Source organism: Ambystoma mexicanum, chromosome 6p (genome assembly GCF_040938575.1).
Source record: "Ambystoma mexicanum isolate Mex_15411 chromosome 6p, UKY_AmexF1_1, whole genome shotgun sequence".
Taxonomy (NCBI): domain Eukaryota; kingdom Metazoa; phylum Chordata; class Amphibia; order Caudata; family Ambystomatidae; genus Ambystoma; species Ambystoma mexicanum.
The window spans coordinates 831,422,589-831,566,767 of record NC_090935.1 but is presented as its reverse complement, the minus strand read 5'-3'; positions in this window follow the sequence as shown (position 1 = coordinate 831,566,767).

The following is a 144,179-nucleotide window of genomic DNA, read 5'->3' as shown; positions in this document are numbered from 1 at the left end:
GTAAATTGGGTACCTCTGTCTGAAACTATGGTACGAGGTAGGCCATGCAAACGTACAATATCCCGGAGGAAGACTGAAGCAGTCTTTGGAGCTGACGGAAGACCTTCCAATGCTGAGAAGTGGGCCAGTTTACTGTATGAGTCAATAGTTACCATGATTGCGGTCATTCCTTCTGATTTTGGGAGATCGACAATAAAATCCGTAGACACATGTTCCCAAGGTTGGGTGGGTAAGGTAGGTTGTTGCAGTTCGCCCAAAGGTTTGCCTGTTTGGTATTTATTGGTAGCACAAATCGGGCAGGACGAGACATATCTCTCTACATCCTTGTGGAGTTCTGGCCACCAAAACCTTCGACTTATGAGATCTTGAGTCTTCTTGATACCGGGGTGTCCAGCCAGGGGGGTATCATGACACCAGGAGAGGATCTGCTCCTGAAGTCCTTTAGATGGGAGAAACAACCCAGTACCATGGTAGTACAAACCGTCATCAGCCAGATTGACAGTGGTTGGTATGGTTGATAGCGCACCGTATTGGGAGGTAAGTTCTTGCAAAAAGAGAGAGACACCTGCCGTGATCTTAAGGTTGGGAAATAAGAGATCATGCTCTTGATTGTGGTCAGTTTCTTCTCCTGGACATCTGGAGAGGGCATCTGCCATCTTATTCTCTGATCCTGGTAAATAGGTGATGTTGAAGTCATATTGGGAGAAGAAATATGCCCACCGAGCATGTCGGGCATTGGTACACTCCATCTGCTGTAAAACTCTAAGGTTACGATGATCAGTTCGTACCTGAAATGGGTGTGCTGCTCCTTGTAATAAGTGTCTCCACTCTTGGCATGCCAGTTTGATGGCCAGTAATTCTCTTTCTAAGACCGAGTAATTTTGTTCGCTCTTTGTCAGGGTCTTAGAATAATACGCTACTGGATGCGTGAGACCGTCTTCTGCCTCTTGCAACAGAATGGCTCCCACTGCTCCCCCCGAGGCATCAGTTTCCATTATAAATGGTCTTGTTTGATCTGGTTGTACCAGTATGGGAGCGGAGGTAAACAGTTCCTTGAGCTGTAAGAAGGCTCTTTTCTGTTCTGCTCCAAAGGCGTACTGGACCCCTTTTTTAAGGAGACTTGTAATGGGTAGCATCAAGTTAGAAAAGTTGGGGATAAATTGGCGATAGAAATTTGCCAAACCTAAGAAAGATTGGATCTCTTTGACACTTCTTGGCTCCTTCCAGTCTAGGATCGCCTTTATCTTTCCGGGTTCCATCCTGATCCCTTCCTTCGAGAGGACATAACCTAGATAAGAGACAGAGGTCACTTCAAACTGGCACTTTTCTGGTTTTACCAGGAGGTGATTTGCTCGGAGTCGATGTAACACCTTTTTGACTTGTTCACGATGTTCCAGTAGTTCTTGAGAATAGATCAATATGTCGTCTAAATAAACGACCACCGAGACAAACAACATGTCGGAGAAAATCTTGTCGATAAACCTCTGAAAGACTGCAGGGGCATTTACCAGACCGAAGGGCATAACTCTGTATTCATATAATCCGAATGGGGTCCGAAATGCGGTCTTCCACTCGTCACCTCTCCTTACTCTGAGGAGATGGTAGGCTCCCCTGAGGTCCAATTTGGTGAAGTAAGAGGATCCTCTCACCGCTTCCAGAATGTCCCTTATGAGTGGCATAGGGTAGCGATCACGGATTGTGATCCGATTCAACCCTCTATAGTCTATGCAGGGACGTAGTTCGGTGGTGTCCTTTTTTGGAATGAAAAACAGTGAAGCACTCCCTGAAGACCTTGATTCCTGTACTAGACCATTCTGCAGGTTGTCATCCAGATATTTTCTTAAGGCCTGTCTTTCGGAAAGAGATAGGGGAAACATCCTGCCAAATGGGACAGCCGACTCCGGGGTGAGTTCTATGGCACAATCCTCTGGCCGATGAGGTGGTAGGAGTTTGGGTGTAGTGTCTTCAAAGACCTCAGCATATTCTTGGTACTGACGGGGAACAGATGAGACCACCCTAAGTAGAGGGGATCCGTTGTCCCTGTCCTTTCCTTTGACCCGAATGGCAGATTGACAGTGCTGTTCACAGTAGGAAGAATCAAAACGCACACAGTTGGTAGTCCAGTTTATTTGGGGATTATGTCTTCTTAGCCAGGGTATTCCTATCACTAAGGGAAAGTGGGCTGCTCTAATGAGATCGAATACTAGCAGTTCCTGATGCTCACCCAAATCCAAACGTAAAGGTATCGACTCGGATTGGATTGGGCCTGAGGACAGGGGGGTCCCATCCACTCCTTCTACTGGAATGGGCTTATCCTTCTGCTTAAAGGGGATCTGTTGTTCTCGGGCCCATCCTTCGTCCATAAAGTTCCCTGCGGCACCGCAGTCCAGCATGGCTAAGACTTCCACACATGAAGTCTTGGATGTCCAAAGTTTGACTCGAAATACCATCAGGCTATTATCCTCACTTAATTCTGTTGGTCTGGTAAGGTTGCAAGGACTGTATCTTGTCCCCCCGAGACCTCCCTTGCAAAGGACCGAGGGTGGAAGTTTTCCTTCCTTCTTGGAGGTACTTCTGGACAATCTCTGAGCAGGTGCCTTGAAGAGCCGCAATACATACAGAGACCTGAATCCCTGCGTCTCTTGCGTTCTGCAGGTGTGAGAGGGCCTCGGGTTGCTCCTATCTGCATAGGTTCCTCTCGGGTGGACGGTTCCCTCGAAGGGTGAGGAGCTGGGCTGGATGAAGGCTGACTAAGACGAGGTCTTCTCCTTTCCAGGCGGCGTTCGTTGAGACGATACTCTAATTGGAGAGTGAGTGACATGAGATCTTGAAAGGACGGAGGTCGAGCTACTCGGGCTAACTCATCCTTCAACTCATCCTTAAGTCCCCTCCGAAAGATCGTCTGTTTGGCGGATTCTGGCCAATCTGTTTTCGCCACCAGTCTCAGGAAACGAGAAATGTAGGTCTGTACATCGGTGTTTCCTTGTTCTACATCTAGTATTGCTTCGAAATAGGTGTACAAAACCTCTGGACGATCAAATCTGGCCTTGAAAAGGTCCACAAAAGAGTCATAATTAGCCAGTGCAGGATCATTTATTGTTACCAACGGGGTGGCCCAGGCCAAGGCATTTCCGGTGAGATTAGCTATGAGAAACCCCACTTTCGCTCTGGCTGTTTCAAAGGCGTGGGGACGAAAGGCAAAATATACGTGGCAGGCGTCTAGGTACTCCTTTAGACCGCCTGGATAGCCATCATACTTTCCGAAGGATAAAGGCATGGGTGGTAGGTCTCCTTGGTCTTCCCTATGTAGGACCACTTGTTGGCGTAGGGCGGCATTTTCGGTTTTCAAGGATTGGACTTCTAGAGTTAGTCCCTGCAATGCTGCCACCAGTTCCTGATATTGTTCAAGGGAAGCCATGATTCTGTCTGGGCGTTGTATTCTGTCAGAATGTTCACCGTCACCACCCTTCTCCTCATCTGAGGCTTCCTCTTGCTTGTCCTTGGAGTGTTTGGAGGATCTTCGAAGGGTTCTGGTATCTTCCTTTGTAGACTTGTCTCTGGACCTCCTGTCATGCAAGTAGGGTCTGGCTCCCTCGGAGGCCACCTCGACAGGAGGTGGAACCTGTCTTGGGGGGCCCCGAGGAGCCAAAGCCCCGCGACAGGGAAAAAACCGATGGACGGTGAAAAAACCCTGTGTAGCCTTTCCGAGATGGTATTAATGGGAGACTCCAATGATTTATGTGGTATCGAGAGATCCGTAACGAAGCCAAGATATGAGTGGATCGAGCAAGTTGGTTCAATCCTCCGAAGTGAAGGTGTCTCGAGGAAAAGGAGGCCGGCACCAATCCGAAGAGGCGAGGTAGCAGCAACGAGCAGCAATGGAGGAAGAGAGAAAGGAGGAAGAGTCCGGAATGGGGAAATCGGACCGAGCCGAGAGGGAAAGGTAGGAAAAGAGGGAGAAGTAAAGAAGTCCCTACTTACCAGAAACGGTTGGATCTACGAAGGCACAGAGAGGAACACGAAGATACGCGAGGTAGGCGGCGAACCGCTAGTACGAAAGGCAAGATGCCTAAGCAAAAGGGAAAGTCTGAAAAGGAGTGGCGGAGAAGTGCCGAGAACGGAACAAGGGAGTAGTGAAAGGCAGAAAAAAACAGAGGTAAGACGAGCGGGTATGAGTAGCACAACAGGAGGGACTCAGAGAGAGCGAAACAGAGTAATTTAGCTGAGCGCTGGTATCAACTAGGAGTAGCAATACAGATACAACGCGCCGGGAGGTGGGCGGAGCTTGCTTAAATAATAAAGGCAGCCATGTTGGATGAGGACTGGACTGCTAAGTGCAGGTTCTCCGTGGCGAAAACTTCCACTTCTGCCATAGCTTCCAGGGATGGATCCTGACAGTAATGCGCCGTAAGCCAGCAGGCATCACGGCACAACAGAAAGACACGGAAAAGTGCTGGGACTAAACCAGCTACGTATATAATGGGACACTTGGGATGCCAATACAGAGAAAAACATTTACTACATTAGCGTTCTGTTTTCATTAAGCAGGAAGGTTTTCAATTTTTTCTGAAAATTAGATGATTGGGTTCAAGTCTCAGACTCAGCAAAAGTTTGTTCCAACTGATGGCAGAGCGGTTGAGGAAGGCTTTACCTAAGCCGGGGATTCATTACAATGAGTTCTTGAGCCTCGGACCTTAATGATCGGGTTGGTGTATAGCCAACAATTCTGGACTTCCGGTAAACTGGAGCCTTTCCATATTTGCACTAATTATGGGTGAGTGTCAATTATTTAAACAAGACACAGTCTTCAACCCTGAGCCAGTGTAGCTCTCTTCTTGCTTCACTAATGTGGTTGGTCCTTTTTTTTACCGCATGGTTTTGGATACATTGATATTTTGTCAAGCATTATTTGCTTGCACTCAATAGTAGTGCATTACCATAATCCAGGCGGGAGAGTATGGTGGCTCTAGCTATAGTGGCACAATTGGTTTAGTTGAGTAGGGGTCTAATCGCTTCTAGCAGCCTTGAATATTATGAGCAGTTTTTACTGACACATGAGGCTTGGGTGTCTAAGCACATGGAGGCTTCTAATGTCATGCCCAAGGTGTTGACCCTGCTCACTACCTTGATGGAGGAGTCTTTTTTATCAGGAATGAGTAATAGTCAGAAGATAATTTTGCACTAGTTTGATTGGAGCCGAAGACCATCAACTCGGTCTTTGATCCGTTCAGGCACATCCAGTTTTCATTCATCCACAGTTGGATGATATTATGAAGGTTGTTTAGGGTTTCATTGGGCCTCATTACTCATAATGAAGGGTGTTGGTACGGGACCGGTACCGTTCATTACGGGATGCCTGATTATGAGGTCCCCTAGCGGGACCCGGAACAGACATCTGGTAAAACCAGATGTCCTTTCCGGGTCCCGCGAGGGGACCAAGAGGTAATAATGGGCCCATTATTAACGGGCCTGTTATTAGCTCCATCCCCATTCCGATTGAGCCCTATGGGGGCTCAAATGGGAATGGGGATTGGTTTTGTGCATGAGGAATTACCGGGTTTTCCAAGGTCGGAATGACCCGGTAATTCCTCATTCACAGAACCCGATACTGGAACCCGGTATGGAGGCAGCCATGCTCTTATTAAGGGCATGAGGGCATGGCTACCTCCATACTCATAATGAGGCCCATTGTCTTTTTCATAATCCCTGCTTAATTCCACCACCAGCTGAGTATCGTCAGCATAGTTGGTGAAGAAAGCATTTATATTATTCAGGGCTTCACAGAGGAGGCGTAGGTATAGATTAAAGAGAAGTGGTGAGAGGCTAGCTCCCTGGGGGACACCACAGAAGATATTAGACTCATGTGAAAATGTGTCACCCTGAAAGGGGCCCCTAGGGGACCCTGACGTCTATGGAACCAAGGCGAGTCACCACACACGATAGATACGCCAGACACGAGGTTGTATTCCCAAAGCTAGGGTTTATTGCAAAGCAAAAGTCTCAGTTGGACAACTCAGTCTCACGCCCCGTGACGTGTATCTCTAGACCTCGAGGGACGCAAGAGAGTGAATTACATACATCAGTTACATATATACAAAATGCATATCAAACAATCAGCTATGACATGTTTAACACCCCCCCTTTATTGGGTTTCTTTGAACTTGGTGTGATGATGGACATCTCCGACCACTATGACACCTTCAAACATCTATTCTAGTAACAATTTGCAATTTGTGAGTGTGAAGGCATCTTGCAGTTGTTGAATAGAACACAGCGCTTCTGTTCTTGGAAGCGAGCTACATACGGGAGGGAGAGTTGCATTCCGGACCTTGCTATCTATCAGATGCTATTCGCGTCCTGGGAGCCGACACGCTCTAGCGGGTTCAGCAAAGGGGGGCAGTAAGAAAAGCATAATTCAAGCCTTTAGCAGTATTATTCTAACATATTCTACCATATAACAAGGCTGGCTGGCAGCTGTGAAATGATTAAATGCCCTGCAGCTCTGCTTCAAGGCCACATTCGGGAGGGAGCCAGGCATTCTTCCTGGCGCTGCCTACGTTTGTGTTTCAGCAAACTCTTGTTATCCTCACGGCCCTGCGGCCTTGTCCTTTTCACATACAGACAACAATGATTCACAGTCGAGCAGTGTAAGTGGAAAATATACTGTGAAGCATTAGGAACAGAAAGCAATGAGCAATGGTTAGAAAACAAAATGGCGATTCTTGTTACATCAAAATGACCGTTCATTGGCAAACTCGAAAACCTATATTTTGTCACATCGTGCATGAGACGGTTGGCCCATGGCCACCAAAATGAGTTTGCGGTCTCAAAGTAGAGGTATCCGTATTTCTAGACTGACAACCCAAGTGTACTCTTGATATTCTATCAGCAAGAAAAGGCATTAACCAGCCAATGGCCTCATTGGAACAGTTGGTGATTTTCTCCAGACCCTGCTGCAATAACTGATGGTCAAGCAGGTCAAAGGCTCCAAGTAGGATAAGTATACCTGTCTTGCTTTTATCAATGATATGCCAAGCATTTTAGTTTGCAAATCCAACATAGCTGTTTCAGTACTGTGAGCAGTACGAAAGCCTGACTGTTGGTAATGTAGTATCTCATTGATGATATGGGGTTAAACTGAGTCAGAAGGCCATGCCCTAAGCCAAGTGGCCTCTCTCTGTGGATTCAGACCCCGGACAGAGGCCTATGGGCACACAATGGGGAGTAAAGAAGCCACTGGCCTGGCCTCGGATAGACATTATGAGCAGTGCATGGTGACAGCAGAGTTATGGTGGTGTTATGATAGCAGTAGTGCAGTTATGGTCGCTTTAGAAACATGAACTGGTGAATGAATTAGGTTTTGTTCCATACCATACCATCCATGTAAGAAAACATGTTTTGCTGAATTTCATAGGTTTTTAGTAGGCCAACTGAACAGTAACATCCCATTTAGAAAGTTGTATCACTAAATATATGTACAAAACAATACCTAATCCCCCACACTAGCGTGAGATGGGGGTTTAGATTCTATAAAAGACAAGGAGGCGAGTATTATGCATTACAATCTTTACTCTGAACCAAAGCAGCAAAGAATGAAAAACTTTGTAAAAACGAAATTTTTTCCAAATAAACACAATATTATGAACAATACAAAGGGAAACAACCCATTCCAACATGGCGGGCAGGTCATGCCCCGGAGGTAGCCAATGGGCTGTGAGCCAGTCCCATAAAGTTCCATTCCTCTATCAGCTCCTCCTCTTTCTGTCGCTGTTGTTTTTCCACACGACCATCAGACATTTTCTCCATGTAAGACGAAGAACAAACTCCCATGAGAACGTCAGAACGAAATCCTTCTGCCACTTGGAGCTGAACCTTGCGCCTCTACTTGAGCCGCAGCCATCAACCGAAAGCTGAAACAACAATCAAACACCAATAAGGGTGGACGGGTGGGATAATACTCGCCTCCTTCTCTTTTATAGAATCTAAACCCCCATCTCACGCTAGTGTGGGGGATTAGGTATTCTATGGCAAGACAGGAGGCTCATATTATGCAAGTTCAAAGCCCTTGCATTACATTCACAGCTACATGAGCAATACGTTTATGGTAAAACGTCTTAAAAGTTGATTCCCTTGACCAGTCAGCTGCTTTTAAAATCTGTTCCAAACTACCCCCTAGAAAGGCTGCTTTAGAGGCCATAGCGCCTCGGACTGAGTGGGGTCCAAAAGAGGCTGTGTCAACCCCCGCCTCCCGCATAATCCATTTGATCCATCTGGCTAAAGTAGAAGGGGACACTGGAAATCCTGTAGGAAATCAGCAGCTGATAAGTATTGGGAGGCCTAAAAGCTGCAGTTGTTATCTCAAAACACTTCAAACAGTTGACCACACATAATTTATCATCTTCAGGAAAAGCTGGATAGGATATAGAGCAAGTCATGCATTTAGTCCTTCGTGAGATAAAGAAAGTAACCCCTTGAGGGTTGAACATCTTATTATCCACATCCAGAGCTCTGATATCAGAGACCCTTTTAATACACACTAGACATAGTAACATAGCAAGCTTGGCAAATAACTGTTGCAGGGACAAACCGTCATTAGGAGGCCAGGACCTGAAGAGCTGCAGTGCCATATTAACATCCCAAAGAACCGAATACTTTGGTTTTGGTGGAACCTTAATCCGAATAGATTTTAGGGTCCTTCGCACCAAAAAGTGCCTTCCCACTGGCTCCCCTTTAACCAAAAGGTGACCAGCTGAAATAGCTGAACGAAACCCATTAAAAGTCCTGGAGGCTTTCCCCTCTTTAAACAACTCTATTAGAAAATGAACCACTTCTACAGGAGGGGCAGAAACGGGATTGAGGTGCCTAGCCACACACCAGCTAATCCAGCGGTTCCATGCTGAGGAATGCCCGGATTTAGTAGAGGGCACCCAGGAGTCTCTGATGACCGACATAGAGTTTTGCGAAAGTCCTCTGAAGCACCAGGAAGAACTGAAATCTTCCAAGCCATAAGGGCAAGGTGTCCCTGCAGGACTAACTCGTGAGGGAGACCTCCTGGATCCACCAGCAACTGGGGATCGAACGGGAGAAGACGGGGAAAATCTATTGCCAATTCCAGAAGGGCCGGGAACCAAACCTGAGAGGGCCAAAAGGGGGTAACCAGAACCAGAGACACCGCTTGTCTGCGAACTTGGACCAGAACCCGAGCTATCATGGCAAAGGGAGGAAAGGCATATCCCAACTGATCCGACCAGTTCTGTAGGAAAGCGTTGGTGGCTAGAGCTAACGGATCGGTCTCCAACTGTACAACTTGGGAACTTGACAATTTAGCCTCGAGGCAAACAAGTCTATCTTCAGGGGACTCCAGAGGGACGCTATGAGGGCAAAAAGATTTCCTGTCTTGCAGGTGCCTAGAGTTCCAATCTGCAATCTCGTTGCTGACGCTTGGGAGGTATTCTGCTTTCAATAGAATATCCCTGTCGAGGCAAAAATGCCACAACTCTCTTGCCAGATCCGCCAGGACCTTGGACCTGGTAACCCCCAGGTGATTGATGTATCTTACCGCAGAGATGGTGTCCTTGCGGAGGAGAACACAACAATTCCCTTGATCTTTGAGGAGACTCCGTACAGCAAAGGACCCCGCTAACAACTCTAGACAATTGATATGCAGTTGTTTCTCTGACTCCGACCATTTCCCCCCTGTGGACATTTGACCCAATCTGGCTCCCCAACCCGCTCTACTTGCATTTGACTCCAGAACGATGTCCGGAGATGGGCCAAAGATCGCCTTGCCATTCCAGGCCTCCATGTACCTGAGCCACCACAGGACCTCCAATCTAGCCTCTGGAGGCAAGTCCACCATCTGGGAATAAGAGAGACACTTGCGCAAATGTTTGGCTTTTAGGCGCTGAAGCACTCTGTAATGTAGGGGAGCAGGGAAAATAGCTTGAATGGATGCTGACAGCATCCCCACAACCCTGGCTAATTGCCTGAGGGAGATCCTCCCTCACCAGAGGAGAAGACGAATCTCCTTCTTTATTTTGGACAGTCTGCTGACTGGGAGAAGAAGGATGCAAAGCTTTGAATCTATATTGAAGCCCAGAAATTGGATACATTTCGTAGGCTTCAATATGGATTTTTTGACATTTATCACAAAACCTAGATCTTGTAAGAGGGTCAGAGAAAACTTCAGATGGGAACACAGAGTTTGATAATTCTGGGCCAGCAAAAGCATGTCGTCCAAATAAATTATGATCCGAATCCCCCTGGACCTGAGGAGAGCCATCACAGGCCGCATGAGCTTGGTGAAACACCATGGGTCTTAATGTCTTTTTAAACATTTCTTCAGGCTTTGCCTCTGACTGTCGGATTCCCTCTGCCAGGTTCACTCTCGCCAACTTTTACAGATAGTTCACCGTAGACACCTTTTGGTCGGGTTCACTTTGCTTAACGCGCTATTCTGGTTGTTAGCGTCCCTCTGCCGGGTCAATTCTCACCAACTTCTAAAAGACAGTTCACTATGGGAATTTAGACTTTGCCCCGTCACGTTAGCATCGCTCCACCAGGTTCACTCTTGCCAACCTTTAACAAAAAGTACACTATGGGACTTCAGATTTCCCCACTTCTCATTAGCATCCCTCTGCCAGGTTAACTCATGCTAACTTTTTAACAAACAGTTCATATACTAGTTTTCACCATGCAGGATTAATTTCCCTTTCTTTCATAATCATCAGTCGGTCAAAGCCTTTTGAAGGAACAGAGGATTTTACAAGACCCCTGAATGAGTACTTTTACCTCTCTTTGTCTCTTCCCAAGGTCTTCTGGTTATGGTAGTCTCTTATCATCAGGTAATCACCCAGAGGTTTCTGCGTGAGCACCCACGTGGTGCCGGTTGCCTCTGTTACGGGTTTCCCCCCTCTTTTCTCAATACTTCCTTTCAAAGTTCCAGTCAGCTCTCGCTACTTTTGATTCAACACAGTTCAGTTTCTTATCGACTCTCCCCTCGACTCACCGACTGTGATGAACCACTTGGCTTTCTTCTCTATCAGCAGAGGAGGGTCTTGTGCACTGTAAATATCTGCTGCAACACACGCTGGCCTTTGTTCGTGGTCGTATGTTTCCGATTGCAGAGGTTTCACGCGCCGGGCTTGGAAAGGGCAAGGTCACATCTCTCCTTGTCAAACATTTGGTATTCATCGTCTTTCACCTCCTATTGAACTGCTGTGCTGAGTTAGCCCTCAGGCGGTGCAGTCTGCCTTGCTCGTACTGTGCTCTCGTGCTCCACCTTTTATCTAAATGGGGAAGGAAAAAGGCCATCAGATGTGTGTAGTTCTGGTCAATTGCCTGACTTTGTCTGACCCTTGTATTGGGACGTGTCAGTTAAACAGCTCTGGTGTTAGTCCGTTGTCTTTCATGTTGTGCAAAGGTATTTGTATCAAAAAAGGGGGTGGGGGTATTTTGGAATATACTATGTGGTATAGAGATGAAGAGGTGTTTTATGGGATTATGGTTCTCATCGTAGAGGTTTGGGTAAATTCAGAATAATGAGATTGGTTGGGTTTGTGAAGAAAACGAGAGTGATCAGGATTATGATCATGAGATAAACAAGGGGGTTTGAGGGAACAGTAGTGTTTGGTTTGAGCAGATTGGGAATGCAGGAAATGATAATCAGAGGGGTAGGAAAGAGAATAACTGGGAGTATTCGGGTAAAATGGGGAAAAGCAGGGATTCTGAGAGAGGTGGTTTATGGATGTAACTGCAGTTAGGATTCTAGGGTATTTGTTATATTTGTATGGCAGGGGTTTGACGGTGGGAAGAGGGTAGAGGTATTACAGCCTATAAAGGACTCAGGTAACTTGTTGCCCTCTCCTCCTTTGGTACAATACTGTGTCTCACATAGGGCATTTCCCCAGACATACCCCCTGGTTCCCCTATCCAGGTGATCCTCCCTCGTTCGTCCACAGCTAGGGTTTGGGATTTGAGATTGCCAGCCCTTCCCTGGCAACCTGAATAAGGGACTCCTGAGGTCTACCTGGGAGAATACCCTCCTGTTTCTCACAGTACCCAGGATTTAACCCTCCTTTGTTGTATTCTACAGATCTCTTTATCTTTCATTAATTTCAACTGCAATACCTGATCCTCACGCTCCCTTGCTTCTGCTCACACGACGCCTGCTCCCAGACTGCTTACTCAGAAGGTAAGCCATCCTGGCTCCTGCAGCATTGCCCACAGGTCCCAACATCATGAATATGATGTTATTTGAATTTTGAGTGCATTTCCAGCAAATTCCGACACGTGTAGTTCAGCATCTAAAGTGAAGTGGATGCCTGAAAAAAGGGCTTTCTCCTTCCATTGCCCACTGACCCTGCTGGTCATGTCTACCTGCAAGATGGCTGCATCTTTTTCCTTGCTGTACTGGTAGCCTTTTGCCTGTGCCCCCTCCATTGGTTACTTGTTTCCTTATTAGCCAATAAGTGGTTCCGGGAGGCGGGAGCCGGCCCTTCCTCAAAGGCCTACAATGAAGGCCCCTGTCTGCTCCCTGTCCACGGCCTGGCCAGGTCTTGGGTCTGCCCCTACACCCACTTCAACACATGGTGGCTGTGATGACCCTGCACCCCTAACATTGCGAGCTGTGCCTAGTGGCTCCACTGTGTTTTACATCTGACTGCTAATTTCTGTTTGTGGCTGTGCCTAGTGGCCCCACTGTGTTTTACATCTGCCCGCTAATTTAGTTTTTGGCTGGCTTAATGGCCACACTGTGTTTTACATATGCCTGCTAATTTCTGTTTTTGGCTGGCCTAGTGGCCCCACTGTGTTTTACATTTGACTGGTAATTTCTGTTTTTGGATGTGCCTAGTGTCTCCAATGTGTTTTACATCTGCCTGCAAATTTCTGTTTGTGGCTTTGCCTAGTGGCCCCACTGTGTTTTACATCTGCCCGCTAATTCAGTTTTTGGCTAGCCTAGTGGCCCCACTTTGTTTTACATCTGCCTGCTAATTTCTCTTTTTGGCTGTGCCTTGTGGTTCCACTGTGTTTTACATCTGCCCATTAATCCTGTTTTTGGCTGTGCCCAGTGACTGCTTTGTGCTTTCATCCTTCTTGCTCCTATGTCCTATACTCTCGCTCCCTTGCTTGCACCCCTCCATCTGCTCCTCCCCTTCCTCTTCCATTTAATCTATGGTACTCTCTGTTTCTCTTATCTTCTCCATCTGTTTCACTATTGCCTATCCTACCCTCTTTACTAAGTCTGGTAGGAAGAAGTTCAAAAAGGATATCCTGGTCTCAAACCCAGGCCTCCCATCCTGGATACATACATCAGCTCTTCCTCCAGACAGACCCTCACCGACAACCTCTTTGTGGTTACTTTGCCTGACCTATGGACCCTTCATATGGTCTCTGTGCTCTCTCCTGTCTCTTCCTCTGCCATTAATAGTGTTACCCGGTGGGAGGTCCTCTTGGCCTACTTCCACTCCTCTAAGGTTATCATCAATGTGTACCTCAATGCTACCGTCTTGGTCCAAATCCCTCAGTCCAACCTCCTCCTCTTTAATAGATGCTTCCCATGCCTTATCAATTTCCTTTCCAATCCCGCTATCCCTTCTCTCTCTTTTTTCAGCTTCCTTGCCCCATCCTCTGCCTCTCTTCTGGCACCTGCTTTCTCACCCTTGGCTATCTTGCCCTCTCCTCCTACCTCCTCTGCCCTTTCTCAGGCTTCTCCATATTGCCACTCTCAACTCTCACTCGCCTGCCAAATACTCCTCTGACATATGCCAACCCCCGAAAGCACTCGACCTTGATGTCCTCGGTCTCACCGAAACATGGTTCACGGCCATCTCTGTCATGAGGGTTGACACTCTCCTCCCTGATGGTTACAAGATCCTCTCCACGCCCATATCCAACTGTTCCAGTGGGGGTGTAGCCTTGATCTTCTCGGAGTGGATTCCTACCTCTGTGATTCTTACACGGGCCTACTCCTCCTTCAAATGCCTTGTCTGTAGGCTCTCTCTCCCAGCCACTCTCTCACCATTGCTACTATCTATCGGCCACCTGGTCCGACTAACTCTTTCCTCTCCAAGTGTGCTGACCTCTACTCCTCCCTCCTGGCCACGACTACTCAACTCCTCCACCTTGGAGACCTCAATATCCACCTGGATGCTTCCTGTCCCTCGTCTTTACTCTTTCGCGACCTCTGCGACTCTCTCTCTCTTTCTATTCTTCCCTCTGGCCCAACTCCTTCTGGCAGGGCACACCCTGGATGTTCCAATCTCCTCTGACCTGCCCCTCTCTAACTATCTCACCACTCCTCTCTCTTGGAGCGATCGCGTTCTCCTTTCCTCCCATCTCTCCCTCTCTACCCCGCAGGTCAGGCCTACTCCAGCACTCCCACCCACATTCTCGCCCATCCGGCCCATAAAGCATGTGTCAGTTGAGGCTTTTGCTGCCACTTTCTCTCCCCCTCCTCCACCGCTGCCTAACTCTTATTCTGACACTGCCCTTTCCAAGCTCCACTCTGCTATCTCTGACACTCTCGATGTGCTTACCCCTGTCATGAGGATCCGCTTGAAGCCCGAAACCAAGTGCATCCTATGCATCCTCTGAAAAACTGGCCTGCTACAAAGGCAATACGGCTCTCTGTCTGCACTAAGAAAAGAGCTCACATCCCAGCCTGCATCCCTGCAGCATCTAACAATTCGGTCAAACTCTTTCAAATCTGCCAGGAGCTGGCCACTCCTGCCGTTTTCTCTACTTCTCCTGTCCCCTCCCAGGCCCTCTGCATGGCCCTGGCCTCTCATTTCATCTCTAAAACCAAGGACATCCTATTCACGCTCTCATCCTCTCCTCTCCTCCTCTTCCCTCTTTTCTCTCTGCTACCTCTGGCCCCACTGCAGCCACCTCTCCTCCCCCTTTCTCTTCCTTTTCACCCTTGACAACATTTCCAGACAAGTCTGATCTATGAAAGTCTCATCAAAACAGGTTCTTCCCTGTTCGTCCAAATCCATCAAGGACCATATTGACACCCTCGCTCCTGCCCTGGATGACTTCTGCAACCACTAATTTGCATGTGGATCCTGTCTGTACTCTCTGAAAGACTCTCTTGTGCACCCTTTTCTCAAGAAACCCACTGCTGACCCCTCCTGCAAGGCTAACTATCGCCCAATCTCTATCACTCCTTTCCCGGTCAAATTCCTGGAAAAGCTGGCCATCTCCCAGCTTAATCTTCACACTGATTCTGTTAGTTGTCTCCGTGACCATCAATCTGGCTTCAGAGCAGTCAGAAGCATGGAAACTGCTCTCCTGAACATCCGTGAAGACCTGCTCGCTAACCTTGATTCTAATCTCCCCTCTGTCCTCATCCTACTTGATCTCTCTTCTGCCTTTGACATGGTTACATCCTGCTCAACCGCCTCCGTAATAACCTGTGTATCACTGATTAAGCCCTGACCTGACTGACCTATTTCCTCTCAAATCGACCTTACAAGGTCCAACTTGGGTCATTCCTTTCCTCTATCGCACTCTCCACTTGCGATGTTCCCCAGGGGTCTAACCTCTCTCCCTGGCTTTTCACTGCATTGCTGCTCTCTGCTCCAATTTTCAGTGCTATGTGGATGACACTCCTCTTCTCCCTCCCTCATCTCTGACTATTTGTCTGCAATCCAGGAGTGGTGTGCCACCAACAACCTCTGCCTTAATGCCAGCACTCCTGCGCCTTCATTTCCTGTCACTCTCTGGCCGGCCTCCTTTGGCCCTCTCCCTGCTCTGACCTGTGGGGCTCAGAACCACAGGGTCACCTTCGACTCCAGTCTTTCCTTATCTCCACACATTTCTGACATCTCTAAGAAGTCAAACTACCAACTGCACCTCCTCAGAGGTATTCTTCCTTTCCTCTTCTTCCCCCAGAAGCTCACTGCCTCTAGCGCTGTGGTCCTCTCTAGGCTGGACTATTGCAACAGCCTCTTTCTAAATCTGCCTGCTACTACTTTCCGCCCTCTGCAACTTTTCCAGAACAGGACTGCAAGACTTGTCCTTGGCCTGCATCCCTCCAGCCCTGAAATCTCTGCATTGGCTCCCAGTGGCTGCAAGGATTACATTTAAGACCCTTTGCATTATCCACAAGGACATCTGGGGCTTGGGTCCACAATATCTTCAACTCTCCCTTAGGAAATACCTTCCTACTCAAGCTCTTTGCGGCACCTCCACCTCCAACTCCCTCGCGGTCAGTCGCTACTCCAGACAACAAGTTGGGGGTAGATCTCTTTCTTTGGCTGGGGCCTCGCTCTGGAACAGCCTCCCTGCCTCTCTGAAACTTGAGGAGAACCATGTTTGGTTCCAGAAGCACCTCAAGATCTTCCTCTTTGCTTCTGCCTTCGCTCTTCCTCTCCCCTGTTGATCGCTGACTGTTTCAGCACTGGGCACCTGGTGACCCTCCTTATTTCGGCCCAGATCCCTGCCCACCCAGCCACATAACCGCACTGCCTCCTGGCAACCCTTGCACTTGGGTCTGTATCTGCAACCCCACAGTCCCCTTCCTGCACTTATTAGACACCGGTTGTCTGTGCCTTATTCTTGCACTTGCCACCTCCTGGCCGCACTACCTGTTGTTGTTTTGATTACATGTTCAGCACTTTCCACTCCTCCCCTACCCCTTGCACTTCCCCCCTTCCCTCTCCTCTGTCACATGCGCATTCTCAATGTCACTGGGCCTAGTAAGATCAGTGTTTTTTCCTCCCTTGTACCCCTCTCTTGCCTCGTCGCACCCTGAAACACTTGTGTATCGGCGCAATATAAATAAAATATCAAATCAGATACCCCCGTGAATTGCTCCAGCAGAGACCTGTTGAGCAAACTGAATATGACAATCTCATTCATGGAACAAAGTATAGAATGCTTAACATGTAACTAACTCTAAGGGACACCAGAGAGAAAGAAGGGAGGTTGTAGGGCAAACTTGGTTTATATAAAACACACACACTATAAAGCTCACAACCTCTCAGTCTCTATGCCGGTCAAACTGTAGGGGTTCCTAATGTGTGCTATCTCCTACTAATGCTCCAACTCAACAGGAGTGCCTAATTATCAAGGAAAATTCAACCTTAATATCGGAGCACATACATTTTTAGTATTTTAGTAATTCAATATATCTTAAAAACTTCAATTTAAAAGCATCAGAAAGTGACCTGTGCTTTATAAAGTGACTAGTGCATCCCACCACAAAAGTGACTATTGTAAAGTACAATCAATGATACAAATTCACGTACACATCACAATAAATTCAAATTATACAAACAATGTCTTCTAGTAGTTTATTTCTAAAAGTCCATAATTATCAATTGCACTGATTGTATTCAAGGCTTAATCTTGAGTGCATGTTCTAGGGATGTGGGCCTTACTTATGTGTGTATGCAGTGCCTCAGACACATGTCTTCACTTTCATTCAGCTCCATGTATTTGGGGATGGGACTCACCTGCCGTTGGGTTGATGCCAGTCCCTGCCTCCACTCCACCAATGCCCTCGATGGTTCCGACGTCGATCAGGGCCATCAATTTCTCCTCCCATGGTGTGAGGTCCGATGGGGGTGGTGGTGGGCCTCCTCCATTTCTCCAGCTTGTACTCCTGTGCTGTGACAGGATGCCATATACTTGCACACGCAGGTCATTCAGCCGCTTGCGGCAGTCCTCACCATCCCGGGGCACGGGCCCCACAGCACTGACCCTTTGGGCGATGGATCGCCATATTTGGCCTCTGCGCTGGGCACTGGTTTTCCACTGCTGCAGCTCATCATGGTATATGAGTGCCTCCTCAACAAGTACCTCGAGCTCCTGATCACTGAACTTGGGTTTCCTGTCCAGTGCAGACTTTCCCCTAGTGCGCTCCTGAGACATTTTCCGGCCTTGGATCGCATGGATGGCTTCCAGTAGCTGTGATATCCGACGGATTGTGATTTCCAAGATGGCCGTCGCTTTATTTCCCGTTCTGGCGGTTACGTGTTTCCCGCATGCTAAAAGGGCGCGCCCTCATAGCGTGCGCTATGAGCGCGACATGGCGGTAGCGCACGGTGCGCCGGATTTAAGGGTTCGTGCTATTCGCCCTAATGCCATGGTCCGGGGCGCGTGCACGATGGCTCGTGATCTGGCGGATTATCCGCCGGGGGCCTTGGCGTTAGCGCTAATTAGGTCCGGCGGATAATCCGCCACATTTACCGCCCAAGTCGTGATGAGGCCCCATGGTCTGTTATTCTCATGCAAATACTGGCACTAGCAGCAGCAGTTGGCTGTTTTGAAGCTTGCTAGGGAGACCATCATAATCTCTCTTGAAACACTCTGAACAACATCTGCAATGTTGAAAGTCAATGTTGTGTAGCTGCAGTAAAAGGCTTTGCCTCTGACTGTCGGATTCCCTCTGCCAGGTTCACTCTCGCCAACTTTTACAGATAGTTCACCGTAGACACCTTTTGGTCGGGTTCACTTTGCTTAACGCGCTATTCTGGTTGTTAGCGTCCCTCTGCCGGGTCAATTCTCACCAACTTCTAAAAGACAGTTCACTATGGGAATTTAGACTTTGCCCCGTCACGTTAGCATCGCTCCACCAGGTTCACTCTTGCCAACCTTTAACAAAAAGTACACTATGGGACTTCAGATTTCCCCACTTCTCATTAGCATCCCTCTGCCAGGTTAACTCATGCTAACTTTTTAACAAACAGTTCATATACTAGTTTTCACCATGCAGGATTAATTTCCCTTTCTTTCATAATCATCAGTCGGTCAAAGCCTTTTGAAGGAACAGAGGATTTTACAAGACCCCTGAATGAGTACTTTTACCTCTCTTTGTCTCTTCCCAAGGTCTTCTGGTTATGGTAGTCTCTTATCATCAGGTAATCACCCAGAGGTTTCTGCGTGAGCACCCACGTGGTGCCGGTTGCCTCTGTTACGGGTTTCCCCCCTCTTTTCTCAATACTTCCTTTCAAAGTTCCAGTCAGCTCTCGCTACTTTTGATTCAACACAGTTCAGTTTCTTATCGACTCTCCCCTCGACTCACCGACTGTGATGAACCACTTGGCTTTCTTCTCTATCAGCAGAGGAGGGTCTTGTGCACTGTAAATATCTGCTGCAACACACGCTGGCCTTTGTTCGTGGTCGTATGTTTCCGATTGCAGAGGTTTCACGCGCCGGGCTTGGAAAGGGCAAGGTCACATCTCTCCTTGTCAAACATTTGGTATTCATCGTCTTTCACCTCCTATTGAACTGCTGTGCTGAGTTAGCCCTCAGGCGGTGCAGTCTGCCTTGCTCGTACTGTGCTCTCGTGCTCCACCTTTTATCTAAATGGGGAAGGAAAAAGGCCATCAGATGTGTGTAGTTCTGGTCAATTGCCTGACTTTGTCTGACCCTTGTATTGGGACGTGTCAGTTAAACAGCTCTGGTGTTAGTCCGTTGTCTTTCATGTTGTGCAAAGGTATTTGTATCAAAAAAGGGGGTGGGGGTATTTTGGAATATACTATGTGGTATAGAGATGAAGAGGTGTTTTATGGGATTATGGTTCTCATCGTAGAGGCTTGGGTAAATTCAGAATAATGAGATTGGTTGGGTTTGTGAAGAAAACGAGAGTGATCAGGATTATGATCATGAGATAAACAAGGGGGTTTGAGGGAACAGTAGTGTTTGGTTTGAGCAGATTGGGAATGCAGGAAATGATAATCAGAGGGATAGGAAAGAGAATAACTGGGAGTATTCGGGTAAAATGGGGAAAAGCAGGGATTCTGAGAGAGGTGGTTTATGGATGTAACTGCAGTTAGGATTCTAGGGTATTTGTTATATTTGTATGGCAGGGGTTTAACGGTGGGAAGAGGGTAGAGGTATTACAGCCTATAAAGGACTTAGGTATCTTGCTGCCCTCTCCTCCTTTGGTACAATACTGTGTCTCACATAGGGCATTTCCCCAAACATACCCCCTGGTTCCCCTATCCAGGCGATCCTCCCTCGTTCGTCCACAGCTAGGGTTTGGGATTTGAGATTGCCAGCCCTTCCCTGGCAACCTGAATAAGGGACTCCTGAGGTCTACCTGGGAGAATACCCTCATGTTTCTCACAGTACCCAGGATTGAACCCTCCTTTGTTGTATTCTACAGATCTCTTCATCTTTCATTCATTTCAACTGCAATACCTGATCCTCGCGCTCCCTTGCTTCTGCTCACACGACGCCTGCTCCCAGACTGCTTACTCAGAAGGTAAGCCATCCTGGCTCCTGCAGCATTGCCCACAGGTCCCAGCATCATGAATATGATGTTATTCGAATTTTGAGTGCATTTCCAGCAAATTCCGACACATGTGTAGTTCAGCATCTAAAGTGAAGTGGATGCCTGAAAAAAGGGCTTTCTCCTTCCATTGCCCACTGGCCCTGCTGGTCATGTCTACCTGCAAGATGGCTGCATCTTTTTCCTTGCTGTACTGGTAGCCTTTTGCCTGTGCCCCCTCTATTGGTTACTTGTTTCCTTATTAGCCAATAAGTGGTTCCGGGAGGCGGGAGCCGGCCCTTCCTCAAAGGCCTACAATGAAGGCCCCTGTCTGCTCCCTGTCCACGGCCTGGCCAGGTCTTGGGTCTGCCCCTACACCCCACTTCAACACATGGTGGCTGTGATGACCCTGCACGCCTTTGAGGCCACTGTGGACATCATCACTCCTGCCACACAGGTTAAACTGCTCTGCTAGGATTTACTTCTACACCTTTGACTTCCCCCCACATTTGCCTCCCTCGGACATCCACCCCTAACATTGCGAGCTGTGCCTAGTGGCTCCACTGTGTTTTACATCTGACTGCTAATTTCTGTTTTTGGCTGGCCTAGTGGCCCCACTGTGTTTTACATTTGACTGGTAATTTCTGTTTTTGGCTGTGCCTAGTGGCTCCAATATGTTTTACACCTGCCTGCTAATTTCTGTTTTTGGCTGGCCTAGTGGCCCCACTGTGTTTTACATTTGACTGGTAATTTCTGTTTTTGGCTGTGCCTAGTGGCTCCAATATGTTTTACACCTGCCTGCTAATTTCTGTTTGTGGCTTTGCCTAGTGGCCCCACTGTGTTTTACATCTGCCCGCTAATTCAGTTTTTGGCTAGCCTAGTGGCCCCACTGTGTTTTACATCTGCCTGCTAATTTCTCTTTTTGGCTGTGCCTTGTGGTTCCACTGTGTTTTACATCTGCCCATTAATCCTGTTTTTGGCTGTGCCCAGTGACTGCTTTGTGCTTTCATCCTTCTTGCTCCTATGTCCTATACTCTCGCTCCCTTGCTTGCACCCCTCCTTCTGCTCCTCCCCTTCCTCTTCCATTTAATCTATGGCACTCTCTGTTTCTCTTATCTTCTCCATCTGTTTCACTATTGACTATCCTACCCTCTTTACTAAGTCTGGTAGGAAGAAGTTCAAAAAGGATATCCTGGTCTCAAACCCAGGCCTCCCATCCTGGATACATACATCAGCTCTTCCTCCAGACAGACCCTCACCGACAACCTCTTTGTGGTTACTTTGCCTGACCTATGGACCCTTCATATGGTCTCTGTGCTCTCTCCTGTCTCTTCCTCTGCCATTAATAGTGTTACCCGGTGGGAGGTCCTCTTGGCCTACTTCCACTCCTCTAAGGTTATCATTAATGTGTACCTCAATGCTACCGTCTTGGTCCAAATCCCTCAGTCCAACCTCCTCCTCTTTAATAGATGCTTCCCATGCCTTATCAATTTCCTTTCCAATCCCGCTATCCCTTCTCTCTCTTTTTTCAGCTTCCTTGCCCCATCCTCTGCCTCTCTTCTGGCACCTGCTTTCTCACCCTCGGCTATCTTGCCTCTCCTCCTACCTCCTCTGCCCTTTCTCAGGCTTCTCCATATTGCCACTCTCAACCCTCACTCGCCTGCCAAATACTCCTCTGACATATGCCAACCCCCGAAAGCACTCAACCTTGATGTCCTCGGTTTCACCGAAACATGGTTCACGGCCATCTCTGTCATGAGGGTTGACACTCTCCTCCCTGATGGTTACAAGATCCTCTCCACGCCCATATCCAACTGTTCCAGTGGGGGTGTAGCCTTGATCTTGTCGGAGTGGATTCCTACCTCTGTGATTCTTACACGGGCCTACTCCTCCTTCAAATGCCTTGTCTGTAGGCTCTCTCTCCCAGCCACTCTCTCACCATTGCTACTATCTATCGGCCACCTGGTCCGACTAACTCTTTCCTCTCCAAGTGTGCTGACCTCTACTCCTCCCTCCTGGCCACGACTACTCAACTCCTCCAACTTGGAGACCTCAATATCCACCTGGATGCTTCCTGTCCCTCGTCTTTACTCTTTCGCGACCTCTGCGACTCTCTCTCTCTTTCTATTCTTCCCTCTGGCCCAACTCCTTCTGGCAGGGCACACCCTGGATGTTCTCATCTCCTCTGACCTGCCCCTCTCTAACTATGTCACCACTTCTCTCTCTTGGAGCGATCGCGTTCTCATTTCCTCCCATCTCTCCCTCTCTACCCCGCAGGTCAGGCCTACTCCAGCACTGCCACCCACCTTCTCGCCCATCCGGCCCATAAAGCATGTGTCAGTTGAGGCTTTTGCTGCCACTTTCTCCCCCCCCCCTCCACCGCTGCCTGACTCTTATTCTGACACTGCCCTTTCCAAGCTCCACTCTGCTATCTCTGACACTCTCGATGTGCTTACCCCTGTCATGAGGATCCGCTTGAAGCCCGAAACCAAGTGCATCCTATGCATCCTCTGACAAACTGGCCTGCCACCTGCTACAAAGGCAATACGGCTCTCTGTCTGCACTAAGAAAAGAGCTCACATCCCAGCCTGCATCCCTGCAGCAGCTAACAATTCGGTCAAACTCTTTCAAATCTGCCAGGAGCTGGCCATTCCTGCCGTTTTCTCTACTTCTCCTGTCCCCTCCCAGGCCCTCTGCATGGCCCTGGCCTCTCATTTCATCTCTAAAACCAAGGACATCCTATTCACGCTCTTGTCCTCTCCTCTCCTCCTCTTCCCTCTTTTCTCTCTGCTACCTCTGGCCCCACTGCAGCCACCTCTCCTCCCCCTTTCTCTTCCTTTTCACCCTTGACAACATTTCCAGACAAGTCTGATCTATGAAAGTCTCATCAAAACAGGTTCTTCCCTGTACGTCCAAATCCATCAAGGACCATATTGACACCCTCGCCCCTGCCCTGGATGACTTCTGCAACCACTAATTTGCATGTGGAGCCTGTCCGTACTCTCTGAAAGACTCTCTTGTGCACCCTTTTCTCAAGAAACCCACTGCTGACCCCTCCTGCAAGGCTAACTATCGCCCAATCTCTATCACTCCTTTCCCGGTCAAATTCCTGGAAAAGCTGGCCATCTCCCAGCTTAATCTTCACACTGATTCTGTTAGTTGTCTCCATGACCATCAATCTGGCTTCAGAGCAGTCAGAAGCATGGAAACTGCTCTCCTGAACATCCGTGAAGACCTGCTCGCTAACCTTGATTCTAATCTCCCCTCTGTCCTCATCCTACTTGATCTCTCTTCTGCCTTTGACATGGTCAACCATTACATCCTGCTCAACCGCCTCCGTAATAACCTGTGTATCACTGATTAAGCCCTGACCTGACTGACCTATTTCCTCTCCAATCGACCTTCCAAGGTCCAACTTGGGTCATTCCTTTCCTCTATCGCACTCTCCACTTGCGATGTTCCCCAGGGGTCTAACCTCTCTCCCTGGCTTTTCAACCAATACCTGGTACCCCTCGCCCACTGCATTGCTGCTCTCTGCTCCAATTTTCAGTGCTATGTGGATGACACTCCTCTTCTCCCTCCCTCATCTCTGACTATTTGTCTGCAATCCAGGAGTGGTGTGCCACCAACAACCTCTGCCTTAATGCCAGCACTCCTGCACCTTCATTTCCTGTCACTCTCTGGCCGGCCTCCTTTGGCCCTCTCCCTGCTCTGACCTGTGGGGCTCAGAACCACAGGGTCACCTTCGACTCCAGTCTTTCCTTATCTCCACACATTTCTGACATCTCTAAGAAGTCAAACTACCAACTGCACCTCCTCAGAGGTATTCTTCCTTTCCTCTCCTTCCCCCAGAAGCTCACTGCCTCTAGAGCTCTGGTTCTCTCTAGGCTGGACTATTGCAACAGCCTCTTTCTAAATCTGCCTTCTACTACTTTCCGCCCTCTGCAACTTTTCCAGAACAGGACTGCAAGACTTGTCCTTGGCCTGCATCCCTCCAGCCCTGAAATCTCTGCATTGGCTCCCAGTGGCTTCAAGGATTACATTTAAGACCCTTTGCATTATCCACAAGGACATCTGGGGCTTGGGTCCACAATATCTTCAACTCTCCCTTAGGAAATACCTTCCTACTCAAGCTCTTTGCTGCACCTCCACCTCCAACTCCCTCACGGTCAGTCGCTACTCCAGACAACAAGTTGGGGGTAGATCTCTTTCTTTGGCTGGGGCCTCGCTCTGGAACAGCCTCCCTGCCTCTCTGAAACTTGAGGAGAACCATGTTTGGTTCCAGAAGCACCTCAAGATCTTCCTCTTTGCTTCTGCCTTCGCTCTTCCTCTCCCCTGTTGATCGCTGACTGTTTCAGCACTGGGCACCTGGTGACCCTCCTTATTTCGGCCCAGATCCCTGCCCACCCAGCCACATAACCGCACTGCCTCCTGGCAACCCTTGCACTTGGGTCTGTATCTGCAACCCCACAGTCCCCTTCCTGCACTTATTAGACACCGGTTGTCTGTGCCTTATTCTTGCACTTGCCACCTCCTGGCCGCACTACCTGTTGTTGTTTTGATTACATGTTCAGCACTTTCCACTCCTCCCCTACCCCTTGCACTTCCCCCCTTCCCTCTCCTCTGTCACATGCGCATTCTCAATGTCATTGGGCCTAGTAAGATCAGTGTTTTTTCCTACCTTGTACCCCTCTCTTGCCTCGTCGCACCCTGAAACACTTGTGTATCGGCGCAATATAAATCAAATATCAAATCAGATACCCCCGTGAATTGCTCCAGCAGAGACCTGTTGAGCAAACTGAATATGACAATCTCATTCATGGAACAAAGTATAGAATGCTTAACATGTAACTAACTCTAAGGGACACCAGAGAGAAAGAAGGGAGGTTGTAGGGCAAACTTGGTTTATATAAAACAGACACAATATAAAGCTCACAACCTCTCAGTCTCTATGCCGGTCAAACTGTAGGGGTTCCTAATGTGTGCTATCTCCTACTAATGCTCCAACTCAACAGGAGTGCCTAATTATCAAGGAAAATTCAACCTTAATATCGGAGCACATACATTTTTAGTATTTTAGTAATTCAATATATCTTAAAAACTTCAATTTAAAAGCATCAGAAAGTGACCTGTGCTTTATAAAGTGACTAGTGCATCCCACCACAAAAGTGACTATTGTAAAGTACAATCAATGATACAAATTCACGTACACATCACAATATATTCAAATTATACAAACAATGTCTTCTAGTAGTTTAGTTCTAAAAGTCCACAATCATCAATTGCACTGATTGTATTCAAGGCTTAATCTTGAGTGCATGTTCTAGGGATGTGGGCCTCACTTATGGGTGTATGCAGTGCCTCAGACACATGTCTTCACTTTCATTCAGCTGCATGTATTGGGGGATGGGACTCACCTGCCGTTGGGTTGATGCCAGTCCCTGCCTCCACTCCACCAATGCCCTCGATGGTTCCGACGTCGATCAGGGCCGTCAATTTCTCCTCCCATGGTGTGAGGTCCGGTGGGGGTGGTGGTGGGCCTCCTCCATTTCTCCTGCTTGCACTCCTGTGCTGTGACAGGATGCCACATACTCGCACACGCAGGTCATTCAGCCGCTTGCGGCAGTCCTCACCATCCCGGGGCTCGCGCCCCACAGCATTGACCCTTTGGGCGATGGATCGCCATATTTGGCCTCTGCGCTGGGCACTGGTTTTCCACTGCTGCAGCTCATCATGGTATATGAGTGCCTCCTCAACAAGTACCTCGAGCTCCTGATCACTGAACTTGGGTTTCCTCACCCTGTCCAGTGCAGACTTGCCCCTAGTGCGCTCCTGAGACATTTTCCAGCCTTGGATCGCATGGATGGCTTCCAGTAGCTGTGATATCCGACGGATTGTGATTTCAAAGATGGCCGCCGCTTTATTTCCCGTTCTGGCGGTTACGTGTTTCCCGCTCGCTAAAAGGGCGCGCCCTCATAGCGTGCGCTATGAGCGCGACATGGCGGTAGCGCACGGTGCGCCGGATTTAAGGGTTCGTGCTATTCGCGCTAACGCCATGGACCGGGGCGTGTGCACGATGACTCGTGATCTGGCGGATTATCCGCCGGGGGCCTTGGCGTTAGCGCTAATTAGGTCCGGCGGATAATCCGCCACATTTACCGCCCAAGTCGTGATGAGGCCCATGGTCTGTTATTCTCATGCAAATCCTGGCACTAGCAGCAGCAGTTGGCTGTTTTGAAGCTTGCTAGGGAGACCATCGTAATCTCTCTTGAAACACTCTGAACAACATCTGCAATGTTGAAAGTCAATGTTGTGTAGCTGCAGTAAAAGAGGGATGTTAGGAAAGTATCTCTTTTAGGCACATTTTCCTCCATATTGTATGGACCCACACACTTTTTGCTTTTGTTTTACACCTTGTCCAGAACTTTTACAGATAAGTGAAGTCCTCAGATGTCAGTACTGGGAAACTGTTTTTCCCTTGTGTCTTTTGACATGTTTTGGTAATGTTTTCATTGCACACTGCATCTTTCAGTGAAGTGCACAGGGATACTTTTGTATCATCCTAGACTTACACTAATGGCGTATTTGGTTACTTTTGAATGTGCCTAAAGACAAGCTGGTGGAAGCAGTTACATTTTTATTATGTGTGCTATATTTTTAATTAGATCATTTGTGTGTGCCGCGTTTGGCTACTAACTGTGGCTAGTGTACAAAGAAAGACATGCTCCAAGGATTGTTCGCTTGTTCATTGGCCATTTTGCCCTTTGTCCTTCTTCCTTACTTCTCAGGTCAGGTTTTCCCTTTTATGGTCATGCATTTGCACGGAAAAGCAGTGGTTTTCGCGGCTAGTGCATGCCATGTGTGTATGTGCTCAGGAAGTGGGCTAGGACTGTCTGGTCCCAATCCACGTACTAGTGACAGTATGTTTAGTGTGCATGCATGAGTCAGCCTCACAGTGGTCTCAGACTGGCCCACTGCTGGTGCGCATGTGCAGTACAGATATTTCAATTAGAGGGCTGGTTTTGATCACTCACCTGAGTTTAGCATAAGAAGAGGAATCCTGCAGCCCTTCCAGTAGATCGTAAGAGGAACCAAATATTCTGTGTAGCTGTGCAGATGATGGAAGACTCGAGGACAAATACTGAAAAGGCATGGTGACCATTCTTGCTGCTGTCCCGGTGAACACCTGCTGAACTACCTGATCTCAGAAGATGCTTGCTGGTGCTTCGAGCCTTTGGACTGGTGGGACCAACCAGTCTCTATGTCTTCGCATAATCCTGCAGCCTGGTGCCTTCAGAAGTGTCCCTTGACCACCCGGTGGACTAACTAGCTCTGTTTTGAGCTACTGTGCTATAAGCATTGCATTCCGTGTTTTGGTTCAGACCTTCGGGGGTTTCCAGCCAGACCTACAAGTCACCTTTCTGCCCAGTTTCAGCATCCCATCATCAACGGGTCCTGATCTGGAAGGCTTCCTTTGTTTTTTGACTACTGAGATGTCTGCTTTTGCTCATATGGAGTGAGTGTTTCTGGAACTGGCCATCACCCATCTGGTAGAGCGTCCTGAAGAATCCTGCATTTGTGCCTGCTGTATTTCTCCACTGGAAAGGGTTACACTCAGCTCCTAGAACCAACCAGAACATTGCTTGCACCGGCAGCTCCTGGGCACCTTCTACTGGATCCAATGGCATGAAAACCTACCTCCAGCAACCACCATTCTACCTGTCAAGTCCTTTGGGTAAATCAGAGTAAGGGTAATGAGTAGTCGCAATACTTACTGGTGCCCCTCCTTCTTCCATTATAAAGTTTGTGAAGAACTTTGATTTATCCTAGAAGCCAGGAAAAGTAATTTTCTTACCTATACATCTCTTTGAAATACTTCTGGAGCAATCTTAACACCCACAGGAACATTTCCTAACATTATCCCAACTTTAGAGGAACTTTTTCGAACTTCTGGGCACAAGGCCCCATTCAGCTTAGGGGTGGACTTATAAAGTTAGGGCTCCCACTCCTGTGGACTGTTGACACTATTGCCAAATTACTTACCTTTCCCTTGCAGGTATTAGGGTAATGTATATGCATTGCATTAACTACCTGTGACTGTGTATATGTTTTATATTTAGAGTGCTGTATTATCTGCTTGATTCATTTTCCATAGCTTGTTTTTGAATCTATGATGAATATAGTATTTGTGTACTTACTTTCTAAGTGTAATCATTGTATATTTCACTGTGCTAACTCATTGTGGACCGCTGACCCCGCCCACCTTCCTGAGAAGGAGCCTTGACCATTTGCCACGGTTACCTTGACTGGGTTTGGCTAAACTCCCTGTGTACCCTCTTCACTATAACTAGGGTGGCCTCCTAAACTCTGTCCACCAGGGCCTAGTTTAGAAATCCATCCTAAAAAGGGAAGTAAATGTTCTTGCAGGCCCATTTAAAATGAAGATTGAATCAGATATCAGAATTAAAGATGACATCTAAATTGCATGCACATTTTGATGCAGTAGGTGGGATGCCAAAGAATGGGGACCAGTTATATGCAAGTTATAAATGGATATTGATTGTGGGTAACATGATCATGGTTTTGGAGTCCTTTATATGTGACCATTTAGCTGCAACCAATATTGAACCTGAATGAGGTAGTATACTAAAGGCTACTGACATTGTGAGGTTGTTTGATGTTGATCTGTGTGTCATTCGTATGTGTGTGCAGGAACATGTTGAAGCTGACATGGATGGACTTCATAAGTGCTTAATTTGACACACTGATTAACCTTGGAAAGGAAATACTTGGACCATTGCATGGAAGTGTCATGATCCCCATTTCAGAAGTTGCTTTTAACCTCTGAAGGAGAGTGGAACAGACCACTGTATCAAAATATGAGGGTAACATATGAAAGATACAGATAATTCTGGTCTCTGGTGACTGATCAGCTCTTCTTTGATATTCATGATTGTTTCTTCTGTTCTTCAATGTGTTTAGATCCATACTCGGAGCTATTCATTAATGTTCACGACATCATTAACTTAAAGCTCATCTTTTTGGCATTAATGATCAATGTAGTTTCTATAAATAGTGGTAGAGGCCTTTGGCTGTGTCCCAACCCAAAGCATATTGATGAAGTGAGCATGGTTTGCAATTAACCAGCCAGGTAGCATGCATCATCCATTCTGTGTGAGCTATACTTAATTGTTATCTGCTTTAACAATTTCAAAAGGGGAACTATATGCATATTTGTTTTAACAGATAACATCAGGCAATAGCATTAATGACATTTGATTAAGGATACAATACTGGAGACTATTTCATGTGACGAAAAATCCAGAAATAGTTATACAATACATTAATGTATTTATACAGGTACCTCTGAAGAGCAATGCTAAGCATTGGTGCCAGTCTGCAGCTACTTTTCTATGGAGTCACCAGTTTGTGGAATTTGGCTACCCTGACTGGATTTCTGGCTTCTCCACCCCTACACACTTGACTAAAGTAGTTAAACTAGCCCACCGTGCCATAGCTCAAGTATGGTGCTAGTTTTTGGAGCCTGTCTTGTACCATAGCCCTGCGGTTGGTGGATGGTGTTCCTTTTCAGTGGTGGATTTGTATCTGAACATTCTTCTGAAATCTCCTGATGGTAAAACCATGGAAAATTGAAGCATTACCTCATTTGAGGTGGGACTACAATATTGATTTTGGTAACACTGACTCTGTAACTATTTTAATCTTGGTTGGATTGATTTGTGAAGTTGGCCCTGGTACATCACTTACAATCTGTGCACTGCAAAAACAATGGGAATGCAATCCCAGCTGGTAACATCTATTAGATTTGACACAAATACAGCAGAGCAGCAGTCTTAAATGCAGAATTCACCTGGTAATACAAGTTGTTGTAAGATTACTGCTTACTTCCCACAAGTAACAAAATCAAACCACAGTGTTGGAAGTGTTAATGGGTGAAAGTTGGATAATGAAACCAGAGTGTCAACACCCATTGATAATAATTGCCTTCTAGTCATGTAATACAGTCTTCAGCATGAAAAACAGGGTTTGCGTGATACGTAAATGTGAGAGCTCTCTTAGTGGGCTGGAAGCTGGGTATGTCTGCATGGCTCATTGTTAAACAATAGTTTGAAGACCACACCTTCACTTGATGTGTAAGTAAACAGCAGCCGTAGGATTCAGGGTTCCAACCCTTCTGACACCTTGGTGGCATCACCATTCATGATGGATCTTACCTTGAATGCTCTCTTCAAATAAAGTAAAGATATTGTATCTGAACACATCTTTTTTTAAAACATACCATTTTGGATTGTATTGTTTCAAAAATTAATTATTGTAACCTGTAATTAACAAGAAAAACTGTAGTAATGCAGATAAGTCACATCTCTTCAGCCCATAAGGAGGGAACCGAGGTTATTGATAATCTACCCGAGGAGGCCCAGGAAGACATTGCCTGTGGTTGTCACCTCTGTATCATATAATTTTCCCCTCTGTAACATTAGTATTAAAAGCTGCCAGAAAAAAAGCAGTGTATCCTACGGGAACTAAAAGTGTCAAGGGGGATTAAAGGTCAGGAAAATGAGGAAGGGTAGACATATAATTGTGGAAGACTCCAAAAAATATACTCTGAAAGAATCTCCAGATGTGTCTGTATTAAGACTGATGAATCCAGAGAAGCTTAAGAAACAATGCACTAAATTGTTTAAAACTGCAAAGAGTTACAGGGTACATGTGGAAATATAGGACAATCAGATGTCAGAGCAATTGCTATTCTGGATGATGGTTTGCAGACGGCTAAAGAACTGTTGCAACTGTGGCTGACATGCCACCATCTGATATACCTCTATGCCTGTCCGAAAGTGTGATACATGGAAATGACATGGTTGAACCTGTTACAACATAGAGGATGATCAATAAGACTGTTTCCTTTATTGTCTATGAACTGTTTCCAACCAAAGATATTTTACCTCTGAATCACTCGATGGCCCTATTGTTGATGCATATTATCTCCTGTTTATGCATTATCACCACTCAAGATTTTGATTAGATTGAGATCCTTTAGCAGTTAGAGGGAAATACAACACGTGCTAATTGCAAAACATGTTATGTTGGAAACTTGATCATGGAACATGTGCAGTTATTGCTTAAGATGGGTTAAGATTTACATATGGAGCCATGCCACCACCATATGGAACATGGGAAAAATGATGCTGAATGTAATCATTTTAAGAGTGTTAGTAAAAAAGCATGGCAGGCAGTTTTATTCAGAAGTATTCAAGTCCTTTGGAGTGAATGGTGACATCAATGGGCTTGGTTCCATGGGGTGTTGCAACCATATACGCAGCAAAGTCCCTAGCATTGGGCCTAATTTATTGAGGATGATTTAATGGAATGCATAGGGCCATAAACATTTTATATGTAATAATAAGGGACTTGAAGTGCTCTGTTTTATGTTGCAGGACGCATGGCTTCTGAATTAAATTGTTATTGATGGATATACTGTGATCTGTAGACCAGCAATTAAAATTGGATGTAGCTATCCAATGGGACGACTTGTGATTGGAGCAAATAACAACTTCACTTTAGGTGAGTTGAAGGGTAAAACTGAATGCCCAAATAATTCGACAGCGGTAATTATGGGTAAGAACTGGAAGTGTTGGAGTGTGGACATGCAGTGTCAGTGGGGTGTGGATGGGTATCTCACCCTTCTTTCTAAAGAAGAAGTGGAGGAAAACATCAAAATAAAAATTATTAGAGCAACAAAAAAACAACCAATAGACATAGATTAAAAGAGATGTGTTTGGTGTTTTGTTATTTGATTGGCCTGACTTACTTAAATGTATTACTTGTAAATCTTATATGGGTGATATAAGGATGATGTTTTCAACATTATCCAAAAGGTAAAATCATCATGTGCCCCTGGCCTAGATGGATGGACTAATATGGTTATCATCCGGGACCCTGACCTCTTCTTCATTCTTTATTTTCTAAAAACACCCTATATAATAGTATCCTTATATCCCATAGAGGCAGTCGTTGTTAATTCCTGTATTTAAAAAGGGAGACAGAACTAATCCTGTAAACTATCACCAGCAATGTTGGATGTCTACAGTAAGATGTCTGCCAATAATAAATTAGCAGCTAAAAAGGAATTACTTTCACCTTTTCAGACAGGCTTTTGGTGTGTCTCCTCCACTGTTCACAATATTGGTTCTTTCCAGTTCTTCATTTAACAAGCAAATAATGAGGCAACAATAGCTCTATATGCTGCCTTTGTTGTTTTCTGTGTTGCCTTTGACAGTGTCGGTCAGAATCAGCTTTGGCTTAAGGTGTATATTTGGGATTTACCTAATGGTCTACTAAACCCAGAGAGGTTAACTCAAATTACGAAGATAGCCAGAGAAGGCCCAATCATTGTCATTACTATGATACACAAAAGTGTTGTGGAATCAAATCTGATTATAACACACACAAAGCCTCCAGCCGTCTTCATATGCCTAGAGATTGAAGATGTTCTAAACACAATTGGGAAAATAAAACCGCCAAGTTCCCCCAGGCCTGATGGTGTTGTCAATGTTATAATTTAAACAATCCAATATTTTGGACTCAGCTATTACATAGTCTATTTCTTATGATATTCAGAAAGGGCAACATCCCATAGTGCTTGTGAGAATATGTCTTAATACCAGTCTTCAAAAAGGGAAACATATTGGATCCCTGCAATTATTGAATACTCGCCAAGCTCGATTTGAGCAGTACACTTTTCTTCTCAATGCTCCTCAACCAGCAAAATAAGTGGGCAGAAGAAAATAAACTGCTAAAAAAAACATCAAACTGGTTTCAGGAAGGGACTTAGTACTTCGCATAATGTTTAGCACCCTGCAATATTTAATAGCTACATATGTTTACAGATCCATTGCAATCAATAGAGGTTTGAAACAGGTGTGCATTTGTTGCACCCCTCCTTTTCAATATCTATGTTGTGGATATGGATGAAGTATTGAAAACCTGCCATATCTTTCACTCAAAAACACCTTCTGAATTTGCCTATTGGATCTCTTATGCGGATGACACAGTCCTGATAAACCGTACTTCAACTGGATTGCAATGGTCAATGGACACTGTCTATGCATTTGCGGCAAATAATCATTTGAAAATGAACTTTAAAAAACGAAACTCATGATATTGGGCAAAAGAACAGGCAATAAAAAGTGCTATAATTGGAAAATGGGTGGAGAATCTTTAGAGACAGTCAAACTCATGTTTACCTAGGCATGCCCATTACGACTCACCCGACAACTCTGTTCTATATCAACACTCTTCCTCTGAAAACAATTAAGAAATGGCAGGTTTTTAAGAACTTTATTACCAAAAAAGGAGGTGAATCTGTTGAAGGTAATTTGGAAAAAATACAAATTATGTTTGATTCCTAGCATACTCTATGGCCTCAAAACATCCCCAGAGTGCTTTGTCCTTTGGCTTGACAGAGTGGGGGCAAGATTCTCTGCTCGTTACTGGGACTTCCAAGGGCAATTACCGTTAAAGCTTTGAGACATGAAGTGGGGCTCACCTCTCTGCTGTCACACTGGAGAATACGGCGGTGTAAGATTTATGCTAAAATGATTTGGGCCAAGGGCAATGTGGATTTGTTTTTATGCATTATTGCGGAAGATATCCACCACAATTGTCACAATAGGGCTTAATCTGAGCTTGTGAAAACCTCACAGAAGCACCTTGATGCTAGTTGTGTTGAACTTCCTTTAGAAGATCTTAGCCATGAATGAATTTCAAGCCAAGCTGAAAGTATGCACTACAGACTGGGACCGTTAACAAAATTTGATGATGCTCAAACACAAGAAGAGATATATATGGTATTCAAAACAGAGCGTTGTGCCGGGTGAACTATGTGGCTATTTGACAAAATATTGTGATAAAGATCTTAGGCGCTTCATTTTGTATCTTCGCCTAAATATAGGGGCGCTTTGAAGAACATTCCCATTGAAGCTAGAGTATGCCGCCTGTGTGAATGTAAAATAGAAACAGCTCATCCTGTTCTAACTGACTGTGCTAACCTCATAGCCCAATACAGTAAGGGACATGGAACCTTTGTAAGCTCTCGTTATTAATTTTGGTCTACAGCAGCCTTTAATATCTGGAACATTGCAATGGCTCTTTTTTCTCAGGCAGACTACACCTAAGGGCATCTTGAAAGTTTTATGAAACATGATATTCACCCTTAATATCATATGTGCACAATTACATTGCATAATTGTATAATTATGATTCCATTGTATGAAATGTGGTATTGATTTGCTGGATGGATATTGTACATGCTTGATAGGTATGGATCAATCTGATGTCATGATGAATCATGATTTTACATGCATTAGCATATGATTGAGAAGTACAGATGTACTTGATGCTATGATGAATTGTGATTTTATATGCCTTAATTTGTAATTTTATTATGGTATGCTTTTTTACTATCTTCCTTCAGTTGCTATTAATTATGTGAGTGTAAAAGGTTTAATGTTTAACCGTAAACATTCATACAACAATAAAAAAAATCCTATCCAGCTTCAAACTGACATGACAGTAAGCATAAGCCTTCAGGGGGCTTCTATATCCAAATTATTCAAATTCATATGTTGACTTGATGCAGGATATGTTGTGGCTCCTGCTTTGATTAATTTGCATCTTGCTGATCTTTCGGATACAGTTTCATCTGTTCATAACTACACCCTGAAGTTAGGCGGGATCCATATCAATTGGCTGGTGTATGCCAATGATGTAGCACTTTTAGATCAATCCCTGTGGGGCTAAAATGCTCTCTAAAAGCTCTGTGTGAATATACCTGTCTCGATTCAGGGGGAATTAATTTTGAAAAAAGAAGATAATGTGTTTCAGCTTCAAAATAATCTAAATGGATTAAGAACTGGAAGCTGAATGTAAATAGGACCATAGAGGTCAGGACATCTGTATATCTGGGTGTACAGGCTTGTAGCTCCAAGATGGAGGATGCTATAAGAGAAAGAATCAATACTAAAGCATTTGCTCAATTTCTGGGAATTAGACATTTTATAACATATGCTCGGGGAGAGCTTTGATCCTGAACGTTAGTGGATAGATAAATAGGAGGGGAAACATTGGAGATTGGGCCCAGGTTTACTTCAATGTACATCTATCCAGTGTATTAGACTTGAGATGGATATTACTTCTCTCAGCACAGCAACGAAGCTGTCTAGAGCTATTTTCTGTCTTCAAATGTATTTGACAAAAACATTTCTCTTTTTGGACTATTGGGGAAGGTGTAGTGAAATTAATGCTGCAAATCACTGTTAGGCATTGCCAATGAATCTAATAATGTCTATATCAAAATCAATGGGGCTCCTGATTGGAATATGAGTTTTGAAAAAGGTAAAGCAGTACTTACTGATAAAGTACAGAAATGGCATTGGAGTATGAATTTTACCTTGCGGAAAGAAAATGTTTGCTGAGAATACTTCACAGGCCTTCCCCTCTTTTACAATCATAATAGTAGATGATGGTGTCCCCTTCTCCTAAACGTCATAGCCTATTTATAATGGTGTGTATTAATTCATGCATTGGCTCTTGTGGAATATATCAGATCTGTTTTGGAAATACTGCACGCGAGGCATAGCAACAGCTTCGACAATTGCCCCGATAAGTCTATGGATTATTATTGATTCTGATATTAATAGATTCATTGTTTTACATCCGTTTTTGTATTTACATAGAAATTTAAATGTGAGCATATTTTGAATTGGTTTTTGATATGTATTTATAACATTCCTACTTTTTCATTGACAGTATGGATTATTGTGGATTTTTCTCTTAATGGATGATGTGTTATTATGCTATTCTACTGTTTAATGTATTTATATATATTATGTTGGCTCACTGTGTTCTTCCCCCTATGATTACAAGTGCTCTGTTGCTTCCTGAAGCCATGTATGTGCTAAAAAAATGCCCTAATAACAAGATTACAATTTCTTCTTTCTCTTCGATTCCATGTTTGACATTTGTCCCTATTGTAACTATATCATAAGTAAATAAAATAAATACATAATAAAAACAGAAGGAAGTTCTCCTTCTATGGATAGATGATTCAATGTATGTCTTAATAATTGGCAACAGTTGCTCATAAAGAAGATCGATGTAAGAGAGGCCCTGACGAAGCATGCCTATTAGGTGCATTTTAGGCTTAGGAGTGAGCAACAAGTATTGTCCGATTGAAAATTGATAACTTTGTGGGTATGGGACAATTGATACTATTGAAGTATTAGATGATCATTTTGTTTGTTTTCCAGAGATCAATTGATCACTAGGAAGGACGATCAAAGGAAGACACAATTCATGTACAGTTGGATTGTAAAAAAAATGTATACATTACAGGAAGCATCTTGAAAGTGAGCGTCCCCCAATAAGGCAGTTAACCTCCTTCAATGAGAGGCAATAATGGACACACCCCAGCAGGGAATGAGACCAAGACCAAGTGTGGGTGAGATACAAAAGGATTTATCTAAATCGATATAGGGCATGCAAAGGACTCTGCAAACTCTGAGAGCGCTCTGTCTGACAATAGCAAAGACAGTCATGTTTATTACAAAAACACGTCATACGCGAGACAAGCTATAGGGGGCACATAGTCGTGGGGATTGGATGGCGATGACTAGCTACTATGTATAATGTAGGTGCGGTGCTCCATGATTGGCAGAGATCCACGTGGTAGCATTAGCTGGGCTCATCGGGATGGAGAGTCAGGGTGCGAGCTGTCCATGTGGATACATTTCTACAATGCTAACAATTTGCCCTTGTGGCCATTCGTACACATTCATCACAAACTGCTATGTCAGGTTATCATATAAATTCTACAACAGGTCAATCTACTACCGGGAGGGAAACACAGAAAAACAGTATATAATACGAGGCTTCCTTAATACATCATCATAAAACGTGCTTTTATTTATTGTTTATGGTTTAAAAAACCTTTAATAAATTTGTAGGTTCATAAGAACATAATATAAAACTTATTATGCACAATTACAGTACAATACATCTTTCTGAGCGCACATAAAACAATTCAATATTAGCAAGACCAGGCCACCGAAGGCTACTTGTCATACACTAAAAGTATAACCTATAGCATCACATTTGTAAATCACCATCATCATTTAAATCAAATTAAATTAATCGTTCCATTTACAGATCCTATAAAACTTTAAAACATTTGACGGATAAGATATCGAGTCTTCTAATTACATAGTTCATTTAAGGAACGTAGTTTCTTAATTAATCAATTCCAGATAGGGAGACTCAACATTGAGAAAACTCCTCCCCAAGGTAAACAGGTTGAGACATATCCTTTTCTGCTTTAGTGACTAATGCTTCATCAATATTTATCACAAGTTCGGTTAACCTTATCAGAAGCCGTTGGCTGGTACCCCACATGCATCAATCCCACAGCGATTGTTTCCATGTACGAGAATCAGAATACCAAAATGAGCCAAAAATGGCCATCCGCTGAGAGGCAAAAAAAGGGCAGGTCATGGTCAGATGTTTAAGAGTTTCCAATTCGCTGCATTGGGTACAAAAGCGGCATCTCCCTGATATGGAATTAGCTTCTTTTTTGCTCCATTGTGAAAGTCTTTCATTCATTGGTCTTACTATATCGATAATAAATTATTTTCATTTGGGAGATCATTTGTTTCATTTTTATATCAATTACCTCTTTCCACATGGTTACAGAATAGTTGTCTGCTAGCTTATATCCCAGGTATCTTATAGATTGAACCTTGGGTATTACAACCTCATTGAGAGTCCATGTGAATTTAGCTGTTGCTCTCTTCCCATCTGCAAATATACAATAAAGGATTTCACTGAGTTTACCAGAAGATTGTTTTTATGGGCATAGTCCTGGAATGAAGATAATTTAATCTGTAAACCAAAGGGAGTGCGATCCAAAAATAATAGATCGTCTGCAAAGCCCAACCAGTTAATTGTTAACTTTCCCAACCTAGCTGGGAAGATGACTGCCACGTCCCAGGCTGATTCCAAATCTGCTAAGTATAGGTTGAAGAGAATTGCGGCCAGGTTACATCCCTGCTTGAGGCCTATGGCAGTTGGGATCAAATCCGTCATAGCCCCCTCTTTAGTCATACTGATCCTGTAGTTGGTATTTTGATGAATGAGAGCCATCATCTCCACTAAGCAACTAGGGATAACCATGGCAATCCTTTTCTCCCACAAGATCGAACGTATGACAGTATCAAAGGCAGAAGTCAGATCTAACGCTGCCATATAAGTTGGGCCAGTTCGTGAAATTTTGGTTTGGGCAAATACATGGGCCACAATGGTAGCATTAAGTGGACATCCCATGTATCTGCGAAAACCTATTTGCAATCCTGGGAGTAAATCCAGACGGACTATGTAGTGCTGAAGGGTCTCAAGTAACAGTAAAGTAAATATTTTAGCGGAGGCATCCATCAAGGCTATAGGCCTAAAATTGTCGCGGTCGTCCCAACTCCCTTTTTTATAAATATGGATGATGATGGGAACACACCAAGATGAAGGAATAAACCCACTTTTGTAAATGCTGTCAAATTTGATTTGTAGGATCTTACCCCACAAACGGCGGAATCCCATCCGGGCCAGGGGCCCGAGAACTCTTCATAGCACATATAGCCCTGCTAATGTCATCTGCCGACCAAGGGGAACGTCTCAGAATCAGGGATTGAAAATCACACACTGGGGCACTTACAAATCGCATGGGTAGTGTATATTTGTTTTGGATGAATTTAACCCAGGTGGCAGCAGCAAACACGGCTTCCTTTACCGGGTCCCCGGGGTCAGCCATAACTCTCAACATTGTTTTCTGTAACAGAGCCAACCACTGTATGTGATGCCGAATTCTCATATTGTTTTGTCTTTCAGCAGAAATACAGTCAGCACCTCCACTGTGAACTGGGAAAACAAGCAAGGGGTCCTCACTTAAGAATGCAGCGGGATTAGAGGGGAAACACCTTATGCATTCATTCAGGGTAAGCTTCAAAGCTAAGTGATCCCCTTTGGCAAGATCACATGTAAACATCCCATCTATGTTAGGCAAGAGGGTAGTGGAGACAAAGAAGTAATCTATCTGAGAGAGACAAAGCCCACGTGACCAGGTATGGGCAAACCTCCCTGAATTTGAGGGCACTATTTGAATGTCCCAATTAAGGAAGTAATCCACCCATCTTTGCCCATTAAGTCTAGAAGTAAGACTTACGTGGAAGTCAGGAAGATTGCAAGGGTCACCCATCTCCATACACATAGAATTAAAATCTCCCCCCCACAATAACCCTAATATTAGGGTTGTTAGAAAAGGCCTCCTCAAAGATGTTATCCAATTGATTCGATACTTCACCAAACGATGCCCCGGCTTTATTCCAATAAAGACAAATAACTAAAATCTCCTTCGTAGCATTGGCAGGAAAGCTGATAAGAACTGCTATAATAGAGTACTCTGCAAAAACTGCTACGGAGATTCTGCTATCCTTGTCTATCATAACAGCCAGCCCATCTGATGGCCGTCCCAATTTGCCCTTCACGGCAGGATGAGTGTGCGAGTAATAGCCATCCACCTCAATAGGGCCCAAATGCATGGTATCCTGTATTAAGACGATCTCGGGGCGGGACTCCTCGTCAAGGTGGGCAGCCCATGTTCTAAAATTATTTAGCCCACAGGCGTTCCATGACATAAGAGTCACACCCAATCGCTCATTCTAGAATTGATCGACTGGATGATGATCTGAGGTGTGGCTCCAGTTAGGGGCAGCAAACACTGCGGCAAAGCTCATAAATTGCCTGAATAGCTCCTCACTTAATGGTGTAGATTCATTACCCAACTCTCGCCCTGAGGGAATCGTTGTTCTCGGCGGCCGCTGCTCCACAAAAGTGTTAGCTTTAGCCTCAGTACAAAATAAGTGCAGGTTTAATCCAAGCAGTTAAAAATCCCATCTTTGGGACCAAATCAGTTTCATAACAATATGGGAATGATAACCACACATCATCCTGGTGTAGTTATTGGGTGAGAGGCGAACCCATTCAATGTCGTCTGATCGAATAGTTCTAAGAGATGGTATAGCCTGAAATGCCTTTAGTATCCCTGATCTATTTAGGCTAGTTTCCCATTAAAGAGGGTCTTACATTCCCAGCCCATAATCAATGGTGTGTCTAAAGTCAGCACAGAGCCTTCCTCCATAGGACCAGTACTACTGTGAGACACTTGGCCTTCCTTATGGTCCATATTTATCGGCATAGTCACCAGCACCTTGGGAAGGAGCAGGTGGGGGTGTGTTTCATTTTCACTCACCATGTTTCCAGCACATTCAGCACTGGCAGGTCTCAAGGTACCTTTTGGGATCTGTTCCAAACCCTTAGGGGGAAGCAAAGAAGGCGCGGCTACAAATGCCACACCAGGAATTCCCAGGGGAGTCGTTCTCGCTTCACCGTTAGCTGCACTATGAGTTGGAACCGGCTTCACTTTTCCCATTGTTGGCAGATACGCAGCATTAGCGCTCACGCTCCCTTTAATTATGTTGCAAGCTTTTTTTATATGCAGGGCTGGATAGAAGTTCAAAAGATTCAATTGTTTATGGGCTCCCAAGCCAGGGGATACATTCTTTTCCAGCCCCCCATCCACTGTTTCACCACTAGCAGGAGCTTGCAGACCATTCCTTTTGGATTTCTTTTTTGCTTTCCCTTTGGCAACGCCTATGCCTGCAGTAGACGGGCCCTCCAAGTTCAATAGTTCCTTGGATTCTACATCAAGTTGTTGGAGATCAATGACATCTTCAACGGTTTCCCCAACTACAGGGGTATGACCTGAGGGAGTCAGTTTATGATTTTGTTTTAGGAAATCATTAACACCCTTTTTCGTCAGTGCATTAAGATTCTTGGCCTGATGGTATTTTCTTTTTTGAGCCCTTGCAGCAAGTTTTCTTTGCTTTCTGCTAAGGACAATCCTAGGGCATGTGTCAACTGCAATGATAGGCATGGCCGCAACCGGGGGTCCCTTGGAGGCCAGACAGTCTTCGTCCAGATCAATTAAGTTAGTAAGATCAGATGGACTACCAATGTGCTCAAGATATGGAAGAGAGCCCTCCTGAAACACCCGACCCAAATGAGATCCCGACCCTGTGTCTTAGGTACTTCGTATCCCTCTGCTGGGCAAGGTCTAAATTCTTTTGTTAACTGCTGGATGGCCGCCGCATTGCCTTTCACCACCTCCAGTATTTCCATTGAGTCAGTTTCACACTTAGTTCCTCCTTTTGGATGGGTCCCTGCAACCAAATCAGCAAGGACCTAGTGGCCTCTCCCACCATTCTTGGGTCGGCTAATGTTTGTGTTCCCAAGTCAGCTGTATCTGGGGTTGGAGTCTTTGTGGGCATTGTTAGTGCAGCCACTGCATCACAAGCAAATAGAAATCCTTGAAGCTTACTTATTTTGGTTAGAACCTCAACAAGAGCACCCTTCAATACTGCAAGTTCACAATGGGTCTGCTCATGGCCTCTATCCAGCAGATTCAGAAGTCTTGTCATTACTGGGAACTCTTTATCCAGAGCTTCTATGTCTGAGATCTGGTGTTGAGTCGACTTACCCATTTCGAATGGCCGTACCTCAGGGTTTTGGGAGGATGCAAACATAGCTAATTCATGGTCAGTCAGGGAGAATGTTCCCATTTGGATGGGGTTAGATGTTACTTCAGTTGGTGAGCTGGGTTTTTATGTTACCAAAATCATTGATGGAGTAATCCCCCTTTAGATTTACTGTTGGGCACTTATTTTGCTGCTTTGACTTTTTCTCTTCCATTTTATTAAACAAATGTACATTCTCCATTCCAAATCTGCTTTGTGTCACCGGGGTAGAAGGACCCAAAGAAAACCTCAACCGTTTCCCCAGCTCTGCTTCTATCACTGGTGCAATCATAGATACATTATTAAGTTTTGTTTCCCTGGGTTGAATTCCCATATGACTTAATAGGTCCCCTACATCAGAAGATACTTCAATTGCTGACGGAAGACCTATACCTGTCATATTAGCACTTTTGTTCAATTCAGTAAGCTTATTTGTTTTGGTGGGTACAGGGGCTTCTATCAACTCCTCCAAACCTTTCAATTTCATCGAATTGGTCATGGAAACATTTTCTAAAGCTGCTATAGGACGGGGAACCTCAATACACATCAAATGGGGCCCATCTTCACACATAGGCGACCCCTTCTGATAGGTGCCATCTGCTCAAACGAGCCTGATGAAACACAATGAGAGGCATCAAAGTGAAATGATGCTAATTCTTCTTCACAGTCCTTAGGAGAGTCATGAATTTTCCGACCGCTACGCAAACCATTCACCATAGTGCCGCTGATCTCACGGTACCAGAACCTAAGCCTGGATTTACTAGCAAGAGTTACGGCAGTACTTCGGAAAACTCTTGTATGGTAGTTTATTAAGTAAAGTGATTTAGATTAAGTAGATATCATCACAAACCCATCAAACCATGCCGCTCAAAACCAAAGCTGAATCCAATGGGTATTCTGCCTCACTGGTATATGTGCACACTCAGCCCTGAATCGGAATCTGCATACATATAACTCAAATACCCAGATTATTTTATACTAGACCAAATCGAGATTTGATTTTTTTTTTCATACATTATTATTATATTAGGGAGTAAGATATGAGTATAAGCCAGCAATTACTCACCTATAACAAATGTTACTGCTTTAAACAATAATTACACCTAACAGCCTTCGTTCCTTCACCCACTGAAAAAACATCCGCCGCGCCACCACAAAGACCATTAGGAACCTCGTTGGTACTCAGCCCCCAGCCCACCCTCCCAGCCTATCAGCACAACAGTACTTCCGAGTACATCCGGGGTGCGCGCGTGGGTGCGCAAACAACAGGTGCTATGTAGGCTGAAGGGAAGGCGTGCAGAAATCAAGGGGTGGAGTCCTAGGTCAGCGCAGGGGAGAATCTAGAAAGTAGGTAACAGAAAGCAATACGTGAGTATCACGTTACGTAGATGTAACTCCTACCCCCCAAAGTCCAATCCGCAAGAAGCAGTTCTCAAGTCCACAAGAAGCACTTCACAAGAAGTGTGACATATATCAGCACCCAGACTTAGTTATTTTCTGGTTATTGCAGTCCGAGTTTCGCAGCTTCCAGCCTTCCACTTGCGCATGGGACACGGGCCCACTGGAAAGCAGCATGCAGTCACCGTACACAATGCAGCAGCCAGCAGCCAAAGACAACAGCCAGCCGGAGCCCACAGGACAACTGTACTTCCGAGTACTTCCGGGGTGCGCGCATGGGTGTACACGCACCAGGTGCTATGTAGGCTGGAGGGAGGGCGTGCAGAAATCAAGGGGTGGAGACCTAGGTCAGCGTAGGGGAGAATTCTGGTTATTGCAGTCCGAGTTTCGCAGCTTCCAGCCTTCCGCTTGCGCATGGGACACAGGCGCACTGGAAAGCAGCAGGCAGTCAACGTACACAATGCAGCAGCCAGCAGCCAAAGTCAACAGCCAGCCGGAGCCCACAGCACAACAGTACTTCTGAGTACTTCCGGGGTGCAAAGGGCCCAGTCTCATGGGTCCAGGTGTCTTATCAGGGGGCAAAGGTTAGGCTACCTTTATTATTCTATTCTGTTAGATGTAGTAAGTGATAGTTTTACGGTATGTTAGCACAGGGGTGAATAACTGTTTCCATGGCTCGTTTGGCTTAGGGTGAACTGAAATACTATTGGGTCAGTGGGGGCACGTAGCTGGCACCTTAAAGGTGGTGGGATTCGGGACCGGGTGGCACATAATTCGTCTTGGCCTGGTCATGGTGGTACAAAGTGATTTTATGATGGCATCTGGTGTCAGAGGCATGGGGAGAGGTAAAAACGTGGTGCGGGCCCAGCAGGAATGAGGGGAGGTGTAGCTGTAACGTTCCAGCAACAGAAAACTAGGGACCTTCAAGCCTTGGGGGGGAGGAGGGGAGTTGGATGTGCAGCTCTCCAGAAGGAGGGGGAGAAGGCCTTGTAACTTTTTGCGGGTCCCTGTTTACTGAATAGCATGAACATTATTGAGACAGGCTGTTTAGATTTGGGGCATTATGTAAATTGCATATCTCTTCAACTTGCGTGTGCTCATGTTTACGGGATCAATGGAGAGAAAGTTATCATTTACATCATACAACGTTTTTTTCATTCTGCTTGGAGCCCATGAGGAAAATGAGCATAAAACGTGAGGTAGAACTAGGTTGGTGGGTGCATCGATCTCATTGACAAATTACAACATTATGCTTCTGATCAGGTAACGAGTTCAACTAACATTCCAGACAACAGCATGTTTGGCTCAGTACTTTAAATGGTTCACATGTGTCACTTACAATCCTAACATACACAGGCATTTTATACATTGCTTTTTTAACCATTTTACGATAGAAGCAACCATGGGTCAGTAAATGTCATATTCGAATGTACATACGTTTGACACCTTTATACAGAGATATCTTGGGGTGGGCAAGAGTCGTACCATTTTAATATGGGCAATTGGCAGTATGGGTTTTAAACCTTTTCAGAAATTGTTTAGCAGCATAGATAAGACTGGGAGGCTCAGGGATTTAACATTCAGGTTTAACATTTCAACCGGGGGAACAGGGTTGGGGGGTCGTGAACACCATATATCGTGAACGTAGGGGTCTGTGGGGGGGTCAAAGTATCTTTCATAGGGACAACTTTGTTCTTTCCCAGACTCCAAATAAAAGTCACGTCACCGGCAGGGCAATGATATACTGCGGAAGGTAAATGATACAGTGTTTGTTCTGTTAATTGTTTGCATCTAGTTGCTCATGGGAACAGGCCTTCAGTGGAGCTGCCATGGGGAGGAGCTTGGGGGGAAGTGCATGCTCGCTGTGCACGATCAAGTGGGGGTGAGCTGCAGCTTCTGCAGGTGGCCTGTTCCACAGGGCCTGGGTTTAATATACTCAAAATGGCTACAAGGTGAGCTGTGCAGCCTCACGTGTCGATCCGCAGCCATCCTGCATCCTCGGCCCAGGCGCATAGGTGGCTGCCAACGAGTCATAAGCCTCACGTAAGGGAGGGATGTAGGGGATTGGGGTCCTAAAGACCTGTCCTCCCATACAATATTAAAGTACATTGTATGATTAAAACTCAATTGAGGTATAACTGCCTTATGTCTTCCATTATTTTGATGTAGTCCTACTGTGTAGAATGTTTTAGATGGAATACATTGTGAGGTGGACTAGAAGGAAAAATACAAATGTTTTAATACGTTAGTGGGACCTCATAGGTTAAGTGTTGTGCTCTATATAACACAACAGTGCATTGTGAGTGTAACATGTGATTTTTAACTGGTTTTACCAGGCGTTATGGATGGGATCCATTCATGGAATTCATAGCCAATAACAGTACCGCAATTTGAGATACCGTTATTAGTGCCTTCCCCCTTCCCATTGAGCCCTATGGGGGCTCAAATGGGAATGGGGAATGGCGATTTACCGGTCCCGCCAAGGTCGGTCTGGACCGGTAAATCCCCATCTCACCAAACCAGACACGGTACCGTTATTGGTGGTAGTCATGGCGCAAATAGCGTCATGACTACCACCAACCTCGTAATGAGGGCCATTGACTATGTGATTTCATCTGTTACAGGGAGTTGTACACATACCAGGGCTCAAGTTGAGGGTACACGCGGGTGGATGGCGTCCACCCAATATTTACAGAGGGTGGACGGTATTTTTGGCGCATAATAATATAACTTACATTTCATTTTTTAAATCTGCCATCCCTGGGACTCGAACCATGGTCGCAAGGTTAACAGGCTACAGTCTTCACCATTGCACCAGACATGCAATGCTCGAGAAAAGGCAGGCAAACACAGTGTTAAATGCAGACATTCCAGACCTGGATCTGTGTAATACAAATACTTTAATTTCATTGGCTGTTTACCAGATTTGTCAATCACTGAGTGTGGGTGGGTGCAGTGGCTCACGCGAGCCAGCAAGGAGAAACGTGGACCTGTGCGTACGTGTGGCCTTCTATGCCTGCTGACCGGTAAGCAAACACCCCTTTCCTTAGTTTATTTTATACTTCACGTTTTGTTTGTAAAACGTGTGTTTTTTTAACTGTTTTGTCCCCCCTGCATCGAGGGGACCGAGAGTCATGTGGGCTACTAGGCCCCGGTCTCCCAGGGAGACGCCAGGGCCTACGAGCTTCAAGTTCTGCGGGCTCAATTATTTATATTATTATAATAATATAATCGAGCCCGCACTGGCGACCGTAGCCTGAAGCTTTTAAGTTGAACTTGAAGCTCCAGGTAGAGGCCGGGGCCTAGGAGCTTCAAGTTCAACTTAAAAGCTTCAGGCTACGGTTGCCAGTGCGGGCTCAATTATATTATTATAATAATATAGTAGCCTGAAGCTTTTAAGTTAATATAATTGAGCCCGCACTAGGCCCCGGCCTCTCCCTGGATGCAAGACCCGAGCTGCACTGAACACGTGAGGAGACAGAGGTGGGTGAAACATGAGGAGGAGGTAGAGAAGGATGTGGATTGGCGGGGTCAGGAGAGGTGTGCAACGGGGGGGGGGGGTGGCAGGGAGTTTTCAGACCCTCTTTACACTGGCATAGCTAGTGCTCCTATACGTCATTCAATTACGTTTTATTTTAAAAAGAAACTGTTCCGGAATGGTTTAGTTTTAAAATAAAAGTGTAGGAAGAAATGAAACTTTCACTTTCAGTGCACTGCAATGAGCGTTCCCCTAAACAGCAGGAGCATGGGTTTTGGGGTTTGTATTCTGCGGGTGAGGGTGGTGGGGTGGCAATGGGGTTTGTGCGGAGCGGTGTAGGCCAGTAGGGAACACAGTTCCACTACTTATTTTCGTACACTTTGACCACTGACTGACTTCCTTTAATTAAAGGTGCTGCATGTCTGTGCAATCGGATTTTCTGGCCCTGGTAAGGACTTTTTCAGAAGATATTTATTACGCACAGTGGAAGAGCAGTGGCTTGATTCATGGGCGTCCAGTCCTTTTTTCTATGGAAAGTCTCTCCTGGGGTTACCTGGCCAACTGCATTTATCTCAGGAAAGAGAGCGCTGTGACATGATGAGAGCAGTGCAGGCCTGTACCCTTGCAGGGAAAGGGTTGCCTAAATAAACCACTGCACGTGAGAGGGTAGCACTGAGCATGCAACTGCAAAACAAAGGGGTGCATGGAGGATACCACCACAGGAAAGTAGCGAGAATGGGTTTTGCCACTGCAGGCGAGAGGCGTGCACAAACAATGACGGGGGGGCAGGGAGGGGGCCTTATGGAATGCTACACACGACACATGATGACATGTACTGCAAGAATGAGGTACAGCTCTCATCCTATCACGGATTTGTTGGGGGTTGCCTGATGTTGAAATGCCTGTTCAACTTCAACTTTGCATTAAATGCATTGCACAAGGAGAACTTTGTGCATGGTCTCATTGTGAATATGATGCTAACTGTACAAACCTGGTATTTTAAATAGCACTGTTTTCTTAAAAAAATACCACCGAATTGTGATTTTCAATTGCATGGGATATTTATGGCACATTGGTTGAAAAGTGCTGCATGGAGAAATATGGATTATGTACTTCATGCAGCACAATCTATGTACCACGTTTAGTAAATAGCCTGCGTTACCCGAATTCACTATAAGATGGCATATCCCAACTCATAATAAGGGGGCATTTTAAAAACAGGAGCTTTTCAAAATATATTTCTTATCAAACACCTCTGCTTGCCGGGTGTCATTTATTAGAGAACAGCAAAGCATCAGAGCAGCAGCACCAGCCTCTCCTAAACAACGCAAACCCCACGTGCCCAAAGCATCACCTCCGGTTTCACAACTTCATTCTCCCTCTTAACTCATCCCCACTGTTCCTTTCAGAACCAACCGCTAAAAGGTTGCCAAAATGGCAGCAGTCGCTCCATAAACTGCCCTGTTGAATACATCACCGCTATGTCCATAATGAGTCATTAGCTGGCAGAAAAAGAAGGTACATTGAGGGCCAGGGATTCCAATGGGGCTCTAGCTATGAGTGATGGCTAGAGGAGGATTTGAGACCTCACTGCCAGAGAGGGGAGATGATAGCATGGGACATGCCAGTTCAAGAGAGGGGTGATAGCATTGAAGGAGAGAGGGTGACGTGGGAAGGACCACTGCAGGGCAGTGAAGGAGAAGATATTTCATCAGGGGAGCCGGGTACAAAGCAGATAACCCTGTAGTAGTGATTTCAGTTTAACTGATTCATTAGTAAAGCGCCTTTACATAAGGAACCACCCTGGAGAACCTGCGTCTAGGCACAGATCTATTATAAGCATCAAACAGATAAGAAGATACAGCCTATCAAAAGACGACCACAAATTATAAGAGACAGGTTTGAATTTGTTCTGAAATACAAAGAACTCACTACACGAATTTCCATAGGCAGTTGATTCCACAGTTTGGAACTTGCCACAGAAAAACATCTGGATTGGACAAGCTACCTCTATTTTCTGATCTAAGGCTTGTAGTTGACTTGTCCCATGTTAAGAGGGAATACATGTAAGATGTAGCCAACGCAAGCTTGCATTTGAAAACAAAGCATAATATCTGAAAGATAATCTGTTGATACACAGGAAGTCAATGCAGTTCTTGACGATAGGGGGAGATGGAACAGAACTTGGGAAGGTGAAAAATAAGACAGACTGCTCAATTTTGCACCAGCTCATCAGTTAATCCTACATACAGCACGTTGTCATTTGTTTATTTATTGTATTTATTCAATTGTTTGTTTAAAACGCGCTTAAAATCTGAGTAAGCGCAGATCCGGGTTTCGAAAGTCTGCTGCTCTTTGCCCATTGCCCCTGTGCTATCCTCTGTTCACAATCCAGGTTGCAGTTTATAACCCAACCTCTGAGACGTACTGGGGGGTGACTGGCCCATTGGGAACTCGAGAGATTTCCCGGTAGGCCTCTGCACCCTGGGCCTCTTTTGTGTGGTATTTCTAAATTTTACCACAGGAAAAGGGTTCGGCATGCTGAAAATATGTAATATGGGGCACTTTAAAATTATTTCCAGGGCCTCTTTTGGTTCCCAGCCCAGTTCACCCCTGGCTATGGCCTGCCATCAATTGTCACACGCCCTTCCATGGACTCCATTTTGCGGAGGAAAGCAACGTCTCCAAGCACAGGCTATTGAGGCATGGGTCGGGGCTCGCAGAGCAAAGTGAATTGAAAACATTGAATTCAATTAACGCGCAAGTAAATGAAATGGGAGGATGATAATGAAATTACAGTGATGTTATATATTCAATGGTTCGCGCCAACGGTGACAGAATCATGTTCAACCTGGGGTTGCTGGTTTCTAGGTTCATCTCACAAAACTCATAGGGTTTATAAGCAACCGTTACTACTGAGCCCAGAGGTGTACAATAGCAAACCACTTCATGGATTTGCTGCAGGAAAAATGCATCTGTCATGCTTACCTTCCACAGATCCTGCAAGGACTGTGCTTCAGCTTCTACATTTCCCTAAGGTACTAAATGTGTGCAAAGGCCCCGCGACATTAGAACATTGGCCCCCCTTAACCTTTAAAATGACATTGACTTCTTTTTGGAGGGTGCAGCTAATGTTTCAGACTTGTAAATAGGGTGGGCATGGTACAGACAGCCGTGCAGCCAGAACAGGGGACCGGCAGTGTACAGAAGCCCACTCCCTAGATCGTGGCTACTTAATTGCAAGGCAAAATAGCTCAACTTGAGGCTCTGCCATATAATCCAAGGGTGTCCTAACCAAGAAAACTGTACAAAATTCACCCAAACTAGCCTCCTCTCCCCCTTAAACAATTCAACTTTTCCTCCATGACTTCTCACCCCCTACCGCCCTCCCCAAAGTCCCCTTTAACGTCTTGCTGACCAATAGGATCTCCGGTGGGGCAGAAAAGGTTCCTGTTCAGAAACCATGAAACTATGAGGCCAATTCACAAAATGGCCTCCTGGATATACCCTGCCTACTTGCAGTTTTTTTTAATGCAGCATGTGTAATGTGTGCTTTTGTTCCTCGAGATTCTGGCACGTACATTGCTGGGACTCGTGCTCCACGCCTGTGAATCAAGAAAGAGGTGAGCAGTGTGACCGAACTAGCCCGTAGGTAAGCAGAGTCTGGAGTGTGTAAGACAAGGCCACCGCTGTCTTGGGGTGAGGCTAAACATGTGGGCTGCGAAACCACGGAGTGAGCACAGTAAAGTTTGGGACTCACCGCCACTGTGAGGGGAGGGGTTGCAGCTTCCGCCCTACCTCTACTGCCCACCTATACCATTGGGATGCTTCCAATATGTGGCACCTCTCGCCCACTGAATTGCCGCTCTCTGCTCCAACTTTCAGTGTTATGCGGATGACACTCAGCTTGTTTTCAGGCTCCCCTCTGCCACCTCTTCCTCTTCTCGGACTGTCTGTCTGCTATCCAGGAGTGGTGTGCTGCCAACGATCTCTGCCCTAATGCCAGTAAGATGGAGATTCTCCTCATCGGCACACCTGCACCCTCCTTTCCTGTCACTCTGGCAGGCCTTCCTTGGCCCTCTTCCTGCTCCCACCTGTGAGGCTAAGAGCCTCTTCGACTCCACCTTCTCCTTTTCTCCTCACATCTCTGATGTCTCTAAGAAGTCAAACTACCACCTGCACCTCCTCAGAGGTATTATTCCTTTCCTTTCCTTCCCCCAGAAGCTCACTGTCTCTAGAGCTCTGGTTCTCTCTAGGCAGGACTACTGCAACATCCTCTTTCTAAATCTGCCTACTTCTACTCTCCGCCCCCTGCAACTCATCCAAAACAGGACTGTGAGACTTGTCCTTGGCCTCAAGCCCAGGGATCGTATCTCTCCAGCACTGAAATCTCTGCATTGGCTCCCAGTGGCTGCAAGGATTAGGTTCAAGACCCTCTGCATTGTCCACAAGGCCTTCTGGGGCCTGGGTCCTCAATACCTCCAACTGTCTCTTCGTAAATACCTTCCTACTCGAGCTCTTCACTCCTCCACCTCCAACATCCTCGGGGTGAGTCACTTCTCCAAGCAACGAGTTGGTGGTAGATCTTTCTTCGGCTGGGGCCTCCCTCTGGAACAGCCTCCCTGCCTCACTGAAACTTGAGGAGAACCATCTCTGGTCCCCAAAGCACCTCAAGACCTTCCTCTTTGCTTCTGCCATCTCTCTTCCTCTCCCCTGCTGATGTCCTGTCTGATACTGCACTTGTCATCTGGCTACCCTCTGATTTCGGGTCCAGGTCCCTGCCCTCCCATGCTCTAAAATTTGATTGTTTTTGTGATGCATCTTAACAGGGTATTTGGTCAGTAACTCAATCAAATGGAGGCCCACGCGCATATCCCGAAGACCTAGATGCCCCTGCCATGGACCATCTTCCTCCGCAGCATGAGAGGGCCTGGTGGCGAGCCCAGCCAGGAGATGACAAAGGTCAACAGAGAGTCCCATCAAACATTGGCCCCACCGACACTTTGCCTCCCTTCCCCAGCGTGGAGGCAGCATCAGCAGTAGTCAGTCGCAGAGGTAAAAACCATGGCACGCATTGGCCAATCACTATTAATAGAAGTAGCTACATACAGATAAATATTGCACTGACCTGTATAATTTTACAAAATCTTGGCCAGTCAAGCAATTCCTTTTTTTGCCTTTAACTTGCTACAGTACTATTGTCTGCAATTTGTTGATGGGCAAATCAATAAAGGCATTGTTTCATAACCACGCTACAAACTAAACGTCCTAGATATTTTCATAGAAATTATTTTTCTGTTAATTTTCTTTCTGTTCATGACTGAAACTCCATACTGGAGCACCAAATGCTAGTACATGGATCTAAAACCAAGCTTATTTGATGTCTTTTCAAATTTGTGTAGCACAGTGCAAACGCAAAACCAGTATTATGGATTTCTTTGCAAAAACATCCAAGACACCAAGCTCCAGCTCAGACAGTCTTCATGAGCCTAGTGCGTCCCATCAAGATGCTGCAGTGTCAAATTCAGGGAGGAGCATGTCCAGTGAAATCCATGTCCTAGCTTATCCACAAACAGAAGCTGTATTGGTCACACATGATGAGGTTGCTGTTCTGCAAAATGACACACTCTTTCCCGAGTGTGGGACCTGAATCAGTGGGCACAATTCAAGGAGAAGTATCCATGGCTAAGTGTAGAAAATGGTCTTCTTGGGTGCACAATATGCAGTGAAGTTAAACTACTTGGAGTGTTGGTGTCCCGAGGTGTTAGCATTTCCAAGGAATGGGTCTCTGGGAATATAGCTCCATGTGGCACAACAAAGGCTAGCAAGCTGACTTCGTTACGCAAGAAAATGCATAAGCACAGAGTATCTGAAGCGCACATGAAGGCATGTACAATCCAAGCTGAGTAGGAAAGAGGTGCTGAGGTCTGCCATTGTTGAGCAACAAAAAAATTGTTTTGCATCAACCCTGACGGTGTTTCGCACTTTTAATTTCTGCGCCAAAAATAATAGTCCCTTTTTAGACTTTCCAGATCTGATTGGGTTGCAGGTTGCTAATGAAGCCAACAAGGGGTCTATTCTACATAGCCAATACACTGCAGCACAAATAGCTGATTGCATTGCTTCTGAAATGCGCCGGAAGCTTTGTTCAATTATTCGGAATGGGCTCCAAAAATTTTAATTTTTATTATTGAATCCACAACTGTTTCATCTCATTCCGTTTTAATTGTTTGTATTTGTTCTTCGATTGGTGGTAAAGAGCCTATCACCTTTTTCCTTGATTTGCTAGAATTGGCTGGAGGAGATGCACAGTCTATTGAAGCCTCACTTTTAAATTGTTTGTCCAAACATGGGTTTTGCAATGAGTTCCTTGCAGAAAATTTGATAGGGGTATGCAGTAATGGGGCAAGTGTTATGCTAGGACAAAACTCTGGTGTGCTTGAGAGGTTAGCTGAAAAATATCCCTGCATTGTGAAATGGCACTGTTTGTGCCACCGCACTGAGTTGAGCGTGTCTGACACTGTTCATACTGTCCCTGGTCTGAAACATCTGACATCATTTTTTGAAAAACGGTATGCAGTCTACAACCAATCACCCAAAAGTCAACGTGAACTTTCAGAATGTGCAAAGAATTTGGAAGCTCAAATTCTTAGGATTGGCAAAATATTTTCTATTAGGTTGATTGCTTCGAGCCAGAGGGCTATTCGAGCAGCATGGGAGTCATACCTGGCACTTCATAATCATTTCTTGAGGGCAAGCGCATGTACTTCACGTGACAGCAAGCATCATGCTACATTATTTGGGCTCAATAAAATCATAACATCTGAGGATTTTCTTCTTAATTTAGCTGGTGTTGCAGATGAAGTAAGTGAAGTTGGGGTTCTTTCTGAAGCTTTGCAGAGGGATGATGTGACTCTTCAGAGAGCCTATCAGCTCATCAACCGAATTGTGCGGGCCACTGAAAGATACAAGAATGTGCCTGGCAAACATCTGAAAGAAGTAACTGATTCCATTGCAAAAGGGCCCTTTAAAGGGGTGACTATCAATCAGGAGGAGTCAAGAGGACTTACGTTCACGATTATATGCCATGACTGCAAGTAACAGGTCAACCAATAGTCCTTGGGCTGATGAATTTGAGGCACTTGTTGCCCAGATAGATGTTCTTAATTCTCAGAAGTGGCCAAGCAACATTGACAGTCCGTGGCTTGAGGGCGAACATAAGATGGAAATACTGTGCAGGAGATATTCGCTGAATTACAAATCTATTGGTGAAGGTTTCCGGGACTACATTGACAACGGTGGGGATGAAGTTCCCAAACAGCTGCAACCCATCATGAGGGCAGTAAACACCCTGCCAGTAACATCTAGTGACTGTGAAAGGGGTTTCAGTACAATGAACTTGATCCTGTCACCTGTAAGGAATACTCTTAGCATTAGCCGCCTCTCCTCCTTAATGTTTATAAACCTCATGGGCCCTCCTCTGCCACTTTGGAATCCTCTGCCACATGTGAACAAGTGGCTGTCTTTACATCGCAATGCAGATGATAACCAGTCACGCAAAGTAGATCCTGCAACCCACTATAACAAAAGGTATGTAGATGTGTGGGAGTTTCTTTGATGCCAGCATTTGTTAACATGCACAAATCCCTGATGAGGAGAAATTAGTGCATTTGAAGACTGTTAAACGTTAATTTTGTGTACATTCAATAAACAGGATGTTAATAATTAATAATTCAGCTCGTAATCTTGATGTTATTTTTGATTCTTCAGTCTTTCTCTACTCATATCCTCCATTTCTTGTTCCTGTCGCTACCAGTTCTTTATTATTATAAAAGCTCATTGCTTTCTTACCTTTCCTTGTGCTAAGCTTCTCATATCTTCTTCAGCATTTACTAGTCTGTTCTACTGTTCTTCTCTTCTTTTTGGTCTTCCTGCATCTCATCTTGCTCCTTTTCGCTTTATTTATCATTCTTCTAATCAAGTTCTTTGTACTCTTGCTCCTCGACACTCAGTCACTTCTGCTCTCCACTCCTTGCATTGGCTTTTCTTTGTATTGTTTTTAAGTGCCCCATATCTTCTGTAGTTTCTTGTTATTCTCCAGCTTGTTCACTTTGTTCTAAATCTTTATCCGTTGGCTGTTTTGTTCATTTGCTCTTCTTGCCCCACTTCTCTTGCTCTTCCATTTCTTCTTTTCAAATCCTGTTTAAAAACATATCTCCTTGTTGATCTTTGGTTTTCTGTTTATCTGTTCATGTAAATTGTACCATTGTTTACTCTGTACAGCGCTTGGGCGATGAAGCGCAATAGAAGTTCAATAAAAATACCAAAGAAAAAAATAATGAAATAGGTATTTTTTTCTCCTGGGTGAGTGTTTTTGTCTGCTGAACTATAATAAATACCACAGTCCCAATTCCTGCATAAAGCCTTTTTTTGGTTTGGATGAAACAAAACAGAGTCTGTATTGACTACGTTTTCTCTGGGTTCGATGCACCACAGGAAATGCAGTCTACTGGGCCAGATGTGTGTAGTAGCCTGTAACAAGGGCACATCGCAATGGATGTCACTTCTGGCGATGTCACTTCCGGTGATGTCACTTCCGGTGATGTCACTTCCCGTTGGCTATGCTAATGAGTCCCCCCACTTCTTTTTTTAGGACTTGACCCCTGACACACACCACTATACTGTGACCTGACCTCTGGGTTTTGCTCAATCAGATTGAATTCAGATTGATGTGGACGTACCATCTTGCACAGGAACTTATTCTTTGTTTTTCTTCGAATCACAGATTGATTTTACTACGAATAGGGATCATTGGTAAGCATTTCTGGAAGTCGGTGACGACTGTTACACATATAGATGGGATGTGCATGCATCAGTTGGTTTATGAACATGTCTGGGAATTTATTGGGTCATACATTTAAAATCACCTTTATTTACTGTAATGGGTCACATCCAGTTGGCTCCTATGGTGGATCAGCCTAACCACCATTGTTGAAATAAGTGAGCTTACGTGTAGAGTTAAACTTGTAAATGGAATAACGTATGTGGAAAATACAACAATTTGAACTGGTCCTTTTTGACATTTGTCTTTTGCAGTCCGCTCTGCTCAGGAAGAAGGGGTCATCACCTCGAAATACGTCAGCTAACAGCAGACTTTTGTTTTACTTTATGTTAACTTTGTATGTTTGGTACTGATTATAATTAGACTTTGCAAATCTTGTAGATACTAAAATTATCTTTGCTGAGTCATTCAGACATTAGAAATAGATGAGAATAAGAATTAGATTAGAATAAGAATTGACTGTTTTTTTCAGTTTATGAAGATGGAGGTAAGCCAGGCGCCCTACTGGCAAAAAAGCCCTCATTACCTGTAATGACAGCAAATCCCCTCATGAAGTCCTATGGGACTCCATGAATGGGGATTACTTCCATCCCCCTGGCACTCATAATCCAGTGGCAATGCCGTCAGACCCAGTGCCGAAAAGCTATCTCCATTTGCTGGCATCCTGGCAGCTCTACCACCAGGTCACCGGCAATCTAGGAATGAGGCCTCTCTGCCTCCTCCTGAGCCATCTGCTGGTGACGATTTCTCTGTGTTCCACCACTTGATCTTTGGTCTCCTGTATCAACATCACCAGCACCCAACCCCCACATCCTTCCTCGCAGTGCCCCACCACTTCCACACACTCTCATTGTTGAGGTTCCACTCCATCCAGTTTAACTCAAGGACAATCCATTCTGAGACATTCTCCAGCAAGTATTGTAGTGTATCTACATATACAATTACCTTCTCCTGCATTTCTGTGATGGCTACAGTCTTAGCAGGCTCTTAGCCAGTGTCATTGGCCACCTCTGGCACAAGATCTCCCTTAACCTACACTGCCCTCTGAAATTGCCCTAAAATCACCACTTCCTACTCTACCTTTTCCTAATCTGTCTGTTGCAAAGGCTATTTTTACTGCCATGCCTTCTCCTCGCTACATGAAATGGGCTCCAATTCCTCTCTGCCTTCAGACAACAAATACTGTCGATGTGGGTGACAGGTTTCACAACTGCAAAAGACTTGCTATCCTCCTCCAAGTTATGTCAAAAATACTTGTCCTGTGAGAAGTGAATCTCTTCTTCCTGCTCCACCTCTCCCTCCAAGTACAACACACACTGCCCATTCATGATTTCCATTGCTTTAGGATTTCTCAAGAAAAAAAGTACGGAATGTGACTGGATCAAATGAGACTAGCACAGGAAATTAGAAAGAGGTCTCAGAAAAACAAAGACAAAGGAATGTTATTAAAACACAGGAATGATAAAATTATCTAGTTCTCACAGCTGAGAATTTGGCAAACAAGAGGGATCTATACATGCTTTCGATAGAAGGGAAAAGGGTATGGGGTATTTTTTCGCTCTTTACTTTTCTTCGGAGTGACACAAATGGGTAACTTTGAAAAGGGAAAGTAAGGTAAACACATAGAAAAAGTCGCACAGAGCCTAGTCCAGCACACACAGAGCCAAGTGGGATTAAAAATAGAAGGAAAAGGGGCTTTTTAAAAAGATGTATGGGGGAAATTACACATATAGTGAAACATTTTATATTTTTATTGTTTTCAGGTGGTAGAAAGTAGAACAATAATGGAGGAAAGAACATCTGAAAACTTCATTTAATGTTCTTTAAACTTTATGAGGAAAAATAAGAATAGAACATAGGAAAGATGACAAAGTAGATTAAGAACAAAAAAAGAGAAGGAAAAGGAGTATATGTTGGGCCTCCCCCAGCCCACAGGAGCGGGCCACACGGATGTCGGGGTCACTCGACGGACATCTTCTGGGCTGTGATCACGCAGTGGCCTGATCCCCGGGAGCACTCTGGAAGCTCTGGATCACCGGATGTACTCACGTGGGCTGGGGGCACCCAGCTCAAAGCAGCCCCAGCTCTGGGGGCACCCAGGCCGGGGTTGCCCTGCCAACCATGCTCACATGGCCAGAACACAAAATGGGGGGTGGCGTTGCCCAGCAGGGGTGCCGTGCTCGTGCAGGGCCCCGTCCCTGGGCCTCCTGCACGCAGTGTAGCACCAGCATGGTACGGGAAGAATGACGACGGAGTCAGTATAGGATCGACTGACGAGCCGGAAGCGGCTTGTTCTTTTTATTAACTTTGTCACATGATTACCACCATGTGACCACACACAGACCCTTGGGAGGTACCATGTTCCTTAGGAGGGATGACATGCAACAGTATTTACGGGTTAACATGCACAAAAAGCACCTACATGCACACAGAAAGGCAACCTGACTCCACCAAAGCTCATTTAAATCATAAATTATGTAATTGACCTATACACTACTACCTCTACAACCAAACCCACAAAAGGAAAGTGAAAATGAGTTGTGCCTTTTATTAGGGCCACCAAAAGTCCCCATACATTTTCGCAGTCTGAATGCCCTTTTGAATCTCTGAAGTGATTTGACAGTTCAGATATTCCAGTTGAACCCGGCCCCCTGAGTTAGAGTGCTGTTTTGGGCTGTTGCCGCATCTGGAGAGCTCTTCTGAATCGACTGAATCAGTGTATTGGATTTGGTTTGCAAGATGTGCCAGGCAGAAATGAGACAGAGCACATGTATTGTCATTCCACTGCAAAGAGAAGGCGCATATCTTTGACAGGGCCACTTATTCAAAGCTGTTCCCGACCAAATGTATTCACTCAACAGGTTAATGTCTTCTATACGTAGAATCATGTTGCACCGCATGCAGATGTGCCATAAACACATTTTAATAAATGTGAGTACAGCCTGGGTGCCAAGAGCATGTTCTTTAAATTCATTTTTGGACCAGGGCACATTTACCATTAGTGCAAGGACTAGGGCAAACAATGATCTGGTACCAACATTCATTCAAACAGGAAGCTTTTTATTCTAGAGACCTACTTGCCCTACGGTTTACTGCACTTGCCCCAGTGCAAAGTGTGTCTAATATTGCCATTGTATGCCCTTCTCCTCCATAATTAAAACCAAACCTGTGTCTTTACATTAACTGGACGTTTTAGAGGTGACTGCCCAGTAAATTGACCCTTTTTTAAAACTGATTTAACATGCCATGAAGGGATATGTGGATTGCAGCCAAGCCGCTGTGATGTAGAAATTATTGATTGGTTATTGTCAGATGTTTTTGGATTGTAAAAGAACCCGGAAATACGAAAGATCATTTGTGGTAAAATGCTGCATCGGTACTGAATGTGCTTCTTATTAGGGATGTGTAGGCACGTTGACATTATGTCCTGACTTAATGTTAGTGATTTCAGGATTAACCTTGCATAAATGAAAGACAACCCCTGCCCCCAGCACTACCAGTCCTTCTCCCCAGGGGTGAATATTGATGTTGTTTTAAAACTGATATAAGGGGCTCAGAATTACCTCACTGGCCTTTTCTTTTTGTTCTGAAATCTACTCAGTAGTGCTGCAGAAGTACGTCATTCAAACGGAAATATATGATTATTTCAAGACAGGAAGAAAAACAGACTACTCTGTTCTTATCTTTGGCAAATGTTTCCTTGATTAGTTAAGTACTGCTGCAAGGCTTTTGTTTTTTTGTGGAGTTACGACCGAATCCTGAGCATATTACAGAGTCTTCTAGCCTTTCCCTTTCTTGTCTTTGTCTGGTATAGACGCACGTTTTCCTACTGTTTAGAAATCCCACGCCTCATATCTTCGCGCCCCAGCAAACGCTTCTTAAAAACGTGATCACTTCCCACAAATGATTTTGCCTGCATTGCCAGTGGTCTGTCAGTGTGAGGTCTGCCAAATGTCAACAAATTGCCTTACAGACTCTAAGATCATAGGACAGCAGGAGTATGCTGAAACTCATAAATAGTACTACTCCTGACACGGAACCCATTGCTTTTAGCACAGGAAAATACAAGGATAAAGGCTATGGTTTTGAATCACATTAACAGAGTGAATATTTTAACTCTGCGACTTACTACTGTGAGCTGACAGTTTCAACAAGGATTGAATGTGATAAAACATAGAACACAGTCAGTTCGCCCACACTAAATGAGGCCTATGCCTATTTTAAGTTCCACTGCAATGCAGCGTACGTGTATCATACATGTGTTGTGTAAGACATGACGTTTTCACTTTTGTGGTTTGCTAACTTGTGCTATGTCATTTTATGCTTCTGTCACTAGTTATGCAATGTTGATGTCTTTGGGTCTATTCTGTTCCAAAATGCATCTTCAGTGATTTTTTGCAAGGGATTGTCCTCTTTAAGGTATACGTTCCCTTTGCTTTTATGGAAGGGGCGTTCCCCCACACACCTCGGTTGGACTTTATCACACCTTCATCACATCTTTACCTAACCCTGTTCTACCCTTGTGTTTATAATATTTAATTTCTCCATTTCCAATGTCAATATTATAGCAAAATTGGATTGTTTGGTTTTAAGGGAGTTTTATTCTTTTTAATTATTTTTTGATTGATGTATCCCTCCCATTAGGTTGCTTTGTCTAAGTTCTCAGCATTTGTTTGCATGCAAGGGAGCTAAAAAATACCATTTGCCAAGTAACCAGTCATTTAGCATGCACTATAGAATGTACTATTTAAAGGCACAAAAAGGAAAATTGTGTGGCACACTATTGCAATTGTACTTCAGCATGTTTCAATTATTTGTATTTCATTTTTGATTTTTTAAATGTCCCAACTCATGTGTATGCCACTTAAAATTGCCTGGCAAAAGAAATAAATGGGACAATAGGTACAACACAATGGTGTGACATATAGACGAGGGATATGATGCTTAGGATAAGGTTGCACACCCACGTAGTCTGCTTAATTACAGTCGGTATCAGAAATCCGAGCTGGCACTTGATATTGAATGTAAATATGTTCTATGTAAAGTGCTTTGGGGAAATCGCTATATAAATAAGACATCTTTATGATGCTTTTGTTATTGGACCAATGATTACAAAAATGCTGGTACTTGCAAGTTGTTCATATTACCACCAACATAAAACAGGTGGATGGAGGAACAAGTCAGGTAAACTGTCGCAGTGCCAACAGGCACAAATATGAGGTTATTAGGTAATGGTTAAATGTTGCTATGGAGTATAAGTGCTTGTCATACTGAATAAATGCAGTCCAGTCAAGAATAGGAGTTATTGATGGGGGGAAGGCTATTCGGGTAATGTAGATGGGCATATCTGAGTTGGAAACATCTGTTGTTGGAACCGGATTCTCACATTGCTGTTAACCTATTGAAGGGATATTCAGTTTTCTGTTTCAAGTTTGTGGGCAGATTATTGCCAGAATTTCACACCTAATAGTGCGCAGCATCTTCATCTGTCTTTCCGTCTGTGAAGATCTTTGCAGTCTTGCGTGTACATACTTGTTTATGTAAGAGTTGAGGTATTTAAGAACAATGTTATGGAGGATTTGGAAATATTACAGTTGTTTTTTTGTGCTTTTCTGTTTGCAACTGGGAGCCAGTTGAAGTTGTTTAGGGCTGGTGAGATATGGTTCTAGGGCCTCAGTGCCAAAATTAGTCTTGCTGCTTTATTTTGGATAAGGTGAGAGAGGGCAAGGGCTCTAGTAAACTCAATGTGCTCAGCCATTCCCAAGTAGGAGAAGAGCTGAATGTGTGATTTGTGGGCTAATAAGTGTGTTTGTGGTTGAAAGTGATACATAGACTATTTACCTGGTCTGACAGGCTGGGTGCTCTATTAATGAGGCATGGCCATTTGAAAGACAGTGAAGATAATGCCTGTTTTACATGCATTAGGGCGGAGATTATCATCTATGGTCAAAATCTGGATTATTTTGAGTACATGTATATGATGATTGCTGTTATCAGGTACCAGATTCTGGAAAGATTTTGATAATGTTCGCAGTGAGTCTAATGTGAACAATAAATAGCCTTAGGGATACGATGGATCCCTGGGGCACCACATTTTAATGGGAACAGTTCTGGGTTGACGTTTCCTATTTTAAGTTGCAGGGTATGATTGGCAAGGTACTTGGTGATCCACCAAAAGGCAGTATCATATATTCCCATTCAAACTTTCAATCTTTGTTTTAGTGTCTGGTGATTGATTGTATCATAGGCAGACGATACATTCAGAAGTACTAGCACTGTTGGTGTATTGTTGTCAAGTGCTTTCAGAATTTCCTCTTTTTTGAAGAGGAGACTTTTTTCCTTACTCCTGTTTTAGGAAAAACCAGAATGGTTTTCATGAAGTAGGAGGTTCCATCATTGGGGCTATCATTGTTGGTGGATCTTTTTTTAATTGTTTTATTGAAGTGCATTATGCCTAGAGAAAATTAGTCTTTGCACTAACTCAAAATACATTACCCACAGCACAACACACATTATCTTAAATAAAGTAAACCAGCCATTATTAAAATATAATGATTCAAAATACAGTCTCTACATCAAAACCGTTAATCTTAAAACAATCCAAATATAATGAAAAACAGAGCAAATCATATAAATGCCCTTTTGCTATCCCAATACTAATAGCTGAAATGTATCACTTATCTAGCACATGTCTTCTCCTAGGAATTGATGTAATCCTTTTTTCCAAATATGATACTCGAGGACTGCTCAAAAGTGTTCAATACCCTTTGAAATATATTTCCAATAATTGTTGACAGCCAGTCAAAATGTGTCTCGGGGTCTCAACACATTTTCTACAAAGACGAAATATCTTTCAAATCTGGAGAACACCATTCCAGTCTTCAATATATTCCCGCAACAGCAGAATGTTAAAACAGAGACAATGTATAAATCAGCATGTATAAATCAGCATGTATCAGGATCGCATAATTTTGTGAGGTAACCACATTTAACTGCAAAACCTTGCATAATGTACTCACAGTACCACTTTCTTCCTGCTAGTCTGGATATATTACAGGAATGATCCCAGACAGAGGTCTTCTCCTTCAATTTACTGGAAAGTAGCTCTGCCTCATTATCACATGGAATAACCAAGCTTATATCATGTAGATGACCCCCTGCAGTGTGCATTAGTTCTTCATATGCATACTCATTGTAACACCGTCATGCTCCACTGCCAGGACCAGCAATGAATAAGTTTCTCCGCCTGCCCAAGTTATCTTTGCCATTACTTTGCATCTTGCAATTTTCCAGTATTTCCTGAGAGAGGCTAAGCCTAGCTCCAATTTCAATGCTTCAACTGGTACTGCAAAGGACAAACCCAGTATGCTCAGAGCACTTTTCCGTCCACTATATCCAGCTATCTTAGATAATGGTCAGGGAGCACCTCCAGTCCGTACATTGTTCCAGGAATAATCCTCTACTTATATATTTCCAACAATCCCTCAATGGAGTCACCTCCTCTTGAGTGGAGGAATCTCTTAACTACCTGCCACTTCCTCATTGTTTTCCATGGAAGTGTATCCGCATAAAATAAAATAGTTGGCCTATTTTATATTGGTACCACTAGGTATATTTACGTTTCAACAACTTCAAGTACCTGCTTTCCCATATGCCATGTAAAATTCCTCTTGAGACCTGACTTATTATCTATTGCCATCATTTTCTTTCATCCTGGTTTATCTTTAACTTGTTTCTATTTGCATAGGAATATAATGCATCAATAGATCGACCTAAGAGCACTGTATCATCGGCATATGAGAGCCATATAGCCATATAATGCTCTCACTGCCAAGTTTAAGTGGACACTTTTGACAGGTCTGCAGAGTCTCATCCATATCCATGACATGCAAGTTAAAAAGCAGGGCGGATGTTAGTAGAAAAGGGTGTGTATGTATGTCCTTCTTGGGATAAACATACTGTTACACAGGTATTGCTATAAAGTGACTTAATAAAAAACAAATGATAGGATCAATCCCCCATTGTTCTAATTTATGCTGTAAAGCAGAGATGATGGTAGCGGTCATGACATTTTCAGGATTCAGTCATAAGGAGTTGCCGGGTCCATATACTATGAATTGTGTTACATCCCCTTCTACAGCCGGTTTGTTGGCATTTGATCATATTTTCCGACTTTACCGAAATATTAAACTGTCTCAATAATATCATGGCAACATTCTTTGCAATGGAATGAAGCATAGCTACTTTTTGTGTACAAGAACCAATATAGATTCTTGCCAACTTATTAGGATTTTCCCTGTGCCTATTATATGTGTGAATAGCTCTTGCAACCAAGGAGCCCACAGATCTGGATTTCCTTTAATCATCGCAATAGAAATACCATCTGCCCCAGGTAATCTAGATGCTTTGATCTTGCTAATAATAAGACACATTTCTTCTAATTTGCTTATCCATGAAATTTGAGTCATCAACTTGTAAAAAGGGATTGAATCTTGGTCAACTAGTTCTTTATCTCCAAATGTGCTTTCTATATAAGTACTCCATCCATCCTCTGAGATGCCACACATCTTTTTAGGGGACTCATCAGCCATAACCCTATGGTATAGGTGTGAGAACATCTTGGCATCATGGGTCTTTAGTATCCCATAAACCATCTTCCAATTAACATTCTTCAGACTATTTTTATGTCTTTGTATCCAGTTTTTATACCTGGTGCAATACATCATGATAACTTTACTTCTTTCTTACTATTGCTCTCAACAACATTGTTTTTATATGTTTTTCAAAATGAAATAAAGAAGAATGTGTCTTTTTATCCAAACAGACCACCACATTTATGCTCTGAATGGGTCAGAAATTATTCAGTATGGTTTGAATGTCCCATTAAAAGCAATGTAGAAGAGCCTTCCATGAGTATCCGCTATTCGATAACAATCGATTTACATTGAGTATGTTAGCTTCATACCAGATGATGCAATTTCCCTGCACTTTTATAGATAGGGACAGGGAGTTTCTTTAACCCAAGGCTTTCTGGCTTGAATCACTACACATAGCATTGCATTGTCGCTCACTATAATAAAGTTTGAACAATACTCAAGAACGTGCCTGCGCATATTCCCTCTAGTGAATACATAATCTCCCAGTCGTCCATGTTACAGAGTAAAAAAAGGAATTACTATTTTTTTAACCTGATCGAACCGGTAGCACATCAAATTCAAATAGCATCTCCGCCCACGTTTGACCTTTCCTATTTAAATTGCCCTGACACCAACCCCTACTTGCATCCATTATAGTTGCCCTCTCACCATCTACGTCATACATACATCCCTTTTCTAAAAAATATTCACAATTGGCATTGAAATCTACCACTACTATAACACCCCCATGTGTGGCATATATCTTCCACACCAATAATCTAAATATATTAGTCACCTTTTGTTCTGTGGATGACCATCAGGGGGGATGTATAATGTAATTACAAGAACTTTAGTATTAATTTCCAGAAAATGTTCTACCTTTTCTACAGTAAATTCCTTAACATTTAAAAGTTCCCTTGCTCCCAAACACAGCCGTCACTTGGGGCGGCCCTGTCTAACAGCTTCTACCCAGCGCGATATTATTGTATATCCATCCAAATTACAATTATAATAATAAGAGCCATGTTTCTTGGAGACAAGAGAAATCCACTGATATTAAAGAATTTAATCCAACAGGATTGCTCAGAAAGGATCTGTGTCCATGTGTATTCCAAGATAGGAAACGGATCATGTCCACCTGTTTTTTGTCAATGATGTTGAATTGCCCTCTGGCCTTACAGTTTCCTTCCAGGGAACTGTGGAATTATCAGCTATCAGAAAACATTTTTCCCAATGTGTGTCCATATACTTGTATGCCTCCGAATTCTCCTTTTTATCATTGATGGGACACATTTGGAGCAGCCTTTTTTGTCCTGTAGAAAGCCATTGCTTCAAAGATTGTGCAATTGGATATCATATTGACACATTTGATTTTATTATTACTGCAGGCAGGAATTTAGCTATGGTCCAATCAGAGCTACTATTTTTTTTATTTTTTAATTATTTATAGTTGTTTTGGTCGCAAACAAAATTCGAGACCTTTCAACTTAAATACACATATCAGATTACAAACATTTACAAAAATAAAGATAAAATAATTCAATCTTTACAAATAAAATTAAAACATCACTCATTCAGATGATTCAGCAATAATTACAACACAGATTATAACACCTGTAATGGAATCAACATTTTGGCACTGCATACAATGGTATTTTCAACTGATGAAAGTTTTTGACAATTGCATATTTTACAGCCTTTCTATTAGTATGGAATAATAAGACCCATAAATCTTTTGGGGTCAAGACCTGTTGGTCCATAAATAAAGGCTTAAAGTGGACACAATGTATTAACGACAATTTATCGCATTCTGTACACAGGTGCTTAAGGGTTTTTGCTTGTTGTTTGCAAAACCGGCAAGGAAGAGGGATGTCAACATTACCCCGTCTGTTCAACACATCGTGAGTTAACCACAGATTTAGTCTAAATCTCATAAAGCCATTTCTATGGATAGAACTAGGGGACCTCACCATGTAGTCAGCCACTGTGTTGTAACGCTTCAGTTCAAATGGAAAAACCTCAAAGTTTTTATAGTTGGCACACGCAAGATGTGTATAGATCCAGTCAGCTTCCCAGATTTCTTATCTTGCTTTGTTTGGATTTTCCATTAGCAAAGTTGGATCTATCTGGGCTTTTTCTAGAATTGATTGGATTTTTTGACGCCAAGCTTTCGGAAAAATATCCATAGAACTCATTAGGTAAGTGGATATGATGTTAGGTATACCTGATGTAGTTTCATTCAGAAGGCATTTGCAATACAAGGCGCACAAGTGCCATTTGTAAACTGCGTAAAGAGAAATTAAGCCCTGCTCATATCTTAAGAGTGGTAAAGGTTGTGAAGTTGTTGAGTATGACATAATAAACCGGGTCTCTGCACCGTAATGAATAACAGGCACTACTTCTAATTTAAAATAAGTGAGAATCGGTAAAAGAGAGAATTTACAGTATCTCGCTTTAATGATCCGGGCTTGTGAAATGCACATTTGGAGTTTATGGAGCCCTTGTTTGTTATACAGGAGCACACAGGTTGGAAATGACCATACCCAGGTACACATAGGTATTGGTGGCAGTAATCTTACAATTTTGAAGAGGCCAATATAGCTGGGCAAGGATTTGTTTCCTGGTACCAAATTGAATGACTTTTGTTTTTGCAATGTTAATTGATATGCCATTTGCTTTGGTATATACGTCCAGGGCACCTAATAAATGTTGCAGACCTTTTGGGGTATGCGACATTAGTACCATGTCGTCGGCATATAATAACCATTGTATCTGAACTCCCATGATTTTCGGAGAGTCAGACATCAGTTTGGTAAAGCTTTTATGAATGTCGGAGACAAAGAAGTTGAATATGGATGAAGCTAATAAACAGCCTTGTTTTAGGCCTCTGGCAGTTGGAATTGGAGATGTTAGTAAACTGCCGTTAGTGAGTCTAACATGGATTGAGGTATTAGTATGTAATTAAATTATCCATTTCAAAATCTGCCATGGACAATTACCATCAGCCAATTTCTTGTATAAAAGCTCTCTTGGCACAGCATCAAATGCCATTTGAAAATCAATAAAAGCGGGATACAGGGGCTGTTTTCATTGATAGGCTTTCTGAATAAGGCTTGACAAAGTAATGATATTTACACCTGTGCCTATCCCTTGCAAAAAACCTGTTTGAAATGGATCTCGCAGGTTGCTATCCTGTAACCAAGTATTAAACTTTTGTAGGAGCAGCCTGGCGAATAATTTACCAGGGCAGTCCAAGAGCGCTATTGGCCTATAAGATCTGGGATTCTCTCGATTGCCTTTTTTAAAGATCGGGAGAATGATGGATTTTCTCCAGGTCTCGGGAATAACGCCAGACTTCAACACTTGACTAAAGATACGATGGAGAATACCTGCCCAGTCATCAACGTACATTTTTAACATAACATTATGCAGACCATCCAGACCTACTGCACGAGAGGAACTCAATTTCATAATGCAACGTTTAATGTCGTCAATGCCAAATGAAAATTCTCCTGATGCTGTGAACGAATGGAGACATAATCGCATGTCAGAAAAGGGAGAGAGATATAGTTTATGAAAATACAATTGCCATGTCTCTGCTGATATCGAGTTTATCTGGGCTACAATTTGGGTAGTCTCAAATGTATGATTAAGCAATGCCCATATACCAGCTGTAGATTTTGATATCAGTTGTTTAAGCAACAGTTGTCCCCTCCAGTTCATACAGCTTGGCTCTTCTTATTCTGAGCCATTGTTTGTAGCTTTGCATAGCCGATCTAATTTTTTCAGCCATGTCAATATTTTTTTACTTCCGCAATTGTCGAATTTCTTGGCTCAAATCAGATTTTCGATATTTTATTTCCGAATCATAGGCATGAGTATGCCGTTGTTTAATTAGCCCATTACCACTAACAACTCGAGAAAACATCTTTAAGGCAGTTGTATAATCTTTAATTTCTCTCTATCCCAAGACAATCTGTTTCTCCCTTTATTCACAACAGCATCATTTACATTTGTGTTCGACCATCGGATCATATTGGTGTGACCAATCTGTAATGACAATTTTAATTTATGATGATCGCTTAAATCTGTGTTAATGACCTCTAACATTTGGACAGAATTAAAAGCTTTAGCATTAATATAAATATAATCAATTATGGCATGTTGGGCAGCTCTTCGCCAGGTGGTCTGGGCGGGGCAATCGCCCCTCACATTTCCATTTAACATCAGGAAGTTGCGCTCAGCCATAATTGAAGACCATTTCATTTCATCTCCTGTTAGAGCAGAGTCCCCCTTTGAAATAAGATGCAAGTTAAGATCGCCCAGTATTAGAATATATGTTAAACCAAACTCGAGGGCCAATGCATCTAATATTTCTACAAATTGCTTAAAAAAATCTTTTGATTTCAATGTATTAATACACCAATAAACATTGACAATAGCTATTTTTTGATGAATGTTAAATAGTTTTACCACTTGGAACGATAAAGAGGGAGACTTACAAATGATCGATTCCAGGCCACAGTTCTTTTTTTCTGCTACCAAGAGCCCACCTTTGGGTCTACCAAGGACACCTTTTTCTGCTGGTGTAAATAGTATAGTGTGTGAAGCCCAAATCGGTGGCAGCACGAGCCAGGTTTCCTGGAGGGCAACAACATCAATATCAACCAAATCCCCAACTGTTATAGGATTGAGGTGGTTGTGCCCACGTATGTTCCAAGAAATCATGCTCAAGATTTTGGCATCAGGGCATAGTTGCAGACCTGGTCTGATCAGTTAGTTCTTGGTAGGAGGCAGTATTACAAGCTGATGTGAATATACGTGACATGTGGCCCTGTAGTGTGGTGGGACCGGGCAGAGATTCTTCTGTTAGACTAAACCCTAAGTCAAATAACCCCATTTGGGCCTGCCCCAGGGTCTCAGCTACCAATGATGATCGAATATACAAACGTGCTACTGATAGATCAGTATGATTTATGAACTCGATTTGCTCAATATCCAATGATGAAATGGCTGATAGAGCAGGAATTTCTGCACAGATGTTAAGAACACTAGACCGATTCAGATCATGGGACTTAAATGGTGTATCTCGACATTTGATTATGAAACGATGATGAGATGGCTCTTGTTTTGCCTTATTCTGAGCAAATCGATTTCTTGGCAGGATCGGGAACCTTGCTGGCGAACGAGCCCTCCTGTCTTGATAAGTGGCAACAATTGCTTGGGGCCCCTGCAAGAGTGGCTTAAGTGAGGGAAACTCTTTTTCTGTCATTTTCTGCATATTAGTCAGAGGCAGGAGCGGAAGCCTGAGGTGGATGGGCATGCTTTGTCTGTAAATTGGTACTGGAATTTCGTATTAGATAAACCTCAACTGAGGCTCGAATTGCGTCCTGCAAGTTACTTGTAAAACAATCATCTTTTGTGGGAGCATCAGTGGCCACTGAACTCTGGGCTGAGTGGCCATGTGATTGTGAGACTTGCAGATTGTCAGATTGTAGACCTTGAACCTTGGCCTGACCATCCAAGGTTATTGAATGCAGAATATCACACTGTTCCTGTCTTCCCATCTGTGAAGACTTGTTTGGTAAAAGCTTCATGTATGAGTCGATGGATTTCTGTAGCTGGGTCTGAATTGCCACCAAGATGGGGGCACTCTGAGCAATGGAAGTTTGGTCCAGGGACTCGGCCAGAGCTGCTGCAGCGACTACAGAAGACAGTGAGGATGATAATTCTGGGCTTTGTATCTGATGGACTCGCTGTTCGTTGCTGCATTCGACCATCTGCACTAGATCATCCAATGGTTTATGCGGCACTGCCGCCACAACTGTTGGAATTGCCTCTGGAATCTGTGAACCAGGATCAGATGTAGAAATATGCATCTGATCCATTGGCGAGTCCACAAGGTTTTTCTGTTTTTTCCCCACTGTTGGTTTCAGGGTAGGTAATTTGGATTTGACGGGTGCACTTTCCTCTTTTTGCTTGGCCGTGACGTGCTAGATGTAGCAGAGGTCATGCTAAAGACCGCAAACATATTTTTTGAGGCCGAAGTTTCAGAAACCTGGTTTTTATTAGAGTTAGTAACAGCCACGGGCACAGTTGCAGCTGCAGGACAAGCTGAATTTGTCACCGCAGCATTCACTGTGTCCTCAGAGATGTTAGAGGTAATGACAGTGAGATTAGAATCTTCTGTTATAATATGGAATTGAGCTGACACCGGCACATTAGACGTGTTAGATTGTGTAGGCAGCAGCCCGGCAAAAGTAGAAGCATTAATGTCACACGTTTGCGTGTAAACTGCTTGTGTAAGTTTGGGGCTCAGCGATTCATGAGTTTGAGGGGAGAGATTGGGTCGTGTTTTAAGTTTTGTATATAATGAAAGCAATTGTTCAAGACAAACGGTCTGTTAAGAGACCTTTAAATCCAGCCCCTCATATAATTTTGCCACAGCTAGCAAGGCTGTGTTCATAGCTGCTAACGTGTTGTTCAAAGCTGGGGCCTCTGGAAAGAAATATCTCTCCCTGTGAACAGGGTTCAAGAAAAAATCGGATATTCGAGCACCCTGATAAAAACATGGTGGCCTCGGGGTGGGCACTATGAATGAAGCTGCTTCCTCAATTGATGTGAGAGGAGGGTTCGAGCCTGTTACAGGGGATGTCATTGGTTCTACTGCTGGTGTATCGCTGTGAGACAACACTGGTGACAAAGTCTCGCCATTTGTGCCAAAGTGGCTATTAATACCTTGATCTAGTTCGATTAAATCACCAGCATTCGAGCACACATATGAGACTTCTTCAGAGCGCTCATCAGTTCGATTAGAGAGGTTCATAAATTAGATATCCTCCTCCTCTATTTCTCCAATCATGGTCAAATAGGTGTAGGCTTGTCTCAATTTTTGTTGGGCCAGGACAGTGCATGGAACGGGTTGTGGCATGGTGTCCCCTGGGAAGAGAGCTACAACAGGTCGTAGGTCCCCCACAGAACAGGCCGCTATTAGCGTATTATCAGTAGGTGGCACCATGCAAACTAGTTTCTTGAGATGAGATGTCAGAAGCTCCTATATGCGTGGGGTCAGGGATTATGAGGCCAGACGGCTGAACTGCTGCACAGGATTCCATGGAATCAATTTGGACCGTGGGGATAGGGTGACCAAAGTTGCCCTCAACCTCAGACATTGTCCCCTCCCTTGGACACAATCGAATGTCATCGGAGACTGAGTGTGAGCGCTGGGTGGTGATACGCTCAACACTTGATAATAAGCTTGTGAGTCGGGGTTGGAAAAGAGCTTTTCTCATAGCATTCTCACGACCCAGCTCCATCAGTCTTGATCGGGTCTCCAGAATGGGTGGCATACTGGTAGTCAGGGTGTAAGGGAACATTCAGTTAAACTCCAAATACGAAAAGCCAATTAATACAAAAATTAATAATTAAAAGATGGCTTTAAAATAAAGTAATAATACCTAAAACCGAAACCCGGCGACCCGCGAACAGCAAACAGTACTTGTAGTACTTGCCGGGTGCGCTATGACGTGGGATAATGTAGACAAACCAGACGTGCCTGCTGCGGGACGGAGCCAAAATGAAAAGGGATTCCTTTAGAAATAAAACACAAAAAAGAAAAGAAAATCCAATTTAGTAAATTACTGGGTGAAGAGGCTGTGGGACACGCAGGCACTACGTTTGTTAATCAGTAGGCACAACGTGCACAACGTAACCACTGTGTGAGAGTGCACAACGTGCTTAGTAACAGTCACCTTTGTCGGTTTCTATTGTCCAGGCAGGGAGGTGTTGCAGAATACGACGTCCTCCAGATGGATACACGATACTGCAGGCATGAGAAGCCGAGCAGAAAAAAGTTCAAAGAAGTGCTCCGTGAGCATTCCAGGAATGCTCCGTCTCCAAGACCTTGAGCACGCAAACTACCTGCACAGCAAATAGTACTTGTAGTACTTGCCGGGTGCGCGCGCGGGTGCGCTATGACGTGGCATAATGTAGACAAACCAGACGTGCCTGCTGGGGGGCGGAGCCAAAATGAAAAGGGATTCCTTTGTCGATTTCTATTGTCCAGGCAGTGAGGTGTTGCAGAATAGGACGTCCTCCAGGTGGATACACGATACTGCAGGCACGAGAAGCCGAGCAGAAAAAAATTCAAAGAAGTGATCCGTGCTCCGTGAGAATTCCAGAAATGCTCCGGCTCCAAGATCTTGAGCTACTATTTAAATCTGGAAGTTCTATACATTTTATGTCCATAGTGGTCATCATTATCAGCGCCAGGACATGATGCAATAAATCTAGTTGCGTAGAACGATTCAGAAAGGGGCTCTCATGCGTGGGAGCTATTTCCATCAATTTCAATTTCCTTCCAAACCTATCAGGCTGAAGACCATGCTGCAAGGGGTACTATAGTTCTTTCAGCCCCTCTCCATATCCATCAGCTACCAATGCTATGGTTGGCCCATGAGAATGACAGAGGTCCACTGCACTGACCTGTTGTGGGAAAGTTTCCCATTGAGTTCCCATATTTTGCTAGTCGTATATCTTTACCACATCCCTCTCCAAAACCTTTGGATGGTCGATGGACATATTATCCTTCTGAGGTTTTTCTACTGGGTGTATCCCATCCACATCAACCTTCGGGACTTGCAGCCATTTGTCTAATTTCCCATGTTTATGGTTTTTGTTGATTCTCTGAGGCTGACATCAATTATCTTTAGTGTGTATCTCATAACTATTCTCCTTATCGTTGCTTGTTATATCCACTGTATATGTTTCAGCCAGAGTGCTCGATTATTATGAGCTTTCTTTTTCTTGTTTTGTTTATGTCGTTTCCTGATTCTTGACAATTCAAGCTAGGTGGTTCCAGGTCTGGTTTTATCATGACGGGTACCTGCTTCCTCACATCAGGACCTCTCTTATCTTTCAAAGCCTCTGTCAAGCAGCGTTTAACCAGCATTACCACAATTCCCTGGGAAGTGGTCTCATACAGTTTGTTCACAATCAAAGTACATGAACTAATTTCCCTTATATCCATTCCATTTCTGCAATTTACTTCTTGGCTGTTCTGTAAAATCACATCTACCGCACGGGCTAAAATGTGCTGCATAGCTAACTGTTCTTGTGCAAGCGAAGAGCAAAGGACAAACATTGCAACCACTTTCACTGCTACAGTGACACTGCTACAGTGTTTAAAAAGGGATTAAATTGAGTTTCTTCCTGGGTTGGATCCTCTGAATTAAAGGAGCTATCTGTGTTGATGAAGGGGTTTTCCAATTCTGCCGCCAATTCGGCTACAATCTGTTCGAAATTAGGCAATGCTGATAGATTAGGGCTCATAATTGCATTTAACCCAGCCACATCCTCTGACTGGAGGCCCGGTTGTACAACACCCAACAACTCTCTTTGAAGTCTGTGGCAATGATTTAATAATGAGTTGTTATTATTGAGCCCGGATGTAATGATAGGGGAGCTCCTTGGGGGATGTATCAGAACTGAACCATCTGTTGTAGTGATTCCAATGGGATTTGCTGAAAAAAGCCAGTTATCTTTGCTTGCTCTGTCTGTCCCATTTTCACTTGATTAGAAAGTCTCTAATATCTCACCTTTGACATTACTTGACCTGTTTAGTAGTTCCGCTCCCCTCTGATATAATATTCACACTACTTTGCAAGGCATATGGATGGGGAAGAGAATGTTTTACAGCCTTCCCCTTAGTCTTGCGATGTGCCTTTACAGACATAATTGATGATTTAACACGTATGGGCTTTTCTTCTATAATAGGCAGACAATAGCATAACAAACCAGTTGCAATATAGCTACATCACTGACTGTCATGCTAGGCAGTTCAAGCACCTTTCCCAGTGCTGCACTGTTCGCCTCCAGAAGCCAACTGCACGCCAACTGTGCTTCACTAGCTCCAGCTAGGATTTTAATAGCTTTGACCTGCCTCCACTCTCCTCCAATAATGTCATGGCAGGCCAGTCTTCCAGCAGCATGTTGTAATCCACAATATTTCTCCTTCCAACAGCACGCTAGCTGCGCTCCTTTTGGAGGATAAATTGAGTTGTAACGATTTATGTCAAGATTTTAACAATGAAATGAATGTAAAATGTAGGTTTGTAGTTTTTGGGTATCTCTGGGTCTGCACCAAATCTTTCAGGAGGTGTTATGGTGACAGCATTTAGTGATGTCAGGATACTACCTGATATTAGTGATGTGTTCCAAAATGTTGTAAGTGGTTCCACCAGGCTAGTTACATTTTCCTTGATCAGTGTGGCTGGTCATGGGTCACATTTTTCAGCTGCGATTTTTAGTTTCTTAGTGATTTTAATAAACTCTTTAGTTGTAGTCGAGTTGAATTCCATAAATATAGGATGTCCATAGTTTATGGTGGCTGTTCCTTCTGATTGTTTCTGGTGATCAATGTTGGCTTGCATTTCGGCACTTCTATCCTGTAACGGCCTAGCAAGAAAGTGGGCTAGTCACTATGATGGTTTGGGTAGTTAACAAGTTTGAGGCGGGTGCTTCAGTTCATTGTAATTCTTTTCAGGCCAATGAATAAAGAATCTATATGTTATAGAGGACTGCACTTTGAAACAAGTATGTTTGAAATAAAATGGAATACTTCTAAGAACATTTGCAATTTGATGCATTAACAAACTTGATGGGCCTTTGATTAGACTTTAAATCTTGTCAGTTTCATTGCAATTCCTCGGATGAACACAAATTACAAGGAAACCAGGAAAATGGGCCTCCTATCTATCCTGGAAATTAGCAATCGTTTCTTACATGAATAGGACTCACGAACCAACACCAAATAAAAATACTTTTGTGGTTTTAAATACACTAGTTCAGAAAATTGAATCATACATCAAAGATTATGCGGCGGTGATCAACAGATTGCAAAATCTTGTATTTGATGCATCTGAGCAAATATTGATTTGTTTAGATATATAATCCACAAGCATCCACATTGAAAATGGTAGAAGAAGGACTTAAGGAAAGAAATGATGATTCACCAGGTCCTAATGCTTTTCTTATGTGGTGTAATACTACGGCACTTACCCAAATTTACTTTCTGTTTGACAATGGGCCTCATTACGAGTATGGTGGTAAGGCAACAATGGCACCGTTATAGCTACCGGCACCGTTGTTACCATACCACTATACTATGAGTTCTGCTCGCGCCAGCCCTTACAGCCACCAGGTTTTACCCCGCGAGCAGAACTTGATGGTAGCAACGGTACCGTTAATAATAGTACCGGTTCTACCACCTTCCCCATTCCCATTGAGCCCTATTGGGCTCAAATGGGAAAAGAGATTCATTTTTACCGGCACCCAGAAAAGGGAAATTACCGGGACCGCCAAGGTGGTAATGACCCAGTAATTGCCCTTTTGTGGACACCGGATAAAAATCAATACTGGCGGCAGCCGTGCCTTTACTACAGGCACAGCTACCGCCATACTCGTAATGAGGCCCAATGTTTTTTTTTAACCAAATAGAGGGCACAGCAATGTGGTCAGTCACGGCACCCAGCCTGGCTAATATATAGTTTAGTTTAGTTTAGTTTATTATTTGTAATGCGCAGGCATACCCTGGTAAAGCATAACTATACAAGATAATGTACAAATGTGCACATGAGCGCAAGTTGAATATGTACATACACACAATCAAGGTAAAAGCATAACTATACAAGATAATGTACAAATGTGTACATCAGCCTCAGTGGAAGCAGTGTAAGCAGATAAGAATATGATGACTTGGTACCTAGGTATGTAGGAAGGCCTACGTTTTCAACCAAGAAGTAACCTTAGTTCGGAAGTTTTGATACGGTAGGTCCATTCTAAGGGTTGGCGGTAGGGAGTTCCACAGTTTCGCTGCTTTCACTGGGAAGCTGTTACCCCCTAAGGTGGAGTGTTTAAAGTTGGGGACAGAGAGGCAATCTTTGTATGCTGTTCTTGTAGGTCTCAGGGAGGTCTGTCTGTGAAATCTGTTAATCAGGTAAGTTGGTGCAATGTTATTGAGAGATTTGTAGGTAAGTGATGCAGTTTTTAAGAGAATTTTGTCATTGATAGAAAGCCAGTTGTTTTGTTGGCTATGTGCAGTAATGTGAGCTCTCCTGGGGATGCCCAGTGCCGCTCTGAGAGCGTTGAAATGAAGAGTTTGTAATTTGTTAGTAGTGGCTTTGGCAGAACCAAGATAGAGGGCATTTCAATAGTCCAGGTGGGACAGTATAAGGGCTCTAGCGAGGGTCACACAGCTAGTGTCGGACAGAAAGGGTTTAGCTGCACGGATCAATGTACACGTGTAAGCTGTGGAAGAGGCTAGAGAGTTCACCTGTCTGTTGAAAGAAAGGTTAGAATCCAGGTAAAAACCTAACGTTTTGACCACTTGTTCTACTTTGATGCTATTGCCATCAATAGTGAAGGAGGAATAGTCAGGGCCTAGTTTCTTTAAACTGACAGTAGTACCCAGGATGATAAGTTCGGTTTTATCATCATTCAGGCATAGTCCATGTGTGGCCATCCATGCCTGATGATGTACACTCTATTCACCAAGGCCAAATCCTTCCCATAATCTCCAGAATGCAGAAGGGGTATCTGGGTATCATCTGCGTAGTTGGTGTAGGTGATACCGAGATGATCCAGATCATCGAAAAGGGGCTTGGTAAATATGTTGTACAGTGTGGGAGATACACAAGAACCCTGGGGCACACCACAGGTAATTGGTATGGGGTCTGCTGCTGCTGAAGGTGAAAAGACCCTCATAGTTCTGCCGTTAAGGAATGATTTAATCCAGGTAATGGCCTCAACGGAGAAATGAGCTGCTGTGTCGAGGTGAGTGCACAGGACAGAATGGTCGACCAGGTCGAATGCTGCAGAGAGATCTAGTAGGAGGAGTAGGGCGGCTTGGCCATTGTCTCTGAGATTGTCAACCTGTGTTTTAAGGTCGATAAGAGCAGTCTCAGTCCCGTGTAGAGGACGGAAGCCTGATTGTCTAGCTCCTAGAAGGTGATGTTCTTCCAGGTACTTCTGTATTTGTACATAAGCGACCTTGTCCAAGATCTTTAAGAGGAATGGTACGGTCATTATGGGTCTGTAGTTTGTAGGGGTGGCTGGGTCGAGAGTGGGTTTTTTTAGTAATGGAAGTACCCAGGATTGTTTTAAATTAGTAGGGATAGAGCCGGTAGAGAAGGAGGCATTAATTAACTTCGTAATGAAGGGGGATAGATCACAGGCAGCATCCTTAATAAGCTGTGCAGGGCACAGGTCTCCCTGACAGTTAGAGGGTTTCAGGGATAAGATGATTTTTTCTACTTCAAGTGTGTTGACTTTAGAGAGTTTGAAGCGGGTGGTTTCCCTTAGGGTGGGCTTGTCAGGCAATTTGGACGGTAGGGGGTCGTTCAAGGAGGCTTTTTTGCAAGAGATTTTGTTTGGTAGGGTAGCAATCTTGTTAGCTAGGGCATTTTGGATTTCTGAGCACCAGTTTTTATCTTTGGTGCAGGTATCTAGTGGTACTATGGGGGTTTCTACTTCTTTCAGGAGGGAGTAGGTTATTCTCCCTTTGAACTTCTTTATGGTCATCCGGTCAGAGGTCCATTGGCCCTGATCAAGGAGGGGTTGGAGAGTGCTCCTTCCCCCAAGCCAGTTAGAATGACTGACTATGTGATAGGTCTCCGGAGGAGAATGCCACAAATGATGGCAGAAGCAAGTGATAACTTGAAAGCTGGACAAGCATTGGTCAAGCACTGGCATGACCAAAAGGCTAACATGGTTGAGTTTACTCAAGACCAGCTAGTTCTCGTTATGATTCCAACAAGGCAGAGGGCCTTGCAAGACAAATGGATGCGACCCTTCAAAGTTGTGGGTAAACTTGGAGAGGTCAACTATCTGGTGGACTTGGGCAACCCCAACGAGGCTCCAACAGTCTTCCACACCAACAGACTAAAAGCGTATGTCTCCAGACCTGATGTAGGAGCTTTGCTTCTAGCATCATCAGAGGAAGAAGAAGAGAGTGAAGCCCTTCCTGATCTCCTCAGAGGCTTACCTTTATACGAAAAGATTGAAGGAGTAAATCTCTCTTCAAATCTGACACCTGAGCAACAGGAAGAGTGCAAATCTATGTTGAATCAGTTTGCCTCTCTGTTCTCACTTTCACCAGGCTTCACACCTTGGGGACAGCATGACATACTCACTGGTGACTGTCTGCCAGTCAAAAGCAGAGGATATCGAATGTCAGAAAATGTAAGAACCCACATCAAAGGTGAGGTCAACAAGATGCTTGATCTCGGGGTAATAGAGCCCTCTAATAGTCCATGGTCTAGTCCAGTTGTGTTAGTACCAAAGGCAGGATCTAAAGAACTTAGATTCTGTGTGAATTACAGAGCTCTTAATGCAGTCACTAAGACTGATGCCCACCCTTTGCCAAGGACAGATGAGTTGGTGGATAGACTTGGTGCAGCCAAGTTCCTCAGCACATTTGACTTGACGTCAGGCTATTGGCATATAGCCCTGACAGACCATGCCAAGGAGAAAACTGCATTTTCAACCCCAGTTGGCTTACACCAGTTTAAGGTTATGCCTTTTGGATTGAAAAATGCACCTGCTACGTTTCAAAGGATGGTAAACCAGGTTCTGAATGGGATGGAGGACTTCTGCATGGCATACTTGGATGACATAGCAGTGTTCAGCAAGTCCTGGGAAGAACATGTGGACCACCTGAGATATGTTTTGCAGGCTCTTGGAAAGGCCAATCTGACCATAAAGGCAAGTAAATGCCAGATTGGACAGAGCAAAGTGGTCTACCTTGGACATGAGGTAGGAGGTGGAGAAATAAGGCCTTTGCCCAGTAAGATTGAAGCTGTGCAAAATTGGACAACACCTACTACTCAAACCCAGGTGAGAGCCTTCTTAGGTCTCACTGGGTATTACAGGAATTTCATTGAGAACTATGGGTCCATAGCTTCTCCACTGAATGTCATCTCCTCTCCTAAATTCCCTAAAAAGTTTAGGTGGAATGAGGAATGCAATCAGGCCTTTGAAACCCTGAAAAAGGCTCTTTGCCAAGCCCCATTACTCAGAGCTCCTGACTATCACCAAACTTTCATTGTGCAAACAGATGCTTCAAATGTAGGAATAGGTGCAGTCCTCAGTCAACTGGATGGGAAAGGTAGGGAGTACCCCATTTGCTTCATCAGTAGAAAACTGAAGGATCCTGAAACAAGGTGGGCAACCATTGAACAAGAGTGTTTTGCTATTGTGTGGGCTCTGAAGAAGTTTAGGCCATATTTGTATGGTTCTACTTTTGTCATTCAGACTGACCACCAACCCTTGAGATGGTTAATGCAAATGAAAGGGGAAAACCCAAAACTATTGAGATGGTCAATCTGCCTGCAAGGGTTTGATTTCACCATTGAGCACAGGTCAGGGTGTCACCACCAAAATGCTAATGGTCTCTCTAGGATGTATGTCATCGACTAGAGGTATGAGATTCATCCAGGAGTGGATTAAATCCTCCTGTCCCTTTTCTCTGGGGGGGCGGGGCGAGTGTTAGGGAGAATTCTCTCTTTAGGCTGAATTTCCTAACCTAGTGAGTCCCCCAGCAGCTTTGCTGGATTTCTGGAGTTTGTTTTTTTCCTCCTGCCAAGAGTGAGACTCTTTTTCTCCCACTCTTGGACATGATTTATGGTATTCCTTTGATTGGTAATGTGTTTAATGGGCTATGGGGTCCTTTACCCCATAGGGTCTCATGTGTTTTTCCTATGTGTGTTACACAGCACCCTCCGTGCAGTAACACAGGGGTGTCATAGTGACACCCCACCATAGACTCCATACCCTGGGACTGACTACTGTCTCCCAGGGCATGTAAAGTCTCCATTGGCTTTACTAGACCCTAATTATGAACAGAAACCAGTACAAACCATCATATTGTGGATGTACTGGTCGGGGCAATTCGATTGCCCCGGTGTCTGTTAGTCAAGGGGGCATGTCTCCGTCCCCCCTGATCGAGTTTTGGCTGGTGGCAGTGGAAACTACTTTTTATATTCAACCGCAAATATTTCCCTATGGGATTTTCCCATTGTTCGAGGCTACCAACATTAATTATTTAATTCTCATAGCCTCGAACATACCGCTGGTTTATTTAATTAATATTAATTCTCCGGTTGGTATTTTTTGCCAAGACTCAATTCTAAAATGGTGTTTGTGTTCTCTTCTGTGACTCCAACCGAAGTCGAGCCCTTTGTTCCACTTTTTGGCGGGCTTCTCCACAGAAGCCTCCAAAAGTGGTGCCACTCTGTCTGGGTACCACAGGGGGTGTGGGAGGGGGTTTAGGCACGCTGGACTGAGTTACCTTGGTAACTTAAGTCGCACTCTGGTGTGATTGGCCCAAGTGGTGAGCCGGCCGGCTCACCACTTAGCATGTTTGAGTGACAGCTAGGCTGAGTGAATGGGGGTTTTCTGCATAAAAGCAGGGCTTTGGGGACTGGAACTTCAGAAGTCGCCACAGGACCTGAGAATCCAACGAGGGAGAAGCTGTGCCGACCTACCACGACGACACCACCGGTGGAGCCCTGCAGAACCGACTCACCACTTCCCGACGACAGAGAAGATCTCCCGGCTGGAGAGGCTTCTTCCCCTGACTGGTGGGCACAACCAGTTTACCTTTCTTTCTTCACACCCCAGCCCGGTTTGTGGTCGAACTGCCCGTGCCAAGCACCCCGGTAACTGGATAGCCACTTACCACTGGACCGCAAATCAAAGGACCGCTCCTTTTACCTGAGAAACTCCGGGGCTGGTTTCTTCCCTGGCAGTGCAACGGACTCCTGTCTTCCTCCCCGACAAGATCCTCTCTTCCCCCGGACAAAGCACCGACTTGCATCCGCTGCCAGGAACAACTGCCCCCGCTGGAGTATTCTCACCACTTTAAGGTACCGTGTCCGCCAGGCCTCCCTTTCTAAAGATTGCTATAAGGTAATAATAACCCCTTAACCTTCTGGACTGGGCTGGCCACCTTGACCTTCTAACTGGACCCTTTCTTTGATCCAACTCCTTTTTGAACCGTTACAAGACTTTTGTGCACTGCAACCGTGTGACCTTGGACACATTTCGTTTTGATCCTCTTAGAGTGGATCCGGCCTACTGACTCTAAACTCACGGTGTTACTTTGCCTTCCTCTCTTGTTGTGTTTGTGAAAAAGTGTTGGGATCTGTTTCAATTTATTCTCTGCTTTTCTCTCCCTTTTAAAACAAATTATTAGAGTGCCATCTGCGTTAAGCGCTCACCGCTGTCTGAAAATAAGTGGGGATTTACTTAAGACTTGTCTAATATTCTTTTAAGGGAGTGTATATCTTTTAGTGACCGTGTTTCTGAATTGCTTACTATTAGTGCCTGTGTGTTTTTCTAGATGTGGTTTTAAATAAATAATGATATCTCTTTTACACCAAGCCCCGGTCAGTGTTTACTTGTTCTATTGTGTGCTCTTGACCTATTGTGAATACTCTGTATACTGCCTAACTCTTCTTGAGGGAAGTCTGACTGCTCAGCCACAGCTACCAAGTGAATCTGTGTGGTACAGACTGCTACCAAGTGGGTTTACTGCCAAACACCTGTAGTCCTAAATCTTTTGCAGTGGTCCCAGAGGGAACTGCACAGGTTTTCCGCCTAACAGTGGAGGTTTAAGGTTTTGAGATAAGTTGGTTTTTGGGGTGGTTGGGTGAGGCAAGACTGTCATGGTTCTTAGTCTCTGTATGGTAGGCATAGAGCGGGCAAGAGGCTCATAAATTTTCGCTAATCTAGCTCTAAGTCTTAGATTCCTGTCGGTAGTCTGGCAGGGGAAGCTAGTAGGTGGTGATGGATGAGAGTCAGTTATGTCTATGGGTGGGCTACTGGATGACTTGTGTACAGGTATGGTCAGGTACATGGTGGTAGTAGGGTGAAGTATCATGCTGAGCAGTGTTAAGTTAATTATAAGGAGCAGGAGGCAAACAAATGGGCTATTGGCCAAGGGAAACATGCTGCATAGGTAGAGCAGATATGCTAGATACTTGGGAGGTCTGCCAAGCTAGGCTTGGCTCTAAATGGATCATAAGCAGTCAGTAAGGTACAGTGTCTAATGGTATACATGTGAAGGCACTTGACAATATTTCAGGACTAACAACTAGTAGCAAGTAATAGACTCAAGCTAGTGTACATATTTCAAGGACTAACATCTAATAGCAAGTAATAGACTCAGGCTGGTGTACTTAGCGTAGCGTGGCACTCAACAATACAGCAGTACAATGAATAGGTGGCACAAATCAAGTTAGGCAGGCCAAGAGGGGCACACACTGACGGGGCAATATGTGTGATGACATGAGTCAAAATCGGGCTGGTGTCATGTTAGTCTTGCCACAAAGATGGGTATGCAGGTAATGAAGGGCAACCCACATGAGCACAACGTGAAATGGGCTTTGAAAAGTACAAAATATGCAGGCTAGTGTGTGGGCGATGAACGGCAACCCACATTAACACAGCGTGAAATGGTTTGAAATAAAGGAGATCTATTCTGCCTCCAATCTGTTCCATCCACGAATTAATCTGTGGATTAGGTACATTTACAATATTTTGGTCATTTGGACAGGCAGTGCAGAGAAAGCACAGGCGTTTGTACAATGGTTAAACCAGAGGAATACATTACTCAAGTTTAACCATACCATCAGTGACTCAGAGGTACATTCTTTGGATCTAAATATCTATGTGGCAAATAACAAACTGAAAATCAAACCATTTCACGGACTCCCAGACATAAATGCCCTTCTTCATTATCAAAGCCACCATGCCAGACAAACTAAGACAAACATTCCATTTGGCCAATTTCTTAGAATACCAGTACAGAAACGAGCATGTATCAGAAAGTAGCCCATTTCCGTACACAAAAGTGAATCGATCGAGGCTTTCCCAAAAGGTTGGTCAAGGAGTCTGCTAAACGTGATTTTAAGTGGGCAGTGGTACCAAAAGTATCTGGTACTAGCCAATGAGTGATAGAGAAAAAGTTGGCTCAGCTTGAACAAAGTTTCATTTTCCAGACAGACAGCCACATATCAAGTCTAAACAAGAAAATCCCATGGCACCAGTATGGTAATTCTACATTGAGCCACTATGTACCACTCTCTGTGATTCACACATCTTTGGGATTTCATATACAAATGAAAGAAAAAATATGCCAATACTGACTTTGTTTTTGTGGGTGAACTCGGGGCATTTTAAGATGTAGTCACTTTGAACCTACTACAATGTGCACTTGTATAGGTGACTTCATACATAAAAAACAACAAATATACTAATGTTGCATTTGGTTTTGAGGATTAAATCAAGGTACAAAAAGGCTCAGACAATCTACATCGTTCATGATTGCCCCTTTGGACCTTCCCATAAATGAGGAAACAAGGGGTGACCCTCCCACTCTTAAGCACTTTACAAGATGGCCCCTATGTTTGACATAAGATCATCGAGTCATGTGGGTCAGTTACTTCAATTCTAAACAACTGATGACAATGTAATACCTATTCCGAGGAATTGCCGTGAGTTGAAATATCTAAGCTGTAGCTTTCACAGTATTGTTTGCTTTCAACTGTTTGCTCAGAACATGCCCGGATTTCCACCAGAGTGACTTTCAGATACTGGAGACAGGTCAGTGTATGATTGAGTACAGCAGGGCATTGTAGGTTACACTTCATTCTCCCAGGTTGGGTACTAAATAAGCACTTTTCCATAGACTGTTTCAGTATAGTTTGATCCCTAACGTGCATTTACCTCCCCCAATACAGACTGGTACAGTTTTTGTGGATGTAGGACAGTGGTTCATTTGTGTCACTTCCACAAATGTTGCAGTGTAATCAAGTACATTTTAAATTAGCTTGATGTCATAAACACATAGTTGTTTGTTGAAAAGTCTTTGTTCAATCAGTTTCTGATGTGGATTTGTGATAGTTCACCCTATTTTTTGTCAGGTTTATGTGAGGAATGGAAAGTGGATTACTTTGGACCAAGTTTAGACATGTAGCAGAGCCACAGAATCAAACGTTAAAAGATATGTATAATTCTTGAAGCTGTGCTGTTTGATAACAGCATGATCAGATTAGAAGTCATGCTAATTACCACCTCTGTTTTGGTCTTTTATAAATTCTCCTATACATGATATGTGATAATGCGTAATATTCAGGTAGATTGGGAAAAAGAAGAGATCATTTGATATACCTCTAATTGAATGACAATTGTATTGTAAGTTAGAATTCCAACTTAGATAGTACATATTCCAGATAACAAAGTGGTGTTCCCTGAAGAATGTCATTATTGAGTTTGTTGTGACAGAAACATGTTGGACAGATAGGAAGATATGTCAATAGAGTCACCTGTTTTTTAACTTTTTATATGTGTCTTTTTTAATGTTGAACACTTATACATAGGTTGAGTTCTATCAACTACTTTCACAAGAACTAGCACATTTTCTTTTTGCTTTCTTCACTGGGGTTATAGTAGAATATGGAATGTATGAATTGATGTAGTAACAGAGGGCTATATGTTTTAATGAATTTGTATATGTATTCAGAAGTGAATAGGTTGCATCAGATGGCAGAGAACACTAGACATCGACTGACGGAATACGCAGCACTGGGAGTTGAATGCATGACAGTTTTTGGCTGATTGGTACACTTATACGAGTTTATTAAGGATGAAGCCTTTTTGAATTACTGTTAGAACACAGATAATCAAAGTGCACATATTGCTCTGTACAACCTATGGGGAGTTATTAAAGCGATTATCTGTGGTAAACTAGGTACAGGGAATTAGGAGAAGATACCTATTAACATGCAACTGGCACGATAGAGGTGTATGATATCACATTTTTATAGAACAGTTTTTAAAGATTAACAGGTTTTAAAATATGTATTTATTGCAGGTATTAAGTAATTGGAACCACGAGTATGTTAATACCAAGTGCTCTTAATCATTTATTAATTTCACATATAACATCAGTTTATAGATCAATTGTTGGCCCTCGCCAGGGTATTTTCAACCCTAATGGGACCGACTTGGTAGATGTTAAATGATTGTCTCCCTTCCTCATTAGTTAGACATAAGAGCTCTACCCCATCCCCGGGGCGGCCGTTAAGTGCAACCTGGTCATTGTATATGGCCATGTATATATTGTAGATGAAAGCTGTGCTCCATTGATTTTGTTTTGCTATGTCATAATGTGCTCTATGTGGTGTTTTATGAGATGTTTTTATTAGGATGTCTTTATTATTAGAGGTTTTAGATTGATGTTTGGGCTGACGTTTAGTGTACATGTTGTAAAGTTCTTTTGGAACTAAACAAATTAATAAATAAATTATGTATTCAGAAGTGTATATAAACATGAAATATAAATATAAACGTGAAAAGATAGCAGCAGTTTGATTTTATGTCCAAAATTGATGTAGATTTGTCTTATCTGCTTATGTGTATAGGTCTGCTTTGGTCATTATAGGTTTTTTCATGCACTGAGTGGTGCTTATGTCGATTTTTTACTGATGTATTTTTGTGATTTTTGGAGTCACATTCTAGCTGCTTCAAAACAACTATTGGCCTTATGTAAGTTGTCAGTGCCAAGAAGACATGGAAATGGTTGTGCTTTACAAATACTGCTTAACAAAACTTAACAAAACTCTGAAATAAAAGAACATGCACGCTTCCCTGTATAGTCCATTGTGTGACGACACATACATATTTGGGCAGAATTACCACTCTTACAAACAGGGTAATAATAAAAAAGTGCCCTAACTCAGCAATGTGAGCATGGGGTACAAAAACAATATGGTCACCTGTCAACGACTGGGGGACATTTTTTCTCTGATTTTGAGGTGAACACAGGGCTCTTGTTCCCATCAAAGTATCGAACCGTGTGTATCACACAATACATTCTGAGTATTGAGCACATTGAATGGCTGCAGGCTCTGTACTTGTGTGGGTACTTGTGTGTGTACCTTGTATGTGCAAAACTGAAGCCTAATATCCATCTTTCAACCTGCAACTAATTAACCATATTTGTACCATGCACGTTCATCGAGCAAATTACACTTATCCTCTTCCCTCACATCCGACTCTTATCTTCCTCTTTTGACTTTGAGCGCACAGCTCTAAATTGCTTTCAATGCTTGTGAAAAATGCTTTGTCTGTTACCTATTCCCTTACTGTGAAGGTACCAAGAAGCGTTTGCAACAATAGATGGCATGATACAAATCCCCAATAAATTGTTTGATCACCAGATAATTGGAGCTAGAAGATCGAAGGTATCCGGAAGGAGAGTGTTTAGAGAGAGCAAGCTGCAGATATTGTGTCCCAGGCCTCAGAAAGCCTTGTGGATGATGCAGAGGGTCTTGAATTTGATCCTTGGATCACTGGGTGCCAGTGGAGAGATGTTAAGGCTGGAGAGATATGGTTGCTGGGCTTGAGGCCAAGGAGAAGTCTTGCAGCCCTCTTTGGGATCAGTTGAAGGGATGAAAGGGGGAGGTTGAGGAAGAGGCTGTTGCAGTAATCCAGCCAGGAGGGGACCAGCACTCTAGAGACAATGAACTTCTGGGGGAAGGTGAGGAAGGAGAGAATGCCACTGAGAAGGTGAAGTTCAAAGTGGGCCTTCTTGGTAAGGTCCATAATGTGAAGAGTAAAGGAGAGAGAGGAGTCGAAGATGACCCCAAAATTTCTGGACTCAGTGGAAGGAGAAAGGGGAGAGCGCATAGAGAGAGGCCAGAGTGCTGGAGAGAACTGAGGAGCAGGTGTCCCGATAGGAAGAATCTCAGTCTTACTTGAATTAAGACAGAGATCATTAGAGACACTCCAGGACTGAATAGTAGACAAGCAATCAGTAATGAATGAGGAGGAAGAGGATGAGGACGAGGGAAGCTTGAAGAAGAGTTTTGTGTAATTTGCATAACACTGGAAATGAGGAGAGAAGGTGGAGATCAGGTGAGCAAAAGGTGCAAGGTAGATGTTGAAAAGCCAAGGCGAGAGACTAGAGCCCTGGAGAACACCACATGTAGAGAGAATGGTGGGGGAGGAGAAAGAACCCAGGTGCACCTAGGAAGGACGGTCAGTGAGGAAGGAGGTCAACCAATCCAGTACTCGGTCTGAGATGCCAAGGGTATCTTGGAGCCAATTTAGGAGGATAGAGTGGTTTTCTTTGTCAAAACGGAAGAGAGGTCAAGGAGAATGAGAACAGCATAGAGTTGGAATCGAGATTTGTGAGCAGTGTTATACAGGTGTTCAGGAGAGCAGTTTCTGTGCCCCTCGATGCTCAAAAACCAGATTGATGGTCATGAAGACATGAGAGAAAGGTGGGCGAACCCTCTTTTTTGTGTGGGGGCTTTACTAGGGAGGGTAATAGGTACAATAAAAGAAGAATTGAGTCAAAGCTACCCTAACCAAGGGCGTGACATAGGGTCACCGAAGTTTGCAGTGGAGCTAGATGCTTTTCCTCTTAGATCTGTCCTCTGCCTTCGACCTGGTTGATCATAACATACTATGCCACCATCTGCCATCTTCAGCCTTCTTCTCCACAGAAGCAGCCTTGTGTATTGCCTCCTTCCTTGAAGGTAGAGTTAAGAAAGTATTTGCAGAGAATGCCTGTGCAGTACCCACCAATATCAATTGTGGGTTGCAACAAGGGTCCTGCGTGTCTCCTACGCTTAAAAATATTTTCACAAAGCCCCTCTTCGATCACTCCCATGGCATCGCCTACACCAACTATGCAGATGAAACGCAAATTCTCCTTCCCCTCTCAGGGTCCTACCATGATGATGCTGCCACATTAAGCTCCACCTATGCCACCATCCAAGCCTGGAGGCCACCAATGGACTCTGCCTCTGTTACGGAGAATTCCCCAGAATGGATAATTTCCCTTACCTAATGAGTCCCTCAGCAGCTTTGCTGGATTTCTAGGATTTTTCATCTGGTGAGTGTGTGAGCCTTTTTTCCCACTCTTACATGTGTTTTGCTGTGTGTGTTTAACATTTTTGTGTTCATAGACTGTGGTGCCTCACCTACTCCCTAGACATCATCTTTTTACTGTGTGTTACACAGCACCTTTAGTGCAGTAACACAGGGTTGTCTTTTTCAGACTTCCCTCTCCAAACTCCATATTCTGGGACTGACTACTGTCTCCAAGAATATGTAAAGTTGCCATTGACTTTATTAGTCTTTTTAAAACCACAGACCCAGTACAAACTATTTTATATAGAGTACTGGAAAGGGTTAATCGTTGTCCCCTTTTCTCTGCCTCTCCTGGAACATTGTTTCATTCCCTTTTCATTAGGATTTGGCTGGTGGCAGTGGTATCTACCCTATTTTTCCTACCGTGGTTATTTTAAATTGCCTTGGCATTGTTTTAGGCTACCTTAGTAGCCTCAAACTTAAATCTGCTGGACCACATTACTTTTATTTGGTTCTGGCTTGATTTATTCACCATTTCTTTTTGTAACGGTCTTTCTCATGTTTTACTATGTGTGCCAAACCAGATTTGGTTCCTTTGTTCGCCGTCCTTAGGCACCTGAAAGTCTGAGTAAGCAGGATGTGAGGGAGGGGTTTTGGGACCCTTGCCATGGGTTCCCTTGGTAACCCAAGTCGCACTCCTGTTTGATTGGCTAGGTGACTGTCCCGCCAGGACAGCCACCCTGCTGTGTGATTGACAGCCAGGATGTGTGAATGGGGGAAAACCGCATAAAAAGCAGGTCTCTGGGACTGAGAAGGCAGAGTCGCCACTGGATCGAGAGAACCGAATAGAAGCTGACAGAAGAGGACCTCTACCACGACTGAACCTTCCGGTGAAGCCCTGCTGCGGGTCCGAATCGCCACACTTCGACGACAGAGACGTTCTGCAAGGAATCTACTCCCCTTGAGCTGGTGGGATCATACAACTTAGCTCTGCAGAATCTCTCTCAGTGAAACTATCACTCTCTCCTACCAATACAGCAACACTCCACCTTATATACAGACCTCCAGGCCCATTGGGCTCATTCACAGATGAGGTTGCATCCACCCTGTCGACTAACACCAAGCCCAACTCTCAGATACTGCTATTAGGAGACCTTAACCTAGGTCTCTCAGATCCCATGGACCACATGGCTACTGAAGTAGAGACCACCCTCTCCAACCTAGGCTTCCAGCAGCGTATTCGTGATCCCACACACATCAAAGGAAGAACGCTCGACTGGCTAGCCGACCTTAACTGTAACACCAATGTCACCTCTACTGATGCATGCGCCTGGTCGGACCATCATGTTATTACCTTCCTCCTGCCAGCCACAACCCCCAGCCCATACCTACCATAGCCCCCGCTATACCTACCAGAAATAAAAAAGATATCACCAGGGAGAAACTGCTTCCTCTTATCCTCCCTTGCTTGAACACCCTTGCTGCACAGCAGAAGGATAAGGACCCCACTGTCCTAGTAGACACTTATAACAGCCTAATGACCAATGCCATTGAGAGCCTTGCTCCACTAAAAATCCGTAAAGCCAAACAACAATCCCACCTGAACACCTGGTTCACCCCGCAGCTCAACGCGCTGTGTAAAGAAAAGCGCAAAGCTGAAGCCCTTTGGAAAAGCCACCCCAGTGCTGCTAACAAAGCCTCCCTTCTAATCACCTCTCTTAATTACAAGGAGGCCATATTACAAGCCAAAAAGGAGACATACAACACACAAATATCCCAGGCAGAATCGAACACTAGGGAATTATTCAAAATCCTTAAAGAGCTAGAATCTCCCTCACTTGCCCCGGACACGTGCACCAAGGATAGCACCTGGTGCAACAACATACAAAATGCCCTTCTCAACAAAATATCCACCTTACAAACCAAAATCAACGCCAAACAAAACACCCTCCACACCCCTTTATTTAGCAATACCAGGCCACCCAAAATAACAACCCTCGACTCCCCGGTGCCGTTCAGCTTCACGCCACTCACCGTTCTGGAGGTTGAAAAAATCATCTGCAATCTAAAACCCTCAAATTGCCAAGGGGACACCTGTCCAGCCCCGATCATTAAGGAGTCGGCTCATGACCTCGCTCCTTTTATAACCTCTTTCATCAATGCCTCCTTTCTATCGGGAGTGGTCCCCAATAACCTAAAGGATGCTTGGGTTATCCCTCTCCTAAAAAAACCCACCTTAGACCCGGAGGTTCCAACCAATTACAGACCCATCACAACGGTCCCTTTTCTGCTAAAGATCTTAGATAGAGCAGCCTATCTTCAGATACAGAACTATCTGGAATCAAACAACCTACTAGGCACGAGACAATCCGGCTTCAGACCGAAGCACGGTACGGAGACAGCCCTCCTCGATCTCAAGACCCAAATTGAGGATCTCAAAGACAAAGGTAAACTAGCCCTGCTACTAATATTAGACTTATCTGCTGCCTTTGATCTGGTTAATCACCAAATCCTCTGTCACCACCTGAAAACTGCAGCTCACTTCTCCGACATGGCCACAAACTGGATTCAATCCTTCCTGGATAACAGACAGATGAGGGTATTCTCGCCCACCTCTGCGGCTGACCCTGCACCAGTCCTGTGCGGAGTCCCCCAAGGATCGTGTGTATCCCCCACCCTTTACAATGTATTCACTAAACCCTTATTTGATGTGCTTGACTATCTGGGTGTTACCTACACAAACTATGCGGATGACACCCAGATACTCATCCCCATCACGGGTGATTACACATTAGACTCAAAAGCCTTGAATGATGTTTACCATGTCATTCAAACCTGGATGGCCCAACATGAGCTCTGTCTCAATGATGACAAGACAGAGCTCCTCATCCTAGGTACTCAGCAAAGACTAAACAAACTGAACCCTATGTTCAGTTCCTTTAAAGGAGAGTTCCGGGACTTTTTTTTTATTGTCCCTACGGTTCGGCCATGTGTTTTTAAGCATAAATCGGTAGATCGTAGAAAACTTTCCTATGGACCATACCCGACTTTTCGTCCATTAACGCACTCGAAATCAGCCGCCATTTTCTGATAATCCTATCATTTCCCCCCATCGACCTGGCTCACCTGCTTTTGCGGCACTAAATCAAATCCCCCGACCCTGAAACAGACTTTATCAAAACATTCATATTCCCCGCCTCTATCCGTGACGTGACTGTGCTGCGTAGGCAAACGCGCCCATGCGTCTTCTACGCGACTCCACACAGAACCCGGAAATCAACACAGATCAGCTCACAACACAGCGCGCCACAATTCGCAATATGAAACTGTACTTTTAAATCAAACCGCAAGATTGTAAATTTGGTAAAGTACATTTATTTGACATCAAATGTTTAGAGAATATTCAGCGATTTTCATTTTTATTTGCTCACGTTCGAAAAAGTTCGTTTTGAGGCACGCGATGTTCCTTTGCTGTACACAGGGTCTTAGATCATCTCACAATACAGCGCCACAATTCGGAATATGAAACTGTGGTTTAAAAGCAAACTGCAAGATTGTACATTTGGCAAAGTACATTTATTGGACATCAAATTTTTAGAGAATATTCAGTGATTTGCATTTTTATTTGCTCTCGATCCAAAATAGTTCGTCTTGAGGCAAGCGATGTTCGTGTGCAGTACACAGGGTGTTGGTTTACGATAAAATAAGCTCTTCGGTCGCACTGATAATCGCATGGCTGTTCCAAGAACGAGGCACTAGGCCACCACAGCGGTCTGTATGTTGCATCTAGCAGTTAGTACCGCGTAAGGGCATACTTGTACTTGGCGATCGTCCCACAAAATGGTCAGGGTGCTAACGTTGTTCACGCGGAGAAGCAACTGGCGGTTGAAAAACCCATCCGCCGGTGTCTGGTACTCGTGACACAGACAATAATGGGTGAAGTACCTGTTTGAAAAACATAAAAAATGAAATTAGTCTCACCATCAGATCTTTATTAAAATTATTCATTTTATATATTCGGTCGGGAAATTATTTCATAGCTAGGACAGTGCAACTGGGTTTTCAGCGTCAAGGGGGGGGTGTTGTATACTGAGACAGTCCCCCAGTGCAGGGGTTGACAGGGAGTGCAGGTGGAGAGTGGAAGGGCCCAGGACCGAGATCGCAGACAGTGGACCAGTTGTAGCAGGGGAGAGGGAGAGAGAAAGCAGAAGCAAAGAGGAAGGTTTTGAGGTGCTTCCGTAAAAGGAGACGGTTCTCCCCAAGATAGTGCGCGGTACAAAACAATATGCCACATAGAACGAACAAGTACAACTTAACCCGTCTTTAAAGCTACTGTATAGTAATTAAATTGCGGTATAAACTCATCTAAAGAGTTACTTATATTATATTTGCATTTTCCATTGTGTCTGTGCGTAGGGCAGCCCCAAAATACCACTCCTTCTATGCCGACGTTATTTCTTCTAATGAACGAACATGAAATGGCTTTCGTTTCTGAAATTATATTCATTATCGTTTCTTACGTGGTCCCGGCCTGTCAAGGGCAAATAACAATAGAACCTTATACTGAGTCGTGGGCCATTCTGGCACCCGAGAAAAAATCAAAGCAGCTGACCTTCACTTTGAACGAGCACACATTCCTAGTTAGCTACATTTAGTGTAAGGCCATCTCACAGGACTTGAAATTTACACTCCATCTTTGCATTTTGTCTGCGTGCTTTGCAGCCCCACAGAACCATAAATACGGAGACATTCTATATTTTTTGAAAAATGATTTATATTACTGTTTGGTTTAATTTAATGCGCAAATGAACAAGGTTGTATAGATACACATATTCAATGGGCCTGCGACATGAGGAGACTCGAGAGAACAGACAATCAAATTACAATCATTTAAACCGTGATGTGTATTTCTCAATGAGTTCTTCTTTAGGTGGACATGGAACAGAGGCAATGTTGGGTGGCAATGCAGTTGTCCCCTGCACAGGTTCGTTCACAACTCCATTTATGTGCCTATCTAGGACGTCAACAATAAGTTTCTCAATAAACTCATATTGCATATCCTCAAACACTGGTTTGATCACCCATTGTTTACTTCTTTTAGTGTAGGCCTTATTGTAGCGAAGCGTCCCTAAAGTTCCGGTCGTCCTACTTTGTTGACGGCCAACATTATGGTTATGTGCCAAGACCGCTAAAAGAGTCCGATTTATCATGCCCTCCATGCCAAAATGCAATCGTTTTGGCCTGTACTTTAGGCACATATTGTGGAACACCTCCAAATCTCCTGTGTGGCAGAATTCCGTGAGTCCCCTCAAAGCTTTTGTTATAGTTTTATCAAATACAATCTTTTCAATGGCTTTGTGAGTGGGTGATGAAGGAATCAACCACTTCTTCTTCCGTGCCTCCTCTGTGGACAAATGGCCATGTTCACAATTGTGGAAATGTTGGTTCGTGTTCCATCGGTGAACGTTTGTACAGTGTGGCATTACTGACCGCCATTTTTCCAGTAGAATTTCCAACGACCCTCCACATGTTTTTGAGCTCCACCAAAGATGGTTGCTGATTGACTTGGACCACTGTGAAATACCTTGCAATTCTTTTTTTTTACCTGCAGCCGACAATTTTTTATTGATTGTTTTTGCAAGATGCCAAACGTCAAATTGGTGATTTATATTTTTGTACTGTTCTCTCATTGTCTTGGCAATTGAAACGTGTCTGTCCGTGGCTATCAGGTCGATCACCATTCCCCGCGATTGTAGTTCTTGCAATGATGCTACAAAGCCAACTTTCTCCATCGCCACTGAGGATGTACTTTGTGACACTTGCACGACCACCGAACTCACAATTTTCTTACTTTCCATGTCCTGAAAGTGGTAGGTGCAGTACTTGGCTGAAAATCCTGGGCTGTCGCACTGTCCATCACCGGCTAGCCTGAACCGTTTGCCCGCGAATGTACTATCAATAGACATTTTTTCCATTCTCCAAGCTTCGCTAATGGCTGGAAATAGATAATCGGTTTGGTATTTGTAGAACTGAGTTTTCGCAATGAAATGGATTCCCACAAACGGAAAGAAAGACTCTAATTTTTTAAAACTTGAACCACTAAAAAGTGCAGCCGCTGCACAAAGTAGATTGCCTGCTGGCAGTTGTCCCAGCATAGGTTGTGCAGACCATGAGAAAGGATGATATTTTGTACAGGTGGCATGTATTTTAAGGTTAGTGCCTCGAATTGCACGAGTCACATTAATCAATGGCTCCCACATACTTCCCCACCAACCGAATGCCCACATTTCATCCTAATAATAATATCAATCAAACAACTATCGAATACAATGAATTTGGCCTCTTTCCTTATACTGTCACTCTGCATCCCAGCTGGTTCGGCCTGTAACGTTGAGGACATGTCACTCACATGAAAGGTAGAATCTCTGATATCGTCTTCCGCTATGTTCAGTGATATTGATGGTGTTTCATTGTCGTCCACTTCATTCTCTTCCATTGCAACATCTGTTCCTTCTCCGGCGATGGGTGAATAAAACAATTTCTTCAACTTTCTCGCGGTCTTCGTTTTTGCGGGTGTGGATTCTGTGAATTGATCTCCGACTGCATCCGAACTACCAGGAGGACATTCACTATCAATGGCTGGTGGTGGTATAGCTCCGTTGTCAATCACTTCATATTCTTCCCATTGGCACGATGCATCTCCAGTCTCAAGTCCCTGCCAAAAGGTTTGACAAGCAACATCTCTCGTTCGCTTCATTGTCTGTGTAGATCTAGTTCGTACACCCACTCGCAACTAGAGGACAGATTGGAAAAGGGATGTTCAGTTTAAACACAACTTACAGTATTGAACTATTAACAGTGAAAAACAACATAATATAGTGACCAGGACACTAACCTTCTTTTGCTTTCTTTTCTTTGAAACTTTCTTGCCTCGAACTTCAACATCAGGACGCTGTTGCTCCGACTCGTGTGTGCATGTCTCCACTTCCTCTTGCGCTGCAACGACTATGTTTTCCTGATAAGCACATCCATCACGCACTGACGCTCCATCGACTCCCTGAAACATAGAACTTTCATTAGTATGTATAATAATATCGAAAACACAAAATGTACTTGGGGACCAATACCCACGTACATCTCAATAGCAAAACACGAATGAACGCTTTGTGTAGAACATTCAAACGACAATTATTCACGCATTGTTGATCTAGTTAGATGGAACTGTCAAGATCCATACCTCGGGCTCCTCATAGACTTCCATTGATGATATTATTGAAGATGATGCTTCAGTGACTCCCTGAAACACAGTAATTGCATTAGTATGGTTTTATAGTTTGATAAAAAGAACAGAAACTTTGTGCAGGCGTGAACGGCTCATCTAAATAGACCTGCACAAATGATCAGTTGTCTAAAATAAATAATGGATATGTCAATATGATTCGATTTGCTCGATCGTTGGAAGTGTCACCACCCAGAGATCTGCATCAACTACTAGGGGTGATGTTCTTGTAGAAGAAGCTCCGTCATCTCCCTGAAACATAGTACTTGCGTTAATAAAGAAGGAAGTATAGCGGATGTAATCCCGTCATATGATTTCGCTTGATTGAACTGTCAGTATCCATACCTCGAAATGCATAAGAACATCAAGGGACGATGTAACTGCGGTGCACACTTCTGCAAGCTGTTGCGCCGACCCGTAACTGCACGCTCCCCCTTCTTCTTGGACTAATGCTCCATCGACTCCCTGAAACATAGGACTTTCATTAGTAATGAACACAATATTGAAAAAAGAAGACACATAGGAGGGCGACGACAGAAGGACATATCAATGGCTAAAAACGAAAGAAACATTGTGTGTAACAATCACGCTACAAGAATGCAAGATCTGATGATCTCCATCGATGGAACTGTCCTGAAACGTACCTCGAGCATCTGAGTGACATCAACGGTAGTCGTCAATACGTTGGACTCCTCAGCATCTCCCTGAAAGACAGTACTTGAATTATTTTGGATAACAATAATTATAACTGAAAACAAAGACTAGAGGACGAGTACAAGGGTGTACCATTAGGTAAAATAATTACACGATAAATTAAAACTATTGATTTACATGCCTAAAACAAGTCAGTGGCAGAATAGCCAAGTAAGATTACCCGATAGGCGCTTGAAGTGGCTGATGACTGCAATAACGACACGGATGGAGAATCTTCCGCCTTCATATTGAGTGGATACATAAATGGGGAAATTATTGTTAGCTAATGCTACACACTACCGCAAGGCCGAGAGATAAATACGTAAACTTGACTCACCAGTGGAGGGATGTGGACGAATAGAGTGGGAATAGCGGTTGAGAGCAATTTTCGCCTCGCTCGCGGTGTGTTCTTCTTTATTAGCAATGATGTGGAGTACATGTCAGAGGTAAAGTGCCTGCTGCAGATGCGGTATCGATCACCCCTCTTGTCCGCAAAGACTTCTAGGACTCTACTTTCAAGCTCAGACGGTGGATATCCGCAATATCGGACCCATTCTCTTATCTGATCTATTGTCTTAGGGAAAACATGCATTATAGTACCTTCAGATTTATTATGGGTCTTCGAAGGGCAACCGCCAATGGAACAGGCAGGCATTGTGGAAAGTTCTGAAAAGTAAAGATCAACAATTCTCTATGAATACCAATGTAAACTCAGAACATGTGACTAGTTCCTTGCATGTACTGTCTTGAACGAAAAGAAATTGGACGCAAAATGATTATGGTACATGGCCTTACCTTGACGAACAAACAGTTAGATGCAGGGATCAGAGTAGTTTCTTGTCGTAGAACAGGGAGCAGTTCACAGGTTGCAAACTGAGGAGTTTCCTCGAAGTGGTCACGGAAGTTCACAGAGACGAAGAGCAGATAGCCAGCACCTTCACGGGTTGACTAGCAAAGCGCAAAGAAGTGCTCATTAGAAATATGAAGTGGGTTATAAAGAATTCGAAACAGGGGTGTGTTTGTGAATGAATGACGTGTTTAAGTCGTGGCATTATGCGGTTTGCAGGGGGGCGTCCAGCGTGAGGGGGAATGCTTGGCAGGAGACACGGGGTCTGGAGGTAGACATGGGAACAACAACCCATGCTCTAGAGACCACTTTGAAGTGTACATGGTCTTTGGCACCTCTTGGCCTTTATCGCTCCCTGACAGCTCCACTTGCCAGCGCAAGTACCCCGGTGCGAACTGCCTTTGGTAGGGCGGGGGGGTGGATTGGGGCGGTGGTCGTGCAGACAAGACACAGGAAGACTCGTGAATGGAGACACACTTATGTGGATTGCAGGGGGGCGTCCAGCGTGAGGGGGATGCTTGGCAGGAGACACGGGGTCTGGAGGTAGACATGGGAACAACAACTCATGCTCTAGAGACCATTTTGAAGTGTACATGGTCTTTGGCACCTCTTGGCCTTTATCGCTCCCTGACAGCTCCACTTGCCAGCGCAAGTACCCCGGTGCAAACTGCCTTTGATAGGGCGGGGGGGGTGGATTGGGGCGGTGGTCGTGCAGACAAGACACAGGAAGACTCGTGAATGGAGACACACTTATGTGGATTGCAGGGGGGCGTCCAGCGTGAGGGGGATGCTTGGCAGGAGACACGGGGTCTGGAGGTAGACATGGGAACAACAACTCATGCTCTAGAGACCACTTTGAAGTGTACATGGTCTTTGGCACCTCTTGGCCTTTATCGCTCCCTGACAGCTCCACTTGCCAGCGCAAGTACCCCGGTGCGAACTGCCTTTGATAGGGCGGGGGGGGGTGTGGATTAGGGCGGTGGTCGTGCAGACAAGACTCGTTTGCCGCAGGGCCTCACCAAGGAGAGGCCATCTAACTGCATGTAAGAGGCTGCCTGCAGGATCTAGTACATGGAAGGCAGGGGGGTGAGTTTATTAATACCTCACCCTCCCAGGAGAATATATGGGTGCAGTTCACCCTGGAGACCCTGGATGCCTAGGCAGTTAGTCAGCAGCAGGCTGGCCTGTGGTGGCAAGGCGGCACGGGCCAGAGGTGGTCATCTCTGTACCCGGTGCCCAAAAGGATGATTTATTATGATCAACCATATTGATTATTTACCTATAACCATGTTTTGTATCAATAAAATCCAACGGCCTTCCTTTTATTGCCAACGCTTTAACAAAGTGGTGTGGTAAGTATTTTTGGGGGAGGAGGCAAGGCCGGGAGGCTTGATGCCAACCCGCAAAATAACATATGTATGTCTGCTGCATATGGGTTCAACGGTTATGTGGATTGAAGGTGGGCGGCCAGCGTGAGGGAGGATGCTGACCAGAGACATGTGGTGTGACAAGACAAGGCACAGGAAGACTATTCAATGGAGACACACTAGATTCATTTAAAAAATCAAAACAACCATTGTTAAAATATATGTTGGGTTTTATTTTAGATCTTAATTTCAATTGAACATAAATAATAAACATTACACATTGTAAAGTTGCGGTTGCAGCACATCCAGGGAAAATCCGCGGTATTGTCCACTGTCGCTGGGGAAATGTTGTCTAATGGCAAGTACCGCACAGGCAGGTATTACTCTCCGAACGCGGTGTCCGAGCCTCCCGTGAAGCCACCAAGTGAAGCAACGATAGGCCACCAGCCTGTACCACCTGTGAAAATGAAAGATGCAAACTGTATTAAAATGACAAAACTTTCTTATCACTATCGATTCAGGTAAAAAATGTCATTCTGCTTTGAAAAAAATTCTATCTAGAACATGCACAATATGGAACCAATTTACATGCATTCGAATGATATGTAGATGTAATTTTATATGTGGGAGACGACCATGACATAGTAGTGGCATCACTGACATCACAACCAGAGTATACTTACTCGTTACTCTGATTACGCGGACGAACAGTGCCGCGAAGTTCGTGCATAAGCACCATCATCATCCTCAATACGGTCCGTGAGAGGCAGGCTTCCCTGAACTCTGGCAGCTCGGTGATGCATTGCGGACTTGGCTCGCCTTCCGAAATGTAGGCCAAGCACCCGGAATTTTCACGGCAGCAGCAGTTCTCCTCCTCAGTTGGCATTAGCTCGCACCGATTGCACGTGCACCAGGTGGAGACGCCGTCCATGCGACATGGTCCAGGCTCTTCATCCGTTGACTGGTCCTCCCAACTGCCATCCGAATCCCCATCGTTTTCACGTGCTTGCCTTTCCAGTAGTTCTTCCTCGGTGTACTCGGGCTCGTACATATACGGCATTATTGTAGCCATTGTGTGGTAAAGAAAGTAAAATAATTTACAGAGATGGTACAGGTGTTCACAAGGCCTAGAAGCGGCGAAGGTAGCTGACCAGAGCACAGAAACGAGTCACAGAATACTCAAAGTAACACAGAGAGAATAATGGAATCGAAAATCTGCTGCTGTGTGTTGTGAAACGGTGTGTTTATACTTATTGAGGAAAGAGGCGTCCTGCCATTTCCATGGCGACACGTCATTAGCTGAGGCGCAGCGATTGTTGACACGAAACGTGCTTTGGCGTTGGGAAATGGGCGGTACGCGTCTGCTGATGTCAGGCTCAGGGGCGGGGGATTTGATTTAGTGCCGCAAAAGCAGGTGAGCCAGGGCGATGCGGCAAGTGAGAGGATTATCAGAAAATGGCGGCTGATTTGGAGTGCGTTAATGGACGAAAAGTCGGGTATGGTCCATAGGAAAGTTTTCTACGATCTACCGATTTATGCTTAAAAACACATGGCCGAACCGTAGGGACAATAAAAAAAAAGTCCCGGAACTCTCCTTTAACATCGATGGAAATATAACAAAAGTCTCCAAAGACACAAAAACACTTGGAATCTACCTTGACTCCACCCTCTCCCTTCACAGACAAACCAATGCAGTTGTGGCTGCCGCCGCCTATACTTGCAAGTTGATCACAGCATGTCGTCCTTTCCTCTCCTCGCACAACTGCACTACCCTGGCTAGGACCCTGGTCATGTCTAAACCTGACTATTGCAATGCATTGTACCAGGGCACTAATCAGTGTAACCTAGACAAGCTCCAAATCATACAAAATAACGCTATCAGGGCAGCCCTCAATATCCCCAGCTCTGCACACATTTCGGATACCAGGAAGAACCTTCATTGGTTGTCAGTCACCCAAAGGATCTCACTAAAATCGCTTGCCCTTACCTACAAATGCTTAAACAATCTGGCGCCCACTTATCTTTCCTCACGATTCACACTGTACACTCCAGCTCGATCACTTAGATCTACCCTGAATCAGAGCCTATTGATACCTAGATACAAGCTCCAAACAGCCGGTGGTTCTAGCTTCCCAGTCCTGGCAGCCAAACTGTGGAATACTGTCCCACTGACTATCAGAAACCTCCCCTCCCTCAACCTTTTCAAACACAGAGCCAAATGTTGGCTCGCCTCCTCCAATGCCTAAGTTTCTTTCTAAAACGTGCTGTAATAACATCTGTAAAGAAGTATTACTTGACATTCCATGTATCGCTGTACCACCTACCTATGTCTATTTCCATGCCATATTTATTGTTGATATATCATCACTGTATGCAACTTATGTAACCATTGCCTTAAGAAATGCGCCCGGTAGCCTCCGGGCCTGGTCTGCGCTATACAAATAAAATAAATACAAATAAATACAAAATACAAACCAGTTTGTCAAACTGCAAGCCAGGCCTCCCTCCTCTGGTCGAATTTGCTGTGAACAGCTACAGTGAACTGGATAGCCAGGAGGACCGGACCCTGCTTGGGTTTTAAGGAGCACACCTTTTATTTGTTGCTTTGCTCTGCTGTTGGTTTCTTCCCAGGACCCTCCATTCTTCCTACTTCGTGTCAGTCCAACATTAGCTTCAGGAACCGTGAGCCTGCTGGACCTGCCAGGAATGTCTGCCTCAGCTACAGCCTTCTTCTCCATTTAAGGTACTGTTCAAACCCGGTTGTTCGTTCCATCCGACCGTGGTGAAAGTGTTTGAAATCTTTCACCAATCCGAGGGCTTGTCCTTCTTTATTCTTTAAAGTAACATTTCTTCAGACCAACTTCATTCTAAACTCTTGGCAAAGACTTAACCGCGAACTACTCTGAACTGTGTGATCCTCTACAAAGACTTTGGCCCATTGACTTTGGCCCAGGCCTCTTGATTTGATTTCCTCACCGTAGTTACCTTTTCTAGATTGCCCTGCTTACTTACTTGTTGGTGCTGCTCAACTTTTGTCTAACCTTGTCTTTCGCTCCCTTTTTAATTGCTAGAGTGCCATTTTGCTCACACTTCATTTTGAGCTTAACTTGTCCAGAATCTATTGGGTGGTGTGTAGTATACTAAGAGTGTGATTTTTCTACTGCTTTAGTTTAGTGAATTGTTTTACAACTGATGTGTAAATAAATGTATATTCTTTTACTCAGAAACCTTTAGTCAGTGTTTGTCTGAACCATAGTAATTGCTGTCCTTTGTGTAACTATTGGTACTGCTCACTTTACTCTTGCGATAAGTTTGGCTGCTAAGCCATCACTACCACTTTACTGTGTAGTACAGTCTTGTACCAAAGGTGAATTTGTACTGTCACTTGTAGTCTTAATTATGTGTGGTGTTCCCAAAGGGTACTGCATATGATTCTGCCTAACAGCCTCAATGATGAGAAAACATAACTTCTCATCATTGGCTCCACCTATGCTCTAAAGAAACTGAAACCCTTGTACTCAGTCTTCAATATTGACGGCTCAGTGCTCCCAGTCTCCTCATCCTCCACTCTCCCCTCTCCCTCACCCACCAAGTCACCACCATCTCCTCAGCGGCAGCCTACTCCACTAAACTCATGAATACTCCCAGACCCTTCCACACCAATGACAACTGTCTAATCATTGCCCGCTCAGTGGTGCGAGCCAAGCTAGACTATTGTAATGTCCTTTTTACTGGCACATCATCTCGCAATCTCAAGAAACTCCAGACTTTCCAAAATAATAACATTCATGCTGCGCTTTATATTTCCCACTCAGAGCACATATCAGAGCGGTCCATTGGCTCCCCATCAGAGAAGGAAGCACCTTTACAATTCTCTCCATCAGCCATAAATGCATGTCCAAGTCAGCTCCACCTTACTTATTGCAATGAAGTCACTATGTGCCGGACTTCTAGGCCTAAGAGAATCCCCTTCTCTCACAGGCTTTTGCAACCAAAATTATTGTCACAGTGGGAGCATTTTGAGTTTTTCACGGCAGAAGGCAGAACTAGTTAGTTTTGTCACATAATAGATGCATCATATAGTAACACAGAATGAGCAAAAAACGTATTAATGTTACGGTTGCAGAGGCTATAGATAGAGTAGTGTGTTATAGGGCCTGTATTTAGAAGTGGTACACAAAGTTACGTTCCGAGTGACATGCGAGAAAGGATCTGAGGTAGGTGGAAGATGGAGTCAGAAAGATATTGTGGTATAAAACAAGGTCAGCTGGTCAACATGGTTAGAGTGTCACCATATTGGATTGTAAGACCTAGTACACAATGAGCAGAATGAAGGCCCTCATTTGGAGCTGCATGTCTGTTTATCTCAGTCCCAAGACAAATATCCTTTCCATCCCACAAGTGAGAAACCGAGATCAGAGCCACCCACGCTGCACAGATAGACACTAATTGTATCCAGCTACAGGTGGTGGGAATTGAATGTTAGATACTGTGAGGGTTTGCCCATTGAAGGCCAAATTCATGAGAACAGGGCACAGGGTTTTGTGATGCCAACAGGCCAGATGAAGATTTAGAGCATTACTGCCCTCACCCAAAGAACGTTCATCTCATTAGGACTACAAGTAGATGCATAACCAAAGCAAATAAATCCCTGAAATTGATGCCCAGGATTGGTGCCCTGGTCACATCACTACTGGGCACCTGATGTCTGAAGGAGATAAGGGGGCTCCGTGTCAAAGGTATCATGATTTGGAATAGGAGGAGCATAGGGGATGCCAGTATATTTAGTGTAAGGTCGGAGATGCAGCTTGCGTGTGTCGCGCTGTCTGGTATAATGAAAAGGCCCACTGTTTTATCAAAGCAGAGTTGGCTTCTTCAGTCTTTCTTTGAACGTGCCTGCATCGAAGGGGTGCACATCATGTGACGGTTGAGATTTATAAGTGTATCAATATACATGGTAGCCAATCATGCACTAGGATTCAGTAGTGACGATGTAGTGGGCCATGTGCATAGGGGAAAGGGCTTAGATAAGGTTAGGCCAATTGGCTGGTGGGATGACTTTGTAACCTATGTTTGATAATGTGCGGTTTTCCACTATATAACCTGTAACTTCTTGAGGTGTGAGGAGCTCCGTGTCAGTTCGGTGTTACGGGACCGTCCGAGACTTTTGTATATAATAAACCTTGTTCTCCCTTGCAAAGCGGTGCAATGGTTATTTGGCCTTCTTGGATTATTTTTATCATCCAGGTTTTGGGTCACGTCCCGCTACAGATGGCAGATTAAACAGTCTTTTTCTGTGTTAGTTCTCTGTGCTATGCTGGATTGAACAGGATTACCTATTTTAGGAATGTTATGCTAGGCTGATCATCACTCAATTGTTTATTTTGACAAGAACCTTTTCAAAAGCTTAAGTAATATGCTGCACAACCGTTTCTTTTCTGCTTCAGAGTCTGCTTCAATCTGGTTACACAAAGGCTGCAGTGTCTCCAAAGTTCACACCAAATGGATACTAATGTTCATCTTCAGTTCTTCAAAATAGTCATAGACCTCCATGGCCTGAGATCTCTGACAGTGGCAGCTTTCTTTTCTCTGACAGTGGCATCTTTCTTTCAGGTAGAGGAGGCTCTGGCACTTGCCTGTCAGCATGTCCAGCAAACTTTAATGTAACATGTTGGTCTCACTACTCAGTATACACTAAATATTTTTCAAGGAATCAAGGGGTGATTTGCTGAAGAGTATTTCAGATTCAACAAACCCATCATATGTCTGGAAATGTTAACAATTGTAAAGCCCCAAAGCAACTTAAAAATTCCAATAAGTACTGAAGGGATCAAGCACCATGCAGGGTTGCATTTAGTGGGTCTCACCAAGGTGGCAAGCAATGTATGCTTTCAACAACAAATCCCAAAAGTGGCTCAAAGCGCTTGGTTCCCTTCCTGTCAACCCACAACCTCAGAATAGTGATCCAGTTCTCAATGATCTTGCATATGGTTGGGGTTACCACCCTCCTTGCAGGCCACCCAGCTGTGTACTTGGTTATCTTCACAGCAGCCCACACTCCACAGCAGACTAAATGTCTCTGGGAAATTTGACTACATCACCCCCAACATGTGCAAATCACACTTGCTACACATCTCACCTAGGACCTGGTTCAAAACCGTGTGCTTAACTACAAGTCAACCACCACTTAAACACTGGCCTACCTGACAGTCAAATGAAAAACATTGGGCGGCACATGGTCATCTTGCTGGCAAGCGGAAAACTAGGAAACAGTCCTCATCATGCTACTCTCTGGTCCTCTGGAATTCCATCTCAGTGGCAATTCAGACTACTCCACATCTTCGTAATCTATGGAAAGAACAGAAGACCTGGATCTTCAAACAATAACTTGGCACAACCTAGACACACACCCGTCCACATAGCATATTGTGATAATTATTACTAATGTTTATTTGATTATCTGTACATTCTTGATATCCCATTTTTTCTCTCTTGTACTGTAGAGTTCTGAGTTGCTCCAAAGCTACTTTCAAACTATAAAAATATATAATAATATAATAATAATAAAAATAATAAAAATAATAAAAATAATAATAATAATAATAATAATAATAATAATAATAATAATAATAATAATAATAATAATAATATGATAATAATAGTATTGTGCTACGGGATTCTCTGCTTTCTGCTGCCAGACTTATAGAAAGGTCTGGAGATCTACATCAGGGAGTCATGTTGATCCACAAAGCTTTATGGAAGGATTCCCTGTTAAGGTTTAGGATGTGTGCCAAGCAGATGTAAATCGATTTTGAGTACAGATTTTTCAATACAGATTTATAAGCCTTGCTCGTATATGCTGCATTTTTGGTATTAAAGCACAGAACATTCTGGAAGGCAACATCATACTCTGTAAGGACCATTGTACCTACTTGTGCAACTGTGGCATGATTGCAGTATGTCAGGAAAACAGTGTAAGCAAGGCAGGTCTGGAACGGTCTATTGCATCCGGTATCACAGCGGCTCCAAAAACACAATGAGGAGACGACACCCTTCCACATCAGGGGTCTTATTAAATATCACACACATCCTGTTTAAGGTTTTCCTTCAGGTCTTCCTCGGCTTTCCGGTAAGCCCCAGGCAGCTACTTCTCCTGAAGTTGATGGCTCCCTAGGGTGGTTCCACCAATTTGCACTTAGTCATGAAGAAACCTGTGCAGCATTTGGTCGTCGCCTTTGCTCAGCAGGATGTTCAGAACTATACAGACATTTAGACAGTTACCAATAATGTCTTGGTTGGCTAAACTGGCAAATGTGCTTTTCATAAATCTTGTGGTAACTGTTGTCTGTTAAGCATGCTTTGGAGATCAATCCGTTTTGACATCATGGAAACAATTATGTGTGTGCTTCTTTGATCATACATACATATTACCAGTCGGCTTTTTGATGTGGTCCAAACTTAATTCTAAGGAAAGCATTACTCCACCATCATCACACATAACACTGCTGTCCTCTCTGGCCAGGTCAGCTGTGGTTATCTGGGCGGATACGCGAGAGTGACTCTTCACAGGCTTCAGAGCTTGCAAGAAATTCACCATCTGTTCTACTGTGGTAGTGTGCTCCTGATCCGTCTGGTCATGCCTGCTTTCATCTTTAAGTGCAAACTTCAATGACCTAGGAATTTAAAGAAAGGTATGCAAGAAATAACAAGAACAAAATGTGAGCATGCTTTTGTATTAAAAGTAGAGTTGTTGATAATTGATTTTTAATGTTATAATGTATTAATGTAAATCCAATTAGCTGAGAAACCGACCTTCCATTAAAAAACCTATGTGTAAAATAAATGCTGAGGGCAAAATATTTCACTTGCAGAGAACACAATTAAAACAAATACATACATACAAACATTTTACGTATTGTGATTAGACAACCACAAATGTCAAATATACTGACTCTCTGCAAGCTGTTGAAGCACATCGTGCTTGGGTAGCAAAATATAAGTACATGAAAAAAGGAAGCAAACAACCCACGCATCACATTGTGTGGTTTGAGAAGCAGAAAATATTCTGAAGACCATATTTGAGAACAACAACTAAGGGTGCAGAAGTCAGGGCCTAGGTGAAAATAAGGCATGACAACAGTGGCCAAAGGCAGGGGCGGGATTGACACAAGACATGGGCTGAGGACAAAAGGCGTGTGCTGCGTTGAGTGGGTGTGCATAAGTGCACTGCAGTGACAGGGCAGCCAGAGCCTGAGGGATGGGGTGCACAGTGTAGAGCCTCAGTTGGCACACGGCAGGATTGATGGTTGGGGAGCACACAGCCATGGCTGTACTGGGTAGGGGGGAAAAGCTAATTTGCCAGTGTGGGTCAGACAGGACATGAGGGCCTAGCAGCACATAAGACAAGGACTTGGGGGCACAAGGCGGGGAATAGGGCATGGCCTCGGGGGAACCAGTTATGCACTAGGCTCAGTGGTGGGGAGGGGACAATAGTGAACTGCAAGGGCAAGGCTCAGACAGAGCTTGGAGGTGCAAGGCAGGGCAACCAGGGCCATGATGGTAGAGTTTGATGGTGAGAAGGATAGGGGGTGCCTGTGAGGGTAAGAGATGGTGCCTGTTTGGGGGGGTGCAAGAGGATCAGATTTCCTGTGTTCAAAGGTGCCTAATATTCAGCTTGCCTCTAACAGGGTAAATGAGATTGTGAGTGAATATTAGAGGGTGCATGAGATTTGGAGTGACGGAGGGTTTGGGAGTTTATGGGCGACTGTGGTGAAAGCTTTCTTGGGTGGCTCTGATGAAAACAGATATGGGTGGATTGAAGAAGATACATACAATTCAGTGGCAAACAAAGTCAACTGGGGATGTGAAGGGAATGTCTGTGGTTGGAAGAGAAGCAAGCTGTGCACAAAGGGCGAAGTGCATAGGCATATGCCCATACCAGAAACAGCCTCAGATGTGAACAGTGATGCAGACCCAACAGCAGAACATTGCAGTTCTGAAGTTGAGATGTATTTGAACCTCACAGAAATACAGCTTCAAGGTTGGTACCTGCGTTTTATATATTTATATATATCTATATTTTTTCTCACTGTTTTTTTCTCTGTTTTCTCCTCCTCTCCCTTCTCCCTTTTCCCTCCCTCTTCCCGCCCTCCCTTACTTTTTTCTATGCACTTACTCTATCAGAATTGTCCCTGGACCTAGTATGATAACAACAAATGTTTGTCTCCTACCCCCTACCTTTACATGCCCCCCCAGCACTATCTGATATGTCGTCAGGCCTTGTACGATACTTAATTTCACATTCTTGTTGTTCATGACCTGTAAGAATGTGATTGTATTTTCCCTTGTTCCCTCCCTTGCAGTGAAGCGCTGTGAAACACATTGTGTATAGGTGCTATATAAATAAACTATTATATCATATCATATGAGGGGGTTCCATGCCATTTTTCCAACGGCAATTACTTCCAAGTAATTTATTTCGAATTTTATTTTTTCTACTTTGGGGGTCCCCAAATCTTCCTTCTCCTACACTAGTACCCATACCCCAAAACCCTCCCCACTGCTTTTAACCCGATAACCTACAACCCCTATATATTTTGTAATGTTTTTGAAGTAAGTACATTACTTTGAAGTAATTACTGTCGGAAAAACCTCCTAACATAAGCCCAAGCGTTGTTTTGAAGCAGCTAGAAGGTGACTCCAAAACAAACAAATATACATTGGTATACAATCCACATAACCACCCCTCGTTGCATGAAAAGGGCCATGATGACCAAAGCAGACCTATACACATAAGCAGATAAGACAAAGGTACATCACTCTTGGACCTAAAATCAACCTGCTATCATCTTTTCTCTGAATAATTTGACGAGTAGTCAAGCTGGATTTTTTTTTTATTGTGCACTTAATTTGTTACCCACTTTAGACACATAGAAAAAACAGAACATAATATAAAAGAAAATTATAATACAATACAATAAATACAAAAGGAAGTGCACATTTGAACGAGAACATCTGTACAATTCAGTGGATCCCAAATCAGGTTAATATGACAAGTTCATAACAATTAAAAGTACAGTGTAATTATGCCAACTTCAATGCTTCTCTCCATATATTAAAAGCTGCCGCCGTGATTACAATCGATGATGCACCAGGTACGGTAGACCAAAATTGGTCACCATAATAATCATCAATATTGGTTATGAAATCGTTGTAATCACAGCAGTAAAGAGTGTGCATTGATTTACAGTTTGTAAAAACGTGACGGCATGTCTCTATTTCTGTGTCACAAAGTCGACAAAGATGATCTTCCAAGGGAATTTTTAGCCAGGCTCCAAGTAGAACCATAGTGAGGAGCAAGTTTAGTCGGATATACAAAATAATCCTTAAAAAATCGTTATATCGGGTTTTACCATTAAGCTTATTGATGTTAATAGCCATATCCAAGTATCTGGTTTTTCTTTTAATTATGTCTACCTAATGGGGGTCGTTAGTCAACACGACAGCAGTTTTCAGAAATAAATGTTATAGCGGTAATCGCCAGTTCAGCAAAAAAACAGTTTTTAGCCCCTTGTACCATCTCTTTGCCCATAAGCAAAAATAGGTGATTAGAGGTTTGTTTATTACCTAAGAACTTTGTGTATAGGAGAGTTCTTTGTAGATACCAGGAAGTTTTCAGCGAGGTGACCCCGAACTCAAGTCACAGCTCCTCAACTGGCACACAATTTGGCACATTAATAACCGATCTCAATATTTGTCCTTCAAATTGTTCCAACCAAGCAACCTATTTGTTGTTCAGGACTACCATACCATATAATATAGTAGATACCATACTTGTGCAATATACCTCCAAGAGTCCCTCGATGGTCCACGATGCACAATAAAATGTTTGATAGCTAACAATTTTCTCCATGCTTTTGGAGAAATTGTATCTTGATAGTAGGTGAGACCAGGATTTGAGGTGATCGAAAAACCCAAGTAATTGTATTTGAGCACTCTGTCGAGGGGAGCCTCATCTATCTACTAGACGTATTCACCCTTGTTGGTTCCATTTTTACTTATGCGCAGTATTTTTGATTTTGACATGTTAATGACCATGGCGTTCCTTTTAGCAAATTTAGCTAAAGCACTTACAGAGCACTGTAGACCGACTGGAGTGAGGTCATACATAATAATATCGTGTGCATATGAGAGCCACGGTATCTTTATGATGTTTATACTCAGAGGGAAGTTGTTAATTGATGAGAAAACCATACTCAAGTCCGCAGTGAAAAGATTATACAAGATCGGTCCCATCACACAGCCTTGTTTAAGGCTGCTATTGGTATGCATATATTTAGAGCAACGCCCCGCTGAATTCAACCGAACTGTAATTGATGTATTAGAATACAATTGCTGTATGTAATATAGCAAATCTCCATCTATCCTCCAGGCTATGAGTTTATCCCAAAGTAGAACACATGGGACGAGGTCAAAGGCCTTACTAAAATCTACACAACAGCAATAAAGATACGGTCCGTTAGATTTTTTTGTTGCCCCTGCTAAATATTGCAGTACACATGTTTGTTATGGTGTTATAATTCTTTCTAAATCCTGTTTGAAAAGGACTATGTATAGCATTGTGGTTTACCCATGTGGTAAGTTTACGCAAGAGAATAGTGTCAAATATGGGGGTTTACCTGTCGTCTTTCTTGAAAATGGGAACCAAAATCAATGTTTGCCAGCTATGAGTGAGAATACCAGTTTTTTCAATATGCCTATATAAGTGGGCAAGTATCAGAGTCCACAGAGTAGGGTGGGCTTTGTGTACGACATCTGGTATACCATCGAGACCCTGGGCATGAGAAATGTTTAGATTTTTATTGATGATACGTAAAAGCTCCTCATCAATGTCGATGTTGGGCATACTGTGGGTAGTCGCCCGGATTTTATTAGAGTCTAGCACTATTTCAAAAAATACAGGTTACCAATGTACTCTCCCCATATTTTTTCAGGTACTTGGTCAAGCTATCTTGAACAGGTGCCCTTCTTATGGTCATTAAAGTGGGCCCGAAATGTTTTGCTATCGTGCAACTTCAGCCAGCTGAACAAAAGGAGCCAATTTGAAATGTGTAGTGCTTGTGCCAGTTCCTGTTTTTAGTTGTCAGGTTTTTTAAGGAAGGCAGTTTATCCTCACGGCTCAATGATATATATTTTAGAACCATGCCTCTGGCTTTACGATAGGTTTTCCTTTTTCCAACTATAATTATATCATAAGTTTGGTTAATTCTTTTTAGAAGTATCCTACTTCCAACGTACCTTCCGTATATGATTGATATATATCTGAACCATGTTATTCAGGTCCCAATTAGCACTGGAAAGAGCTAATGCTGTACCATTTGTATCCTGTAAGTGAGTGTCATGAGGGACCTTCATTTATTTTTTGCTGTCCAACTTAAACAGTTGTCTCTTACCATATAGTTTTGTACATCAGTGAAGGGTATATAACAGGGCCATTTAAGTGCAGCATGGTCGCTCAAATTGTTAAAGACAGTCCTAACTTAGCTAAACATTACTTTGGTCACTGGATCGGCGGTGATGTAGTCGATATGTGTCTTAAGGTTGCTGTTTTACCATGTGTAGGTTCTTCCAGTATCAGTGGTGTTACGAATGGGCAAAAAGCTCAGCTCGTAATGAGCCAAAAGGGTAAGCCAATCGTTTGAGCCATTCAGATTACAAAAGGAGGAGCAGTGTAGATTTCTTGCATTTAAGTCACCTGCTATAACAACAGAAGCCATGTCAGATGAACTAAGCCATTGTAGGATAATGGGGGTCATTACAACCCAGGCGGTAAGTACACCAACTTTACCACCATGGTGTAAACTATGTTTACACCATGGTGGATGGCGGATTTACCGCCCCATTCCAAGGTGAGTGGGGCGGTAAATCCCCATTTCCCATTTTACCCTACCCCATTCCCATTTTTGCCCCATAGGGCATAATGGGAGTGGGGAAGGCGCTAATTACGGCACCGTAAATTACGGTGCCGTAATTAGCACCAAGGCGGTTTAGCGCCATGGATTTTAACGGTTGCTAAAAGCAGCCGTTAAAATTGGAATCAGGCGTTAAGGGTTAACGACGGCGTTAACCCTTAACGCCTGAGTTGTAATGAGGGCCAATATCTTCTATTACTGCAATGATAGACCTGGTTTGGGATCCGCCCAGAGGGTCGTGCATCTTAATTATTAGCATAGAACTGGTGGTACCCTCATGAAAATGTAATACAGCAGGTAATACATATAGTGATGCTCCATCATTAGGAAAGATTTGCAGAGACTATGTTAGTTTGGTGCCTACAGACAGCCCCCCCACTTCAGGCCTTCAAGGGCAGAAGTAGCTGTACGATCTGAAAGCCATGTATAAAGAAGGGTGAAGTGCAACAAGTTTCCTGTAGGATAAAACTTCACTTGAAGCAATAAGAGCAACCCCCACAGGATGTGAGAGAAATTACCGGTAGCCACGTGTGTCCCAAGACAACCATTGCCCATGTTTCTCGTGAGTACAATGTCAATTTGTTCCATTAGTGATCTGTTTTGGCAACCAGCATTCTTTCTCACAATAATTTACCATGGCTGAGTCGTTTCTAGTTTGAAAAGCACGTAAAGAGTCTCTCTCAGTGGAATAATCCATTGTTGTGGAAAGTGTCTGTGCTTCTGCTGGCCGATGTGGAACACATAAAACAGTTTTTTTCTTTTTGCCACAGAGGATAAAAGCTAAGCCAAACGATATAAATGCATTGGCATATGACTTAAGAAGGGTGATCACAACTGATGAAGAAAAGTCTATGAGTGCCCAATTAGATGGGCTAACGATCCTTGGTAACTCAATGGGCCTCATTACGACCCAGGCGGTAAGTTACCGCCTGGGCCGTGACTTTACCACCATGGCGTAAACTACGTTTACGCCATGGTGGTTGGCGGACTTACCGCCCCATTCCGACCTTGGCGGGGCGGTAAGTCCCCAATCCCCATTTACCCTTCCCCATTCCCATTTTTGCCCCATAGGGTATAATGGGAGTGGGGAAGGCGTTAATTACGCCACCGTAAATTACGGTGGCGTAATTAACTCCATGGTCCCTTAGCGCCATGGATTTTAACACCTGCTAAAAGCAGGTGTTAAAAGCGCCATGGCGCTAAGGGACCTCGTACTCAGGCGGTAAGGGTCGGCGCTGTTAACGCTGCCGTTAACCCCTTACCGCCTGGGTGGTAATGAGGCCCAATACGTTTAATGTCCGTAGCATTAATAAGACTAAATTGTGGTATTTCCTCAGTATTGCCAGTAGTTGAGATCTATTTAGGAATGGGCTGCAAGCAGTTAGATTTCTTTCCTCGATTATGGCCCAGGTGCCTTAGTCCTTATAGTCCCTTTCGTCGAGGTAAGGTTTAGGCTGTGTTTTTTCACTTCTTTTGGGCAGACCGTGAGGGGTCACACCCACCGCAATGTGTTTCATAGCACCAGCTACTTGAGTCCCTACCATTATGTACATTTCCATTTATTTTTCTAGGTACTAGTCCCGAACGCCCGTTAAGCACCACACCGGAGTGCACGACCATCAGGCAGAATGTTTGTAACTATTTTCTTCCCTGGCAGGGTGTCCTGTGCTTTCATTTGTCTAACGGCTTTGATTAAATGTGTTTGATTATGCAATTCAGTGACTCTGAAGACAGGTGCAAAATTTTACACTTTTAGATGATTTAATATTATGTAAAGCCATAGTTGTCTCAAAAGCAATGGCAAACGTTGGCGAGACAAAAATATCCTCATAATCCCCATTAGGCTTCAAAGAATCCATTTGCCTGGAGTGAATAAAAGGGCAAGGTGACACATTTTGGCAAGCTATGACATTGCGAATCATGGTGGTTGGAATCTTTGTGACTTTCCGTGTCTTTGCTTGCGGAGGTCTTTTAGGAGGATGCAGTAATGCTATTTCTGCACCAAACCTAACCAGGGTCTGGGTAAGTGAATCCTTGATTGTATGCTTGTCCTTAGCAAGAGTGTCAATCAGTGTTGAGAAGGCTTCCACTTTGGCCATGATTGGATCACCCTATCGCCATGTCGGACCCCAGGTCATCCTCCGCCTGACTATTTTCTTCCTCTTAGTAAGTTGTAGTAGCAAAATCTAAAAGTGGTGAGTTTGAAGCAAAGACGTCGAGATCAGGCGAGTTAGATAAATTGATTTCAATGATGTCATCAACAATGTCGAATGAAGTGGGACCTTTAGTGTCACCCAAGGAAGCCCTCCTTAGTCCCACACACAGCTTAAGTAAAGAGTTGTTATTATCTATGGTGCAGGATTGTGAATGGTCAGTTGGCTCATCAGTCAATGTAGAAGAAACGATTGCCACTAGTTTTTTACTCTCAGTTTGGAAGAAGGATGAAATTTCGGGTTGTACTGAGATATGTTTTAGCGTTAGTGTTGTTAGTTCGTGTCTACATTTTCCAATTACAGCGGAGATGTTTGCTCTCAGTCTGTACTTTTTACGGACAACAACGCTGCATAACATGACTCTGCGAACAGTGTGTGCCTTCATGTTGAATATATACTAGATGTCAAAGACAAAAACAACTACAAAATGCAAACACGGATACACACGTCCGATGGATTAGCTGCAGGAGAGACTTGTGGAAGGAGGGTGGTTTTTCCAAGGCAGGATATTTGATCCTAGGTTGCCAAGCACCTTAATACATGTTCACATTCAACTTTACAAAAGTTGGTCAGGAAGGTGGTAAAGGAACACAACTCTGCCCAGCTCAGCCACACAGGACTCTCTGTCACACTCACCAAGGGGCTCAAAGGTTACCTACTCGCAGCCACCCCTCGAAGACAAGCGGAAACACCTGAAGGCTATCAAGAGTAGAAAAGGACTTAAGGCTCTCTCTGACCGCATCCCTCCTTGTAAGCAAGCGTAGAGAGGTTAGCAATAATGAGGGGCTCAAAGGTTCCTTAACCCACAGGCACCCCTCACTTAACGAACACAGTGTCTCAAAATCTCAATGTGTTTCACAAACCTCACGTTGTGTTTTTATTAATTTAATTTATTATTGTAAAAGTCATGTGTCACTTATTGTGTGCCAATCAGCTCACACCTTTTATGGACTGTCTTTACTTTTCAGTAAAATGTGTAGCATAGGTGCATAAACGCTAGTTTGTACAGCATTTTAATCAGCATGCTTGCATACGCTATGTGTGAATCCACTGTAATCATTCAATCCTTACCCTCTTACCGGTGAACAGTGTCTCAAGCAGCTCCCGCTAATACTGCAGTGTTGATGGCTGATGGCTGCAGGACTGCAAGACTGCTCTGTGGTTTGCTATGTCTCAGCTCGACTCTGCGTATGCTCCTCATAGCGGTCGAGGTTTTGAAAGCTCGCTCCTCCCACAATCACGGCAATGGAAACAAAGGCAAGACTGCAAGGCAAGACTGCCTTGTGGTTTAGTCACACTCAGCTCTACTCTGCAGATCTGCAGATTAACTTCCAGAAATGCAGAGCCTCATTCCATGAGATATCCTGCTCCCTATCTAACCCACCAAAGGGAGCCAGCCCCATAAAGCACCCGGTAAGCCTTGAGTACTTCGAGGCATCATGATCCAGGTCTTTGCTCCCCATGGAGTCATAGTTCGAAAGACCACCATCATTTAATAGTACCTGAATGAATATCTTCCTAGCTTCCCTGTCTATAACATCTGGCCTTTTATGGCTTGTCTAAGGATTATAGTGCATTACTTGTCTGTTTATCACACCCACACTAAAAATGACAACATTGTGTTGCCGGATGCCCCAAAACATGACCACCCAAGGCAAACTTAGACTCACCTTATATGGCAGGGTGTTGGGGATGTATACCAATGGCAATTCTACCTTCCTCCCCTACAGCACAATATTCCCTGAATGCAAATTACACAAACACCTCTGTGGCAGCTGTCAGTGCCAAGAAGGCATGGAAATGGTTGTGCTTTACAAATGCTGCTTAACAAAACTTAACAAAAGTATGAAATAATAGAACATGCACACTTCCCTGCACAGTCAATTGTGTGACGACACATATGTGTTTGTGCAACATTACCACTCTGACAAACAGGGTGATAACAAAAAGTGCCCTGACTCAGCACTGTGAGCATGGGGTACAAAAATATGATGGTCAAATGTCAATGATTGTGGGAAATCTTTTCTCTGACTTTGAGGTGAACACAGGGCTCTTGTTCCTCATCAAAGTTTCAAACCGTGTGTATCACACAATGCATTCTGAGTATAGAGCACATTGAATGGCTGTACGCCCTGTACTTTTGGGAGAACCTTGCAGGTGCATAACGGAATTCTAAGGTCCATCTTTCAACCTGCAACTCATTAACCACATTTGTACCATGCACATTCATCAAGCAAATTACACTTATTCTCTTCCCTCACCTCTGACTCTTGTCTTCTTCTTCAGATCTTGAGCACGCAGCTCTAAATTGCTTTCAATGCTTGTGAAAAGTGCTTCGTCTGTTACCTATTCCCTTACTGTGAAGGTACCAAGAAGCAGTTGCAACAATAGATGGCATGATACAAATCCCCAATAAATACATTAAAAAAAAAGTGTTGTGGTATAATACGGGATGTGGCAACTACTGTTAAATGATTGCTGCTCCCTTATGCAATAATGATATTGCATTTAATGGAAATGCATGACGTATTACCCCATTGATGCATGTATCTGGATGCACAGGGCCATCTGTTTAGGGATCACAGAGTTCTCTGTTTGCATCACGCTCTAAGTACTGCTTACCAGGACAGAATAGGAACGCAGACCAGTGCATTCTGGTGAATGGTATGCAATCAGACGGGTTAAAAAAGTTATTGGATATCCTTTCAGGTGCATATATAAGTGGAGTAGGTGGAAATTGTGTCACACAGTGATGACCTTGTGTAATAACTGATGATTACGTAGAATGCATTTCTTGTATTTGTATTGATTTATTTATTTTAAAATAAAACAATAACAATGACAATGAATACATAATAAAACTAGCAGCGGTCATACTAGGCCTTGTGACATTCAGAACGTGCAAGTGCAGTGGAAAAAGAGGGGGGGGGCATAAGTGCTGGAAGGGTCACACGGCGGGAGGAGGCAAAGTGCAAGAGGTGCCTGTGGGGGAGGTAACAGGTAAGTGCAAGGGCGAAACGATGATCCAAGGTGGCGGATGTCTACCAGCCAGCAGTCAGGTGTGGGCCCAGTGGGCAGTACAACAGATGGTGCTGGTGGTGACTGGGCAGCTGGCCTGGTCCCTGCTGGATGCAGGAAGGACCAGCCACCAGCCTGAGGGGCAATGAGGTGGATTAGAAAGGGAGGGAAAGAGGAAAGGAGGTTGAGAAAAGAAAGGTCTTGATCTGTTTGCAGAACCTGAGGTGGTTCGGTTCAAGACGGAGAGAGGTAGAGTTGCTGTTCGACGAGGGTACCAGCCTAGGAGAGAGATCTGCCCCAGCTCTCTGCTTGGAGAAGGGTTTGATCACCAGAGTGTTGGAGGTAGAAGATTGAAGGGATCTGGAAGGAGAGTATTTAGGGAGGGAAAGCTGCAGATAGCATGGGCCCAGGCCCCAGAAAGTCTTGTGGATGATGCAGAGGGTCTTGAATTTGAGCCTGCAACCACCGGGAGCCAATGAAGAGATTTTAAGGGTGGAGAGATATGGCCCCTTTGCTTGGGGCAAAGGATAAGTCTTGCATTCCTCTTCTGGATCAGTTGAAGAGGTGAGAGGGGGAGGTTGAGGAAGAGGCTTTTGCAGTAATCCAGCCAGGAGGGGACCAACGCTCTAGAGACATTGAGTTTCTGGGGGAAGTTGAGGAAGAAGTGAATGCCTCTTAAAAGATGAAGTTAAAAGTGTGACTTCTTGGCAAGGTCAGAATGTGAGGAGTAAAGGAGAGAGAGAAGTCGAAGATGACCCCAAGGTTTCTGGACTCTCTTTAAGGAGAAGGGGGAGAGCCCATAGAGAGAGGCTAGAGTGCTGGAGAGAAACAAAGAGCAGGTGTCCCGATAGGAAGAATCTCAGTCTTACTGGCTTTAAGATAGAGATCATTAGAGGCACACCAGGACTGAACAGCAGACAGGCAATCAGGAATGATGGAGGGGGAAGTGGAGGAGGAAAAGGTGAGCTTGAAGAAGAGTTGTGTGTCATCTGCATAACACTGGAAATGAGGAGAGAAGGTGGAGATCAGGTGAGCAAAAGGTGCAAGTTAGCGTATAGAGCCCTGGGAAACTTCACAAGTGGAGAGAATGGTAGGGGAGGAGAAAGAACCCAGGTGCACCTGGGAAGGACGGTCAGTGAGGAAGGAGGTTGGCCAATCCAGTGCCCGGTTTGAGATGCCAAGGGTATCTTGAAGCCGTTTTAGGAGGATAGAGTGGCTGACTGTGTCAAAGGCAGAGGAGAGGTCATGGAGAATGTGAACAGCAGGAGAGTTGGAATCGAGATTTGTGAGCAGTTTTTCACAGGTGTTCAGGAGAGCAGTTCCAGTGCCTCTGGATGCTCGAAAACCAGATTAATGGTATGAAGACAACCAGCGAATTCAGAGTGATGGTTCAGTTGGGGGAAGACCAACTTCTCCAGAAGTTTCCCAAGAAAGGGGGTACTAGAGTTTGGGTGGTAGTTGGTCTGACAGGAGGGTCAGCTGAAAGCTTTTTTAGGAGGAGGCACAAAAGGGTGCACTTGAGAGAAGGAGGGAAAAAGCCAGAGGCTAAGGAGTGGTCATAGAAGTCAGCTAGAGTGGAGCATGAGAGGAGATAATTTCCTTAATGGTTCTGGAAGAACAGAGAGACACCTGTTTGGATGAAATCTTCATAGGGCACACTACTCATCCGTTGTGATGTGTGAACATTAGGAGAGAGTGGGTGATGGAGGAGAAGCCAAAGGAGGCAGGGCAGGACCAGGAGTACAGGATGGGGAGAGGATAGAGAGGTCAAAATGGCCCGAGTTTTAGAGGTGATATGGGTTGCCAATGCAGTGCAGAGGGCCTGAGAAGGGAGACGCGAGGTAGAGACTTATAAATGATCGTTAAATAGCATATTTCTTGTCCTTTCTTGCTGTCAAATTTTCAGACATTTATAGCAATGTTTGCGTAGAATAACTGCACAATTTCAATATGCCTGGTTGGAGTGTGACACATTGGTATGGATACCAAATAGTTGCTGAACTTTTGCAATTAACACGTCATGCAAAGGATTGTTGGAAATTATTGATTACTTATTAATTCTGAGATTACTTGGAAAATACACACGCTAACATGAATTCACTCATCACCAATGGTGCATGACAGTACATTTCGTTGTTGGACAGTTTTCCATCAGCTCATCTTTTATGCTTGATATGCTAACATAAGCATTGAGAGAACTGGCATGCCAGTTGGCGTATGGAGGTACTATCTTTCCAGGTGTCTCATTGGCAAGCAGGATATCTGCTATTTTCCGATTCCAACTCAGAAATTTTATTGTACACATATGGCTTATCCAACAGCATGTATTCTCGTAGGTAAATAACAATACAAATGAAAGAAGTGATACCAGCACTGTGACTGCAGTTTCCCAAATAGAAATAGGCTACCCCTGGCAACTCTGTATACAGAGAGCTGTACAGGCATTATCAAACACCCTGAAAAGACTTCTTTTTGCCAGGACTGATGAAAGGAGGGGCAGGTGGGGACACTACATAATGTAAAGTTTCCTTCAATTGTCCAGAGCAACAGAAGAGGGATGTCTGCAAGGTTTTGAATAAATCATAATCACTAGTATTGTGGGTAAGCATACAAAACACCATTTCTCAGCCAATCGTGGCATTTCAGAAAGAAAAACACATATGCAAATCTCTCTTCGACCCACCCCAAATGTGCCAGTTTAGTCTGAACTGCCAGGTCACATCTCCTGTGCATGAGACCACAAGTAACCCCAGACCGTATCAGCCTGATTGGGCATCGTCAGTGAGGTGTAGCTTTGCACTCGAGACATGGCAAGCTCAAGGCTCCAACCAGAAACACCACTGTTTTTTCAGAAAGTGGTTCTGGGAGTGGTTTTCCCCAATCTCATGCTGGCACTACACGACCCTTCTTACCATACTCAGTCATGGACATTTTATCCTGATTCCTCCCCTCCCATGGGAAGTCACCAACCACTGTGTTTAGGTGTGCACTTGCTGAACATGCAGCAATAGTTCAGCACACAATGGGTCCATCTGATCAGTAATGGCCTATTTATGGCCTGGAAAGGATTATACAGTCTTGGTTGCACTTTCCGGACTCTCCATGATGCCTATCAAGTGAGACTTTCTTGGAAATGTTTTGTACTTTATACACATATTTCACTGTCCTATTCTGCTGTGCTTGAACAACCAATGACATTACTCTTTGTATGTGTACATTTATTTGTTTTCTTACACAGTGATCAGTTCAGCATGGTTAGAAGGTGTCATATCTGGATGTAATCCAGAATGAACTGCCTGTAGGCAGATCAGGCATGAAAGACTAGCAGGCACTCCTCTCCATGCACCCTTTGATCGCATCAGCACAAGATAATGAAGATAAGCCACATTATGGATGTGATGGTTGAGAGTTCAGCTGACACTCCATCATGCATAAGACAGGATTACTAGGACTGCAGCCATCCATGAGAGTCTCTTTCGGAGGAAGTGTTACGTTTGTTCAGAACACTGGCATGCATGTATTTACCACTTCACACAAATCATCCATGGTTTCACGCTCGTACAAACAGATTTCTTAAAAAGTCATGCATTTCCCCCGTCACAGTTTGCAAACAATTATGCATGTTTCATTTGTAATATATCAACATCATCATCAGCTTTATTCGGCATAAACCATAAAAGCAACAATACAGAGCATCCAAATGAACAATTAACAAATTAAAACAAGATTAAAATGTACATTTTAGGACTCAATTAACACAAGCATATACAGCAATTCATAAAACATAAGCCTCCTATATGTTGCAATCAAATCCAATTCGTCGGGGTATCCTAAATTCATGCAAATTACAGTTAATTACAGTTAATGCACTGAGAAGTCATTCATCAACCGGGATCTCATAATTCAAGCACGATGTAAGTACTTGGCTGTAAAGTAGATGACATTCAAGTCACTTGTTTTACAGCAGGTCAGTGCTTCCTCCATGCACCTCATAGCTGCGATTCTAAATAGTGGCAGCAAATAATTGACTTTATATCCGACACAAAACAACATAAAGTGCATATCAGTCATACCTTTACAGGTTCTTGTAAACCTAGCCACCCTCAGCATATTCAGCATCAATTCGATGTAAAGTGATCTTGCAAAGGGTGGCAATATTACATCGAGGTACTCCTCGAACCCAAACTCTGGCTTATTATATTGAAGGCAGGCATTCTCCAAGGACATTCTTGTAATGTATGTAATACAACCACTTCCTTCAGTACTAGCTTGGGGCAATACTAAGCTTGATTAAAAACCTTTCCTATTTGGCCCATATCCATATCTTCAGCATTTAATTTATATGTTTTTAATGTTCACACTTTGCAGATGCATCTAGCAAAGAAACAATGAGTCTCATTATAATAGTGGCAGGAACTGTATGAACGGTGCCGGTAAGGCACCGGCACCGTTCATACTGTCCCGCCTCATAACGAGTTCTGCTCGTGGGTTCCTGACAGCCCGCCAGGTCTTACCTGGTGGGCTGTGTGGCACCCGCGAGCAGAACTCGTGATTGCATCGGCACCGCTATCAACGGTGCCGGTGCAACCATGCTCCCCACCCCCATTCTGTCCAATGGGGCAGAATGGGGATTGGGAGCCCGGCACTACCGCCACCCGCGAATGGGCAATTACTGGCCCATTCATCTCGTAATGGGCCTGTTATTGCCCAATCGTGGGAGGCGGTGCCAGTATTGCTGCAAGTTTGCCTTCCAAGCTTTGCAACTAATAGTGCACTGTGGGGCTGACGGAGTGCACTGTGTCTCGCAGTGTGAGTGTTTACAAATTCCTGTGTCCCTACACAAAGACAGGCAGGGGAGCAACAGTGATGGAATGACTTTTTATTTTCTATCTGGGCCTATTTAGAGCAACTGGTCTGGTGTGGGAGCCACAGAGTGCTTCACAATGTTGGGTGAGGATTGCAAAAAAATTGTAAGCTGGCCCAAAAGGGGACACGTTATAACTGCAGATCTGGCCGGTCCAGGGCCACTGGACTTTCTCCTGGGAAGAGGAGCTGAGGGTCCTAGTGGTCCCAAAGTACTCCCTGAGGAACAAGTTACTAAGGTCATTCCTGAACTGTAGCATTGCTGTAAAGTGACTTTGTACTGCTGAAACAAACGCTGATTTATGGAACTGTGCAAAGATTATTTTTGTATTGCAAAGACAGTGAAAAGTCATTTTTGCAGTACAAAATGAACTTTGCACTGACTTTGCACTGCAAAAATACACTTTGCAGAGTTTCATGAATAAGGGTTTGTGTCAGCAGTGCAAAGTCACTTTACAGCAGTGCAAAGTCACTTTTCAGCAGTGCAAAGTCTCTTTGAACCATGCAAAACATTCCACGAATCGGTCCCTAAGTGTCTAAATCACCACCGTGAGTCAGTGGTTTAAGTTATTGGGTAGATGTGAGCTATAGAATCACAAGGAAATGTTTTCTTAATACTGCCATTGAAGGATGTGTAAGAGACAGTCCAAAGAAACTAGCACCCCAGAAACAGTACACCAGAATACATGCCAAACATATGCAAATATTTAGAGGCATGGAGCTCCACAGCACAGTAGATAAAAGTAGGCACTTCCCTGTGGAAGGTATCTTTGATTTATCTACTCTTATGTACTTATTGTGCATACTTTAGGAAAATAATGCAAATGCAATGCTTACAAAATGGAGAGTGTATTTGAAATAGTTTGTTGGAAAAAGTGCAAGGAGAGTGTTAAGATGCAGATGCAACGTTTCAAACAAGGAAAGAGGTTCAGGCTGCGTCCACTTTTTTAGCATAAAGGGCTGGTCATTTCAGTGTTAGTATTTTGGTTATTTTTGTTTGGCATTTCGGCACATGTGTTATCTGCAGTTAGCTGTGACACACTTTAGAGAGCATTTCATGGTGAATTGAGGAGCATCAGCATACTGTTCATTATGTTTAGAGTCTAGGCCCAGGATATTTTAAGGGCTCTATAGCTAGCATAGGTGAAGTATGTTGCGCTTTGTTTGTATTTAGGAGAACCCTGAATATGTAGTTTTCGTATTTAGGAAAGCTTTGGGGAGCTTGTGAAAGGGTGGCTGAAGTGCTACGCAGTGCAAACATGAAGCAGGGTTAATGTGCTTTAGTAACACCAGGGCTGTTGTCCACATCAGCGAGAGATCTGCCATTTTGGATAAGCTCCTGTTAGAAGTGGCATTATCTGTTAGTTAGAATAGTAGGCCACATTTTGGAGCTTCTGTTATGTTCACTGGTTAGATTTTATTCTTGCTTCCCCAGCATGTGTCCAAAGATCCCAGGTCCACGGAGGAAGAAAGAAATGCCACGCAGATAGCAGCTGATGGTGCAGGGCCGAGCAGTTCACAGGAGCTGTGGGCAGAATGTCTAGGAACAGTTTAGCTCCAGACGATAAGATTAGTATTGCAGCTGTGAAGAAAAATTACTGAGAATCAGGGCTGGTGTTCAGGCAGAGTCAAGGTGATGAAGTAGGTTATGATCATACAGCCCCCATTAAGAAATAGTAGGTCCTTTGGATCTGCAGCTATTAGGCAGAATAGAGAAAATACATACAAGACATTAATTCCCAAGAGCAGTGTCTCAGCTGTCTTTTTTTATAAAGCCCCCTGTCTCCCAGCAGTTGTACAAGGTGTTGCCATGAGTAGAGCTGCAATGTCTGTCCCTTTGGGTGCACTATAACAACTCTGACTACAGGTAAGGGAAACCCGACCTTTGGTATAAGATTGTACTACACAGTTTTGGTAGCGCGTTGAACAGCCAGGCTTATCTCAAGAGGGGTCAATGTGAGCTATAGGGGAGTTATACAAAGATTCATAGTGACACGTGTTCAAATAACCATTTACACACAAGGTTTCTTGAATAAAGGTATTAATTTATCAGTCAGAGTAAGCCTTCTCCAGAAGGGAGCAATATAAAAGTAACACTCAAATACACTCCAAAACACACACTTTTAATATTCTAAAATCAGTGAAGACCCTTTTGGTATGGCCCACAGGCACAACCTACACCCTCGGGTGACTTCAGTAGCTAGGGTGCTGGGGACATTCATATCTTACTGTCTGTATTTAGAATACTGTTAGAAGTTGGTAAAAGGAAAAGGTTATTAGAATAAACAAGAGACCAGGCAAATACTTTTGGAGCCCCAGAGCAGAGTTATTCAATATAACAGGCTAGGCCAAAGTCAATGGGCAAAAGTTTTATATAGGATGAAGAACCTCTGGTACGTAAGTAGAAAAGTCTTTGCACAATGATTTAGAAGTCTTTGATGAAAAGAAGAATGAAATGTAGGGCGACAATCTGATTAGACTTGTGAGTAGTAGAAGATGCAAGCAACTCTACAATAAGAGGTAAGTTCTCTCAGACTTTACAGTACCTTTGTATTGAAGAAAAAGTGCAGCAGATGACTTCTGTTCCTGTGCAGCTCTGCAGATCTCTCTGTTCCTGGGCCTCAGTCATGGGGACAAGAGGGAGGACGTCTGGGGACTCCTGCACTGTAATGGGACGGTCACCTCTCTCAACCGGCAATCTTTCCAACAAGTGGCACTTTGATGTTTCAGCTCCTCACAACTACCGCAAATAGCAACACTGTGGTTCCTGGCTGTTGAGATGGATTTCCTTGCTTCTGGGGTCCCGCACTCTGTTGAGGGGACTAAGGCTCAGTCAGTCCTTCTTCCTGGGAGTCCGGAGGATCTTCCTGGAGCTCTTGGCCAATTAAAAGCAACGCCCACAATCTGGCGTTCCTCTCCCTGGCTAAACGGTTTCCAGCAGCAACTCTGTGGAAATTCAACCAGCTCCGAGAAGCATGTCCAGGTGGCTTACTTTGGAGTTGATTGGTCCCACCAACTCAAGGGGAGAAGTCATCCTTGCAGGGGCTTCTCTGTCAATAAAAATGTGGAGTTTCAGCACAGCAGCAAGGCTTCACCAGGCAAACCAACGGTCCAGGAGTTGCAGCAGGCGTCCTCTTCAAGTTCTTCTTCGGTTCCTTCATCCAGTGGTTGACTCTGCCTCCCAAGCCAAATGCCTCATCTTTTATTCAGTTCTCTCCCATTCATTCCAGCCTAGCTATCAGTCACCCAGCAGGGTTGCTGTCCTTGCCGGACAGTCAGCCGGCCAATCACCACAGAGTGCATTTTGGTTTCCTAGGAGACTAAGAACAAAGAGTTTCGGGCACCTCCATCACTTCCTGCCCACCCCAGACACCATGGAGCCAGAGGCGGACTTCACTCGTGAATCCCGCCAACCAAAGGAAAAGCGAACAATGGGACCAAACCTGGTTTGGTGCGCAAAGTAAATCTCAAGAAGGACCTTTCCACAAAGAAATGGCGAAAAAAGAAGACCGGGGCCATTTTGACAAAAATGGCACCCTTGGGTGCTTCACTGCAGCTGCGAACACAGCCCGCGGTAAATGAATACCATGGTAGTTAAAACGAAACCACTGCCACCAGCCATTCAGTGAGGAATGGGTAACATAGCAATGTTACATGAGAAGCTAGACAAAAGGGGATACTAGGTAACCCCTCCAGCATCATAAGATAGTGTGTGCTGGGTCTAGAAAGTTACAAATGTAAGTAAATTTAATTTCACTTTACTACTCTGGGAAACAGTAGTGTATCCCAGAGAAGATATTCAAACGTTTGGGAAATCTGAAAGACTTCCCTGTGCCACGGCACTGAAGGTGATGTGTGACACAATGTAAAGATGATGCCCATGGAGTTTGTCAGACTCCACAACCAAAAGAAACACAAAGTCCAGAAATCACATTAAAATACATGAGAGAGTGGGAAAAAGGGTCTCACTCTCTCCAGGTTAAAATAAATCAAGTCCTCAAAATCCAGAAAAGTTGCTGGGCGTCTCTAAGGTGGGGGGAATTAGTACATTTCTGATAATTCTCCCTAACAATGTCGAAGAGGCAGTTCAGGGTTGGCATGATGCCTTGGGCCACAAGGAAGTAGTAGTATTCTCATGTGTGTTATTATGAGATATTGCCTTCACTGTGCCCACATGTTTCATGATTGGGTCTTTTCAAGAGTCATGAAGTTCAGAGAGTATTTGAAGTTATTTTGGCCAATTATCATTGTTGCAATAACTTATCTGAATAAAATTGGACAATCAGAACAAAATGTTTTCTGCTGACTTCACAATTAGGTCATTTATAGGGACACTCTGCTGACCAATGGGGTAATGAACTATAGGTGATGTGTAGATGTCTGTGCAGGTGTTAGCCAATAGGGAATGTGTGGTTATTTTGTATCTGATATGTGTGTTTATGTTAATTCTGTGATTTGCAACTATAAAACCTGTAACTAGAAATGGGTGTGTAGAGCGAGCTTTCCGTTTGCAGTTTCACAAAGCTGACTGCCACTCCCAGGTGTATTTGCCTGTAATAAAATGTCTTTTTCTTGATAAATGTGCACTGCTTATTGACACCTTAGATTGATTTTTATCAATCTAATTTTGGGCCTAGCATACAAGAGTTGGGGAGTTGGGAACTAGAGTGTTGGAGGATACGAATGACAACCTGAGGTGTAAATTTTAGAAAATAAAGAACAAACCAAAAAAGATTGGGATTTGGACAGATAGGCCGGAATGAGAGGTTAGAGTCAAGCCAGCCTTTCCTCAGAAGTCTGATTACCTCTTTGTAGCCACAAGGAGCAACAGAAAATAAAATAGAGCAGAAAGATAGGGAGGCAGAAGGAGAAATCAGAATTGAAGTGTTAGGCACCCCAGGTTTGCACAACGATGTCATGTGCACCCTTGCAGTACCATTGAAAGGTCAAGTCTCAAGCTCAGCTGCACAGCCATGGTAGCCCTCAAATGCTTGCACAAATGAAGTCACATCCCAAGTCGAGCACGTCCGTTGCAGCCAAACAAGCAGCCCTTCCCAATCTTGCTCAGGCACAATATATAATGTGACAAATGCACAAACGCAAGCACTGTTGAGAGAGCATTTGGTGTGTTTGATGATAGTGCTGATAGTTTGATAGTAACGGCACATTCACCAAGGTCTACTGGAAATTTGAGAAATGTGATTGAACAATTCCAAAATTTTAGATAAGAACCAGAAACATTCATGGATTCATCGCTAATGATAATAATATAGTATGCTCTCCCCTGGGCTAAAATGAATCAACTCATGAGGTGAATAAAGCTACAGAGGTGTATACACACATTACTGAAGAGTGGCTTGCTGAGGTTATGTTGACCAGGGTGCAAATGGTGCAAATTAGAGAAAATCTGGTGCCAAATATTTGGAAAACATAAATAATTGTAAACAAAAGAAAGACTCCAGCAGAACATTTGGGTCATTTGAAGATTGTATTTACTCAGCATTCTATGATGCACAAACATGCAAAGGCATCTTAGGAAATCGTGGTGGCTACATTCAATCCAGGATTAATGTTGAAAATTCAGCAGTATCTGAAGGCTATTTGCATGGAGTGTCAAGTGAAGTCCCTCCCAAAACAAGTGTTGGTGGTGACTTATTGTGTTTCTTGACAAACATAAAGCAAAGAAACACATGAGTGTGAGTGGAAATTGATGGCACTAAAATGACAGAATTTCTAGCAGGGTTTGTCTGGGAACGTATATGCAAACTCAAATGTGACAAGTGGGCGTCCATTTGGTTTGACAAGAGCAGTTCATGGTAGAGGAAGAGGCAGAAGTCAGAGTGGTGGTAGTCGTGCCTCACAAGGTATTGCAAATCTAAATAATATGTTTGTGACAAGTAGCACAGCATGTTACTATTGTAAGCAGGAGAGGAACTAGAAATGTGTGTACACTAACAATACTCAGCTTCAGGCTACTAGATTGGCCACTGCTCCTGAATTTCCAAATGTGAATGCCCAAAACATTCAACCCCAATCAAAAGCAGCAAGAGAATGTTTAGAGAAGCCAAGAGGAGGGTGACATTGTTATACACATGCTAAAACGAGTCCTTTTGTGGAGTGTTATGTTAATTGAAAAGGTGTGCCATGCGTTATAGATACTAGAGAATATTGCTCTGCAATTAAGTAAAAAGATGTCCCAATCATTCTGCTTTCTCCTACTTCTGTATGGGCTGTGGGCATTTCTATTATTCGTGATATACATCTTGTGACTACCCTGTTATGACTGTCTGTAGGTACAATGTTGAATGATCAGTCATTTCCTCTTAGACCTTTGAATCTGTTAGGGAGAAACTTGTAATGTGATTTATGATATACAATTTACTGTACTCCAGATGGAGTGTTTTTAGACATTCCAACTGAACAAGAATATGACGTAATAGCAGTGTTGCAAGCTCAGCCAAATCAGGTCAAAGTGAAAGGTTTATATGACTTGGAGTTGCTATTAAGGGCCCTCAGACAGTATGATGACAGCATGTAAATGAAGTGGGTCTTATTAGGAATGTTGAACCTCCGTTTAGTCAGGTTGACCCAATGAAACCTTTACAGTGAATGCCTGTATGTGCCTTGAACACTGAAGTAGAGAAAAGCATACCTATATTCATTGGATCATTGTTACAACAGAACATTATTGTCACTAATATCCAATGTAATACCCCAGACCTACCAGTGAAAAAAGCAGTCAGTGATACATTTTGTTATGTATAAGATTTTAGAGCAGTGATTGGAGTGGTTTTCCAACACTCCATGTGTTCCAAATCCAGAAACTATATTGTCAGGTATTTCACCCACAGCTACATGTTTTTCTGTTGTTGATTTGTGTTTAGTGTTCTTTTCTATCACAATTCATCCAGATAGTCAATATGTGTTTGCTTTTACTCATTCTGGATTGCAATGTACATTGGCACAATCCCCAGGAGGGGATACATAGACCCTAAACCTCTTCTCCCAAATTATATATAAGATCTGAATGATATTCAACTTATGTAGGAGTCATCATTTGGTCCAATATTTGGGAAATCTCTTTACTGCAGCACCATCATATGAGGCATGTAAGGAAGTCATGTTTTATACTTTTTTCAAATTACAGCGTGTAAAGAAAATCTACACTATCTTAGTGATGACATTCCATCAGGTATTTATTTATTTGTATTGCGTCGACTGCCCGCAAGCATCAGGGCGCATACATGGAGACATGGACAAACGGAAAGTCAGAAAATGTGAGACAGGACAGGTCAAGTGCAGATAGAGTTAGGACATTTTGAAGGCCTGGAATCTTACCAGTGTGGCTTATTTGAACAGCACGGTTTTACGTTTTTTACAAATGGAATAGTGGTTTGTTTCCAACCTGAGACAGATCGGCAGTTTGTTCCAGCTGGCTGCCGCATGGTTGGGGGACGGCTCTGCCCAATCTGAGTTCTTTTTTATGTTTCAGTGTTCTTATCAGGCCCTTGGCTTCTGATCTTAATGCCCTGGTAGAGTTGTAGAGGGTGAGTTTGGACTTCAGATAGGCTGGTGCTTTGCGATAAAGACACTTGTGTGTTAGGCATAATGACTTGAATAGTACACGGTCCTCCATTATCAGCCAGTGGAGGTCCCATCTGGCTTCACTGATATGTTAATTTCTTGTTTTTTGTTTAATCGTTCTGATCACATTGTTTTGGACCAGTTGGAATTTGTGCATGCTTTGCTTGCTTGCACCTGCGAGGAGTGCATTTCCATAATCCAGGCACAACAAGATGGTAGCTCTGGCTATGGTGTCACAATTCTTTTCACTGAGTAGGGGTCTGATTGCTTTGAGGAGTCTGATTTAGTAATTACAATTTTTGCTAACATACATGGCTTGAGCGTCTGCGTTAAGAAAGGCTTCCAGGGTCATGCCAAGGGTTTTAACCTTGCCCACCACTTCAATACGGGATTCGTTGATTTGAAATGCCTGGTAGTCAGATGAGAGTTTGGCACATGCCTAGGTGGATCCGAACACCATTAAGTCGGTCTTATTGCTGTGAAGGCACATCCAATTGTTGTTCATCCACTCTTCAATATTCTTGTAAAGTTTGTTCAATGTCATACTGTCTTTCGCGTAGTCCCCACTCAGTTCCAGGATTAGCTGGGTGTCGTCAGCATAGTTGGTAAAGAACGCCTGGAGTTGTTCTAATAACTCACACAGGAAGCGAATGTATAAGTTAAAGAGCAATGGGGACAGACTAGCTCCTTGTGGAACCCCAAATAGGATCTTGTATTCATTGGAGAATTTATCTCCCCAATGGACTCGGGAGATTCTGTTCTCAAGGAAGGAGGATAGCCAACTTATTGCTTCCTTGAAGCAATTTGCGATTTTGGCGAGTGCTTGTTGTAGTAGCAGGTGGTCTAACAGGTCAAAGGCAGCACTAGGATCTAAAAGGACTAGTAAGCCGGTTTTTCCCTTGTCCATAATTCCCAGCATTTTCGTGTGTAGGTCCAGCATTGTTGTCTCTGTGCTTTGTACGGCTCTAAAGCCGGATTGTTGTGGGTGTAGAATCTCATGCCTTTCTACATATTGCTGAAGTTGTGCTGTTGCTATCTTATCCATGACTTTAAGTGTAAACTTGCAGTTCGTGATAGGCCTTAGGTTGTTGGGGTCACGTTGGTCTAAATTAGGTTTTTTTACCAGCGGTGTGATGGTGACTTTTTTTCAGGTTTTCCGGTACACTTTTGTCACGGAAAGAGGTATTTACGATTTTAGTGAATAATGGGGTAAATATGTCCGAATGATCAAGAATGATCTTGGGGAGGAGTTTGTTTTCAGCGCAACACGATGGTTTCATAGATGCCAGTGTTTTCATCATGACATCAGTAGAAATTTGTTGAAATTGGAATTTCTCTTTTCCCTTCAGTTCGACTGGGTGACTAGGTTGAGATTTATTCGCTTGAGCAGAGGCAATGCGCTCTCTAGCTTTGGTGATTTTGTTAGCAAAAGCTATTTGAGTGTTTTCACATTCAGATTGAGATGAAATGAAGGCACGAGCCAAAGCCTAAGGTTTATCTATAGATTTGAGGATGTCAAAGAGTTTACTAGCTGAGTTAGAGGCTACTTCAATTTGACTATTGAAGTAGTACTTTTTGGCCTCATTGATGTTGTTCTTATAGGATTTTTCTAGTAATTTCCAGCTGGTTGTATTGCCGTCAGTTGGATTTTTTTGCCATTGTGCTTCATTGCGTTTTTTTTCCTTCTTCAGGATGGTTAACTCCGGTGTGAACCATTATTTATGGTTAAGATTGGGCCTGACTGGTTTTTCTCAATTGGGAGCTTTCTGATTTATTAATATGAGCATCTGTTGATCATATTTATTAATAATGGTGTCACAGGAGTCCTTTTCATTAATGTCAGCAAGAAGGTATGAGATGCCTGGCAGATACCTGTATTGAGGTGGTCTTAAATTTGCCCAAACTAACAATAATCAGACAAATTAGGTCCTTTTTAGACGATAAAGGTTACTGCCAACAATGGAAAATGGGTTATCCATATATAATAAGTCCTTTGCCATTTGAACAAACAAGTGCTACTGAATTGGATGGCAGCGGTAGATGAAGCATGTATAGAAGTAAAATAAACTCTTGCTGTTCCAAGTCATGGGGCCTCATTACGTGTCCGGCGGAAACCTGCCGGTTTTTCCGGCCCAGTTACTGCCGGACTCGTATTACCATTCCGCCTCCGTGATTCCCGAATTACCGGGGCATTACAACCCCGGTGACCCGGGAATTCCGGAGGCGGAATTCGGTAAATCCCCATTCCCATTGAGTCCCATAGGACTCAATGAGAATGGGGACCATGGAAACACCGGCAACATCTCGTGATGGTGCCAGTGTTTCCATGTCTGCCGGCAGGCGGGCTGTGTTAAACCCGCCAGGTCAGAGCTGGCGGGAATGACACCTCGGCCTGCAGGACTCGAGATCACCCGGTATGGAAACAACGGGTGACTCGTAATGAGGCCCATGGTCTCTACCAGCCCTCACAATCTCCTAGGACATAGCACTGACCCTGACTCCAGACCTTTGGGGTCCAAACCTCACATGGTCCATTGGACATTATCCATGTTGGTATGTCCCTCTGAGGGCTTCACATGACCAAGCAGTGGATAAGAGGGAGGATGCTGGCATACGTGGAAGACCTGGGCTTCTCTGTACTTCAGCTACCATGAAAGCACAGGTTCCGGTGAAATCTCAAGTGATATGGTGCCCAGTAGCCATATTGAGTTTGTGGAAATAAATAGCAAAGCCCAAACCCATTCTTAGCATTTAGACTTCATTACAAACACTTACCTCGTGCGTCTCCCACACCTTACCTGAGGTTCCAATCTTCTCCACAAAACCTGCAAGATTGGTTTATTCTGCTCCAGTACTCAAAGGCCTCCTGATGTTAGCCCTGCATGAAAGCAGAAAACTAACAAGTAAGGAATTTTGAAAACAAACAAACAAATCAACACTGAAGGAAAGCAAACACAAAAGCATGATTTTATCAGCCATAAGTAAACATATCCCTTACATTCCCCCTGGGGAACTGCTTGGAACATGTGTGTATTGGGACATAAAACAGTCAAGAAAGATGTGTCATCTGGATACCTGCAATTGAGGAAAGGTACAGGACATAAACCATCTTTCAACTACTTATTACTGTGAGGACATTCAAACCATCACCAGCACATACAGGAGAGTGTACAAAGCAGGTTGTGGTGCCCAGGAGTGCAGTTAACTTCTGTGGATCACGCTCTTATCAGCACCCTCCCAACCACACACTCTCCAGGTACATTTTTTTTAAGGGGAAACCACTGGGGAATCTTAATAAGCACTTGTAATAAGCACTTGTCTAACCTATTCCATTGATATGATATAAGTCATTTTTTAAGTCATTATTTCCAGGGACTACACAACCATGCCTGCCAGGGGACATCCTAGGCCATAAGCACATCACCAAAGAAGGTCGAAAGATGGCGGCAATCGTCACTTTACCCCTCATGGACACAGACTCCATCTGCATACTTTTCAGTATGGAGCACAAGACTAGATTTGTTTCGGTGGACTCCATTGTGCTGATTAGTGTATCAGGTAGTTACTAGCTCTAGGGTTGCCAGATTATAAACAGCCCCTTTGTCTTGCCACGAAAAGGATGGTTATGCACAAGGAGTGCTAACACAGAAACCTAGTGGCAAGCACCAATACATTTCATATTATAGCAAAGCACTGATTGTGGTAGGTCTACCAGCTTGTGTGTGGTCAGTTGAAGCTAATGCCTTAGCAGTGCAATTGTTTGAAACCTTGGTATTATATGCAGCCCTCATTAAAAATGTACCTCATGCAGTCAAAGCAATACTGTTAGAAACAAAGACACAGTATTTATCTGCACCACAACTTATAAAACATGAAGTAATATTGCTTAATTATACAAATGTTACTGTCACATGATGGTCAGTTCTAAATCCTGTTTCATTGTGACTGAACCCAGTTGACAGTGAGCCACACAATTGAAAACAGATAACAATCGCTCACACTAAGCTGCATCAAAGATGTACTGGGAATCCATTGCAAAACCCTGATGACATTGGTCAAAGTGTATGAAAAGTAGAAGTGGAACTATGTTTCTGCTGGCCTACCCCACTCCCCACAAATCACATCACCGTGCCCCCTCCCATGCACAATACAAACAAATGCACATGCTGTTTAAGAGAACGTTCAGTGCAGTGCACTGAAGTGTGAGTTTCAATTGTCTCCTACACTTTTATTTTAAAACAAAACCATTCCAGAACGGAACAGTAAAAGTACATCTTTTTTAAAGTAGAGGAGCACCACTCCCAACTACTCCCACCCTCTTCGACCACTGCCTGATGAAGAGTTTTTTTCTAGATAAATCATGTTAGAGGATTAACAAAGATTAATTCATAACAGGTTACTGGGCATACAGCTCTCATGAAATGATTGAAAGTGCACTATTGCTCGATTTATTTTCTACATAGGTTTCTGAACTCATTGCAATGAAATTAGCATTTCCATTAGTAAAACAGGAAAGAGTAAAAGTTTATACAAATTCACGTTGTGTTTGGCATGGTACATGGCTATGGGATATTGCAGAAAGAAAGTTCTTTCTTGACAGCTGCTGGTACTCCTTTAAAAAATGGTCCTTTAGTAAATGCTCTTGTCAAAGCATTAACAATGCTGTCAAATAAATTAGCAGTAGTTATGTGTGCTGCACACCAGGGTCCCAGAGAAGACATCCCCTGGGGAAACGCCCTCACATTCAGATCAGCAAAGAAGGCTGCCCTTTGCTCTGTACTTTTGGCAGAAATGTTATTACATCAGGTTTAAGTGCAGTCATATGATCTGAATTATTCTACCCATGATGAACCAGCAGAAATGTAGGTACATGCTCCAGACACTGATGAAAAGGCATGGAGTATGGCAGGGTACACTCTTCATATGGATAGGTTATGGCGTACACACAATTGGCATTGGGTAGTGGCAAAAACCTGTGTGCTTTATTTTATGGGTGTGCTGCATGGCATCACAAATGTTGGCAAAAGGGGATGGTGGCTTGGTTAAAGAAAGAATGGCATGCCCTAGGTTTATCCCAAGTGGCGAGGCAGCTTTGTAGAAAATACTTCTTATGCCAAATGCCAAATGTGGACAAAAGCTTGAATGTAGATAAGGGGGCAAACCCAGCACCCTAGACCCTCTTAGCACACATTCAGTGTTATTTCATATAGCTGCCTAAAGTAGGAGTCTTACAAAACATTCAGGGAATAATTCACAAGTTTTCAAAATGTATTCAGGCATAAATGACCTGCAGGGAGGATACAAGCTTTGACCAAGTCTCTGATAAAGGATTCTGCCCAGTTCTGTAGTGCGCCAGTGAGTATCAACAGTGTTCGTGGAACACACTTCATGGTGAAATTAACTCAGGTGCTTTGTAAGGTACTGAATAGTCAGCAATAAAATCAGTTGTCGATATCATCCACCATCAGCGAGAGACACATAATGGGTTTGCAAAGAATAACAGAGCCAAAATTAACACCAAGATGGATCTGAATTTATCAAATGTGCTACTGCTCTTTGATGAGCAGGAAAGCCTCTTTTAAGAGGACTACAAACTTGTACCCATATGAGATCACACTGACAGACCAATGCACTTACTAGAAGCTGTTCTCCTACCATGAAGCTGGGGAAATGTACAGCTTTTGGATGATCGTAAAACAACAGAGGTGATGGCTGGAAGGTTTAGAATTGATCTTAGGCTCTGACATTGCTCTGGGCAACCCTCCAGACCATCATTATTCTCCTGCAAAGTCATTACAAAACGTGAAAGACCACATGCATTTCAGGCGTGGTCCCACCACGAAAGAGGAAGTCTGGTCAGAACTGCTTGGTTACATCCCTTCTGCATAAGAAAACATGGTTCGGCCTGAATGGTGCAATTCTATAATACTGTCAAGAACTAGAAAAGGTTTTAAGTCTTGTCTGTTTTCAGTGCCAAAAGGCTTTAATAAGAGAACCTGAGGCCCCTTTTCAGCCCTACAAGTCTGGCTCCTGGGTATATAGAAAGAATCATCAGCACAAGGACTGCTCATCATCTAGATGGAAGGTGCCATTTGAAACCCTTTTAGTCAGGAACACTACATTACGTTGTGGAGATGTATCAACTTGAATCCAGTCCAGTCTCTGTCAAGAGTGGTGCTGATGCCTACAACAGTACCTGCAGATTCTGGTTCTGGCTAGTGGATTATGTTTTTACTGTCAAATTCGAACCGGGTGAGAGACATTTGATTGGGCTTCTTGACTGCAAGCAGAAGTTGTCACACTAATGGAAAATGATAGTTCTGCAGGAAATCACCAGTGAAGAAGAAACTGCAGATGGTGGAATAGGAGGACAGCAGTGGTATGGCAGGGAGAACATTGTGTACTTCATCTTGCAAGTGTTGCACAACCCTACATGAGAAATTCCCCCTGGACCAGTGAATGTAAATTCTGCCAAGTGCCTTGAGCTTGCAGGACACTATCAGATTGGGTCCGGAATGACTGGGAAAGATTAGCTCTGGCGAAAGCTGCAACAGAAAAATGAAGTACCAAAAGGTTCTTTGAAACATGTACCAGTGCTTAAGCAATCTGGGTGGCCAAGACTGAAACAGAAAGCTAACCTGACCTTGTATTGTTCAACCGATCTGTATTTTCTAGAATGAGTAAAGTTTCAGAAGCAAGCGCTTCAATTGATGACTGATGGAAGCATATCAGAAGTAAAATGAAGCAGTAAGGGGGAAAGTGTTATTCAAGGGTGAGTTCTTTTAACAGATATGACTGCTCACAGATTTTACAAGTTTTACCCAAATTAGGATAAATCGTATGCATGTTGTCATGGTTCTGGTAACAGTTACGGGGGACCCCACACAGTGTCCCCGAGATGCAAGCCTGCTTGTGGGGGACCCTACAAACTGTTTTGAGGGTGCATGTATTCACACCCAGGGAGCACAGAAAGGTTGCTGTTACTGGCTGTTTTTTCATTGCTTCAGGGCGTGTTGGGGGAGTTCCGGCGCGACTTGCGTATAGGGTTACTTTGCGCAAACAATTCCATGAATACGCGGAGTGCCCAGCAAAACCTCTGCGCGCAGGCTCATGCAGAGTCGTTTTCGGCACGCAGCTTTGCAGGATCTCTGTGCACTATTTCATTAATCGGGCACAAAATGTTTATTGAGCTGCAGAGTTAAACATTCAAGTGCATTCAAAATATAGTGTCAGTTTTGATTGCTCTACTGAAGTGTTCTGTAAGTTGGACAAACTGTGAGAACCGTTGACTGAAGTAAGGATGTTCACAGAATTGAAAACTGAAGTATATGTTTTGCAGGTAACATATGAATGCGAGAAAAATGTTTTTAGGTTAGCACATCAGACAGTGACCCTTTGCACTACAACCGACATGTGTCATAGTACTTGCCTGCAAGTGCTGTTATCGAAATAGCCTCAAAAGTACTCTTAACGCCAGTATAGAGAGGACGCTAATGATACTTGCAAGTAGTATACAAATGGTATTTGTTGATGAATAAGATGAGGGAAATGAAAGAACTAAAGATGAAATAAAGAAGCTAATGATGGTTGAAAAATAATCAATAAGCTCTATGAATATTAATGAGTGTGCATGTATACACCAATAAGGAAACGAATACGCTGAATGATAAAAATGAACTAACACTTTCTATACAGTTAAAGAATAAAGGTACAAATAGACCCGGATATTTAGAGAATGAAGTATGGGGAGAAAATAAATAAAGAGAATTACATATGTATTGAATGGTAGTACTGAGCACAAAAGGGGGAACTGTGGGAGCGGTCAGTATTTTATATTTCTCATAGGTGCCCAGATGTACATGAATCATGGATAGAGCAACACAGCAGCCATAACTGAGGAAATAATGTGGTGAAACCTATGAAAGATTATGGTTTGCTGGCACATATTTATAGCCTATAAGGCTGTGTGGCTATCATGATAGTCTCTGCCCCGGGCACATACACACCAAGTGATGGGGAAGACATAATCAATGAAGGTAGGGTTACCATCCCAGAGATCCAGAATGTGGCTTGTATAGATGCTTGACAGATCAGCTGCAGGTGGAGATTGTGCTAAGGGGGATTGTACCTAATATGGTGCTGCAAAGACATGCCTCTCAAGCCCAGAGGATGACTTGTTGGGATGTTCATTGTTAATGTAACTGGCTGGATGCATTGTACTGATATTCAGCATGAACCCCACTGTGTAACACCTCTATGGAAACTAGGAAGTGTTTATGTTTGGGCCCACATTTGTGGGACGCTGATACTGAACCGGTTTCCTTGTCTATTCCTGGACCGCTGTCTAGAAAATCACCTGTCCTTATCTATGCTGCCTGGGTTGCTCATTGGATTTATTGTGTGAGTGTGAAGATATGCATTCACGGACACCCAGAGAAATAGACTTTGTTGCCAACAATGGGATAAACACATGAATGGATAAAACACAGTTGACGTAACCCCAGCCACAAATCAAGGACATAGCTAAGATCAAACATTAAACTAACATGTTCAAAAACTCATTTGTATGTGCAAAACATTGGGCCTAATTATTATAGCCAACTCAGGAGCAGCGTCATAAACTAAGCCATCACAGACATACAACCACAAATGAGAAAAGTGTTTGCAGTCAAGCCCCAAAGTCACCTGTCTGACCACAACCGGATGATACTATACCTGTAAGGATTGTATATGCAATGTCTGGTACCTACAGTGATATACCGGCTTGAATTCAAGATTGAGATTGATCTGAAACGGTTACAAGCTGAGGGAAGGTTCTGGAGTAAGTTACTGGGGCTTCCCAATTGTGTGCCCAGAGCAATAATTAGGTCGGAACTGGGTATTATGTCACTGAAATATCAGGTGTTGAAAAAGAGAGCGCAACTATATGTCAAGATGCTGAATGCTCCTTGGAACCCGCTTTTGATAAGCATGCGCATGGAAGAACATAGACAACAGGAGAAATCCCTCTTTAATAAGAGCATGAATACCCTTTTCTGTGATATAGGCTGGACCTTCAACTGGGGGACGATTACACCAGCATGAGGTTTTCCTTGAGGAAACTTATTGATCTCTGGGATTGGAATGAAAATATACTGCATTTGGGCCGATTGACAAGTTATACATTTGTATATGAGGTTCTGTGCACGTTTAAGAATGCCCAACCCTGTTTGAATTTATGTCCATCTCTCTGTCTCAAAAGATGTGTTCTCCTGCAGCGTATTAATCATCTACCAGTTTTGGCTGTTGATGGTGTGGCATACTTACTTGTGGAACAGGAACGCTTCTGTCGCATGTGTCTCAACAACGATCAGCTTGAGACAGCAAAGCATGTCCTGACCGAATGTCCCTGTCTGGGCAAAGTTTATATAGTACACCTAGGCAGATTTGTGCATCAGCTTGATACTATTAAAGATCATTTATTCTGGAAACAATGTATTAATAGAAACAATTTAAGCCTCCATTTGTCACTATAGGATATGGAAGGTAGCAGAAAAGTGCATGTCTGCGATGGAATAAAATCTGCACCACCTGACTATGTGGGTTATGATAATCCCATGATATTGCTTCTTTGAGTGTTCCAGATATTTACTGTAATTATTTGGCTGTATGACATTTTGGGAACATCATTCTATAAACTACCCGGTTTAGGTATATTAGGGATTAGTCTCATGGCTCTATGTTCTATCACATCTTTTATTTACACGTTCTCCTATCCTTTGCTTATCATCTGGTTCCTATAGGGTTCTCTCCCAACTGAAATATGCATATGTATATTATCTGTATTGACATCTGTACTATGAGTTCCTTGTTAAATGTGATGCTTCCATAGGAATATCATGAAAGGTTAAGCCATGGAAATATGTGAATGTAAATGAAAGAAGATGTATGATTTTTGTCCATTGTCTTCCTTCAAATATTCTTACTCGTATTCTTATTTTGTTTGTTAACAGTTTTCTGATCATCTGAATAAGTCTGTCAGCGTGTTTCTTATGTATTGCAGAGTATGGTTTTATGTATTCCTGATTTAAATTATTGTATTCTATCTTGTCTAACATAGTATGAATTTTGAATCAAAGTGAGTATGTATTGTTTTATGCATACTTTTAGAAGTATATTTTTATTATGTGTAAAGTTTTTTTTAAACTATATCCCATTAAATAAATAAATAAAGGTAAAAGATAGACCAAATAGATAGCATAACAAACACTCTATAAATACGAACCCCTGAATACAAATGTACACAACACATCAAAGCTTTCTGTGGGAACCAAGAACAGGGAACTAGAGAACCTGGCAAACTGCTTCTAGTATAAGAATGACAACACAAATAAAGATTAAGTAGACAAAGCAGTCAATGTCCAAACAAATATGTACACAAACTGAAGCACATGTATGATTTACCAATACCAATAATTACAACAGGTGTGAGAACAGAAACAGTGTATCTGCTTTTACTGAGATTGCAAATCCTTGCATAACAATCTAAGACACCTAACCAACAGGAAACACCGGGACCCTGACATATGGAAACACAAAGGTGAGAATATCAGAGAACAGTGCATAGATTCAAAGAACTCACCAAGAGAAGCAAAACGGCTCTCCAAAATAGAAGACATACTATAAAAAAATACATTCTGGGAGAAATGGAATACTCCTAATAGCAAGTACCAAAGAAGCAGCTAATTGCATCAAGAAAATGGCAACAATACTTCCAGGACCTCATTGCTGATACAGCATGTGAATTGGACACAGAATGGACAGCAAGGATACAAAACCTCTTTATCCTAGAAATAGTCATAAAGGACGTACAAGACTGACTAGACCAACTAGTATCACTTGGAGAAACAGCAAACAACCTCCAAAAACACTGGGTACAGACACAGTTCCAGGAGAGATGGTAAAAGCAAGTACACCTAGGATGCAAGAATGCTTAACAAAATGATTCATCCACATCCTAAATAGATAACATTTCCCTAGAGCATGGCCGAAATATGTCATCACCTCCATATATACAACTCCTGGCAGACTCAACCCAAACAACTACCGCAGAATGCGTGTAGGGGGCCCAATGAGGAAACCCTTCCTTAGTAATAAATGAAAGAATCCAGACTTCCCAGATGGAGAAAGACATCCTGGTACGAGCCTAAAGGGATTCCTTCCCAAACACAGTACAACAGATCACATATATACACCCTTCACGCACATATACATACATATGTATATAACACCACGAAAGGACACTTATTTGCATGCTTTGTAGACTTGTGGAAAGCCTTTGGCTCTGTGTGGCAGCCAGGGCTACTGCTGGATGGGACAGCGGGTAAAACACATGATGTGATTAAGGACATGCTCTTGCAGGCGAAATGCAGTATCAAAGTAAATGGGATGAATAAAACACAGTTACAAAATCAAATTGAAAATACACCGGGTGACTGCCTAACCCCATCTCCTTCAACTTACACCTGAAGGAATTAGGAGATAGAAAGGTGCACTGCAGATACCGACAACCTAATCCAACGATCACGCACAGAAGAAGGCGTATGCAAAAGCCTGGACACCCTATCCAAATAGTGATCCCTAAACATCAACAAAGCAAAAAACAAACGAAACAGATGATATCCCAAAACAGAGGCAGAAACCCTAGTAGGCAACATTACATTTATCTTAAAGGCAAATCCCCGAATCACTGCAGTGCCCACACCAGCCTAGGAATACATGTGCATACATCATGCAGCTTTACACAAGCCATGACGTGCCTCCAGGCCACGCTATGCTGTAAGATGCAGATTTACTCATGTGAACCCACCGCCAACACTATTCAATTCGGATCTGTACGATTCGTAGGTGGTCAACTCCTTGTGGCCGATTTTCTGCGTTTTCACTGCATTTTGATGGGGGGCATGGCCCCTATCTCTGCACCTCACCTTAAAAATGCCACGAACAATGCTGCACTATTCACCAATCCTTCTACATGAAAGTGAAGTTTGGGGACCAACTCGAAATTCCAAACCTCACCAAATGGGAGAATTCACCCACTGTAAGCATGCATCCATTACCCTGTAAACAGATACTCGCATTCCATAGAAATTCACCCAATAATGGATGCAAGGTAGAAATAGTAGAAAGACGCCCGCTAATAATAGAAATAACATGAACTCCCACAACATGCTTCAACCCCCTCAGTAGAAGTCGCCTCATTAGAGACATACAACAAAATCAGTCACTGCATGTATCAAGCTGCAAATCGTATTGGGTGACAACTGCGAGGCGGCCAAAAAGCAGCCGAATATCTGTGACCATGTCATTATATAAGACACAGAAAAGATCAAAGACATGCAGCTAAGCCAAGCGTGACTATATGGCTCATAGACAACACATTTTAAAGATATATATTACGAAAATGTGTATAATCCATCATTGGCAGTACGTGTGTTCTTATTCATGTGAATAAAGACAATTAATAGTGTGGGAATCTTATTGAATTAAATACATGGACAACACCTGCTGACGTTTGCTGACCTCAGACACCTCATGGTAGCAACTGAAACTTCAGTTTGTAAATTATCGTCGGAGAAAAATAAAGCCACTGAGATTATTCCGAATAATTTCATGCACATGCATTTGTATAGCTCACAGACAATCGCCCTGCTAAATTCAGGGTAGGCCAGCACAGCGAAAAAGCGAGGACTCTGTCTACGTGAACGGAATCGCTAGTTGCGATTTGCATCTTATCAGAACTGGGGCCGCTCGTCTGTGAACTACAGTCTAAACCGTGAAACTGATATTTAATCCAGTTATTGCCAAATGGTGTGATGAGAAATCCACAATAGGGCGCACTATGAATCCGCTAGTTTTGCCCCATTACCAATGATAATACGGGTGCATATGTCTATTGAAAGTAATTAATGGCTGGGGAGGAAAGCTCGCGCTAACCGCCGTGCTATGCGATGGGATTGCGTCGCTGGCTGCGTCAGACGTATGGCGAGCGCAGCTTCTCAAAGAGCAGTGCGGGAGGTTCTTTGCATTCTGATGCGTGGCCCATCACAGTACCTTTGGCGCGCGCGCAGTGATTGCGGAAGCAATAGCAGACAGGGCTCCTCCTTAACACAATCCTGCAATGCTACCTGAACACTCGACATCCCTGCTTCGAGGCCTACTTTGGTATGTCAGTGCATTTAACAAGCCGCCGAGATACGTCAGAAGAAGAAACAGTGGCAGAACCAGACACTGGACTTGCTTTTTTGAAACTACTTGATAGATAAAACAGTATCGCTTTCCCGTTGAGTTTTTCCATACAATCACGGGTTTCACTAATCTATGTCAAAAGCCGGTCTCTGCCAGGCATTCAAATGGTGTGTGGGGCTCTGCTGCCCTCTTCAGGCAACTTCGCATAACCATCGTCCATGTCTTCATTTTCACATAGTGCATGTATTTTTGGAACTCCTTTTATTGCCGTAAACTGTCGGCCCACCCTTAGTAAATAGATCCTATCCAATCACATTTCCTTTGGATTAATTCGTGTTAATTTGTATGCAGTGGTTTGAAATGCAAATGCTGGATTTTCATAAATATGCAATGCCAGCCCTCACGAGCTTCTGGAACAAAGAAAAGGTCTCGCAGATAGTAATTATTTGCCAGATGTTAACTGCTTTTATTTACTACAACTTCTTAACATCCTTCATACTGACACCGGAATAGACTTGTTTGGACGTGATTCTCGTCATTATAGAGGCGAATAGAAATATTCCAAAGAGGGCTCTGAGAGAACCGAGAATAACGCCTGTTATTTGCTCCAGCTTGTGCCATTGCTCCTTTGCACAACTGCAACTATCACATACATTACAAAAATCACTAAGGCAGTGTTTAGATGTATGAAATCGAGTACTATGTGTTCCCTCTGGAGTCCAACTAGGGACGTCGTTTACCTTGTGTGTATTAGACACTTAAAATCAAGCACACGCACTATTCTTCTTTTTGGCGGACATGGTATGAACAGTGTCGGGCCGTCACATTACGAGTTTGCTCGTGGGTGGTGGTATGGATGTCTGGTCTGGCCAGACGTGCATACCGGCACCCGCGAGCAGACCAGGATGCTAACAACAGACCCGTCATTAACGGGTCCTTTGTTAGCATCCTCCCCATCCCCATTGAGCCCTATGGGGGCTCAAATGGGAATGGGGACGTACCAGGTCCAGGTCCCGAGAATGGGTTTTACCGTGCCCGCAAATGTCAATATGGCCCGCTAAATCCCATTTTGCATGACCCGGACCTGAGATTGGGGGTAGCCATGCCGCTAAAAACGGCATGGCTACCTCCAAACTCGTAATGAGTCCCAATGTCTTTTTTGCCCGAATCCCGATGGATGTTTCAAAGAGACACCCAGTAAAGCAAAAAGGAAGTGATTTGAGTAAAAAAAGGGGCATGGCATTTTCGGATAGTTACATTGGCCATGCTCACAACAGTACTATTTACAGACAAAAGATTTTCCAGTCCATTCATCGGATTTGAACTCCTCTCTCCTTAGATTGTTACCTTTTACATAAAAGCCTTGCCTTAAAGAGTGGGAACTTAAATAATGTGTAAAGTAGTAACTTTGGGTTTGGGAACCAAGAAAAGGGCCCACATCTAGGCTCGCGTCTCTGGTGCATCCAACAACACCGCCCACACTCTTTAAAATCTGCATGGAACTAGCCAACCCTTTCCTCAGTCTCCTCCTCACCTCTCCCCTCCCAGGCCCTCTGCCACGCATTGGCCACACACTTCAATGCAAAAACTCAGGACATCCTGGGCACCCATGTGTCGCTCTCCCCCTCCCATGGGTCCACCCCCATACCCCATATGGCCTTCCACTGTCCCTCTGCCTTGCTCTACTCCTTCTCCCCTATCACACCTACTGAGGTCACCAGAGTTGTCTGCTCCATGAAGGTCTCCTCCAAACAGGTTTCTCCCTGCTCCTCCAGAACCATTGAGGACATCATTGACTCTCTTGCCCCTGCACTTTCTGATTTCTGCAACCACTCTTTTGCTACTGGATATTTCCCCTCCTCCCTCAAGCACTCCCTTGTGTGCCATCTCCTGAAAAACCATTC